Consider the following 130,407-nt stretch of genomic DNA (forward strand, 5'->3'; position numbering starts at 1 on the left):
TGCTTTTTGTTCTGCGCCATGCGGCTCCGTCCAGACGCCCGAATTCCTCCGCACGTCTTTCCATGACAAAAACTCCTGTGGAATGTGCTGAAAAAGTGGTATGTCCACCTCTTCTGCCATTTCTGTAGTAGTCAGACGACGTCCCGGATCAACACAGTGTTCAGTTTGGAAATGATCTGGTCATTTCAGCCTGTCGATCGCCGCTCGGAGCGCGGCGCGCCCTCAGCCGCTGTGGGCCGTCTTTAATCCAGTTGTAATGCTCCCTAATCTGTGTGATTCCCATAAGATTTTCACCGAAAGCCATCTGAATTTTCCAAATGGTTTCCACCTGGCTGTCTCTCATAGTTTCTGAAAAAATTTTGATGCAGTAAAGCGGCAGTCGCTCAGCCAATTTCCTGACAATGAAAATCCGCCGAGGAGGCTGGACCACTCCTCCCACAATGCGTGCTCACAGGCGAATGATGCAACCGACAGGCGTGAAAAAACTCACGCATGCGCACGAAGGTTCAAGCTTGGCTGATGCAAGCGCACGATTCAAATCCATATAGTTTTTGCAAAAAATAAAAAGGTCGGATTCTTTTCTAACAGACCTCGTATAACCCCACGTATCCCACACGTCGGGAAGAATTCAGATCAAATATATCTTACATAAAATATAGATCTTGGAGTCGATTAGCAACAAGGCAAGTTTTAAAAGACAGTTTAAGTTTATTCAGTCAGCTAAGGAAAGAGGATCACGCCACCCTTTTATTTATCTTTATTTTTTAATGTGATTTCTGGTCCAAAAGATGAGTTTATCTTCTAGTCCATTATTTTCTTGTCCAAAACGTGGTGCTAAGACCTTATTGTTCGCTGTTCAATTTGTACTTATTTTATTGATATCCCACTGTAAATTGTGTGTGTATATATATATATATATATATGAACTATACACTTATTGCTACTTACATTAATTGATGAGATTATGTTGTCTTTGCAATCTGTACGTTTAATCGAGCTTGTCAGTGTTGTTAAGTTTTAGCCTCACATGGACCACAATTGAAATAAGTTTTATTGTGGCATCTGTGTATCATTGATATATTCACCTTTCTGTTTTTATATTGATTTTACCAAATTAACTCAATCAATTCTGTAAATACTGATGATTTCTGTTTTACTCTAAATACTATTTTATCTGAGGGAACAAGGCTGTCCACGTTGGCAGACTGAGAACTGCTCGACTCAGCATCCATCAGTTTGGTGAGCACCTGCAGTGCCAGCCACACGGTCAGCTGGTGGTCTCCGGTGACAGCGGTCACCTGTGTCATCCTGTCAGCAACCATCTGGTAGAATGACGCCTGTGGGGCCTCACGGTTGATCGCAGATATCCTGGATGTCTTGATGATGCAACGACTCTGATGCTTCTCTGGCAATGTGCACCGTTCTACTACTAAACTTTCATGTCAGTTTAAATCATGTAATATCATACAAACCCGCTGTGCTTGGTGGTGATTTTTCCACAGTTTTGGCAGCTTAATAGAAACTGAAGGCAGGTGTCATATTTTCTTTGATTTGTGTGGACTGAAATAAATGATGCATATTTCATCGTATTGACTTTGTGATACCTCACTGATATCAAAATTATGACTGAAAATAAAATGTGAACTGTTCTTAATGAGTTTTGTTCAGCAAAAGAATGTCGTTCTTCTGGAACAATATCAGGAGCTTCAAGATTGATTCCAGCCAACATTTCTTTGAAATCCTGGGGGAAAAAAATAGAAATTGCTGCAGTGAGGCCACCAACCTTCTGATATCGCACACATCTCTGCATGTTGCCATTGGACTGACTAAAATCCCCACACCCTAAAAAAAAAAAAAAAAACATATTATATATATATATATAAATATATATAGGCCTGAAATATTTTTCCCCCCAAAATAGAGTTTATTTATGTTTGAGAGGTCACTCTCACATTTTTATGAGAGATATCCAGATGACTCAATAAAATATTTTATATTTAGTTGTAACTTTTGTGGAACAGCCTCCCTCATCATGTGGTAAATGCTCTAAGTGTTATTACTTTAAAGAAATATGATTATTTTATGGTTTGATTATTGATTGGTGATTTTATTATGGTGTTTGATGACTTTTACTGTGTTATTTATGAGTTTTATAGTTATATTTCTGAGTTTTAATATGCTTTTTTTAAATGACGAATGATTTGTACTTTTATTGTATTTTTATACGTTTTATGAATAATTAATGATCATTGGCCGTGATTTGCCACCACAGTTGCCGACAGTCTGCTTGCTCTTATCAATAATATTAGGCAGTTTTGTCCTGAATACGATTTAAAATCAACAAGAACTTCATTCAAGCTACACTTTGAACATACTTTGAGGGGATAACTTGCTGAAGCCACAGCAGAAAGAGCAAGAAAACGCACAGAAACTGTGCATTACAAGCGCATCTTGTGTTATTTCTGCCAGACGACCGGAAGTGAATGACCTCAACTCTCGCGGCCGAAATCTCTGGGTCGCAAGCTCACAAACAGAACTCAATGGAACAAGATTTTGAGTTGACATTCCATCTCTCTACTTCTATGCACAGACTGAACACCTCTCCAAAGCACAGAGAGTATAATACTAACACAGTACCGTCTGTGATCTTCAGTACTAATGCCAGATCATTTTGTTTAAGCCAGAACACGGCTCAGGACTGATCCTGTATTTATTCTGTCCAAACACACTCATAGTATCATCATCAAACAAACAAACAAAGCATTTACTTGTGTGTGTGTGTGTGCAGTCTGCAGCAAAGAATAAAACTCAAATAACAAGAATAACAAATAATGCAGCTGACACAAATACCAGACACACCTGTTTCTTGGGCACTAGGCGCCCTCTGGTGGGCAAATAAAATACAGCTACACAATAAAAGAAAAACTGTCTGATGCAGAACTAACGCATAATAGCAAGAGAACTTCCAACTTCAGCAAAGAACTAAACTTATCACTGTGTGACAGTGTGCACTGAAAATTATCACAACAGAGTGAACTCCGCCATGTTGCTAATGAGCTAATCAAAGAGAGACACAGCATCTTAATCCACAAACATCTGTCGTCTAATCATTAAACTTTACAAATAACAGCCACTCCACAGGTGTGCAAAACTCTCACAGAAATTATCATCTACTTATTTGCTGTCAGTGATGCCCACTTCAGGTCATAAAAGCTGGAAAGTGACGGCGCTTTGACCAGACACTGAAGCTAAAGTGTTAGCATGAATTTACTAATAACAAACTTAAAAATAAAATTAATAAAACTACCAGGAAATAAGACAAATAAACTGGCATTTATATGGGCCACCTGCACACTCCCAGGCTGCACTCATGAAACATATATTTTTAAAGTAATTAGTGTATTTTTGTCCTTTGTTCCAGTCCAGTGTTCAACAGTTCCATGTGGTTCTGTGATTTTTATTATTCCAGTTCATTCATGGATGCGTCCTCACAGCTCCTCCTCATCCTCACTGACCACGGTATCCAGCTCTTTGTCTTTGCGCTCCACGTGCTCTGTTGCAAACTCCCTCTGCTGCTCCTCCAGGTCTCGGAGCTCCCCCTGCAGACGCTCCAGGTGAACTGCTCGCCGGTTCTTCAGAAGCCGTCCAGGGAAGGGGTTCATGTCGCTAAAGGCAATGGTGGTCAGCCTCCTGCAGCAACAAGAACAAGATCAGCACCACAGACCTTCATCCCTGTAAAGCGGTTCCCCTTCAGGAAGACAGCTGAAGCCTCCAACTGCCGCCTCCTGGATCGGATTCAGCACCCAGCATTGACCTACATGACCTCTGGATGTCACTGCGGCATCACCAAATGTTAACACTTTGTTAATTACTGAAGCTTTGCGTGTCTGAAAGCCAGCAGTTTGTCAAAATGTGACTTTTTAAGTCTCAAGAGAAAACCTGGAGAACTGCACTCTCAAGAGTCACTTGTGTATCGGTCTAAACTACACCTATGTTACCTCGGTTACTATGCACAGAGGATTATAATACACGAGAGGAGGAATCCTCTGGCCAACAATCCAACAATAATCTGCTAATCTGTGTCATCAGAAGCAGCAAGCACTGTTTAGAAGATTAAAGCAGACCATCCTCCCCCCATGGTTCAAGTGGAAAGAACAGGGTCAGATGCCCACGGATAATCTGAGTTTGACAGCACTGGTCCAAGTATCCTGGTCCTGACATTTTCCATCTCCATGTGCTTTGATACCCAATGTGCAGGTCAGTGGACCCTGAGGACCACTGACCTCCAGGGTCACTCGTACCTGCTGCTCCATTCTCATGATATCGCACATTCTTAACCTGCATTTACTTTGTGTGTCCTACAGAGTGACAAAATTAGCTCTGGGCATCCACTGGGTGTAATTACCCGTCCAGACTTCAACGGAACAAAGAGCAACAAAGTACACAGAAGAAGTAACACCTGACCAGAATGAAACGATGAGACAAAACACTGTGAGATTGTCTACAGTCACACCAGTCAGCCAATGAGGATTCAGCTCTGATCGGACACCTCATGCATGTATATTTGTTTAACTTTCCTGGCGTGTGACCTCGTGAGTCCGGGTCAGACTGGGTGAGTACAAACCTGCTGTCAGAGATGGTTTTGGTGAAGAAGCGCAGGTATTGGTAGATCTCCACACCATCATGGATCTTCAAGATGTCCTCCTCTTTGTATTTGAAGAGAGCCAGAGTATATCGAAAAATCACCTGCAAAAAACAAAGGCCACGCCCACTTCTTTAATGGGTACATCAACGTCATTCCTCAAATGAAAAGAACTGAACAGTCATCGGGTATCGCAGAGGAGAAGCCCCTCCCCCCAGTCCTGGCTCCATGACGAGGTGAGGTGACCTTTTCCCTCATTTGTGTCATTTTTGAATCTCCTCACCTGGGACCAATTTGCCATAGGAGACCCAACCAGGAGCTGATGCTCCAGACAACACAGGTCTCAGGATCACTGCTCCTTCACACTGAAAGGAGCTACAGCTGAGGTGAGTCTGGCATCTGGAGAGGAGGCCCCTTAGTTGTCTCCATAGGGAGGTTTTCCAGATACGTCCAACTGGTAAGAGGCCCCGGGAAAGAACCAGGGTATCCAACCCTGCTCCTGGATAATTTCCATGTCTACCTGCTCTAGTCACACCTAGTGGATTAACATGCGTGTTTCCTGGCTCTTGATTGGCTGAGTTAGTTAGCTGTGGGTGGAGTACAGAGACCACAGCTAAAGCTTGGAGAATATTTGGAAAATCATGGTAAAATATGAATAACATATCTTATAGTAAAAAGTCACTTATATTCTTGTGTAAATTCATGCAGCCTAAATCCATTCAAAGCCACAATGTCTTTTTTACAATGAAAGAAAGTCTAGATTAGTGAAAAACTCACATAATCTTGTCTAAAATCCTGTTTGAACAGCAGAAGAACAACCGGATTAAAGATGGCCCACACCAGCGGAGGGCGCACCATGCTCTGAGCGGCCATCGACAGGCTGAAACGACCAGATCATTTCCAAAGTGAAGGCTGTGTTGATCCGGCACGTTGTGTGACTACCAGAGAAATTGCTGAAGAGTTGGACAACAGCAATTTTGTAATGAAAGACGTGCGGAGGAAATCATGCGTCGGGACAGAGCCGCTCATGGCGCACAACAAACATCTCCGTGTTGGAAACCATTCGGAAGATTCAGACGGCTTTCGGTGGCTTTTCAGTCGAGTGAGTGTCCGAGAAATTGTGTAACAGCTGGGCATGCTACAACATGTCCTGTGAGACTTCCAACACGGAGGAAGTTTGTTGTGCACCATGAGCGGCTCCGTCCCGACGTGCGAATTCCTCCGCACGTCTTTCATTACAAAATCTCCTGTAACAGTGGAATGTGCCGCAAAAGGGCTGATGTCCACATTTTCTGCGATTTCTCTGGTAGTCACACGACTTGCCGGATCAACACAGCCTTCACTTTGGAAATGATCTGGTCATTTCAGCCTGTCGATGGCCGCTCGGAGCGCGGCGCACCCTCCGCCGGTGTGGGCCGTCTTTAATCCGGTTGTAATGGTCCTTAATCTGTGTGAAGCCGATAGAATCTTCACCGAAAGCCATCTGAATTTTCCGAATGGTTTCCACCTGGCTGTCTGTCACAGTTTCTGAAAAAATTTTCATGGAGCAAAGCGGCAGTCGCTCAGCCATTTCCCTGACAATGAAAATCCGACGAGGGGGCTGGACCAGTGCTCACTCAAAGCCTGCCCACAGGCGAATGACGCGACCGACAGGTGTGAAAAAACTCACGCATGTGCACGAAGGTTCAAGCTTGGCTGATGCAAGCGCACATGATTCAAATCCATATAGTTTTTGAAAAAAATAAAAAGGTCCGTTACTTTTCGGACAGACCTCATATTATGGACTAATTAGACCCTCAACAAACTTTTCCTTCTACAATCATCACCTCCAAATCAAAGGTAAGCTGTACATTCTCCTCTTTTTCCGACTTTGTGCTGTAAATGTGCTGACTTTTCTGATCCATTTGTAATCAGCGTGCACACTGCAAAAACTATTATAATATAATGGCAGACGAAGCAGTGAAAGCAGAAACGTGTCAAATCACAGCTGTTTGTGTCTGATTTAACAGGTGCACATCAGGCTGCGGATCCGAGTCTGAGCACGGTGTGAAAAATAAATGGTCGGACTTGTTGTGGTTCAGTCCTGTTAGGGTCCTGTCTTAGCCTTCTCAGTCTAGTTTCATTCAAGACATTCTGTGAACAATTTAATTTCTGTTATACGTCTTACCAGAACTCTCAATCCAAGAAATAGAAGAAGAGTTATCTCGCTAGTGCTCAGTCTGTGGTCAAAGCCCACCCATGGGTCATGGATATTTTTCACGAACTGTCCTCAATGGAGGGTGTGTTAAAACATCACACACCCGGACTGGGCGAGTGACCCTGTGGGGTTTTTTCAATCTTGGGTACAGGACCATCAAGCTCCTTGCACACCTGAAGTCAATGGCCACACCCCCACTACACACCTTGGGAGCTCACCAGTGACATGTCTTCCGCCCCTAGTTCAGAACTCAAACTCACGCAACCAGTCCTAATGGACCCATCAGGAGCTACCCCTCACATCTTTTCAGTCTCTGCTTATCTCTGCTCAGAACATTCTTTCCATGGATTTGGTATCCTTGCTACATGACACAGCCACTCTGCGCCAAATTGTTAACAAACTTCAGTCATCTTCTGTCCCACCGGATTCTGGATTTCGTTTCTACACTCCATTCAATTTATGACATCCTTCAGTCAGCTACTCCCCAGCCAGCTGCCCCTCCAGCTGGGTTGGGGTCTTTCTCTGGATCCTCGTTGGCTCCTGCATCCTTAGTCAGTCCACAGCCGGCTCTTTTCAAACCTCTTAGTCCAGCGGTCAACTCCTTGTTGCCACAGTCAGTGGTTCCAACTGCTCTTCCCGGGTCTCCCATCTCTCCTGGTGCCTGCTGAAGGAGAACACCAGCCAGCACTGACAACCAAGCAAAGCACAGTGGAGCAGGCCGCTCACTCGTTTGATCCCTCTTTTCGGACTTCAGAGTAGGGGTTGATGGATTAACAAACTGTCAGTTCTCTTTCAGGTTAGGTCTGTTTTTGATGAGCTCTGCTGCACTGATGAAGAGGCTAGACTGTGCCTCCCGCCTGACACCACTGAAGGGAGTCTACTCCTAGCTCCTGGTGATGTTACAGAGGAGCTGTCAATTTCCACCCCCAAGAAGCCCCTCAAGGAGGCAGCGTATTCTGTTCCTGATGGTGTCCAGGAGGAGCTGCTTAATTCTTCGCAGTCATCTCCTGGTTGCGGAGTGGGGGTGGAACCTGATGATAATTGTACTGACTCTTTCAAGCCTGAAACAGCCTCTGCTCCTGACAATGGCAGTGAAGCGGGGCTGGACGTCCTCACTCGTGACGGCGGCAGTGAAGCGGAGCTGGACGTCTTCATTCCAACCACAGAGGAGGCCTTCGTGGAACTGTACACTCATTCTCCTGCCCCCACCAGGGTCTCCAGCCAGCTGTGCAATGATGTAGATGAATCTCTTGGTGGTAATGACAATGTAAGCTCATCTCTTGGTTGTGGTAACAATATGGGTAGGTCCCACGATATTCTGTCGTGCTCTCCCCCGTCTCGTAGGTTGTCTAGGTCTGACAGGGAAGGGTTGTCATCCCCTGGTTCCCAGACCAGTTCTTGGTTTTTGTTTCTTGGTTCCCATCCCAGTCCTATTTTTATGTCTCCTGGTTCCCAGCCCAGCCCAGCGTTTGTATCTCCTGGTTCCCAGACCAGATACAGGGTTTTGTTTGCTGGTTCCCAAACCAGTCCTAGTTCTATGTATGCTGGTTTCCTTTCCAGCCTTGCATTTATATCTCCTGGTTTCCAGACCAGTCCCAGGGTTTTGTTTCCTGGTTCCCAGAACAGCCCCGTGTTTATGTCTTCCAGTTTCCAGACCGGTCTTGGTCTTCGTGTGGCAGGACGTTCCTGCCCAGGCGTGATTTTCCTGTTTGGCCTCTTTCCTCCATGGGTCCTGCCCCCGCCTCCCTCCCAGTGTTTCTGTTGTTGGGTCTATGGTGTTTTTTGGTCTGTTTGGGTGGTGTCCCAGTGTTTGTCCCGTGTCCCTTTTTTGTTCTGTTTTGATCTGTTGTCATGGGGTGGGTTGTTTTTTTGTGGCTGTCGGGGGACAGCCTTTGGCTGGGTGGGGGGGTACTGTTGTGGTTCAGTCTGTTAGGGGCCTGTCTTGGTTGGGTTAGTCTGTTTTCTCTGTCCTCAGGTTTTAGTTATCTGCTTTGTCCTGCTCCATTTGCCTTCCCTTTTCTCCATTTTTCTAATCTGTCTTCTCTGTGTCATTCTCACTCCCTCTGTGTCCTCTGTCTTCTCTCTGCTTATCCCAGAATTTGTCTGTTTCATTTGTTTTTCCACTTATTACCTGGATTGTTTTTAACCTGACGATGGGTCAGGTTAAAAATGACGAATCCCATCGTCACGTCTTCCGAAGAGGAAGCAGAGACTGGGGACTCAGAGGCGGACTCATCCATTACCCAGGCCGAAGTCACCGAGGTGGTTAGAAAGCTCCTCGGTGGCAAGGCTCCTGGGGTGGATGAAATCCGTCCTGCGTACCTTAAGTCTCTGGATGTTGTGGGACTGTCTTGGCTGACACGCCTCTGCAGCATCACGTGGCAATCGGGGACAGTGCCTCTGGATTGGCAGACCGGGGTGGTGGTCCCTCTGTTTAAGAAGGGGGACCGGAGGGTGTGTTCCAACTATAGGGGGATCACACTCCTCAGCCTCCCCGGTAAGGTCTATTCCAGAGTACTGCAGAGGAGAATTCGACCGATGGTCGAACCTCGGATTCAGGAGGAGCAGTGTGGTTTTCGTCCTGGTCGAGGCACACTGGACCAGCTCTACACGCTCCATCGGGTGCTCGAGGGTTTATGGGAGTTCGCCCAACCAGTCCACATGTGTTTTGTGGATCTGGAGAAGGCATTTGACCGCGTCCCTCGGGGCACCTGTGGGGAGTGCTCCGGGAGTACGGGGTCCTTTGCTAAGGGCTATCCGGCCCCTGTACGACCGCAGCAGGAGCTTGGTTCGCATTGCCGGTAGTAAGTCAAACCTGTTTCCAGTGCACTTTGGCCTTCGCCAGGGCTGCCCTTTGTCACCGGTTCTGTTCATTATTTTTATGGACAGAATTTCTAGGCGCAGCCAGGGTGTAGAGGGGGTCTGGTTTGGGAACCAAAGAATCTCGTCTCTGCTGTTTGCGGACGATGTGGTTCTGTTGGCTTCGTCAAATCAGGACCTTCAGCGTGCACTGGGGCGGTTTGCAGCCGAGTGTGAAGCATCCGGGATGAAAATCAGCACCTCCAAATCCAACGCCATGGTTCTCAACCGGAAAAAGGTGCTTTGCCCTCTTCAGGTCGGTGGAGTGTCCTTGCTTCAAGTGGAGGAGTTTAAGTATCTTGGGGTCTTGTTCACGAGTGAGGGACGGATGGAGCGTGAGATCGACAGACGGATCGGTGCAGCATTGGCAGTGATGCGGTCGCTGTATCGGACCGTCGTGGTGAAGAGAGAGCTGAGTAGGGGGGCAAAGCTCTCGATTTACCGATCGATCTACGTTCCGATCCTCACCTATGGTCATGAGATTTGGCTCATGACCGAAAGAACGAGATCGCGAGTACAAGCGGCCGAGATGAGTTTCCTCCGCAGGGTGGCTGGGCGCTCCCTTAGAGATAGGGTGAGGAGCTCGGAGTCGAGCCGCTGCTCCTCCACGTTGAAAGGAGTCAGTTGAGGTGGCTCGGGCATCTTTTCCGGATGCCTCGCTGGAGAGGTGTTCCGGGCATGTCCCATTGGGAGGAGGCCCCGGGGAAGACCCAGGACATGCTGGAGGGACTATATCTCTCGGCTGGCTTGGGAACGCCTTGGGGTTCCCCCAGAGGAGCTGGGGGAGGTGTGTGTGGATCGGGAGGTCTGGGCGGCTTTGCTTGAGCTGCTTCCCCCGCGACCCGACTCCGGATAAAGCGGAAGAAAATGGATGGATGGATGGATGGATGTTTTTAACCTGTGCATTTTCCTTCGTTATGTATGGCTCTGTGTGATCAACATGTTAAAGTTATTATTATTAGTCTGTGTCTGCGTTTGCCTGCGAGGTATGTGCATATCTGCATCTCCCTGGTGGGCCCTCTGGATTATTACAGGTCTACCAGCACAATCAGTGCAGCTGCAGCAGTTAGTCTGTTTGCTATTTATATCAGCCTTGTTAGCCTGGCTGGTGCAGGTTCATTGTGGTTAATTTGTTTGTTGGGCGCACATTCTTTGTCCTGTGGCTTTCCTGTGCCTGCTGTGTGAGTATTCCATTTTTTGTGATCACACTCTGGAAGTGAACTATGTCACTTGACACTCACCTTTATGGAGAACTCTGTTTTTAGAGTCCAGTCTTTGAGTTTTGCACTTTCCTCCTAAAGACAGATTTTTCTCAGTTAAGCTGTGTCAGCAATTGAACTCTTCCTGGTTTTCGGAAAGAAGATTTCTGTGTTTGAGCCACTGTGGTCAAAGATGATTTTTCCAGTTTTTCCTTTCTTATTATGAGTCGTCCTGAGTTAACCAGCCCCTTTGACCAAGAAGATTTCTGAGTTTGTATTTTTATAAAGACTATTTTTCTGTTTGTTGTTTCTCCTCCAATGAAGAGGCTCCCTGAGTTTGTAATCACCTGTGGCATTAATGACTTTGTTGATTAGACTTTCTATGAGGATTTTCCTGAGCTCTGAAGAAGGATTTTGTGTTTATTCCCACCTTGAAGATTCCTCTTCACACTCCCTGGTATGAAGCCTGAGTTTGTTACACTAACTATTAAGAAGGTACATGTCATGCTCGGCCCTGGCTCAGGTTTTAGGTCTTAGCCCTTCCTTGGTGTATTTCTTTTGTGATTTTCTGGTTTTACTTTTCATTAGTTCATACTTTATCAAGTTAGTCTCAGTTTGGTTCTGTTTATTGTTTTGCTTTGTTAATTATTTAGTCACTGGTTTCATTCAGCACCACATCATTTAGGTTGCAGTCATTCAGTTATACGTTGCTTTTTCTTGTGTTACACTTTCGTCACTGGTTCATTCTTTGCTTATTATTTATTGTGTAGTTTATTTTTGTATTTGTTCACTCATGGTGCTTTAAGTTTCATTAGTCTTAGTTTTATTCTGTTAATCACATTTGTTTGTATTATGCTTAGTCACAGGTTTTTGTTATTATTTATCTTCAGTATTGCTCACTGAATTATGCTCCCTTTGCCATTTTTTCCCCATTCTCGGTTTATCAACTATCTTGTTTTATTAATTGCACGATTCCGTAGTCACCGGTTTTGTTTTGTCTCCGTTTGCATATAGTTTGTTCTGCCAGGTTGTGTTTTCATTATTTCTCATTTAGTTATCATCTGCTTATTTTTTGCAGTTCTCGTGGTCACGCTCTGTCAGGTCTTGTTAATATATTATTCGGTCCTTAGATTCCATTTTAGCTCTGCTCATAGTTCTCTGTTTCCCTCACGCCCATTCGAGTATGTTCCCACTCCTCATAACTGCACCTGCCATTGTGTCTTTGTCTCACACTTTAATTCAAAGGATTCAAGGATTCAAAAGAATTTTATTGTCATATGCACAAAGGAACATGTTCCCTGCACAATGAAATGTGTTTACTGCATTTAACCCACCCTAATTCTGTCTGGTTTGTGTTTTCATTCACTCCCGCTCTTGCACATACTCAAGTGTCTTTGTCTCTTTCATCACTCCACTCTGTGCTTTCCTTCACTATCTTGCACTGTGCACAATCTTTGTCTTCCCTGGTCACGCCCTGTTCCAGAGACTTTCACACACCTGCTTCACATCACCCTGATTAGTTTGCTCCTTATTTAAACCTTCACAGTTCAACAGCTCACTGCCCGATTGTTGACTCTGTTCACTTTCTCGCCTCTCATTCTCATCCTGTTTGCTTTTGTGTATTTTTTGACCTTGCTTGTATTCTCTGATCTCCGCCTCGCCGTTACCTTGAACTCAGCCTGTTTTTTTTTTTACTCTGCCTCTGTTTGCCTGCTTTGTTCCTCAATGCCATGTGTATGAACCCTGCCTGGTTTATGGACAAAGTCTCAGCCTGCACCATGTCTGCTACCTCTGCCTGTAAGCTTGACCTCTTGTGTACTGAACCCCATGCCTGTGTAACAGATAAAGCCTTTTATCCATCAAAACCAACCATGCCTGTGAGTCTGCATTGGCCTCCACCTGTTACCTGTGTCAAGCCACCTCACGCCCTGACAGTACATCTGTTCAGCATCCACCTTTGATGAAGATCCCTCTGTTTCCACTCAACTACTCAACTGAAGATCCCTAAGTTTGTTCCAACCTTGAAGAAGGCTCCTCAGTTAATTTTTACCTGCACATGACTCGAGTTGTACAGTATCTTTCCTGTGTAAATAAAACTATCTTTCTCCATTCGTGTGTCTAGCTGAGCTGCATATTTAGGATTCTGTGTCCAAGAAACACCCCCAACCATAACAGGACTTTTAAACAGGGAAATGACTCCGGTCCCACTTTCCTCAAATCGGCGAGTGTCAGAGCTGAACTTTAATTTGTACCTCTATTACTGTGCATGTCCAGACTACTCGGAGTTCTTAACAGAAATACACTGCGATCGGATGGGACATTTTATCCAATGTGAACGAAAAATCCATAATACAAAATCTGTTATATACTGTGTTTATTAAATGGAAAATAAAACAAAATCTTTGGGACTTTTTTGTCCAGTGATTGTGAATATCTGGTTTATACGATGGGTGAGTTTTTCTGTACATGGGACTGAACAATAAATTTACCAATGAAACCACTTCCATCCCACACGGCTGACTTTATTTTCCCAAAATGTTTTTCTGTTCAGATCTGAAGGGAATCTGTACATCGTGAAGCCCTTGTTGTGTCTATTTGTGTATCCAAACGCACAACAACCCGGCATTTTCAGCGAATAAATAAATAAAATAGCTGGATTTACATGCAGACACATTAACAGCGAATGCTATTTTGAACCCAAGATGGCACCATGAGTCACGTGACCAGTTTTGTTTTTCCTGACTCGTTATGTCACCACTCTCTCAATTACTCTACTTAATCCCCAGTTGCTCCAACAGTGAATTAGTGGGTTCATTTATTGTGGGGTCACTTCATTTTTATTAACATGTTGCTTGTGAACGTTCCTGGATGCAGCATTCTTTCACAGCTTTCCACCTGTAATTTATGTAGCTAGAGGGGAAATCTTTCTGTTGTATGCTGCCATCTAGTGGAGGTATTGCTGCATGAGTTAGTCAACTAACAACATATTGCTATGATTGTCTTTTTTAATGTATTTACTGAATGGGTCGTCTTAATCATTATCAGAAAAATTGCCCCTCCTGAGAAATTTTTCAGGAGCCGCCGCTGCTCATTGTACACAATCCAAACCAACAGACGAACAAATGTACTAAATGAACCCATTCCAGCATCTGCTTTTAGACTCTGTGGTGGAGGATTTTAACAGAACTGCAACATAAACTGTGAAAAAGAGTGACAGGAAATGGGCGGGGACAATCTACTTCTTAATATCGTAATGTTTAGTCCCACCCTCTCAGCTGTCAGTCAACTGTACCTTGGTGCCTTCGTACAGGAAAGCGTCCCACAGCGGCAGCAAGATGTCACTGGGCAGACTCTCCACAAAAACCACCAGGAACCAGTTGAAAGTGACGAGTGACACGTCAATCTTATACTCCTCAAAATGCGCCGCTATCTTCGGCAGCTTCTCTACCATGAACTCCTTCAGCACTCGCTGATCCGCCTGCAGGGTCACAAAAACACAAATGAAAACGGTTTGCTCCAAAATTTCAAATACATTGCATTTAAAGCCCTGTTAGCACCACCTAGATGCTGCACTGTTCAATACAATGACAATATAAAGGTTTGGACAGAAAAAAAACAACATACCAATAATTTATACTTTTATAAATTAAATATTTTATCACAAAATAAAAAGGCAGGTTTTAATACAAATAAAGTCAACTTTCACTATTATTGTACTAAAATGAGTTTTTGTTTTTTTTTTCAATTTTTTCAATTTCAATTTATTTTCATTTATACAGCGCCAAATCACAACAGAGTTGCCTCAAGGCACTTCACACAAGTAAGGTCTAACCTTACTAACCCCCAGAGCAACAGTGGTAAGGAAAAATTCCCTCTGAGGAAGAAACCTCAAGCAGACCAGACTCAAAGGGGTGAACCTCTGCTTGGGCCATGCTACAGACATAAATTACAGAACAATTCACAGAACAATTCACAAAACGAATATACAGGAAATGCTGTAGGTGCACAGGACAGGAGGATCACCAGCACAAATACAACTCCCATCTCTGGATGGAGCTGCACCTTAAACAGAGAGAAAAACAGAATCAGGCATCAGAAAGACAGAAATACTGTATAATTTGTCAGCATTAAACAACAAGAAAAACAGAAGAAATACTAAGGTGATCGCCGGCCACTAGCCCTAAATTTCACTAAAAGACCCACAATTTAGGTAAAGTTGAGGCCGCGGCACACTCTGTTTCCTAATAAAATGAATTTAAAAAAGTAAAAAGCATAAAACAAAACTATACCAGTATGCTAGCCATACGAAAGGGAAAATAAGTGCGTCTTAAGTCTGGACTTGAAAGTCTCCACAGAATCTGACTGTTTTATTGACGCAGGGAGATCATTCCACAGAACAGAGGCATGATAAGAGAAAGCTCTATGACCTGCAGACTTCTTATTCACCCAAGGGACACAAAGTAGTCCTGCACCCTGAGAACACAAAGCCCGGGCCGATACGTAAGGTTTAATTAGGTCAGCTAGGTAGGGACGTGCCAGTCCGTGAACAATTTTATAGACTAATAGCAGAACCTTAAAATCTGATCTCACTGGGACAGGAAGCCAGTGAAGGGATGCCAAAATGGGTGTAATGTGGATGAACTTTCTGCTTCATGTCAAAAGTGTGGCTGCAGCATTTGAACCATTTGGAGAGCCCTAATGCTAGACAGCAGTAAACCAAAAAATAGAACATTGCAGTAGTCCAATCTAGAAGAGATAAACGCATGGATCAGGGTCTCAGCATCAGCCTTAGACAGGATGGGACAAATCTTCGCTATATTTCGCAGGTGGAAGAAAGCAGTCCTAGTAATATTTCTAATGTGGAGGTCAAAGAACAATGTAGGATCAAAAATTACCCCAAGGTTCCTCACTCTGTCAGTGTGATGTAAGACACACAAGCCTAGGCTGAGCATTAACTGGTCAAATTGATGCAGATGTCTCACTGGACCAAGAACCATCATTTCAGTCTTATCAGAGTTTAAAAATAGGAAGTTTCTAGACATCCAACTTCTCACTGATGCATGGCAATCTTCTGAGGATTTTATGTGAACGAGATTATCAGCAGTTATCGGCATGTATAACTGAGTATCATCAGCATAGCAGTGAAAGGTAATCCCAAAATGCCGCAATATGTGCCCAGGGGGTGCTATATAAAGGAAGAAAAGCAGGGGACCTAAGACAGACCCCTGTGGAATCCCAAATTTCATGTCACTAAGGTTAGAGGTAGTGTTATTGTACAAAACACAGTGAAACGACTGGTCAAGTATGAAGTCAGCCATGCAAGGGCACTCCCATTAATCCCAAAATGATTTTCCAGCCTATCAAGTAGAATATAATGATCCACGGTATCAAATGCAGCACTAAGATCTAACAGCACCAGATCCATAGTGGTGTCCAAATCCATTGTAAACATAAGATCATTCACCACTTTAGTGAGAGCCGTCTCTGCTGAATGATATTTTCTAAAAGCAGACTGCAGTGGCTCAAAGAGATTATTCTCAGTAAGATAGTCCACGAGCTGCTGTGACACCATTTTGTCCAGAATTTTAGGGCAAAATGACAGATTTGATATCGGCCGATAGTTTTTCAATGTACTAGGGTCAAGATTAAGTTTCTTAAGTAATGGTTTAATCACTGCAGATTTGAAAAATTTAGGAACAGATCCAGAAGTTAAAGAAAGATTAATAATTTCCAGCACAGTCAGCCCAAGAGTGGGCCACAAGTCCTTAAACAGCTTTGTTGGTATAGGATCAAATAAACAGGTTGTGTTTTTTGTTGACGTTACAAGTTTCTTCAGCACTCCTATAGAGATATTATCAAATTCTGTAAATCCAGGTAATATCCCAGTAATGGTGCCCACCTCAATAGCAGGGTGTAGTGGCTGGGTTAAGGCATGCTGGGATATATTTAACCTAATGTCTTCTATTTTCTTCTCAAAATAATCCAGGAAATCTTGTGCTGTAAAAGGACAGTGACTGTCCATGGTCCATGAATAAGTGTTGCCACCGTATCAAACAAGAAGTTTGAGTTATGCTTGTTTTTGTTGATCAAATCAGAGTAATAGGTCAGCTTTGTAGCCAATAATGCATGCTTAGTAAGTAAGTCCCTTCGGCTGCTCCCTTGTTTGCACTTGGGGTTGCCACAGCAAATCCAAGGTGGATCTGCATGTTGAATTGGCATAGGTTTTACGCTGGATGCCCTTCCTGACGCAACTCCACATTACATGGAGAAATGTGGCAGGAGTAGGATTTGAACCCGGAACCTTCTGCACTGAAACCAAGCGCATTAACCACTAGGCCACCACTCCTGCCTCAATAATGCATGCTTACAGTGGGGTAAAAATATTTAGTCAGTCCCTGATTGTGCAAGTTCTCCTACTTAGAAAGATGAGAAGTCTGTAATTTTCAATATAGGTACACTTCAACTGTGAGAGACAAAATGAGAAAAAAAAAATCCATGAAATCACACTGTAGGATTTTTAAAGAATTTATTTGTCAATTATGGTGGAAAATAAGTATTTGGTCAACCACAAACGAGCAAGATTTCTGGCTCTCACAGACCTGTAACTTCTTTAAGAAGCTCTTCTGTCCTCCACCTGTTACCTCTATTAATGGCATCTGTTGGAACTTATCTGTATAAAAGACACCTGTGCACAGCCTCAAACAGTCAGACTCCAAACTCAACCATGGCCAAGACCAAAGTGCTGTTGAAGGACACCAGGAAGAAAATTGTGGATGTACACCAGGCTGGGAAGAGTGAATCTACAATAGTCAAGCAGGTTGGTGTGAATAAATCAACTGTGGGAGCAATTTTAAGAAAATGGAAGGCATCAAGACCATTGATAATCTCCCTCAATCTGGGGCTCCAAGCAAGATCTCATCCCGTGGGGTCAAAATGATCATGAGAACAGTGAACAAAAATCCCAGAACTACACGGAGGGACCTGATGAATGTCCTGAAGAGAGCTGGGACCAAAGTAACAAAGGCTACACACTATGCAGAGAGGGACTCAAATTCTGCAGTGCCAGGCGTGTCCCCCTGCTTAAGCTAGTACATGTCCAGGCCCGTCTGAAGTTTTCCAGAGAGCATATGGATGATCCAGAAGAGGACTGGGAGAATATCATGTGGTCAGATGAACCGGAAATAGAACATTTTGGTAAAAACTCAACTCGTCGTGTTTGGAGGAAGAAGAATGTTGAGTTGCATTCCAAGAACACCATATCTACTGTGAAGCAAGGGGGTGGAAACATCATGCTTTGGGGCTGTTTTTCTGCAAAGGGGACAGGACGACTGATCCGTGTTAAGGGAAGAATGAATAGGGCCATGTATTGTGAGATTTTAAGCCAAAGCCTCCTTCCATCAGTGAGAGTATTGAAGATGCAATGTGCATGGGTCTTCCAGCATGACAATGATCCCAAACACACCGCTCGGGCAATGAAGGAGTGGCTCCGTAAAAAGCATTTCAAGGTCCTGGAGTGGTCAAGCCGGTCTCCAGACCTCAACCCCATAGAAAATTTGTTGAGGGAGTTGAAAGTACGTGTTGCCCAGCGACAGCCCCAAAACATCACTGCTCCAGAGGAGATCTGCATGGAGGAATTGGCCAAAATACCAGCTACAGTGTGTGCAAACCTGGTGAAGACTTACAGGAAACGTTTGACCTCTGTCATTGCCAACAAGATTACACTATATAACAAATTTTTATTTTTGATTTGTTCCTGGGTACACAGTGTGTTTTCCTAACCTGTTATGCCTTAAATAATAGAAAATAGCTGTTCCACAGAAACTTTGCTTCTGTGATCAATCAATCAATCAATCAATCAATCAATTTTTTTATATAGCGCCAAATCACAACAAACAGTTGCCCCAAGGCGCTTTATATTGTAAGGCAAGGCCATACAATAATTATGTAAAACCCCAACGGTCAAAACGACCCCCTGTGAGCAAGCACTTGGCTACAGTGGAAGGAAAAACTCCCTTTTAACAGGAAGAGAACCTCCAGCAGAACCAGGCTCAGGGCAGGGGCAGTCTTCTGCTGGGACTGGTTGGGGCTGAGGGAGAGAACCAGGAAAAAGACATGCTGTGGAGGGAGCAGAGATCGATCACTAATGATTAAATGCAGAGTGGTGCATACAGAGCAACAAGAGAAAGAAACAGTGCATCATGGGAACCCCCCAGCAGTCTACATCTATAGCAGCATAACTAAGGGATGGTTCAGGGTCACCTGATCCAGCCCTAACTATAAGCTTTAGCAAAAGAAAGTTTTAAGCCTAATCTTAAAGTAGAGAGGGTGTCTGTCTCCCTGATCTGAATTGGGAGCTGGTTCCACAGGAGAGGAGCCTGAAAGCTGAAGGCTCTGCCTCCCATTCTACTCTTACAAACCCTAGGAATACAAGTAAGCTGCAGTCTGAGAGCGAAGGACAATGATATTTTGAAATTTGTCTGTTTTCAAGAATATTCTTGATTCGCCTTCACTACTACTGAGTAGTCTTCTAGAATATTCTTTAACTTGTTGTGTGGGCCGCTGAGAGGAGGTACTGCTGGCCCACCACCAGAGGGCGCCCTGCCCGAAGTGCGGGCTTCGGGCACAAGAGGGCGCCGGAGCAACCGGGAGGTGACAGCTGTCACTCATCAACAACGCCAGCTGTCACTCATCACCACATATCCACATCTCCATAAAAGTCGGGCAGCAACTCCACCTCACTGCCGAGATATCCATCTACCTGGAAGTTAAACACTCAGCCGTGGTTTGGTGCCATACAACTTTCTGAACATTTGCAGGCGTACCTGTTTGAACTGGTCAGCAGCTGGAAGCTGGGAGGAGACGACGTCTTTCGCTCCTCGGATAAGTAGTCTTTCAGACGCTGCAACGTTTTTGTTCGTGTGTGACTGTGATTAAGAGTTGGAGGTGGAGGTGTTACACACCCTTTTCTGACTGTTTGCTGGGTGTTCACCGCACCCACCATAAACTGTTTTTTGCTTCCTGCCAGCAGTACCGATCCGACAGCTGGAGACGCTGGCCACCTGGGGAGATCAGGACTTGGCGTCTCCTGTGAGTATCCTGGTCCGGTGGCGGTGGAAATCGTGTGGGGCCCGGCTCTTCTCTGGACGGTGCTCTCCTATCCTCGAGCCTGCCCACATGCCCCCCTTCGTGTAATTGACTGTACTGTAAATTCTGTTTCCGTCTGTATTCCGTTGTACACATTACAACAGTAAATTGTGACTCTTTGGCTCATCCATTGTCCTGTTCATTTACCGCCCCCTGTTGTGGGTCCGTGTCCCTACACTTCCCAACATAACTGCTAGAACTGTCCAGAATTTTCTAGAAGTTTCCAGAATTATCTAGAAATTTCAAAAAACTTTTAGAACTTCTAGAACGTTAAAAAAAAAAAAAAAAATCAAAGTTGTGCTGAATGTAGTCATTTTTTCAATAGACTTTAGACATAAGCAGTTGAAATATAACACTTAGAAGCCAGGAACAAAAATTGTGTTACATAGTGTTATGTTACAAAGTATTGAGTTGAACTTTTGTTATTGACCAAATACTTATTTTCCACCATAATTTACAATAAATTATTAAAAAAATCCTACAATGTGATTTCCTGAATTTTTTTCTCATTTTGTCTCTCACAGTTGAAGTGTACCTATGTTGAAAATTACAGTCCTCTCTCATCTTTCTAAGTCAGAGAACTTGCACAATCAGGGACTGACTAAATACTTTTTTACCCCACTGTATAGTCTAAGATAGCATCATGCCACGCAAGGTGGAATACTTCTAATTTTGAACACGCCATTTCCATTCTAGACGTATTGTCTTATGTTTGAGGCCACGCAATCATTGAACCAAGGTGACTGATTTGGGGGAGCGTGGTTTTAACACAGGTGGCGCAATCATGTCGAGTGTAGTTTTGAGCACTGAGTTTAAACTATCCACAAGTCTGTCAACTAATTGGGTATTGCCAAATGTGAAGCTAAGACATCAGTCAGTCTAGCTTTGAGTTCAGTCTTAGTTGAGGAGTTGATGCATTGCCATAGTGATATATAAGGTTGTCGTTCACTAAACACCGGCAGCGAAAGTGTAAAATTAATAAGTGACTGATCAGAGACCACTGATGTAAAGGCATGATGGCAGTATTTTGCGACAGCAATACCACGTGCGAGAACCAGATTCCAGGGTATTTCCACTAATGTGTGTCAAGTCCCGAATGCATTGCTGAAATCCTAATGCATCCACAATTTCCATAAATGATTTGCAAAGGGGATCAGAAGGCTTATTTATATGAACGTTAAAGTCACCAATGATCAGAATGTTATTCTGCACTCGTTGACAAGTTAGAGATGAAACCCACCAAATTCATCTAAGATTTCAGAATATGGGCCAGGAGGCCTATATACAGGGACAAAGTAATATGGCTGATTTTTATTCTTCTGACCTTGGCAATGTGTAATGATCCTGAGCAGAGCAGAGAATCAGATGCTCAAACGAGTTATATTTGTGACCCCCAACAGCTAATAAGCTAAACCTAGATTTTATAAATAGAGCACCCCCCCTTGCTTCGCATCACAGGGAATGACTGAATGTATATGCTGGTGGCAGGCTCATTTAAGGGGAGGACAGCTATAGGTTAAGGCAGGTTTCACATAACCAATCATATCTAAGTGATGAGCAATAATTAGATCATTAATCACAAGGATTTTTGAGGACCGTGACCGTTATGTTAATGAGACCCAGACTAAGGTACCTCAGTGGGGTTGACAGTTGAATTGTTGGATTAAGGATTGGTTCCAGAGTAGCATATATAAGATCCTAGAAGTTAGTTTAGGTTTGAGACATTCCACGCACGTGTAGGTAGCAGACACGAAATCTTTGCTAGTGCTGGAACAACCACTGGGCCGGCCTCAATTTCAACATCATCCAATGTAGTAATGGGTATTAAGTTTGGCAAGCATATCCCCGCTAGGATTTTTATGGACACGTCTATGGAAGCAGCCACAGTCTCAACTTGTTTGATTTCCCTACCTGCAGATAACTGCACTATCACCATAGTGGATTTCTGCACTAATTTCCCGCTAAGCTAATGGATTCCCATCCACATTTGTCATAAGCCTTGCAGGGTCTCTAATCACCTGCTCCGTGGCCTGCTGTAAATTCCTACTGTTACCCTTCCTGTAGAGCTCTATCTATGTTCGCAGACAAGATGGTCGGCGCCTCTTCCCCAAGTAGGGTGGAGGCCATCTCGCATCAGCAGCCACGGCGGCCCCAGAACGAAGGCCAGATATGCATAAAGCTAAAGCCTTGCTGTCTACAAAATTGTGCCAGCCACCTATTAACAATGTCAGCCTGCTAAATGCCTCATCAGTACCCACCGGGAGGGGAGGGGACCAGAGACTATTAATCGATGCCAACACATATTTTCTGGCAAGGTCACAAGTCCTCTCTATGTCCAATTTTGTGACCTCTAGTGCTTCATCCTGACATCATTGGTGCCGACGTGAAGAACTATGTGACTATATCTCATGTCACGTTCCTTAGTCCTGTCTTCCCTTCTGCAGTGTCAGCACCCTAAGATGGGACGCAATGTTGGGAGCTCTGGCCCCAGGAATACATTTAATGTCACCGGCATCTGTAACCTGACTTTGCGGGTGATAGAATCCCCTATCACTAAAGTCCGGTGTTTCAGCCTGGAGACAGGAGTGGAAGTCACTTGTGGGCTCAGAGAATTCACATCAGGCAATTCCAAGGAGGAGAACCGATTCACAGTTTGCAGTGGCAAGTGTGATCGGGGTACCACAACCGGGCACCAAGCCCTACGGAATTTTGCCGCCTAGCCACAGTCCGAAAGCCATCCTCCACAGCCAGCGTTTCTAGGCTGATGCTATTGGGCTCACTAGCCAGCCCAACACTAACCTCATCTGGATAACATCTAAAATAAATACTATTAATACTATTTATCTTTTCACAACATCTTGACTTCCAGGCGGAACATCGTAGTGATGGCAGCTTGGTAAGAGGCTCCCAAGAAAAGCAGAGAAATTTCAGAAATACTCCCATTCATCTGAGTATATAACACCACGAAAAGCCTTAAGAGGGGGTAAGACGGTGAACAAAGCCCCTACTACTAAATAACACTGTAAAATAAAGGACAGAAAGTTACAGAGACGACAGTTCAGCTAACGCTAAGTATGACAAGCTAACGGAAAAGTGAGGAAAAGATGGCTAATTTAGAGGTGTCGCTAGAAGAATTAAGAGAATTCTGCAAAGAAAACAAGGAACAACTAACTACAATTAAGGAGAAAATGTAGTAAAGCAATGCAAAAATGAATGAAGTGGAGGAGCGGCCTGGAAAAAACAAGGAGAGGACTCAAAACACAGAGGAAGTGGTAGAGGCTGCTAAAATTACACGTGAAGCTAGAGGACAAGCTAACAGACTTAGAGAGCTGGTCTCTGCGAGAAAAATGTGAGAATTTATGGTGTTCTGGAGGGGGGCTGAGAAGGATTTGGAGTCGATGATCAAATTCGTGGAGACATTACTGATGGAGGGTCTTCAACTGGATGGCAGCGGGGCAGACCTGCGAATAGAGCGAGCACACCGGGCACTGGGACCTCCGCCGCCAGAGAACGTGCCACCACGATCATTACTGGTGAGATTTTTGAGCTTCCAAAAAAATCATCGCTACTTCGGAAGGCTTGGCAGCGTAAGGGCTTTGTCTGGCGTGACAAACACATAAATCTAGACCATGATTACCCTCCGGCTATCCTTAAAAAGCGCAGAGAATACGCAGAGGTCCGGAGGGCCCTGAAAGAGAATGGGGTCCCGTTTCAGACCCTTTTTCCAGCAAGGCTGCGAATGAAATTCAAGGAAGGTCCAAAATCTACGACACTATAGAAGAAGCAACCGAGGACCTGGCTAAAAAAGGCTACAAGGTAAAAGTTATCACATCGCCAGAGTCCCTGAAGGAGCAGATTTCAGCAACTGTCTTGGAGTAGGAAGGAGGTGAGAGCACAGAAAGACTCCTCCAGTACCGCAAAGGGAGAAAGATAAAAGGAGAAGCGCTGAGCATTCAGGAGAACATCACCAACTGCTCCTTAAGAATAAAAAGACTCTCTACTTTCCTCCTTGGTTACTCCTCTCAGAGATAATTGACAGAGGGCTAACTTAATAACATAGTTTTTTTTCTTTAAAAAAGGTTTTTATGGGGTGTTTCACTCTGTAATTAGGCTACTGCCACCAGTAAGAGCCCTTCCTGATAGACTGGGAGGACATTCCCCTTTGGGCTGCCACCAACAAGCTCAACAGGGTCCAGACAACAGACCCTTGCCTTGGAAGTGGACATTGTTCTGTTAGTCATTGTTCTTGTGACTATGTTTGGTTCACACTGTTCATTTACTGTTAGTTTCAGCGGGGGGGGGGGGGGCTGGGCTTTTTGTCACTAGCGAATGGAGGAGAACATTACGTTGGAGAAGACACAGGTAAAGTTGGTTTAATTTAATATAAACGGCTTACATAATCCAATAAGAGATGGAACATTTTGAGGAAATTGAGGAAAGAAAAGGTTCATAAAGCGATATTGCCGGAATCCCACCTGAATGATTCTGAGCACACCAAGTTGAATAAGAAGGGGTATAATTTGTTCATTTTCATCTCACAATGCGGGAGGTGAAGGCGGGTGGCTATCTTAATGGCGCGTGTCCTACACTAAGAGCATATCTCAGAACATAAAGACAAGGAGTGTAGATTTGTTGTTGATTATGGCTAAAATCGATGGTCTCCTGATAAGGCTCTGCCAGGCAGTGACTGGTCCTTTTACAAATATATATTTGAATTAGCTGCAACAAAAGTCAAGGAATAACATTATACACTGGAGATTTCAATGTTAAATTAAACCCCAAATTGCATTCATCAAATGGAAAATCCCAACACAAAAAATATCAGTAAAAGAATCAGAAATGTGATAGAATAACTTGGACTAGTGGATGTACGAAGGGACAAGAATCCAACTAATCAAGATTACACACACTATTCCTCCCTTCTATAATGTATACTCATGGTTAGATTAATTTTTATGTTTAAAAAAAGAAGTTCATAGAATAGACAACTGTGAAATTGGCTTGAGCCATTTCAAACCACAGTCCAATTTATATTTCTCTACACTAACTAAAAAACAGCAGATCCACTCTGTGGAGGCTGAATACAGACTTACAATTATAAAAGAAAAGATGAAAAGTGAAATTAATCAGTACTGGAAGAGAATGATAATGGAGAGGGAGGGAGCCGCCAATACTTTGTGATGCTCTGGAGTCGGTCATTAGAGGGAAAATAATAGCCATTTCTTCCAAATGTAAAGAAGATCAGGGATCAAAAACTACAAAAATTGGAAGCAGAGTTAAAGAAACTTCAAAAAGAACATTCCAAAACCCTTCAGGAAGTAACAAAAACTAAACTCAAGGTCTTAAAAACAGCACTGGATGACCTTAAACACACATTAAACTTTTTACAAAACAGAAATACTATGAAGCCAGCAGAAAATCCCTGAAGCTCCTAGCATTCAAAACACGAAAAACAACAAGCAGATAGAACTATTCACAAAATATGGAATATACACAAAAGTACTGAAACGGAATTGGGGAAACATTCAAAAATGTAAAAAAAAAAATTTTTTTATCAAACTTGTATTCCCAACCTGAACATCACATCGACAGCTTTCTTTCCAACCCTGCTCTCTCCCAAAGGTCTCAAGTGAACAGAACAATCAGTTATTATCAGAAATAACAGAAGAAGAACTAAGAGCAGTTATTGGAACATAAAAGGAGGAAAGTCTCCAGGAACAGATGGCTTTACCTCTGAATGGCATGAAGAAATGCAAGACCAGTTAGTCCCAACGCTACTAAGAGCATTTAGCTGTGTACTGGAAAAGTAAAAGATTCCCCCGTCATGGAGAGACGCAATCATCTCAGTAATTCCTAAAGAGGGGAAGGACAAGTTGACCTGTGGAAATTACCCGCCGGTGAGTGTTCTAAACATTGATTAGAAATTATGTACAGCCATAATTTAACGACTTGAAAAATTTTCACCCGAAATAATACATAAGGACCAAACAGGGTTCATTAAGCAGAGACAGACTCAGGAGTGTTATGAGTCACACAATGCCAACAAAAAATTGAGATCCTTATGCTGACTTTGGATGCAGAAAAGACATTGATTCAGTCAAATGGTTCTTTCTATATAACGTACTGTCTAATTTCGGGTTTCATCAGACTCATTTCTGCATTATATACTAAACCGTCAGCGTAAAGATTAATGGAGATCTAGCTGATTCATTTATATTAGAAAATGGTACGAGGCAGGAATGTTGTGTTTCGCCACTCCTCTTGCCCTTTCAATAGAGCCGTTCAGTCAATGGATAAGGCAGAGGCCTGACATAACAGGAGTTAGAATGGATTCTGGTGAACAGAAGCTTTCCCTGTTTGCTGATGATTTACTGTTAACCATAACAAATCCCACTCAAACCCCACCCAAATTAATGGAAATGATTGTGAAATTTGGTTCACTGTCAGGATATAAGATTAATATTAACAAGATGCGTTATTAACACTAAACTACATCCCACCAGATGAGATTAGGATTTGTACACATTGAATTGGGATACGGAATCCATAAAATACCTAGGGGTCTCTCTAACCAAAGAGTTCTCCACACTTTTTGAGGCTAATTACAGACCTCTAACACTAAGGTTGAAATCAGACATGCAAGATGGAATGTGATGTCAAAATGACATTCTGCCACATCTGCTGTATTGATTTCAGTGTCTACACATTCTGATACCAGAAAGGCAATTCGGAGAGTGGGACAGATTAATATCGCAGTATATCTGGCAAGGGGAAAGAGCTCGAGTAAGGTACAAGACTTTGCAGTTGAAGAAAGAAAAGGGTGGACTAGGTCTTCCCAACCTACAGGATTATTACTTGGCATCTCAGCTAAGACCATTGATCTGTCTTTGCTCTCCGTCTTACAAAGCACGTTGGAAAGATATAGAGGGAACTTCAGTGGAAAGAGTACCTTTAATATCTGTGTTAATGGATAAAGATTTACAAGACGAGTTGATGGTACCACACTTATACACCATGATGGATTCCTGTTAAAAAGATTTTGCTTTTAAACTAAACAAGATCGAATGGGTGATTCAAAAGATGGATCTCCAAAGGTTTAAGCACTTACTATACATTTATCCACAGACGGGTGTTTCAGAGTTTTGAGGACCTGCAGAGGTCTCATGGGTTGGGAAATGATGATTTCTACAGATACCTGCAGGTTAGAACCTATTGTGATCAAAATCTACGAGAAACCGGGAAACAGTTGAGTCAGGATTTTTAAGTGTCTTTCTGTCTTTGGTGAAATCAGGTTCATGCACTAAAGTTGTTTCTTGGTTATATAATGGTATTCAATTGTATAAACAGGGTGATACGCAATACATAAGGCTTACATTGGGAAAAGATACACAGATTGCAATGGATGACCTCAAGCTCCAACACATGGAGGGAGTTTTGCTGAAAGAATGTTGTGTGTTTCTTTGTAACTCCTGCCCAGAAAAAAATATCAGGATAATGGAGACACCTGCTGGAGACTCTGTGGAGCAAATAACGCAAATCATTTTCATATTTTTGGAGTTGTCGAGTGATCAGACCCTTCTGGGTGCAGCTTGGTGAGCACCTAAAGAACATCTTTACCGAAGACATTCCTAGCAGCTGTGAAGCCCTGTACTTTGGAGACATACCATTTGACAGCTGGACTCTGAAAGACAAAAAGCGGAAGCACCCACAATTGAACAATGGGTTGAAATTGTTCAGAGCATTTACATTCTGGAGAGGTTGACATTTTCAATCAAGGGCCAAGGGAGTCTTTTTTCAGGATTTGGTCAAAATGGACAGAAACCTGTCTCACTGTGAATTGAGGGTAGCCATTTAGTGAGCTCGTGTGCATTATGCATACATCCATTCCGGTTCATGTGTTAACAAACACACTCAGAAGTGTCCTTTTCCTGGTGCAGGGATGACTGTGGTAAGCTTCCTCCTGCTAACCTGTTCTATTGATTTGTTTTGTTGTTGTTTTCTTTCTTTCTATCATTTTTTTTTTCACAATACAAAATATATATCCAGTCAGCAAGTCTTGATCAAGGAGCCTGAGTTGACCTGGATCACTTGTTCTGGCCTGAGCTCACAGAATTGACTTGGTGAATCCAGACAAACCTAGGTCACCCTACAGAACATCATGTGTCAGTCGGCCAAATAAGTTGAGTCTAGGCTCAGAAAAGGATTTTCCCGGGATGTCCTGACCAGAAACTAACTATAGTATCTAACCTGAGAGGCTGCCAGGTTCTTGGTGTAGTAGTCCTGAGGCATGATGGTTTCTACCACGGTCACCAGACACCAGAAGGCATCTTCTTCATTCTGCAGGATCAGCAGAGCAATGGCTGCTAACCTGAAGGACAAACACATCACCACATGGTGTTAAAGCTTACTTGGGATGAAGAAGAAACAGTTTACCTCAAAGTGTGGAAGAGAACCAGAATCCTGTTAAATCACTGAATCTTCAGCACCAACCATGATGAGAGCACAGCCTGTGGTGCACTCACCTGACTTTGGGTTCTGTATGAGATCTTGGTCTATGGATGGGCTGCACTAAAAGCAGACCACCGGGAACAAGGATCAGTCTGAAACCAGCTCCACTTTCTAATTGGCCAATTAAAGACAAAAATCAATCAAATCTATTAGATCATTAGATCTGATCATCAATTAATCAAATTAGATTAATTAATTAATCGCTCCGCCAACCTGGCTACAGGTACCACCCTGGATGGCCACCATACATTTTTATGTAGGTCATCGAGTGTAAGTGTCATTTTGAACCCTTAAGTGGAACCAAAATCCACCTGGCCCATGGACTATTTGATGTAATGTTCAGATTCAGTGCCAACAGTGAGATCGGTGTCAGAACCTGTTCAGTCCTTGGCAGTAGCCAATAGTTGGGTTCTGCCAGGAGAAGGCCAACAGGATTCGCTGGAGCTGCTGCAGGGCGGGGCTGGATGGGGAGGAGAAGTGCTGATTGGTAGTCAAGGTGCGATGCAGGTCCAACTGGATCTGCCTGGACGCCGGATGTGGACACGTCCGACTCTTGTCACACAGCTGGAAACACAGCAGCAGCAGAACAATCACTCATCTGCTGACACCTGAACTTGAAAGGATTCCAAATTGTGTCTGGATTAAACTATTCAGGTGAGTTTACCTGCTGGTAGCGATGTGGGTGGCGCATCCTGATTGACTTGGTTCTGGTTTGGACTACCCAGCGCCAGACCCGTTGTCGGTACTCATGTGGAATGCCGCCGCGGAGCAGGCCCTTGAGCTCCAGTGAAGGACAAAGGTCATCGTCTGACCTACGGGCAAGAAACTGAACCCAGTGGCTCAGCAGGGGGCGCTCTCCAGCGTCCTGTAAGCCAACAGCTACAGTTTAGGATGCAGATTAGTGCTGAATTATCTCTGTGTGAGGGCAGGATACTTTTTTTATGTCAATGATCTCTGTCCAGTCAGCGACATGGTGACATAATTATGGACAAACTGGTCTCCTCGTCAGAACCTTCTGACATCAGTGGTGGGCACAGTTCAGCTAATCCAATTTTGCTGGTAAAGTGAGCAAAGTTTAACAGTCAAAACATTTGTAAAGCCTAAATCAAACATTTTAGGACCGTTCGTTGTGTGTTTGTAGCGGACTGGCTGCCTGTTGCTTGCTGATGACATCATCATTAAGCACAAAATGTGATTGGCAAGTCGACACAGAGAGCTTTGTGGGTAGTGTAGTTCAGGTTCACTTTGGATGATACAGTGACTTGTCCACTCGACACAAAAATAAAGACTAATTTTAACATTATTTCATTTTATATCTTGTGGCTGTAATTTAATCACCAAGACTTGTGGGGGGGGGGGGGGGCGCTCTCATGGCCGCAGCTGTGTGTACAGAGGGGACTTTTCTTCATGTTTAGACACTGTTTTGGAATAACAAAAAAAGGACACTTTATGTGGATTATTTCTTCAGATGAATCCCACTGAAACTAACAAAAATGAAAAAAGTTATATTTACTACATGTATTTTACTCTGCCAATCAATGCATTAATGGACATACAGTGAGGAAAATAAGTATTTGAACACCCTGCGATTTTGCAAGTTCTCCCACTAAGAAATCATGGAGGGATCTGAAATTTTCATCTTAGGTGCATGTCCACTGTGAGAGACATAATCTAAAAAAAAAAAAAAAAAAAATCCGGAAATCACAATGTATGATTTTTTTTTTTTATAATTTATTTGTATGTTACTGCTGCAAATAAGTATTTGATCCTGTACCAACCAGCAAGAATTGTTAATTTTTCTTTAAGAAGCCCTCTTATTCTGCACTCTTTAACTGTATTAATTGCACCTGTTTGAGCTTGTTACCTGTATAAAAGACACCTGTTCACACAATCAATGACACTCCAACCTGTCCACCATAGCCAAGACCAAAGAGCTGTCTAAGGACACCAGGGACAAAACTGTAGACCTGCACAAGGCTTGGATGGACTACAGGACAACAGGCAAGCAGCTTGGTAGAAGACAACAACTGTTGTGATTATTTATTAGAAAGTGGAAGAAACACAAGATGACTGTCAGTCTCCCTCGGACTGGGATTCCATGCAAGATCTCACTTTGTGGGGTAAGGATGATTCTGAGAAAGCTCAGAACTACACAGGAGGACCTGGTCAATGACCTGAAGAGAGCTGGGACCCCAGTCACAAAGATTACATTTGTAACACATGATGCTGTCATGGTTTAAAATCCTGCAGGGCAGCAAGGTCCCCCTGCTCAAGCCAGCACATGTCCAGGCCCGTTTGAAGTTCACCAGTGACCATCTGGATCATCCAGAGGAGGCATGGGAGAAGGTCATGTGGTCAGATGAGACCAGAATAGAGCTTTTTGGAATCAACTCCACTTACCATGTTTAGAGGATGAGAACAACCCCAAGAAAACCATCCCAACCGTGAGGCACGGGGGTGGAAATATCATACTCTGGGGGTGCTCTTCTGCAAAGGGGACAGGACGACTGCACCGTATTTAAAGGAGGATGGATGGGATCATGTATTGCGAGATTTTGGCAAACAATCTCCTTCCCTCAGTAAGAGCATTGAAGATGGGTCATGGCTGGGTCGTCCAGCATGACAATGACCCCAAACACACAGCCAGGGCAACTAAGGAGGGGCTCCACAAGAACCAGGACAAACAACCACACATGAACAGTGACAGCAACAGTTTGTTGTCTAATTAGTGAGCATCCATACCCCAATCTAGAACACCAGAGTGATAATCCCCTTAAGAGCACCCAAAAAAAAACGAATTGTGGTGACGGCCACAAACACGCAACCATCCACACACAGAGACCCAGATCACAGCTAAATATCCGATCACTACTGTGGCTGGTGTGTTGGGCCAAGACAAGAGTACAGAACCTTACCATATGACATGGACCACTCTGGCATGTCAGAAGCCATGCGGCCGGCCGCGAGCACCGACGGAAATGGGTCCAGGATGCAGGGCCCCGGGGGAAACCAGGAGAAAAGGGGCAGCAGAAGGGCACAGGGGCCAGGAAGGGCAGCCCCCAGAGCCACCGGGCAGCACAGCAAACCAACAGGGGAGCGGCCCGATGGCGCCCGAACGCACCCCCGACACCATCCCTCCCCACGGAGGCACAGGGAGCAGCCCCATACCATGGGAAGCACACAGGGCGCCGGCATAGCCCCACCAATAGGGGAAGCCCCAGAACCACACCACAGGGCCACAGCCCCCGAAGGTGGGAGCAAGCGGCGGCAAGGACGGGGGGCAAAGGAGCCACTGCAAAAGAATCCAAAGCACACGGTAGGGACCACTGAGCCATACGAGTGCGGGGCCTGGCCCCCAGACAAGAGGCAAGGCCCAACCCCAGGGCCAAGAAGCGCACAAGGCTCCCCCACAGCCAAGCCCCCCCAGCGCAGCCAGCAGGGCCCCCCAAACCCCCACCACTCCCCAACCCACCCCCACCCCGGATCCCACCCCAAACACCAAAGCCCATGATCAGGAGACCGCCCGAGCAAGAGCGGGACCACCCCGCGGAGACCATGGCCCCCATCCCGCCAGCAGCTGCCAACCCCCCAGTGAAAACACCCACACCCCACTGCCACCACCCACTTTCAGATAACTTTTCAGTTATCTGATTAATGGCTAACTTTTTGGTTAGCTGTGCCCTCCACTGTCTGAAATTTAACTTTGCTGATCTTCAAACAGAACATTCCTGTGGTCAGAGTTTCTCTGCAGCTCCTGGATGCCTGCAGGTCTACCTGGTGCAACAGGTTGTAGGAGCGGATTTCCAGCGCCTGAATTTTTGCCAGCAGCTTCATGTCCTCCATCTCATAGTCTGGGATGATCTTAAATCCATATTGGTCGTGGTCTCTATAAGAGAGCGGGTTGAATCAGACACACGTGTGACACTGAGAACGAAGTCATGTTCAGCGTCTGAGGTACCTGACCGGATTGAGCTTGGTGACGTCCTTCATCTGCCCTCTCAGGGCATCTTCGATTAGCTTCTGGACAGACCTCTGCTGGAGCGGATCCAGAGACTTGTTCTCCTGCAGCTTCCGCAGGACGCCCAGGTAACGGCTCTCCAATCGACAGTTACTGGCTTCGAGGTAGGCACACTGCGGCCAATCAGAGGGTAGAAAAACCATCACCAATCTACAGACACTCACCACATGGACAAGTTTTGAACTAAAACCGTCACAGAAAGTCACTCGATCTGGAAAATACCTGCCCAACAAATCCTGACTAAACTATTCTTTCACTTTGTTACGTTTGTCTGAGTTCAAACAAGGAAATGTGATCCAAGTTCAGGGGTTCAGTGTCTTGCTCAAGGACACAATGGCATACAGCCGCACTAGGAGATCGAATCAACTGAACCTTCACTCCGTGGATTTCCTGTGATACCACCTGATCTGTAGTCTCCTCCTCTAGAGATGTATTATTGGAAATTACGTAACAGCAAATTGTATGGTCAGAAACTTAGAGTGTGTTCACTTTGATGATGACATCACAGCAGGGATAAGAACTAACAACATATGACATATGAAAGAAACTGTGGTCTATTAGTTTTTCTGAGGTTGAGGCCCAAAAAGTGAGAAATTCACTTTTGTCCACAAAACTGGCAACATGATTTTCAAATTAAGGAGCTTCAGACATGAGTTCAAATTCACCACACAGTATCTGAAGTCCAGTTCTGGACACGTTTGGTTCTAATATCACCCACATGAGCGTCTTTCTGGGTGAGACATAAAAGTCGGTGTGGAAAACCTTTGAGAAAATGAAGGAGTTAAATGAGTGTGATCTCCAGAGTACCAGACCCACCTTCATCATCAGACTCTTCTCCTGCTCAGAGCTGTTCCTCCACAGTTTGGTCAGCTGGTAGATTTCAGAGTTCAGGAACTTGTTCTGTGTCTTATAAGCCTCAATGTCATCCTGAAGTTGAAGAAGGTAACACACCATTAATAGTTCCTCAAAGCAAATCCAAAGTGGGCCCAAACATGGTCCCAAAATCCACGCAGAGGACCAGTGGAGCTATGATTCTGTGTGAGTGAAAGACTGACTGTGAGGCATCAGACATCCTTTGACAGTCCACCTCATGTGTCAGAGGATTCATCTGAATTATCATGTCATCATGGCTATTAGATCCCATCCACACGGCCGCAGTGTGTGTCAACACGTCACAGAGACACGCTGACTAGCTGTGACACACGGTGTATTTGCTGTGATTGTGCAATGTTCACGTCTAGTGCACATGATGATTGCGACTTTGCACATTACAATATTTCCTTTGTGTACTGAATAAGATGTGGGGAGCTCATCTGGAGCACAATCGGGACATGTCAACATGATCAGACTGATCCAAATGCTGGTGAGTTGCCATTTCGGATGCCAGTTCAAATGCCATTTGGGCTAGCAGTCACACAGCAGTATGACCACTGTACGCATATTCCCCAGTTGGACTGCAGCACGACAGTAGTGTGCCTGCTGTTTACATTCGTGCTGGCCTGCCAATTTGACGTATTTCCCTAAGTGTCACACAAATGCTGTAGGAATTTGAATGCAGCTCGACTTGCACGAATGTAGTTCATATGTCACTTTGTACGGCACTCATGCAGTTTATGCTCTAGTGTGACAGGTTTATCAAGCATCAGTGTGATGGTGACAGGGTGAATGTCAGGTGTCGTTATGAAAGGCTCTGAGATCAATGTTGAACATCTGCAAGAAGCTGAAGCTTTTTTCATCACTGATGTGACACAAACGAAGCGCATGTTTGTTGCATTTAAAAGGTTCACCTTGAGGTTTTCGTTTTCCTGCTGAAGCTGTCTGAAGGTCTGAGTGTCCACTCTGCCTGAAGACCAGAAGGATAGCCGTGGATCAGTCATGCAGGAGGATACCTGCTCAGCCATCTTGATGATCACCTGACAGGAAACATCACAGTTCAACTCCCTGTGGTCCACAAACACGTTAGAATGTCCTCAGATCAACGAAAGACATCGTGGCTGTCGTGTCCACAACACCAGGCGCTGTCTTCAGACGTCCATTCACCTCTTGCTTTGCTTGGTTCTTCTCCTTCAGCAGCCTGATGTTCTCCTGCAGTTCCACCACCTGTGCGTCTCTCTGACCCAGGCTCCTCTTCAACGTCTGTGACTCCACCTTCGCCTCCTCCAGCCGCCCACGAAGGTCGGCCGCCTGTCGCTCACGGTGCCGCAGGACCTCCAGGCGATCCTGCTCACATGTCGCAGCCAGGAACTCTGCACAAGTCCGTTTCTCCAACTGAGATGCCTCCAAGGCTTTATGGAGGAGCCACACCAGCTCCTAGCAGACCAATGAATGAATGAATAATTCAGGCACAGGCTGTTCACAGAGCTTTTCACCATGACATTTATCTTTGGGACGAGACGTACTGCTGGGAAAAAAAAGACATCATCACCTCCAGATTCATGATGTCACCATCCAGTTGGTGATGTCATAAAGCATTTAGTCTGATGTCATTTTGTTGCTCTGCTCCTTTTTCTAGTTTTAACAGTTTTTTATTATTATTATGACTTTTTCAGTTCCACTTTGCTGTTTTTGTACCAAAAATTTTCAAATGTGCTCAGTAAAATTTTAGACTTTCTGATATTTTGCATTAGACCGTGTGCCTTCAGCAACTTTAAACACCTTTAAAGGAACCAGAGGTGCTGAGTTCAGGTGTTCTTCGTGAAAGCTGAACAATTAAAAGCCTTACTGTAACACACAAGGCCCCGCCCACAGGGTTGATGTCAACAGTAATAGGAGGAATGGTTGAGTGACTGTCCACCTTCTGAGCTTTGATCTCTTCCAGCAGCATCTGTTTCTCCTGCTGAAGGCGGGACGTGCGCTCTGAGGACAAAGTCTCTCTGAGGAGAGTTGGCATGGATGTGGAGCTGCGATTCTTTGACTTCCTGCTCCGCTGGCTTTCACCTGGCGATGGCGACTCTGCTGAATCAGCCAATGGAAGGGGACTGGGTGGAATCTGTTTCTCAGGCGGAGTCTCGAGGGCTGGAGTGGCTAAGACGAGGAGACAAACTGTTTATTGATTATCTATTAATGTTCTCTATGGATCTGGTGAGACACAGTACTACTCAAAGCTGGTTCATATCAACATGATGACGATAAGGATTCATCAGTTATTTGGTACCACAGAGTTTGGACTGGACATGGTACTGATACCGTTTATGTACTGTGTAGTACTGATGCAGGCTGTATACACAGTACCCACACTGACTGTGTTTGCACGTACTGGCCGTGGGGACAGTGTCTGCGGCGTTGGGCGGTGTCCACGGTGGAGCATCCACATGAAAAACACTCTGGTTCCACTCCTGAGACGATCTCTTTCGAAGACTGTGGACGGAGTTTCTGTCGACGTGAAGAACACAAACAGCATCAGAACATTCCAGAATATCCTGGATCGAGCAAAATAAATGAACGAGAGAGTAAGCTAGAACAGCACTCGGGCTGGATCGCCACAAATGACGTTTTTCAGGAAAGACTCAAACTCATGAAAGTTCATAAGAAGAAGAAGAGTTTGAGACAAAATGTCCATTTGTTTGCAGATGAAACTGTGATGTTTGTATCTGACACAAAGCATGCTGCTGCTGCTGCTGCTGCTGCGGAGTGAGGATGAGGTAACAGACTCACTGGATCTCGATCAGCGGATGTTTAATGGACACGTTGGCGAGCAGCGTGCACTGAGATGGTCCGTTCGCTGCATCCTCGCCCACGAGGCCCAGTGGGCTCGTCAACTGAGGCAAGAATTCATCTGGAAAACAGAAAACCAGAGGACAACTCAATTCCTGAACAAAAAATGACATAACAGGAGAAATGTATAAACATATTTCAAACAGAGAAAATTTTAAAATGACAGTTTTATGTTGTTTTATCAGGAAATACTTCCGCATAAACTTGACATTACTATTTCTGCCAACAGAGGGCAGTTACAGTTCTGGTGCACCATTCCCAGTTTCTGCGCTCACATTCAAAGAAGCCTGTAACTCCTTCAGAGCTGTTTGGGTGTCTTGGTGGCTTCCCTCACTTGTCTCCTTCCAGCAAGTTCACCCAATATTTGAAAACTGTCCATGTGACACTTATGTACCATACAGCACCACAATGTTTGTATTTCTTAATGACTGAAAGAAATGAAGCCCAAGACATATGCAGTGACTCATGTGTTCATCCCCTGACTTTTCTCAAGAAAACTGGCTGTAAAAGTGATGATTTATTTCTTCTATTTCAAATAAACTGCTCCATTTCAACTTTTTTGGAATATGTTTCAGGCCATAAATGCGGGAACCTACTACTGTAAGCAACAGGCTGGTCACTGTCTTGTCCCAAGGTTCTTCAAGTGGAGCAAAGTCTCCATCTGGTGGACATTTACCATTAATGTAGGTACAGTAGAATTTCACCAAGAGCTTGCGTGAATATGTTTTAACAAATGAAATAAAGTTAACCAGAAAAAAAAAAACATAAAATACTGCTGTTTTTGTGTCCAAAGAACAACAAAATATCTTATAAACACTTTTCACACTTTGATCATCTTTTGAAATGTTGTAATCATAAATCAGATCAGTTAAACTGAGCTTCAGGTTAAAGTCTTTCTGCTTTGAGGCATTTTGTTCCTGTAAGAAGCCGAGAATCATTCCTGAAGCTTCACGTTACGTCTGTCAGTGTTCCAACATGCCAGAACACAACCCGGAAACTCGTCAGCTGCTGTGAGTGAGCCAACAGGTTTGTCTCCTGTCTCACCGCCACAATTACAGCTTTAATTCACACCTCCTTCCACCGGAGAAACAGTTCTGCTCAGGCCCATCCCAACCCGGTGCTCCGAGCAGGAAACTCACAAACTACAGCACGTCACAGAAAACATTCAAAAAGTAAGGAAGGAAGCAAAACGTGCTCATCTTCTCCAATCACAGACGCTCACGATGATACAAACACAAACACACAAAAAAAAAAACAGAGTTGCCTCAAGGCACTACACACAAGTAAGGTCTAACCTTACTAACCCCCAGAGCAACAGTGATAAGGAAAAACTCCCTCGGAGGAAAAAACCTCAAGCAGACTAGACATAAATTACAGAACAATTCACAAAACGAATATACAGGAAATGCTGTTGGTGCACAGGACAGGAAGGTTGCCAGCACAAATATAACTCCCATCTCTGGATGGAGCTGCACCTTAAACAAGAGAAAAAACAGAATCAGGCATCAGAAAGACAAGAAATACTGTATAATTTGCCAGCATTAAACAACAAGGAAAAACAGAAGAAATACTAAGGTGATAGCCGGCCACTAGCCCTAAGCTTCACCAAAAGACCCAGAATTTAGGTAAGCTAAGTAGGGAGGTGCCAGTCCATAAACAATTTTATAGACTAGTAGCAGAACCTTAAAATCTGATCTCACTGGGACAGGAAGACAGTGAAGGGATGCCAAAATGGATGTAATGTGGTCAAACTTTCTGCTTTGTGTCAAAAGTCTGGCTGCAGCATTTTGAACCAATTCGAGAGCCCTAATGCTAGACTGCAGTAAACCACAAAATAGAACATTGCAGTAGTCCAAACTAGCAGAGATAAACGCATGGATCAGGGTCTCAGCATCAGCCATCGACAGGATGGGACGAATTTTCGCTATATTTTGCAGGTGGAAGAAAGCAGTCCTCGTAATATAATATATCTAATGTGGAGGTCAAAGGACAGCGTAGGATCAAAAATTACCCCAAGTTTCCTCACTTTGTCATTGTGATGTATGACACACGAGCCTAGGCTAAGCGTTAACTGGTCAAATTGATGCCGATGTCTCACTGGACCAAAAACCATCATTTCTGTCTTATCGGAGTTTAAAGAAGGAAGTTTCTAGACATCCAACTTCTTACTGATGCAAGGCAATCTTCTAAGGATTTTATGTGAACGAGATTACCAGCAGTTATCGGCATGTACGAGGTCTGTCCGAAAAGTAACGGACCTTTTCATTTTTTTCATGAATGACGCAATCGACAGGCGTAAAAAAACTCACGCATGCGCACGAAGGTTCAAGCTTGGCTGATGCAAGCGCACATGATTCAAATCCATATAGTTTTTGAAAAAAATAAAAAGGTCCGTTACTTTTCGGACAGACTTCGTATAACCGAGTATCATCAGCATAGCAGTGAAAGGTTATCCCAAAATGTCGTAATATGTGCCCAAGGGGTGCTATATAAAGGGAGAAAAGCAGGTGGCCTAAGACGGACCCCTATGGAACCCCAAATATCATGTCACTAAGGTTAGAGGTAGTGTTACTGTACAAAACACAGTAAGAACGACTGGTCAAGTATGACATCAGCCATGCAAGGGCACTCCCAGTAATCCCAAAATGATTTTCCAGCCTATCAAGAAGAATATGATGATCCACGGAATCAAATGCAGCACTGAGATCTAACAGTACCAGAACCGTGGTGGTGTCCGAATCCACTGTAAGTAGAAAATCATTCACCACTTTAGTGAGAGCCGTCTCTGTGGAAAGATATTTTCTAAAAGCAGACTGCAGTGACTCAAAGAGATAGTCCATGAGCTGCCGGGACACCACTTTTTCCAGAATTTTAGAGCAAAATGATAGATTTGATATCAGTCAATAGTTTTTCAATACACTAGGGTCAAGATTAGGTTTCTTAAGTAATAGTTTAATCACTGCAGATTTGAGACATTTAGGAACAGATCCAGAAATTAAAGAAAGATTAATAATTTCCAGCACAGTCAGCCCAAGAGTGGGCCACGGGTCCTTAAACAGTTTTGTTGGTATAGGATCAAATAAGCATGTTGTGCTTTTTGTTGACGTTGCGAGTTTCGTCAGCATGCCTAGCAAGATACTATCAAATTCTGTAAATCTAGGTAATACCTCAGTAATGGCGCCCACCTCAATAGCAGGGTGTAGTGGCTGGGTTAAGGCATGCTGGGATATGTTTAACCTAATGTCTTCTATTTTCTTCTCAAAGTAATCCAGGAAATCTTGTGCTGTAAAAGGACAGCGAACTACAGGTGGTTGTCCATGAATAAGTGTTGCCACTGTGTCGAACAAGAAATTTGAGTTATGCTGTTTTTGTTGATCAAATCAGAGTAGTAGGTCCGTTTTGTAGCCATAATGCCTGCTTATATGTAGTCTAAGATAGCATCATGCCACGCAAGGTGGAATACTTCTAATTTTGAACAACGCCATTTCCGTTCTAGACCTCTTGCCTTATGCTTGAGGTCATGCAGGTAATCAACCAAGGTGACTTTGCTTTGGGGGAGCGTGGTTTTAACACAGGTGGCGCAATCATTTCGAGTGCAGTTTTGAGCACTGAGTTTAAACTGTCCACAAGACTGTCTACTGATTGGGTATTTGCCATATGTGAAGCTAAGACATCAGGCAGTCTAGCTTCGAGTTCAGTCTTAGTTGAGGAGTTGATGCATCGCCATCGTGATATACAAGGTTGTTGTTCCACTAAACACAGCAACAAAAGTAGAGAAGCTTGAATCTTTGACTGGACTGGGTTGCTTGACGCGAGGATGTTTTGCTTCAAATCGCAGAAGCTTTCTCAGCTAAAATTCTTGCTCTGGTAGTCTGACTTCTGTCTTGACTCTTGTAGAGAATAATAAACAGGTTTAAAACTCCAGCTTTTGTGGCTTCTGTTTATTCTTCTCTACAAGAGTCAAGACATAAGTCAGACTACCAGAGCAAGAATTTTAGCTGAAGAAGCTTCTGCGATTTGAAGCAAAACGTCCTTGCGTCAACAACCCAGTCCAGTTGAAGATTCAAGCTTCTCTACTATGGAAACCACCTAGACAACTGAGAGCCTACACAGAAACACAGCAACAAAACTGTAAACTTAATAAGTGAGCGTTCAGAGACCACTGAGGCAAAAGGTATGATGTCAATATTCGTAACAGCAATACCACGTGCGAGAACCAGATCCAGGGTATTTCCACTAATGTACGTCGAGTCCCGAATACATTGCCGAAATCCTAATGCACCCACAATTTCCATAAATGATTTGCAGAGGGGATCAGAAGGCTTATTTATATGAACGTTAAAGTCACCAATGATCAGAATGTTATCTGCAATAGCTGACACGTTAGAGATGAACGCACCAAATCCATCTAAGATTTCAGAATATGGGCCAGGAGGCCTATATACAGTGACAAATTAATACGGGTGATTTTTATTCTTCTGACCTTGGCAATGCATAATATCTTGTGCAGAGCTGAGAATCAGATGCTCAAATGAGTTATATTTGTGAACAACAGCTAATAAGCTAAACCTAGATTTATAAATAAAAGCAACACCCCCGCCTTGCTTCGCATCATGAGGTACATGACTAAATGTATATGCTGGTGGGCAGGCCTCATTTAAGGGAAGGACAGCTGTAGGTTTAAGCCAGGTTTCACATAACCCAATCATATCTAAGTGATGATCAATAATAAGATCATTAATCAACAATGATTTTGAGGACAGTGATCTTATGTTAATGAGACCCAGACTAAGAACCTCAGTGGGGTTGACAATTGATGTGTTTAGATTTAGGGGTGGTTCCAGAGTAGCATATATAAGATGCCTAGAAATAGGTTTAGGTTTGAGACATTCCACGCGTGCTGTAGGTAGCAGACACAAAATCTTTGCTATTGCTGGAACAACCACTGGGCCATCTTCAAGTTCAATATCATCCAATGTAGTAATGGGTATTAAGTTTGCAAAGCATATCCCTCTATGATTTTTATGGACATGTCTACTGAAGTAGGCCACAGTCTCAACTTGTTGAATTTCCCTCCCTGGCAGATAAACTGCACTATCACCATAGTGGATTTTCTGCAGTAATTTCCCCGCTAAGCTAATGGATTCCACATCCACATTTGTCATAAGCCTTGCAGGGTCTCTAATCACCTGCTCCGTGGCCTGCTGTAAAATCCTGATGTTACCCTCTGTAGAGCTCTATCTATGTTCGCAGACAAGAAGGCGTTGCCTTCCCCAGTAGGGTAGAGGCCGTCTGGCATCAGCAAGCCATGGTGGCCCCAGAACGAAGGCCAGTTATCAATAAAGCTAAAGTCTTGCTGTCTACAAAATTGCGCCAGCCATCTATTTAACAATGTCAGCCCGCTAAACGCCTCATCAATACCCCGGGGGGAGGGGACCAGAGACTATTAATCGATGGGACACATCTTTCTGGAAAGGTCACAAGTCCTCTCTATGTCCATTTTTGTGACCTCTGAGTGTTTCATCCTGACATCATTGATGCCGACGTGAATAACTATGTGACTATATCTCATATCATGTTCCTTAGTCTGTCTTCCCTTTTGCAGCGTCAGCACCCTAAGATGGGATGCAATGTTGGGAGCTCTGGCCCCAGGAATACATTTAACGTCAGCCGGCATCTGTAACCTGACTTTGTGGGTGATAGAATCCCCTATCACTAAAGTCCTTTGTTTTGGCCTGGAGACAGGACTGGAAGTCACTTGTGGGCTCAGAGAATTCACGTCAGGCAATTCCAAGGGGGAAAACCGATTCACAGTTCACAGTGGCGAGCGTGATCAGGGTACCACAACCGAGCACCAAGCCCTACGGGGCTTCCTCCGCCTAGCCACAGTCTGAAAGCCGTCCTCCACAGCCGGCGTTTGTAGGCTGATGCTAATGGGCTTGCTAGTCGGCCCAACACTAACCTCATCTGGAGTGCCCGTAACTTCTAACTCCACTGAGCTAAGAAGCTGCTCTAACTTATGGACATGGCTCTCTAAGAGAGCCACCCTGTCTTCCAACTGTAGGATTTACGGAGGGTGTAAAGTAGGTAAAGTAGTGTACTTTGTGCACTATGAAATTCAAGAGTATAGCCAAGCAAGCACGTGCTAACCAATAATGGATAAGCTAACCACTCCTAAGGCTCACACAGGATTCACACAGACGTAAATAAATGAATTAAAATTCACAGCAGTTACACTGAAAAAGTATCAGAAGTATTAGACTTGTAGGAACAGTAACAATAAAAAGTAAGTAAGTCCCTTTGGCTGCTCCCTTGTTTGCACTCGGGGTCGCCACAGCAAATCCAAAATGGATCTGCATGTTGAATTGGCACAGGTTTTACACCAGATACCCTTCCTGACGCAACTCCACATTACATGGAGAAATGTGGCAGGGGTGGGATTTGAACCTGGAGCCTTCTGAACTGAAACCAAGCACATTAACCACTTGGCCACCACCCCTGCTAACAGTAACAATAAAAAGAAACAATAAAAAAAAAAACACACAGCACACAGCCAGTGTGTTGAGGTGTGCTGAAGTCTGAGGGTCACCGGTCTAATCACACACACACACACACACACACACACAATGCATGTTTCATTTCAGTGGAAAGAAAATGAAAAGCAAAATCAAGCGTCCACATGATCAATTATCAGATCAATAAAATAATCAGCAGAGTGTTTGGAGACAAACCAGCCGAACTCAATAAACAGTCTGTACAGTGTATACTTATTGAGTATATTGTGTACTTATTGTGTACATTGTGTACTCATCATGCACTTATTGTGTCATTATGGTCCAATTACCATGTAGTTATTGTGTATTGATTGTGTACTTATTGTGTAATTATTTGTAATTAACACATTATTGTGTTCTTATCATATACGAGGTCTGTTAGAAAAGTATCGGACCTTTTTATTTTTTTCAAAAACCTGATGGATTTGAATCACGTGTGCTTGCATGAGCCAATCTTGAACCTTCGTGCGCATGCGTGATTTTTTTCACGCCTGTCGGTTGTGTCATTTGCTTGTAAGCAGCCTTTGTGTGAGCATGGGTGGAGTCTCTCGCCATTTTTTCTTTGCAAGGAAATGGCGGAACGACTGGAGCAGTGCGACTTCATCAAATTTTGCCAGAAACTGGGCGACAGCCAGGTGGAAACCATTCAGAAGATTCAGACGGCTTTTGGTGGCTTTCAGTAGTGTAACTATCCGAGAAATTGTGGACGAGGTGGACATGTTACAACATGTCCTGTGAGACTTCAACGCGGAGGCACTGTTGCTGCGCAATCAGCTTCGTGCCGATGAATTTCGCCGCAACTCTTTTCATGGCAAAATCTTCTTTCACAGTGGAATGTGCCGAAAAAGTGCTGCAATTTCTCGGATAATCACACGACGGTCCCACATCATCACAGCGTTCACTTTGGAAACGATCCGGTCGTTTCAGCGTGTTGATGCCGATCAGAGCACGGCGCGCCCTCCACCATTGTGCGGCCGTCTTTAAACTGGTTGTACCGCTCCTTAATCTGTGTGATGCCCAGAGGATCGTCACCAAAAGCCATCTGAATAATCCAAGTGGTTTCCACCTGGCTGTCGCCCGGTTTGTGGCAAAATTTGATGCAGTCGCGCTGCTCCAGTCGTTCCGCCATTTCCTTGCAAAGAAAAGATGATGAGAGACTCCACCCATTCTCACACAAAGGCTGCTTACAAGCAAATGACGCAACCGACAGGCGTGAAAAAAATCACGCATGTGCACGAAGGTTCAAGGTTGGCTCATGCAAGCACACGTGATTCAAATCCATCAGGTTTTTGAAAAAAATAAAAAGGTCAGATACTTTTCTAATTTCTAACAGACCTCGTAACTATGTGTTATTGTGTAATTATTGTGTTTTCATCATGTCCTTATCATGTATGCAGTGTGTTACCCTGAAGATGGGCGGAGCTATGCCCACTCTTTTGGGAGGGGCTTCAAATTTTAGCCTGAATTTTACTGATCGCATTTCGAGAAACCGTCCAGGCCAGAGTGGTGCAATATCAATGTTAGCCTTCAGGTGGCACTAACAAGTTAATTACAAGAAAACAGTTAATGTTCATGTTTGACTTAACTTTCTGGACATTAACAACTTCTGCGTTAAATCTGAATATATTTTATTTCAAACATGAAGATGTTTGTCTTTTCTGTAAGAATAAAAAAACTTAAACCTGCCGATTGTATTTCACTCAACCTTTAAAATATTTTAGAAAAACAAGGTCAAGGAGCCACTCAATTTGAGCCGCAAAGAAAAGTGTGAATGCATTTGAAATGTTTTAACAAAATTCAGACTCCAAGGCAGAAGATTTTCCCAGAGGAACTATTTGTGATCATATCCAGGAGTTCTGTGGTTCCTGCGTCTTTAAAGTGGCACCGTGCAAAACATTTAGGCACCTTAAGATACATGGACCCTTTAAAAATACTCTGCATTGATTGATTATTTAAATCTAATAGGCTCATCTGGTGCTCAGGAGACGCATTTGTCCACACACACACACACACACACACACACCACACCCACACACACCACACACACACCACACACACACACACACACACACACACACACACACACACACACTTGCTGCACCCTTGGAATGCTGCATCCTATGAAGGTCAGGCCTTCTGAAGTCAGACGACCCCGCCCATGGAACTTTTTGTAACTGTGACATTAACTTATCTCTACGCACCCCACCCCATACCCGTCACCTAGCAACCTTGACAGCTGCATGCCATAACACAGTGGTCATGTCCTGCAGTTTAGTCATCATTTTTCAGTGGTTACTTGCAGGGGTGGTGGCCATGTGATTAGTGCACTTGGTTTCAGTGCAGAAGGTTCCCGGTTCAAATCCCACCCCTGCCACATTTCTCCATGTAATGTGGAGTTGCGTCAGGAAGGGCATCCGGCGTAAAACCTGTGCCAATTCAACATGCAGATCCACCTTGGATTTGCTGTGGCGACCCCGAATGCAAACAAGGGAGCAGCCGAAGGAACTTACTTTTACTTGTGCTTGTAAACACTATTTATGTACAACTGCACACATGGAGCTCGAACATGTTCTGTTGTGTGTGTGCTTTTTTAATTTATCATCCATTTGTCTCGAGGGTGGGGGGACATGCAATGATTCTTGGGATTGTTTGGGCCGCAAGAGGAAAGAATGCTACATACGCTGGCTGAATTCAAGGCAGCCTAGCTGCACCGCGCAGCTGAAGACTGCAGCCTCAGGAGGGCGCAGCCGCTGAAGTGAGAAACAGACACTCTGTCCTGCACACTATCATCATAGTAACGGGACAGACACATTGTGGAGACAGTTTATCACTGCAGGTGCACCAAAGTATAAGTCACAGCTCAATATCAGGGACATTAAAGAAAACCCAAATAAATGTAATGATGAAAAATCAGTTCCAGTCATCTGGAACCTTTTCTCACCTGCAGCGGTGGATGGACGGGTCCGAGCAGGTCGTCTGTCGGTGCTGCCAACGTTTCAGCTGCAGCTGCTGCAGCCAGTAGAGCATCACGTCCTGAGTGACAGCCTGAGGGCGACACAACGCACTCAACGTCAAAAACTTCACCTTTATGGCTAAGAAACCCTCACCGATGTCACGGGTTCCTTCCCCGGCCCAGACCGCTAATTATTTACAGTTGGTGGACTGAGATGTCCAGATGGAGTGTTCTGTGAAGGACGCTAGATGGGTAGACCCCGCCCCCCTCAACAGGGGCTTGTAATCACTCAGTGAAAAGCAGCCAGTGGCTGAAACATAAAGGTACGCAGTTAACTTGGCTTTCTGAAAAAGTAGATCTACCTTTAGTGAGACAAACGTGCGCATGTTTCACTTCACAGCAAAGCTGTCCATGAAGACGGACATGTCTACTAACATCTTCAACTGTTTGGTGCCATCAGGAAACGGGTCACTGAGTGTGTCTGAAGGCCCTGCCCAGTAACATGAGCGAGCCAGTAAACCACGGCAATGACGCTTGTCAAAAAACAAACAACAAAATTTGCTTGTATGGACTTTGGGAGCTGATTTCGGGTCATTTTGTGGTGCATCTGAATCTGAGCTCAGATGTCCTTGATTACATCATGTTTTATGCAATCGGCATGTTCCTTTTATTGATGGATGACAAAAGTTACTCATTCACTCACAAGTTCGATGCCACTAATCACACAGAAGCAGCTCCAAAAGCATCATTTTTAAACCAGGGTCATATGAACAAAGCTGTAATATCATTTATGACACAGAAGAGGTGTGAGAGACCGCAGCTTTTACTTCAATGTTTGATACAAGAAATATGTTTTCATATCTCAAAAATGTGATTGGGGAAAACTAACACCAGATTCAGATTCAGTGCCCACAAGTGACCCAAAATCCACTGAAAAACTCCATGCAAGAAAAAATGGTGTTGACCAGTGTAATCAATAATGCACCACCAGTTAAATTCATTTTGGTCCTGAGTGGGGAGATGACCTCCAAGACAGCTAAAAATAGAAGCTGGTTTTAAAAACATTGAACTTCTCTTTTAAATTCAGAAAGGCTCAAAGCCTGTTTGTCACTTTACACATAATGTAATTTAGCGATATCTGATTGTCATTATTTTAACTGCCCCTGAAAGATTCAGCCTGATCAGTAATTTCTAATGTTCAAAAGACACATAATCACATTCTGTTCTTTAAACCATTACTGAATAAGAGAGAGAAATGTTCCTCACCAATTAACATTTATTTTCACCCTGCTTGTTGTTTTTTCCCTCACAGTCGCCAGAGTATGGCATCATATTAAAATCACACTCTTGCAAGTGACGGCTGATCAGTGGTGGGCACAGATAGCCAAAAATTAACTTTGATAACAGATAATCAGATAACTGAAAAGTTATCTTTGATAAAGATAAAACAATAAACCACCCAAAAATGTATCGGAAGTTACAGATAACCGATAAATTCCAGTATTGTCTCCGGTACACTTACAACTACTAACAAGCTGATTTTGAGTTTTAACACCACAATCACTTCTGGTAGCATCAAAGGCGACCACAGACCCAAACAATGAGTCAGCACTTATGTCTTTGAGCATCCTGCCCCCTGCTAGAAGCTCCAGTTTACTACATGGCTTCCAGCACAAATGCAGCTGAGAGGAGTCACGAAGCTCAACTCTCTATTCAATCACAACACTGCCTTCAGGCGGAGGTCTTGGAAAATAAAGCAATGCTGAGTTATGGTTTGGTGTAAAAAAATTAATACTGATAGAATAACTCCATTAATGTCAATTCTGTCATTTGTGCAAAGTTAAGATATAACATATATCTTTTAATGTTGAATAATGCACTAATTCTGAAGTTTTGTTAACAAACACAGACAGATGGCATTCTGGGTAAAATGTGCCTCTGCTCACACTAATGTTGCCACCTGTCCTGGTTTTTCATGGTCTGTCCAGGAAAAAAATAAAATAAAAAATCCGGGACACTGAATGTCCCAGATTTTTGTACATGTTGGGCAAAATGTGTATTTCAGTTTAATTGTAGCGTGCCTACATCCATAACCTTGTGCACAGCCTTATTGGCTCTAGAAAAATGACGTAGCATACTGTGTGGTGGGGCTGGCAGGCAGTGGCGGGCTGGCGGCTCATTCGGAATGGTGAGGTGGAGACGGAGAGTGTGTGGGAAAAGGACAGACAACGAAAGGAAAGCATCCAGTGACTAAAATCAGTGAAGTTTTAACGTGAAAATGGGTGGAGAGACTGATGAGGAGGGTGCTACAGGAGGCAATGGCAGTGACAGGCCAGTAAAGAAAAAATATAAAAGGTCGACATGCTTTAACAATGAGTGGTTAAAACAGGAGAAATATGCTATGTGGCTAAGATCATGTCCAGGCGATCCATTTTATGCTAGCTGCTCCCTGTGCCCAGCAAAAATTCTCCTGAAACATGAAGGTAAAACCGCATTAGATGACCACGCCAAGTCTAAAAAACATCTAAATCGAAACCAGAGCTCACGTCAAACCAAGGTAATTTCGTCCTTTATGGTCACAAAATCCTCACAGGACAAAGTTACAGTGGCTGAACTAACAAGCACTTCTCACAGTGTACGTCATGGTCACAGTTATCTCTCCATTGACTGTGGAAACAAGTTGAATGCAAAAATACTCAGTGACAGCGAGATTGCAACAACGATGTCCTGTGGTCGAACGAAAACAGAGGCTTTAGTTGAAAACGTGTTGGCACCATTTAGTCAACAACGTTTATCAGCAGAGCTTGACAAAGCCCAGTATTTCAGCGTCTGTTCTGATGCATCAAATTCTGGTCACACGAAGGTGTTTCCTTACACCGTTCAGTATTTTAGTCCATCGGAGGGAGTGAAATACGGATTGCTGGATTTCTACGAGGATTCTGATGAGTCTAGTGACGCGATATTCAAGCAAATAGCGTCCATTACCGAGAATAACGGGCTGTCATTAAACCAAATCAGTGCCTATGGTGCGGATAATGCATCTGTTAACTACGGCAGGCACAATTCAGTGTACCAAAAACTGAAAGAGGCTAACCCACGGATTATGAAGGGCAACTGCAAGTGCCACATGATACACAACACTGTGAAAACAGCAAATCGTGTCTTCAGTGCAGCTGGGTGTGACGTGGAGGCTTTTGTGCTGAAGGTCTACAGTGAATTCAGTTGCTCTGCTAAAAAAGTGGAAGTGCTCAAGGAATTCTGTGAATTTACAAATACTCGTACAGCATACAAGGTGATTCTCAGGCATGTTCCTACATGGTGGCTGTCTTTGTTACCAGCAATCCAGAGAATTCTTGAGTGTTGGCCAGCTTTGAAGTCTTACTTTGTGTCACAAGGAAAGGAGGACTTCCCAAATATTATCTGGACATTTGTGTGTGGTGCAGCTGACACAGAAGATGTGGATTGTACTTTGGCTGAATGTGTCCTGGCATTCATGCACAATGTGATGCAAGAGTTTGATGCCTCTATTAGAGTGCTTGAGAGTGACAGTGCTACTCTTGTTGATGTTTACACAGTGATGAACCGCTTGCAGAGTCATTATCTCTAGGTGCACAGACAAATTCTATGGGAGCAAAGCGAAGCAGACACTGAGGAACCTTTTACCCAATCAGCAGGAACAATTCAGAAGCCTGGTAGACCGTTTTTTGAGAGAGCAGTGCTGTACCTTGAGGATAGATTTGACTTCAATGATGAGATGCTTGTAAACATTGGCTGTCTGAGCCTAAAAGAAGCACCCCAATGGTGTGAATTTGAACTTTTGATGGAGAAACTAGCCCTGGATCTGGACAAAGACCATCTGTACAGTGATGTGAGCATCCTAAATTAAGTGTTGCACACCCTCCCAACAGACCTAACCCCAGACAGAAAATGGGCGCATTTTTTCACTAAAGCAAAAGACACCCCAGAGCTGTTAAAACTGATTGCTTTCATTTTTTCAATACCAGTGAGCAATGCCTATGCAGAACATGTGTTCAGTCACATGGAGGATGCTTGGACTGATAAAGAAACAGACTCTCTGTTGCAATTGTGAAGGCTGAGCTTCAAGTCAGGCTAAACTTTCAGTTGTCCTGTACTGAGTTCAAGACATTAATTGAAAATCAGCCAGGACTCATAGCAGCAGCAAAGAAAAATACCAAATACAAATGGAAGACTAGGTAAGGTTTTGGTGAATTAAATGAAATCCAAATAGTCTTATCTGCCTACTCCTGTATGTACCCAGTTATATCAGTTACATGTTCCTATGTATTTGTTTAGCCAAGAGCAGCAAGCAGCAGAGGCACAGGCAAGCACAAGCAAAGCACACACCACACTCTAAGCAATCAGGTAAGCTGTTTGACACTACACCTTACATTGCTACATTCAGGTATTCTTACAGATGGTGAAAAATTACATTATTTGTTTTTATTCCACATAAGCAAACAAACAGAACTTAATTATTTATTCCCTTTTTACCTGTGCCTACTACTGCCCCCAGGTGTCCACAACTAAAAACTGTTGGAAATAAACCAAATAATAAAGACCTGCTATTATGTAAAACAATTAACAATTAACTAAACAAATAACTAGCAAAAGTGTCATTTTTACTAATTAGAGCAATACAATTTCAGCGTCGAAGGGCGATTTTTGTCTTGGGTTAGATGTGCGAAGGGGCCGTTGCTTACAAACAAAAAGGTCGATTCGATGGTCAAAATGTCCAGGATTTTTGTCAGACACAGGTGGCAAACCTAGCTCACACTGATTGGATGATTCATTCTATGTAAACCAACACGTTAAGGTGAGGTGTGTTGTGTGTTGGTGTTTACAGATAAATGTGCTTTTGTAAAATATACCATTTTTATTTGTAAAAAAAGGCATTAAAAAAAGAAGCCAAGTTGTAATTAGATAACCGTCTGATATAACCGGTGTCAAAATAAATAGAACACTGCCATTCGCCCTACTGACGTATCCCATAATCCCTTGTGTGCCAGAGAGTCGCTGCAGTCAAACAACATATAAAGAATCCACATGATGACAATTGTAAATTAATATTATACTACAAAAATGTATTTTTTATGCTTTTCATCACGTTAATAAGAAACTGCATGCATGATACCCTGAAAACTTGCTAAAACAATTATAACAAATAATTCGTGTCTGCTACGTTTAATCTGTGTGGAATTGAATAATGCAAACCAAATTTCAGACATATTATATATTAGTCTGGAACAAAGAGAACAAACAGTGTTGTAAAGAACAATAATCAAGACATTAAAGAGCAAACTTCACTTCCCCCAGAACGAAATGATCAGGAAGCGAGCGTAGCTCACAGCAGCTCCCATTGAAAATAACGGAGAGACAGCCTGTGATTCTCGCATGTTTACATAAAACAAACGCAATAACAACATCTATAAACCCAGAGAATATATCATGAGAGTTTTATGCACAATATAAAAATAGTTTTATGTTGCGATGTTAATGGTGTTGTCCATGTGCAGCGGTTAAAGTGCAGTTTTTGTAAATTAAGTTTGAAAAAAAAGCTTCCGTTTACGTTTTGCTTCTGGAAACATGAGTCCGACGTGTGGTTTGAAAATATCAGCCCAGCTTCAGTTTGAATACTGCCATGAACACTAGAGACCTTGAAAACTTGCAAACACAAAATTCCTGATAATCTGTGTTGCTACTTGGTACGTTTAAGATGCGTGGAATTTAATAAAAGCAAACAAACACAATAACAACGTCTATAAATCCAGAGAATATATTCACGTGAGTTTTAGGCACTAGAGTTTAATGCTGTTGTCCTGATCAGAGTGTCTCAAATGCATTTCTCCTGTCGTGAACGTACTGAGATTGCCATAATGAGATTATCCTATCCCATAATGCACCCGGACACAGCATATATCCACACTAAAACCTTAAAAATTAGCGCATTACTTTAAAACTAAAACATATATCTGATATTTTCACTTTATAAAACTTCAGAAGTGACGTTAATTTAAATAACATGTCCGAAATAAGTTTGGTTAAAAATGTGAACCATAAGTTAAAAATGTATGCCTCTGGATGACTTGTGTGATATTGGCCGCATGTCAGTATGGGGTTAAAAAAATGAGTTTTTTCTTTGGTGACCAGTTCTCCTTTGCTTGCAGAGGATAGAGCAGTTTCTTCTAGAAGCAGCTCTCCTCTGTTTGCAGAGGGTAGATCTACACGTCTGTTCACTTTTGTTTACCACGTTAATGGTCTAAAAGTTATCGGACAAAAATTTGTCGGAAGATAATTAGTCCGATAATGGTTTTCAAAGTTATCTGAAAAGAATCTGATAATCCGAAAACTTTATCTTTGATAATTATCGGTTATCGGATTATTGGAACTGTGCCCACCACTGCGGCTGATGATATGGGCAGGCAGAGTGGATGTGAGTTGTGAAGCCACTTATCTCAGGCGCTTTGTGCAGAGCCACAGTGCTGCATTTTTGAGCTGGTTTTTGCTGATGTCAGCACAAGCAGTTTCTGGTTTTGGACAATATGTGGCCTTATTTTTAGACCAACACACCCACAGCACCACACATGGTAATTAGAGGATGTGGGCGCTGGGTGTGGAAACAACACACAAAACACACACACACACACACCACCACACACACACCACACACACACACACACACACACACACACACACACACACACCACACACACCACACACAACACACACACACACAGCACTTTACACCAGGTGTATGTTCAGGCACGACATCTCTCAGTATAAAATCAGCCCTAAGCACGTTGATCTTTTTGTCTTCAATAAAATCACTTGAATGATTGAAGATTGGAAATTTAAAAAAAAAGTTCACCAATATTTTTAATCAATTCATTCATTTCATCTCATTTTATAATATTATTGTATTTTATCTACTATATAACGACAGACTATATCACATGTGCTATCATTTTCTTGCGTTCAGTCTTTCAATCATTCATTTTCTGTGACTTATCCAAATCCAGTTTGCAGTGCCAGCAGCAGCCAAGCAGCTCATCCCACACTCTATCCTCAGCCAAGTCCGCTAACTCTTCCTGAGGTGCTCCCAAGCCAGCTGGGAATTCGAATCCCTCCAGCGTGTCCTGGGTCTTCTCCAGGCTTTCCTCCCAGTCGGGCGTGCCTGGAAGGCGTCCCCCCCAGGGAGATCACAGGGGACATCCTCAGCAGATGCCCGACGCACTTCAGCTGGCTCCTTTCAACATGAAGAAGCAGCGGCTCTACTCAGAGTCCTTCCGGAAAGTCGAGCTTCTCACCCTGTTTTCTATATATCTATAATAACACAACATCACAGCTGATCCTCTCAGGATTACAAAAATTTGACAGTCAGTGGTTTTTTTGGTATGTTTGTTTGTGCGAAGCAGCCCCACGAGTACATCATATAGGACCACAAACCCCTGAGCCAAACATCAGACCGAGCCCAAGAACCCACAAAGACAACGGGCCAATACCCTAAACATGACAGTCCTCTGGAGTGAGTGTGTGCCCACCACGCCCAAGGTCCCTGCACCTGAGCCAATGGGGAGCCACAATTACAGCCACATGGGAGGTGATCAATCCCATACAGAGGGGACTATGGCCCTCCAGCACATATACAAGATACCTAAGTACTGTACCTATGTAGTTAAACTGTACTGTTGCATGCTTTAGTAGTTGTCTCATCATCTGTTGTGTATCTGCCCATCAGTCTGTTTTTCTGTTGCTTTGGACATTTTATTATAACGACTATTCACAAAAATTGGGCAAAGTTTTGGGTCTTTCCTACAATGAATTTCAAAAAAAAAAAAAATTGCAGCTAATTTGCATCAAGAATCTGATGGAATAAATACATAATATCTAAAATTATGAGCTTTTAGCTGTCCCTCACCTTGAGGATGAAGGTGCGTTCGGGGGTCTTGATGTGGAAGGTGCCTCTCTCTGCCTTCAGCGGGTAGGTGAAGGTGGCACTGCAGAGGTCCACTCTGCCGAGCGGCGTCACATCCTGTGACGTCCGGTAGTAGAACAGCTGATTCTTTTTCTCCTCGTAGGTGAACCAGCGCTGCTTCCAAGACTTCAGTGGGCCACCCTGCTTCTGCAGGAAGCCACACAACTTTGGTTCAGCTGTAGAGGCCAGCCCTGGATTTGGGCAAGACTGGACCAGCTCACAGGAAGTCTCAGTGGTCAGCGGCGGAGCGAGCATTGACGGATTGTCTGGCCTGCTGTCTGAAGGAGAGAGGAGGTCGTTGACATGGCCTACAAGAGCAGTCTGTTGGATGTTCAGGTCTGTAGGAGGAGGAGCCCCCTGAGAAGGTGTCTTCTGAACTCTGTGAGCAGGACACTGGACGTTTTGCTCTTCTTGAATAAGAGCTGTCTCCTGGTCTTTTGGAAGAAAATTATGGATGTTTTGCTGTTCAAGAGCAGTTAAACTGTTTTGCATTTTGGGAGATTTTGGTTTTTTCTTGTTTTGCAGGGGAAGTTTGTTGGGGCATCAGGTGCACCGTTGGAGAATTTTTTAACTTTTGCTTGTCTGCAGGAGACACCCTCTGGTCATTGAGAGGACAATTCTGGAGGTTGTGTTGTTCTAGAAGAGGACTGTTTTGCTCTTTGGGGGCTTCAGCAAAGAACTAAACTTATCACTGTGTGACAGTGTGCACTGAAAATTATCACAACAGAGTGAACTCCGCCATGTTGCTAATGAGCTAATCAAAGAGAGACACAGCATCTTAATCCACAAACATCTGTCGTCTAATCATTAAACTTTACAAATAACAGCCACTCCACAGGTGTGCAAAACTCTCACAGAAATTATCATCTACTTATTTGCTGTCAGTGATGCCCACTTCAGGTCATAAAAGCTGGAAAGTGACGGCGCTTTGACCAGACACTGAAGCTAAAGTGTTAGCATGAATTTACTAATAACAAACTTAAAAATAAAATTAATAAAACTACCAGGAAATAAGACAAATAAACTGGCATTTATATGGGCCACCTGCACACCCCAGGCTGCACTCATGAAACATATATTTTTAAAGTAATTAGTGTTTTTGTCCTTTGTTCCAGTCCAGTGTTCAACAGTTCCATGTGGTTCTGTGATTTTATTATTCCAGTTCATTCATGGATGCGTCCTCACAGCTCCTCTCATCCTCACTGACCACGGTATCCAGCTCTTTGTCTTTGCGCTCCACGTGCTCTGTTGCAAACTCCCTCTGCTGCCTCCAGGTCTCGGAGCTCCCCCTGCAGACGCTCCAGGTGAACTGCTCGCCGGTTCTTCAGAAGCCGTCCAGGGAAGGGGTTCATGTCGCTAAAGGCAATGGTGGTCAGCCTCCTGCAGCAACAAGAACAAGATCAGCACCACAGACCTTCATCCCTGTAAAGCGGTTCCCCTTCAGGAAGACAGCTGAAGCCTCCAACTGCCGCCTCCTGGATCGGATTCAGCACCCAGCATTGACCTACTGACCTCTGGATGTCACTGCGGCATCACCAAATGTTAACACTTTGTTAATTACTGAAGCTTTGCGTGTCTGAAAGCCAGCAGTTTGTCAAAATGTGACTTTTTAAGTCTCAAGAGAAAACCTGGAGAACTGCACTCTCAAGAGTCACTTGTGTATCGGTCTAAACTACACCTATGTTACCTCGGTTACTATGCACAGAGGATTATAATACACGAGAGGAGGAATCCTCTGGCCAACAATCCAACAATAATCTGCTAATCTGTGTCATCAGAAGCAGCAAGCACTGTTTAGAAGATTAAAGCAGACCATCCTCCCCCCATGGTTCAAGTGGAAAGAACAGGGTCAGATGCCCACGGATAATCTGAGTTTGACAGCACTGGTCCAAGTATCCTGGTCCTGACATTTTCCATCTCCATGTGCTTTGATACCCAATGTGCAGGTCAGTGGACCCTGAGGACCACTGACCTCCAGGGTCACTCGTACCTGCTGCTCCATTCTCATGATATCGCACATTCTTAACCTGCATTTACTTTGTGTGTCCTACAGAGTGACAAAATTAGCTCTGGGCATCCACTGGGTGTAATTACCCGTCCAGACTTCAACGGAACAAAGAGCAACAAAGTACACAGAAGAAGTAACACCTGACCAGAATGAAACGATGAGACAAAACACTGTGAGATTGTCTACAGTCACACCAGTCAGCCAATGAGGATTCAGCTCTGATCGGACACCTCATGCATGTATATTTGTTTAACTTTCCTGGCGTGTGACCTCGTGAGTCCGGGTCAGACTGGGTGAGTACAAACCTGCTGTCAGAGATGGTTTTGGTGAAGAAGCGCAGGTATTGGTAGATCTCCACACCATCATGGATCTTCAAGATGTCCTCCTCTTTGTATTTGAAGAGAGCCAGAGTATATCGAAAAATCACCTGCAAAAAACAAAGGCCACGCCCACTTCTTTAATGGGTACATCAACGTCATTCCTCAAATGAAAAGAACTGAACAGTCATCGGGTATCGCAGAGGAGAAGCCCCTCCCCCAGTCCTGGCTCCATGACGAGGTGAGGTGACCTTTCCCTCATTTGTGTCATTTTTGAATCTCCTCACCTGGGACCAATTTGCCATAGGAGACCCAACCAGGAGCTGATGCTCCAGACAACACAGGTCTCAGGATCACTGCTCCTTCACACTGAAAGGAGCTACAGCTGAGGTGAGTCTGGCATCTGGAGAGGAGGCCCCTTAGTTGTCTCCATAGGGAGGTTTTCCAGATACGTCCAACTGGTAAGAGGCCCCGGGAAAGAACCAGGGTATCCAACCCTGCTCCTGGATAATTTCCATGTCTACCTGCTCTAGTCACACCTAGTGGATTAACATGCGTGTTTCCTGGCTCTTGATTGAGTTAGTTAGCTGTGGGTGGAGTACAGAGACCACAGCTAAAGCTTGGAGAATATTTGGAAAATCATGGTAAAATATGAATAACATATCTTATAGTAAAAAGTCACTTATATTCTTGTGTAAATTCATGCAGCCTAAATCCATTCAAAGCCACAATGTCTTTTTTACAATGAAAGAAAGTCTAGATTAGTGAAAAACTCACATAATCTTGTCTAAAATCCTGTTTGAACAGCAGAAGAACAACCGGATTAAAGATGGCCCACACCAGCGGAGGGCGCACCATGCTCTGAGCGGCCATCGACAGGCTGAAACGACCAGATCATTTCCAAAGTGAAGGCTGTGTTGATCCGGCACGTTGTGTGACTACCAGAGAAATTGCTGAAGAGTTGGACAACAGCAATTTTGTAATGAAAGACGTGCGGAGGAAATCATGCGTCGGGACAGAGCCGCTCATGGCGCACAACAAACATCTCCGTGTTGGAAACCATTCGGAAGATTCAGACGGCTTTCGGTGGCTTTTCAGTCGAGTGAGTGTCCGAGAAATTGTGTAACAGCTGGGCATGCTACAACATGTCCTGTGAGACTTCCAACACGGAGAAGTTTGTTGTGCACCATGAGCGGCTCCGTCCGACGTGCGAATTCCTCCGCACGGTCTTTCATTACAAATCTCCTGTAACAGGGAATGTGCCGCAAAAGGGCTGATGTCCACATTTTCTGCGATTTCTCTGGTAGTCACACGACTGCCGGATCAACACAGCCTTCAACTTTGGAAATGATCTGTCATTTCAGCCTGTCGATGGCCGCTCGGAGCGCGGCGCACCCTCCGCCGGTGTGGGCCGTCTTTAATCCGGTTGTAATGGTCCTTAATCTGTGTGAAGCCGATAGAATCTTCACCGAAAGCCATCTGAATTTTCCGAATGGTTTCCACCTGGCTGTCTGTCACAGTTTCTGAAAAAATTTTCATGGAGCAAAGCGGGCAGGTCGCTCAGCCATTTCCCTGACAATGAAAATCCGACGAGGGGGCTGGACCAGTGCTCACTCAAAGCCTGCCCACAGGCGAATGACGCGACCGACAGGTGTGAAAAAACTCACGCATGTGCACGAAGGTTCAAGCTTGGCTGATGCAAGCGCACATGATTCAAATCCTATAGTTTTTGAAAAAAAATAAAAAGGTCCGTTTACTTTTCGGACAGGACCTCATATTATGGACTAATTAGACCCTCAACAAACTTTTCCTTCTACAATCATCACCTCCAAATCAAAGGTAAGCTGTACATTCTCCTCTTTTTCCGACTTTGTGCTGTAAATGTGCTGACTTTTCGATCCATTTGTAATCAGCGTGCACACTGCAAAAACTATTATAATATAATGGCAGACGAAGCAGTGAAAGCAGAAAACGTGTCAAATCACAGCTGTTTGTGTCTGATTTAACAGGTGCACATCAGGCTGCGGATCCGAGTCTGAGCACGGTGTGAAAAATAAATGGTCGGACTTGTTGTGGTTCAGTCCTGTTAGGGTCCTGTCTTAGCCTTCTCAGTCTAGTTTCATTCAAGACATTCTGTGAACATTAATTTTCTGTTATACGTCTTACCAGAACTCTCAATCCAAGAAATAGAAGAAGAGTTATCTCGCTAGTGCTCAGTCTGTGGTCAAAGCCCACCCATGGGTCATGGATATTTTTCACGAACTGTCCTCAATGGAGGTGTGTTAAAACATCACACACCCGGACTGGGCGAGTGACCCTGTGGGGTTTTTTTCAATCTTGGGTACAGGACCATCAAGCTCTTGCACACCTGAAGTCAATGGCCACACCCCCACTACACACCTTGGGAGCTCACCAGTGACATGTCTTCCGCCCCTAGTTCAGAACTCAAACTCACGCAACCAGTCCTATGGACCCATCAGGAGCTACCCCTCACATCTTTCAGTCTCTGCTTATCTCTGCTCAGAACATTCTTTCCATGGATTTGGTATCCTTGCTACATGACACAGCACTCTGCGCCAAATTGTTAACAAACTTCAGTCATCTTCTGTCCCACCGGATTCGGGATTTCGTTTCTACACTCCATTCAATTTATGACATCCTTCAGTCAGCTACTCCCCAGCCAGCTGCCCCTCCAGCTGGGTTGGGGTCTTTCTCTGGATCCTCGTTGGCTCCTGCATCCTTAGTCAGTCCACAGCCGGCTCTTTTCAAACCTCTTAGTCCAGCGGTCAACTCCTTGTTGCCACAGTCAGTGGTTCCAACTGCTCTTCCCGGGTCTCCCATCTCTCCTGGTGCCTGCTGAAGGAGAACACCAGCCAGCACTGACAACCAAGCAAAGCACAGTGGAGCAGGCCGCTCACTCGTTTGATCCCTCTTTTCGGACTTCAGAGTAGGGGTTGATGGATTAACAAACTGTCAGTTCTCTTTCAGGTTAGGTCTGTTTTTGATGAGCTCTGCTGCACTGATGAAGAGGCTAGACTGTGCCTCCCGCCTGACACACTGAAGGGAGTCTACTCCTAGCTCCTGGTGATGTTACAGAGGAGCTGTCAATTTCCACCCCCAAGAAGCCCCTCAAGGAGGCAGCGTATTCTGTTCCTGATGGTGTCCAGGAGGAGCTGCTTAATTCTTCGCAGTCATCTCCTGGTTGCGGAGTGGGGGTGGAACCTGATGATAATTGTACTGACTCTTTCAAGCCTGAAACAGCCTCTGCTCCTGACAATGGCAGTGAAGCGGGGCTGGACGTCCTCACTCGTGACGGCGGCAGTGAAGCGGAGCTGGACGTCTTCATTCCAACCACAGAGGAGGCCTTCGTGGAACTGTACACTCATTCTCCTGCCCCCACCAGGGTCTCCAGCCAGCTGTGCAATGATGTAGATGAATCTCTTGGTGGTAATGACAATGTAAGCTCATCTCTTGGTTGTGGTAACAATATGGGTAGGTCCCACGATATTCTGTCGTGCTCTCCCCCGTCTCGTAGGTTGTCTAGGTCTGATAGGGAAGGGTTGTCATCCCCTGGTTCCCAGACCAGTTCTTGGTTTTTGTTTCTTGGTTCCCATCCCAGTCCTATTTTTATGTCTCCTGGTTCCCAGCCCAGCCCAGCGTTTGTATCTCCTGGTTCCCAGACCAGATACAGGGTTTTGTTTGCTGGTTCCCAAACCAGTCCTAGTTCTATGTATGCTGGTTTCCTTTCCAGCCTTGCATTTATATCTCCTGGTTTCCAGACCAGTCCCAGGGTTTTGTTTCCTGGTTCCCAGAACAGCCCCGTGTTTATGTCTTCCAGTTTCCAGACCGGTCTTGGTCTTCGTGTGGCAGGACGTTCCTGCCCAGGCGTGATTTTCCTGTTTGGCCTCTTTCCTCCATGGGTCCTGCCCCCGCCTCCCTCCCAGTGTTTCTGTTGTTGGGTCTATGGTGTTTTTTGGTCTGTTTGGGTGGTGTCCCAGTGTTTGTCCCGTGTCCCTTTTTGTTCTGTTTTGATCTGTTGTCATGGGGTGGGTTGTTTTTTTGTGGCTGTCGGGGGACAGCCTTTGGCTGGGTGGGGGGGTACTGTTGTGGTTCAGTCTGTTAGGGGCCTGTCTTGGTTGGGTTAGTCTGTTTTCCTCTGTCCTCAGGTTTTAGTTATCTGCTTTGTCCTGCTCCATTTGCCTTCCCTTTTCTCCATTTTTCTAATCTGTCTTCTCTGTGTCATTCTCACTCCCTCTGTGTCCTCTGTCTTCTCTCTGCTTATCCCAGAATTTGTCTGTTTCATTTGTTTTTCCACTTATTACCTGGATTGTTTTTAACCTGACGATGGGTCAGGTTAAAAATGACGAATCCCATCGTCACGTCTTCCGAAGAGGAAGCAGAGACTGGGGACTCAGAGGCGGACTCATCCATTACCCAGGCCGAAGTCACCGAGGTGGTTAGAAAGCTCCTCGGTGGCAAGGCTCCTGGGGTGGATGAAATCCGTCCTGCGTACCTTAAGTCTCTGGATGTTGTGGGACTGTCTTGGCTGACACGCCTCTGCAGCATCACGTGGCAATCGGGGACAGTGCCTCTGGATTGGCAGACCGGGGTGGTGGTCCCTCTGTTTAAGAAGGGGGACCGGAGGGTGTGTTCCAACTATAGGGGGATCACACTCCTCAGCCTCCCCGGTAAGGTCTATTCCAGAGTACTGCAGAGGAGAATTCGACCGATGGTCGAACCTCGGATTCAGGAGGAGCAGTGTGGTTTTCGTCCTGGTCGAGGCACACTGGACCAGCTCTACACGCTCCATCGGGTGCTCGAGGGTTTATGGGAGTTCGCCCAACCAGTCCACATGTGTTTTGTGGATCTGGAGAAGGCATTTGACCGCGTCCCTCGGGGCACCTGTGGGGAGTGCTCCGGGAGTACGGGGTCCTTTGCTAAGGGCTATCCGGCCCCTGTACGACCGCAGCAGGAGCTTGGTTCGCATTGCCGGTAGTAAGTCAAACCTGTTTCCAGTGCACTTTGGCCTTCGCCAGGGCTGCCCTTTGTCACCGGTTCTGTTCATTATTTTTATGGACAGAATTTCTAGGCGCAGCCAGGGTGTAGAGGGGGTCTGGTTTGGGAACCAAAGAATCTCGTCTCTGCTGTTTGCGGACGATGTGGTTCTGTTGGCTTCGTCAAATCAGGACCTTCAGCGTGCACTGGGGCGGTTTGCAGCCGAGTGTGAAGCATCCGGGATGAAAATCAGCACCTCCAAATCCAACGCCATGGTTCTCAACCGGAAAAAGGTGCTTTGCCCTCTTCAGGTCGGTGGAGTGTCCTTGCTTCAAGTGGAGGAGTTTAAGTATCTTGGGGTCTTGTTCACGAGTGAGGGACGGATGGAGCGTGAGATCGACAGACGGATCGGTGCAGCATTGGCAGTGATGCGGTCGCTGTATCGGACCGTCGTGGTGAAGAGAGAGCTGAGTAGGGGGGCAAAGCTCTCGATTTACCGATCGATCTACGTTCCGATCCTCACCTATGGTCATGAGATTTGGCTCATGACCGAAAGAACGAGATCGCGAGTACAAGCGGCCGAGATGAGTTTCCTCCGCAGGGTGGCTGGGCGCTCCCTTAGAGATAGGGTGAGGAGCTCGGAGTCGAGCCGCTGCTCCTCCACGTTGAAAGGAGTCAGTTGAGGTGGCTCGGGCATCTTTTCCGGATGCCTCGCTGGAGAGGTGTTCCGGGCATGTCCCATTGGGAGGAGGCCCCGGGGAAGACCCAGGACATGCTGGAGGGACTATATCTCTCGGCTGGCTTGGGAACGCCTTGGGGTTCCCCCAGAGGAGCTGGGGGAGGTGTGTGTGGATCGGGAGGTCTGGGCGGCTTTGCTTGAGCTGCTTCCCCCGCGACCCGACTCCGGATAAAGCGGAAGAAAATGGATGGATGGATGGATGGATGTTTTTAACCTGTGCATTTTCCTTCGTTATGTATGGCTCTGTGTGATCAACATGTTAAAGTTATTATTATTAGTCTGTGTCTGCGTTTGCCTGCGAGGTATGTGCATATCTGCATCTCCCTGGTGGGCCCTCTGGATTATTACAGGTCTACCAGCACAATCAGTGCAGCTGCAGCAGTTAGTCTGTTTGCTATTTATATCAGCCTTGTTAGCCTGGCTGGTGCAGGTTCATTGTGGTTAATTTGTTTGTTGGGCGCACATTCTTTGTCCTGTGGCTTTCCTGTGCCTGCTGTGTGAGTATTCCATTTTTTGTGATCACACTCTGGAAGTGAACTATGTCACTTGACACTCACCTTTATGGAGAACTCTGTTTTTAGAGTCCAGTCTTTGAGTTTTGCACTTTCCTCCTAAAGACAGATTTTCTCAGTTAAGCTGTGTCAGCAATTGAACTCTTCCTGGTTTTCGGAAAGAAGATTTCTGTGTTTGAGCCACTGTGGTCAAAGATGATTTTTCCAGTTTTTCCTTTCTTATTATGAGTCGTCCTGAGTTAACCAGCCCCTTTGACCAAGAAGATTTCTGAGTTTGTATTTTTATAAAGACTATTTTTCTGTTTGTTGTTTCTCCTCCAATGAAGAGGCTCCCTGAGTTTGTAATCACCTGTGGCATTAATGACTTTGTTGATTAGACTTTCTATGAGGATTTTCCTGAGCTCTGAAGAAGGATTTTGTGTTTATTCCCACCTTGAAGATTCCTCTTCACACTCCCTGGTATGAAGCCTGAGTTTGTTACACTAACTATTAAGAAGGTACATGTCATGCTCGGCCCTGGCTCAGGTTTTAGGTCTTAGCCCTTCCTTGGTGTATTTCTTTTGTGATTTTCTGGTTTTACTTTTCATTAGTTCATACTTTATCAAGTTAGTCTCAGTTTGGTTCTGTTTATTGTTTTGCTTTGTTAATTATTTAGTCACTGGTTTCATTCAGCACCACATCATTTAGGTTGCAGTCATTCAGTTATACGTTGCTTTTTCTTGTGTTACACTTTCGTCACTGGTTCATTCTTTGCTTATTATTTATTGTGTAGTTTATTTTTGTATTTGTTCACTCATGGTGCTTTAAGTTTCATTAGTCTTAGTTTTATTCTGTTAATCACATTTGTTTGTATTATGCTTAGTCACAGGTTTTTGTTATTATTTATCTTCAGTATTGCTCACTGAATTATGCTCCCTTTGCCATTTTTTCCCCATTCTCGGTTTATCAACTATCTTGTTTATTAATTGCACGATTCCGTAGTCACCGGTTTTGTTTTGTCTCCGTTTGCATATAGTTTGTTCTGCCAGGTTGTGTTTTCATTATTTCTCATTTAGTTATCATCTGCTTATTTTTTGCAGTTCTCGTGGTCACGCTCTGTCAGGTCTTGTTAATATATTATTCGGTCCTTAGATTCCATTTTAGCTCTGCTCATAGTTCTCTGTTTCCCTCACGCCCATTCGAGTATGTTCCCACTCCTCATAACTGCACCTGCCATTGTGTCTTTGTCTCACACTTTAATTCAAAGGATTCAAGGATTCAAAGAATTTTATTGTCATATGCACAAAGGAACATGTTCCCTGCACAATGAAATGTGTTTACTGCATTTAACCCACCCTAATTCTGTCTGGTTTGTGTTTTCATTCACTCCCGCTCTTGCACATACTCAAGTGTCTTTGTCTCTTTCATCACTCCACTCTGTGCTTTCCTTCACTATCTTGCACTGTGCACAATCTTTGTCTTCCCTGGTCACGCCCTGTTCCAGAGACTTTCACACACCTGCTTCACATCACCCTGATTAGTTTGCTCCTTATTTAAACCTTCACAGTTCAACAGCTCACTGCCCGATTGTTGACTCTGTTCACTTTCTCGCCTCTCATTCTCATCCTGTTTGCTTTTGTGTATTTTTTGACCTTGCTTGTATTCTCTGATCTCCGCCTCGCCGTTACCTTGAACTCAGCCTGTTTTTTTTTTTACTCTGCCTCTGTTTGCCTGCTTTGTTCCTCAATGCCATGTGTATGAACCCTGCCTGGTTTATGGACAAAGTCTCAGCCTGCACCATGTCTGCTACCTCTGCCTGTAAGCTTGACCTCTTGTGTACTGAACCCCATGCCTGTGTAACAGATAAAGCCTTTTATCCATCAAAACCAACCATGCCTGTGAGTCTGCATTGGCCTCCACCTGTTACCTGTGTCAAGCCACCTCACGCCCTGACAGTACATCTGTTCAGCATCCACCTTTGATGAAGATCCCTCTGTTTCCACTCAACTACTCAACTGAAGATCCCTAAGTTTGTTCCAACCTTGAAGAAGGCTCCTCAGTTAATTTTTACCTGCACATGACTCGAGTTGTACAGTATCTTTCCTGTGTAAATAAAACTATCTTTCTCCATTCGTGTGTCTAGCTGAGCTGCATATTTAGGATTCTGTGTCCAAGAAACACCCCCAACCATAACAGGACTTTTAAACAGGGAAATGACTCCGGTCCCACTTTCCTCAAATCGGCGAGTGTCAGAGCTGAACTTTAATTTGTACCTCTATTACTGTGCATGTCCAGACTACTCGGAGTTCTTAACAGAAATACACTGCGATCGGATGGGACATTTTATCCAATGTGAACGAAAAATCCATAATACAAAATCTGTTATATACTGTGTTTATTAAATGGAAAATAAAACAAAATCTTTGGGACTTTTTTGTCCAGTGATTGTGAATATCTGGTTTATACGATGGGTGAGTTTTTCTGTACATGGGACTGAACAATAAATTTACCAATGAAACCACTTCCATCCCACACGGCTGACTTTATTTTCCCAAAATGTTTTTCTGTTCAGATCTGAAGGGAATCTGTACATCGTGAAGCCCTTGTTGTGTCTATTTGTGTATCCAAACGCACAACAACCCGGCATTTTCAGCGAATAAATAAATAAAATAGCTGGATTTACATGCAGACACATTAACAGCGAATGCTATTTTGAACCCAAGATGGCACCATGAGTCACGTGACCAGTTTTGTTTTTCCTGACTCGTTATGTCACCACTCTCTCAATTACTCTACTTAATCCCCAGTTGCTCCAACAGTGAATTAGTGGGTTCATTTATTGTGGGGTCACTTCATTTTTATTAACATGTTGCTTGTGAACGTTCCTGGATGCAGCATTCTTTCACAGCTTTCCACCTGTAATTTATGTAGCTAGAGGGGAAATCTTTCTGTTGTATGCTGCCATCTAGTGGAGGTATTGCTGCATGAGTTAGTCAACTAACAACATATTGCTATGATTGTCTTTTTTAATGTATTTACTGAATGGGTCGTCTTAATCATTATCAGAAAAATTGCCCCTCCTGAGAAATTTTTCAGGAGCCGCCGCTGCTCATTGTACACAATCCAAACCAACAGACGAACAAATGTACTAAATGAACCCATTCCAGCATCTGCTTTTAGACTCTGTGGTGGAGGATTTTAACAGAACTGCAACATAAACTGTGAAAAAGAGTGACAGGAAATGGGCGGGGACAATCTACTTCTTAATATCGTAATGTTTAGTCCCACCCTCTCAGCTGTCAGTCAACTGTACCTTGGTGCCTTCGTACAGGAAAGCGTCCCACAGCGGCAGCAAGATGTCACTGGGCAGACTCTCCACAAAAACCACCAGGAACCAGTTGAAAGTGACGAGTGACACGTCAATCTTATACTCCTCAAAATGCGCCGCTATCTTCGGCAGCTTCTCTACCATGAACTCCTTCAGCACTCGCTGATCCGCCTGCAGGGTCACAAAAACACAAATGAAAACGGTTTGCTCCAAAATTTCAAATACATTGCATTTAAAGCCCTGTTAGCACCACCTAGATGCTGCACTGTTCAATACAATGACAATATAAAGGTTTGGACAGAAAAAAAAACAACATACCAATAATTTATACTTTTATAAATTAAATATTTTATCACAAAATAAAAAGGCAGGTTTTAATACAAATAAAGTCAACTTTCACTATTATTGTACTAAAATGAGTTTTTGTTTTTTTTTCAATTTTTTCAATTTCAATTTATTTTCATTTATACAGCGCCAAATCACAACAGAGTTGCCTCAAGGCACTTCACACAAGTAAGGTCTAACCTTACTAACCCCCAGAGCAACAGTGGTAAGGAAAAATTCCCTCTGAGGAAGAAACCTCAAGCAGACCAGACTCAAAGGGGTGAACCTCTGCTTGGGCCATGCTACAGACATAAATTACAGAACAATTCACAGAACAATTCACAAAACGAATATACAGGAAATGCTGTAGGTGCACAGGACAGGAGGATCACCAGCACAAATACAACTCCCATCTCTGGATGGAGCTGCACCTTAAACAGAGAGAAAAACAGAATCAGGCATCAGAAAGACAGAAATACTGTATAATTTGTCAGCATTAAACAACAAGAAAAACAGAAGAAATACTAAGGTGATCGCCGGCCACTAGCCCTAAATTTCACTAAAAGACCCACAATTTAGGTAAAGTTGAGGCCGCGGCACACTCTGTTTCCTAATAAAATGAATTTAAAAAAGTAAAAAGCATAAAACAAAACTATACCAGTATGCTAGCCATACGAAAGGGAAAATAAGTGCGTCTTAAGTCTGGACTTGAAAGTCTCCACAGAATCTGACTGTTTTATTGACGCAGGGAGATCATTCCACAGAACAGAGGCATGATAAGAGAAAGCTCTATGACCTGCAGACTTCTTATTCACCCAAGGGACACAAAGTAGTCCTGCACCCTGAGAACACAAAGCCCGGGCCGATACGTAAGGTTTAATTAGGTCAGCTAGGTAGGGACGTGCCAGTCCGTGAACAATTTTATAGACTAATAGCAGAACCTTAAAATCTGATCTCACTGGGACAGGAAGCCAGTGAAGGGATGCCAAAATGGGTGTAATGTGGATGAACTTTCTGCTTCATGTCAAAAGTGTGGCTGCAGCATTTTGAACCATTTGGAGAGCCCTAATGCTAGACAGCAGTAAACCAAAAAATAGAACATTGCAGTAGTCCAATCTAGAAGAGATAAACGCATGGATCAGGGTCTCAGCATCAGCCTTAGACAGGATGGGACAAATCTTCGCTATATTTCGCAGGTGGAAGAAAGCAGTCCTAGTAATATTTCTAATGTGGAGGTCAAAGAACAATGTAGGATCAAAAATTACCCCAAGGTTCCTCACTCTGTCAGTGTGATGTAAGACACACAAGCCTAGGCTGAGCATTAACTGGTCAAATTGATGCAGATGTCTCACTGGACCAAGAACCATCATTTCAGTCTTATCAGAGTTTAAAAATAGGAAGTTTCTAGACATCCAACTTCTCACTGATGCATGGCAATCTTCTGAGGATTTTATGTGAACGAGATTATCAGCAGTTATCGGCATGTATAACTGAGTATCATCAGCATAGCAGTGAAAGGTAATCCCAAAATGCCGCAATATGTGCCCAGGGGGTGCTATATAAAGGAAGAAAAGCAGGGGACCTAAGACAGACCCCTGTGGAATCCCAAATTTCATGTCACTAAGGTTAGAGGTAGTGTTATTGTACAAAACACAGTGAAAACGACTGGTCAAGTATGAAGTCAGCCATGCAAGGGCACTCCCATTAATCCCAAAATGATTTTCCAGCCTATCAAGTAGAATATAATGATCCACGGTATCAAATGCAGCACTAAGATCTAACAGCACCAGATCCATAGTGGTGTCCAAATCCATTGTAAACATAAGATCATTCACCACTTTAGTGAGAGCCGTCTCTGCTGAATGATATTTTCTAAAAGCAGACTGCAGTGGCTCAAAGAGATTATTCTCAGTAAGATAGTCCACGAGCTGCTGTGACACCATTTTGTCCAGAATTTTAGGGCAAAATGACAGATTTGATATCGGCCGATAGTTTTTCAATGTACTAGGGTCAAGATTAAGTTTCTTAAGTAATGGTTTAATCACTGCAGATTTGAAAAATTTAGGAACAGATCCAGAAGTTAAAGAAAGATTAATAATTTCCAGCACAGTCAGCCCAAGAGTGGGCCACAAGTCCTTAAACAGCTTTGTTGGTATAGGATCAAATAAACAGGTTGTGTTTTTTGTTGACGTTACAAGTTTCTTCAGCACTCCTATAGAGATATTATCAAATTCTGTAAATCCAGGTAATATCCCAGTAATGGTGCCCACCTCAATAGCAGGGTGTAGTGGCTGGGTTAAGGCATGCTGGGATATATTTAACCTAATGTCTTCTATTTTCTTCTCAAAATAATCCAGGAAATCTTGTGCTGTAAAAGGACAGTGACTGTCCATGGTCCATGAATAAGTGTTGCCACCGTATCAAACAAGAAGTTTGAGTTATGCTTGTTTTTGTTGATCAAATCAGAGTAATAGGTCAGCTTTGTAGCCAATAATGCATGCTTAGTAAGTAAGTCCCTTCGGCTGCCCCTTGTTTGCACTTGGGGTTGCCACAGCAATCCAAGGTGGATCTGCATGTTGAATTGGCATAGGTTTTACGCTGGATGCCCTTCCTGACGCAACTCCACATTACATGGAGAAAAATGTGGCAGGAGTAGGATTTGAACCCGTGAACCTTCTGCACTGAAACCAAGCGCATTAACCACTAGGCCACCACTCCTGCCTCAATAATGCATGCTTACAGTGGGGTAAAAATATTTAGTCGTCCCTGATTGTGCAAGTTCTCCTACTTAGAAAGATGAGAAGTCTGTAATTTTCAATATAGGTACACTTCAACTGTGAGAGACAAAATGAGAAAAAAAAATCCATGAAATCACACTGTAGGATTTTTAAAGAATTTATTTGTCAATTATGGTGGAAAATAAGTATTTGGTCAACCACAAACGAGCAAGATTTCTGGCTCTCACAGACCTGTAACTTCTTTAGAAGCTCTTCTGTCCCTCCACCTGTTACCTCTATTAATGGCATCTGTTGGAACTTATCTGTATAAACGACACCTGTGCACAGCCTCAAACAGTCAGACTCCAAACTCAACCATGGCCAAGACCAAAGTGCTGTTGAAGGACACCAGGAGAAAATTGTGGATGTACACCAGGCTGGGAAGAGTGAATCTACAATAGTCAAGCAGGTTGGTGTGAATAAATCAACTGTGGGAGCAATTTTAAGAAAATGGAAGGCATCAAGACCATTGATAATCTCCCTCAATCTGGGGCTCCAAGCAAGATCTCATCCCGTGGGGTCCAAAATGATCATGAGAACAGTGAACAAAAATCCCAGAACTACACGGAGGGACCTGATGAATGTCCTGAAGAGAGCTGGGACCAAAGTAACAAAGGCTACACACTATGCAGAGAGGGACTCAAATTCTGCAGTGCCAGGCGTGTCCCCCTGCTTAAGCTAGTACATGTCCAGGCCCGTCTGAAGTTTTCCAGAGAGCATATGGATGATCCAGAAGAGGACTGGGAGAATATCATGTGGTCAGATGAACCGGAAATAGAACATTTTGGTAAAAACTCAACTCGTCGTGTTTGGAGGAAGAAGAATGTTGAGTTGCATTCCAAGAACACCATATCTACTGTGAAGCAAGGGGGTGGAAACATCATGCTTTGGGGCTGTTTTTCTGCAAAGGGGACAGGACGACTGATCCGTGTTAAGGGAAGAATGAATAGGGCCATGTATTGTGAGATTTTAAGCCAAAGCCTCCTTCCATCAGTGAGAGTATTGAAGATGCAATGTGCATGGGTCTTCCAGCATGACAATGATCCCAAACACACCGCTCGGGCAATGAAGGAGTGGCTCCGTAAAAAGCATTTCAAGGTCCTGGAGTGGTCAAGCCGGTCTCCAGACCTCAACCCCATAGAAAATTTGTTGAGGGAGTTGAAAGTACGTGTTGCCCAGCGACAGCCCCAAAACATCACTGCTCCAGAGGAGATCTGCATGGAGGAATTGGCCAAAATACCAGCTACAGTGTGTGCAAACCTGGTGAAGACTTACAGGAAACGTTTGACCTCTGTCATTGCCAACAAAGATTACACTATATAACAAATTTTTATTTTTGATTTGTTCCTGGGTACACAGTGTGTTTTCCTAACCTGTTATGCCTTAAATAAATAGAAAATAGCTGTTCCACAGAAACTTTGCTTCTGTGATCAATCAATCAATCAATCAATCAATCAATTTTTTTATATAGCGCCAAATCACAACAAACAGTTGCCCCAAGGCGCTTTATATTGTAAGGCAAGGCCATACAATAATTATGTAAAACCCCAACGGTCAAAACGACCCCCTGTGAGCAAGCACTTGGCTACAGTGGGAAGGAAAAACTCCCTTTTAACAGGAAGAAACCTCCAGCAGAACCAGGCTCAGGGAGGGGCAGTCTTCTGCTGGGACTGGTTGGGGCTGAGGGAGAGAACCAGGAAAAAGACATGCTGTGGAGGGGAGCAGAGATCGATCACTAATGATTAAATGCAGAGTGGTGCATACAGAGCAACAAGAGAAAGAAACAGTGCATCATGGGAACCCCCCAGCAGTCTACATCTATAGCAGCATAACTAAGGGATGGTTCAGGGTCACCTGATCCAGCCCTAACTATAAGCTTTAGCAAAAAGGAAAGTTTTAAGCCTAATCTTAAAAGTAGAGAGGGTGTCTGTCTCCCTGATCTGAATTGGGAGCTGGTTCCACAGGAGAGGAGCCTGAAAGCTGAAGGCTCTGCCTCCCATTCTACTCTTACAAACCCTAGGAACTACAAGTAAGCCTGCAGTCTGAGAGCGAAGGACAATGATATTTTGAAATTTGTCTGTTTTCAAGAATATTCTTGATTCGCCTTCACTACTACTGAGTAGTCTTCTAGAATATTCTTTAACTTGTTGTGTGGGCCGCTGAAGAGGAGGTACTGCTGGCCCACCACCAGAGGGCGCCCTGCCCGAAGTGCGGGCTTCGGGCACAAGAGGGCGCCGGAGCAACCGGGAGTGACAGCTGTCACTCATCAACAACGCCAGCTGTCACTCATCACCACATATCCACATCTCCATAAAAGTCGGGCAGCAACTCCACCTCACTGCCGAGATATCCATCTACCTGGAAGTTAAACACTCAGCCGTGGTTTGGTGCCATACAACTTTCTGAACATTTGCAGGCGTACCTGTTTGACTGGTCAGCAGCTGGAAGCTGGGAGGAGACGACGTCTTCGCTCCTCGGATAAGTAGTCTTTCAGACGCTGCACGTTTTTGTTCGTGTGTGACTGTGATTAAGAGTTGGAGGTGGAGGTGTTACACACCCTTTTCTGACTGTTTGCTGGGTGTTCACGCACCCACCATAAACTGTTTTTGCTTCCTGCCAGCAGTACCGATCCGACAGCTGGAGACGCTGGCCACCTGGGGAGATCAGGACTTGGCGTCTCCTGTGAGTATCCTGGTCCGGTGGCGGTGGAAATCGTGTGGGGCCCGGCTCTTCTCTGGACGGTGCTCTCCTATCCTCGAGCCTGCCCACATGCCCCCCTTCGTGTAATTGACTGTACTGTAAATTCTGTTTCCGTCTGTATTCCGTTGTACACATTACAACAGTAAATTGTGACTCTTTGGCTCATCCATTGTCCTGTTCATTTACGCCCCCTGTTGTGGGTCCGTGTCCCTACACTTTCCCAACATAACTGCTAGAACTGTCCAGAATTTTCTAGAAGTTTCCAGAATTATCTAGAAATTTCAAAAAACTTTTAGAACTTTCTAGAACGTTAAAAAAAAAAAAAAAATCAAAGTTTGTGCTGAATGTAGTCATTTTTCAATAGACTTTAGACATAAGCAGTTGAAATATAACACTTAGAAGCCAGGAACAAAAATTGTGTTACATAGTGTTATGTTACAAAGTATTGAGTTGAACTTTTGTTATTGACCAAATACTTATTTTCCACCATAATTTACAAATAAATTATTAAAAAAATCCTACAATGTGATTTCCTGAATTTTTTTCTCATTTTGTCTCTCACAGTTGAAGTGTACCTATGTTGAAAATTACAGTCCTCTCTCATCTTTCTAAGTCAGAGAACTTGCACAATCAGGGACTGACTAAATACTTTTTTACCCCACTGTATAGTCTAAGATAGCATCATGCCACGCAAGGTGGAATACTTCTAATTTTGAACAACGCCATTTCCATTCTAGACGTATTGTCTTATGTTTGAGGCCACGCAATCATTGAACCAAGGTGACTGATTTGGGGGAGCGTGGTTTTAACACAGGTGGCGCAATCATGTCGAGTGTAGTTTTGAGCACTGAGTTTAAACTATCCACAAGTCTGTCAACTAATTGGGTATTTGCCAAATGTGAAGCTAAGACATCAGTCAGTCTAGCTTTGAGTTCAGTCTTAGTTGAGGAGTTGATGCATTGCCATAGTGATATATAAGGTTGTCGTTCCACTAAACACGGCAGCGAAAGTGTAAAATTAATAAGTGACTGATCAGAGACCACTGATGTAAGAGGCATGATGGCAGTATTTGCGACAGCAATACCACGTGCGAGAACCAGATCCAGGGTATTTCCACTAATGTGTGTCAAGTCCCGAATGCATTGCTGAAATCCTAATGCATCCACAATTTCCATAAATGATTTGCAAAGGGGATCAGAAGGCTTATTTATATGAACGTTAAAGTCACCAATGATCAGAATGTTATCTGCACTCGTTGACAAGTTAGAGATGAACCCACCAAATTCATCTAAGATTTCAGAATATGGGCCAGGAGGCCTATATACAGGGACAAAGTAATATGGCTGATTTTTATTCTTCTGACCTTGGCAATGTGTAATATCCTGAGCAGAGCAGAGAATCAGATGCTCAAACGAGTTATATTTGTGACCCCCAACAGCTAATAAGCTAAACCTAGATTTATAAATAAGAGCACCCCCGCCTTGCTTCGCATCACGAGGGAAGTGACTGAATGTATATGCTGGTGGGCAGGCCTCATTTAAGGGGAGGACAGCTATAGGTTTAAGCCAGGTTTCACATAACCCAATCATATCTAAGTGATGATCAATAATTAGATCATTAATCAACAATGATTTTGAGGACCGTGACCGTTATGTTAATGAGACCCAGACTAAGGACCTCAGTGGGGTTGACAGTTGAATTGTTGGATTAAGGATTGGTTCCAGAGTAGCATATATAAGATGCCTAGAAGTAGGTTTAGGTTTGAGACATTCCACGCACGGTGTAGGTAGCAGACACGAAATCTTTGCTATTGCTGGAACAACCACTGGGCCGTCCTCAATTTCAACATCATCCAATGTAGTAATGGGTATTAAGTTTGCAAAGCATATCCCTCTATGATTTTTATGGACACGTCTATGGAAGCAGGCCACAGTCTCAACTTGTTGAATTTCCCTCCCTGGCAGATAAACTGCACTATCACCATAGTGGATTTTCTGCACTAATTTCCCCGCTAAGCTAATGGATTCCACATCCACATTTGTCATAAGCCTTGCAGGGTCTCTAATCACCTGCTCCGTGGCCTGCTGTAAATTCCTACTGTTACCCTTCCTGTAGAGCTCTATCTATGTTCGCAGACAAGATGGCGGCGCCTTCCCCAGTAGGGTGGAGGCCATCTCGCATCAGCAAGCCACGGCGGCCCCAGAACGAAGGCCAGATATCAATAAAGCTAAAGCCTTGCTGTCTACAAAATTGTGCCAGCCACCTATTTAACAATGTCAGCCTGCTAAATGCCTCATCAGTACCCCGGGAGGGGAGGGGACCAGAGACTATTAATCGATGCCAACACATATTTCTGGCAAGGTCACAAGTCCTCTCTATGTCCATTTTTGTGACCTCTGAGTGCTTCATCCTGACATCATTGGTGCCGACGTGAATAACTATGTGACTATATCTCATGTCACGTTCCTTAGTCTGTCTTCCCTTCTGCAGTGTCAGCACCCTAAGATGGGACGCAATGTTGGGAGCTCTGGCCCCAGGAATACATTTAATGTCAGCCGGCATCTGTAACCTGACTTTGCGGGTGATAGAATCCCCTATCACTAAAGTCCGGTGTTTCAGCCTGGAGACAGGAGTGGAAGTCACTTGTGGGCTCAGAGAATTCACATCAGGCAATTCCAAGGAGGAGAACCGATTCACAGTTTGCAGTGGCAAGTGTGATCGGGGTACCACAACCGGGCACCAAGCCCTACGGAATTTTGCCGCCTAGCCACAGTCCGAAAGCCATCCTCCACAGCCAGCGTTTCTAGGCTGATGCTATTGGGCTCACTAGCCAGCCCAACACTAACCTCATCTGGAGTAACATCTAAAATAAATACTATTAATACTATTTATCTTTTCACAACATCTTGACTTCCAGGCGGAACATCGTAGTGATGGCAGCTTGGTAAAGAGGCTCCCAAGAAAAGCAGAGAAATTTCAGAAATACTCCCATTCATCTGAGTAGTATAACACCACGAAAAGCCTTAAGAGGGGGTAAGACGGTGAACAAAGCCCCTACTACTAAATAACACTGTAAAATAAAGGACAGAAAGTTACAGAGACGACAGTTCAAGCTAACGCTAAGTAGTGACAAGCTAACGGAAAAGTGAGGAAAAGATGGCTAATTTAGAGGTGTCGCTAGAAGAATTAAGAGAATTCTGCAAAGAAAACAAGGAACAACTAACTACAATTAAGGAGAAAATTAGTAAAGCAAATGCAAAAATGAATGAAGTGGAGGAGCGGCTGGAAAAAACAAGGAGAGGACTCAAAACACAGAGGAAGTGGTAGAGGGCTGCTTAAATTACACGTGAAGCTAGAGGACAAGCTAACAGACTTAGAGAGCTGGTCTCTGCGAGAAAATGTGAGAATTTATGGTGTTCTGGAGGGGCTGAGAAGGATTTGGAGTCGATGATCAAATTCGTGGAGACATTACTGATGGAGGGTCTTCAACTGGATGGCAGCGGGGCAGACCTGCAGATAGAGCGAGCACACCGGGCACTGGGACCTCCGCCGCCAGAGAACGTGCCACCACGATCATTACTGGTGAGATTTTTGAGCTTCCAAATAAAAAAATCGCTACTTCGGAAGGCTTGGCAGCGTAAGGGCTTTGTCTGGCGTGACAAACACATAAATCTAGACCATGATTACCCTCCGGCTATCCTTAAAAAGCGCAGAGAATACGCAGAGGTCCGGAGGGCCCTGAAAGAGAATGGGGTCCCGTTTCAGACCCTTTTTCCAGCAAGGCTGCGAATGAAATTCAAGGAAGGTCCAAAAATCTACGACACTATAGAAGAAGCAACCGAGGACCTGGCTAAAAAAGGCTACAAGGTAAAAGTTATCACATCGCCAGAGTCCCTGAAGGAGCAGATTTCAGCAACTGTCTTGGAGTAGGAAGGAGGTGAGAGCACAGAAAGACTCCTCCAGTACCGCAAAGGGAGAAAGATAAAAGGAGAAGCGCTGAGCATTCAGGAGAACATCACCAACTGCTCCTTAAGAATAAAAAGACTCTCTACTTTTCCTCCTTGGTTACTCCTCTCAGAGATAATTGACAGAGGGCTAACTTAATAACATAGTTTTTTTTCTTTAAAAAAAGGTTTTTATGGGGTGTTTCACTCTGTAATTAGGCTACTGCCACCAGTAAGAGCCCTTCCTGATAGACTGGGGAGGACATTCCCCTTTGGGCTGCCACCAACAAGCTCAACAGGGTCCAGACAACAGACCCTTGCCTTGGAAGTGGACATTGTTCTGTTAGTCATTGTTCTTGTGACTATGTTTGTTCACATCTGTTCATTTACTGTTAGTTTCAGCGGGGGGGGGGGGGGGGCTGCTTTTTGTCACTAGCGAAATGGAGGAGAACATTACTTGGAGAAGACACAGGTAAAGTTGGTTTAATTTAATATAAACGGCTTACATAATCCAATAAAGAGATGGAACATTTTGAGGAAATTGAGGAAAGAAAAGGTTCATAAAGCGATATTGCCGGAATCCCACCTGAATGATTCTGAGCACACCAAGTTGAATAAGAAGGGGTATAAATTTGTTCATTTTCATCTCACAATGCGGGGAGGTGAAGGCGGGTGGCTATCTTAATGGCGCGTGTCCTACACTAAGAGCATATCTCAGAACATAAAGACAAGGAGTGTAGATTTGTTTTGATTATGGCTAAAATCGATGGTCTCCTGATAAGGCTCTGCCAGGCAGTGACTGGTCCTTTTACAAATATATATTTGAATTAGCTGCAACAAAAAGTCAAGGAATAACATTATACACTGGAGATTTCAATGTTAAATTAAACCCCAAATTGCATTCATCAAATGGAAAATCCAACACAAAAAATATCAGTAAAAGAATCAGAAATGTGATAGAATAACTTGGACTAGTGGATGTACGAAGGGACAAGAATCCAACTAATCAAGATTACACACACTATTCCTCCTTCTATAATGTATACTCATGGTTAGATTAATTTTTATGTTTAAAAAAAGAAGTTCATAGAATAGACAACTGTGAAATTGGCTTGAGCCATTTCAAACCACAGTCCAATTTATATTTCTCTAACACTAACTAAAAAAAAGCAGATCCACTCTGTGGAGGCTGAATACAGACTTACAATTATAAAAGAAAAGATGAAAAGTGAAATTAATCAGTACTGGAAGAGAATGATAATGGAGAGGAGGGAGCCGCCAATACTTTGTGATGCTCTGGAGTCGGTCATTAGAGGGAAAATAATAGCCATTTCTTCCAATGTAAAGAAGATCAGGGATCAAAAACTACAAAAATTGGAAGCAGAGTTAAAGAAACTTCAAAAAGAACATTCCAAAACCCTTCAGGAAGTAACAAAAACTAAACTCAAGGTCTTAAAAACAGCACTGGATGACTTAAACACACATTAAACTTTTTACAAAACAGAAATACTATGAAGCCAGCAGAAAATCCCTGAAGCTCCTAGCATTCAAAACACGAAAACAACAAGCAGATAGAACTATTCACAAAATATGGAATACATACACAAAAAGTACTGAAACGGAATTGGGGAAACATTCAAAAATGTAAAAAAAAAAATTTTTTTTATCAAACCTTGTATTCCCAACCTGAACATCACATCGACAGCTTTCTTTCCAACCGCTCTCTCCCAAAGGTCTCAAGTGAACAGAACAATCAGTTATTATCAGAAATAACAGAAGAAGAACTAAGAGCAGTTATTGGAAACATAAAAGGAGGAAAGTCTCCAGGAACAGATGGCTTTACCTCTGAATGGCATGAAGAAATGCAAGACCAGTTAGTCCCAACGCTACTAAGAGCATTTAGCTGTGTACTGGAAAAGTAAAAGATTCCCCCGTCATGGAGAGACGCAATCATCTCAGTAATTCCTAAAGAGGGGAAGGACAAGTTGACCTGTGGAAATTACCGCCGGTGAGTGTTCTAAACATTGATTAGAAATTATGTACAGCCATAATTTAACGACTTGAAAAATTTTCACCCGAAATAATACATAAGGACCAAACAGGGTTCATTAAGCAGAGACAGACTCAGGAGTGTTATGAGTCACACAATGCAACAAAAAAATTGAGATCCTTATGCTGACTTTGGATGCAGAAAAGACATTGATTCAGTCAAATGGTTCTTTCTATATAACGTACTGTCTAATTTCGGGTTTCATCAGACTCATTTCTGCATTATATACTAAACCGTCAGCGTAAAGATTAATGGAGATCTAGCTGATTCATTTATATTAGAAAATGGTACGAGGCAGGAATGTTGTGTTTCGCCACTCCTCTTGCCCTTTCAATAGAGCCGTTCAGTCAATGGATAAGGCAGAGGCCTGACATAACAGGAGTTAGAATGGATTCTGGTGAACAGAAGCTTTCCCTGTTTGCTGATGATTTACTGTTAACCATAACAAATCCCACTCAAACCCCACCCAAATTAATGGAAATGATTGTGAAATTTGGTTCACTGTCAGGATATAAGATTAATATTAACAAGATGCCGTTATTAACACTAAACTACATCCCACCAGATGAGATTAGGAATTTGTACAAATTGAATTGGGATACGGAATCCATAAAATACCTAGGGGTCTCTCTAACCAAAGAGTTCTCCACACTTTTTGAGGCTAATTACAGACCTCTAACACTAAGGTTGAAATCAGACATGCAAAGATGGAATGTGATGTCAAAATGACATTCTGCCACATCTGCTGTATTGATTTCAGTGTCTACACATTCTGATACCAGAAAGGCAATTCGGAGAGTGGGACAGATTAATATCGCAGTATATCTGGCAAGGGGAAAGAGCTCGAGTAAGGTACAAGACTTTGCAGTTGAAGAAAGAAAAGGGTGGACTAGGTCTTCCCAACCTACAGGATTATTACTTGGCATCTCAGCTAAGACCATTGATCTGTCTTTGCTCTCCGTCTTACAAAGCACGTTGGAAAGATATAGAGGGAACTTCAGTGGAAAGAGTACCTTTAATATCTGTGTTAATGGATAAAGATTTACAAGACGAGTTGATGGTACCACACTTATACACCATGATGGATTCCTGTTAAAAAGATTTTGCTTTTAAACTAAACAAGATCGATGGGTGATTCAAAAGATGGATCTCCAAAGGTTTAAGCACTTACTATACATTTATCCACAGACGGGTGTTTCAGAGTTTTGAGGACCTGCAGAGGTCTCATGGGTTGGGAAATGATGATTTCTACAGATACCTGCAGGTTAGAACCTATTGTGATCAAAATCTACGAGAAACCCGGGAAACAGTTGAGTCAGGATTTTTAAGTGTCTTTCTGTCTTTGGTGAAATCAGGTTCATGCACTAAAGTTGTTTCTTGGTTATATAATGGTATTCAATTGTATAAACAGGGTGATACGCAATACATAAGGCTTACATTGGGAAAAGATACACAGATTGCAATGGATGACCTCAAGCTCCAACACATGGAGGGAGTTTTGCTGAAAGAATGTTGTGTGTTTCTTTGTAACTCCTGCCCAGAAAAAAATATCAGGATAATGGAGACACCTGCTGGAGACTCTGTGGAGCAAATAACGCAAATCATTTTCATATTTTTTGGAGTTGTCGAGTGATCAGACCCTTCTGGGTGCAGCTTGGTGAGCACCTAAAGAACATCTTTACCGAAGACATTCCTAGCAGCTGTGAAGCCCTGTACTTTGGAGACATACCATTTGACAGCTGGACTCTGAAAGACAAAAAGCGGAAGCACCCACAATTGAACAATGGGTTGAAATTGTTCAGAGCATTTACATTCTGGAGAGGTTGACATTTTCAATCAAGGGCCAAAGGGAGTCTTTTTTCAGGATTTGGTCAAAATGGACAGAAACCTGTTCTCACTGTGAATTGAGGGTAGCCATTTAGTGAGCTCGTGTGCATTATGCATACATCCATTCCGGTTCATGTGTTAACAAACACACTCAGAAGTGTCCTTTTCCTGGTGCAGGGATGACTGTGGTAAGCTTCCTCCTGCTAACCTGTTCTATTGATTTGTTTTGTTGTTGTTTTCTTTCTTTCTATCATTTTTTTTTTCACAATACAAAATATATATCCAGTCAGCAAGTCTTGATCAAGGAGCCTGAGTTGACCTGGATCACTTGTTCTGGCCTGAGCTCACAGAATTTGACTTGGTGAATCCAGACAAACCTAGGTCACCCTACAGAACATCATGTGTCAGTCGGCCAAATAAGTTGAGTCTAGGCTCAGAAAAGGATTTTCCCGGGATGTCCTGACCAGAAACTAACTATAGTATCTAACCTGAGAGGCTGCCAGGTTCTTGGTGTAGTAGTCCTGAGGCATGATGGTTTCTACCACGGTCACCAGACACCAGAAGGCATCTTCTTCATTCTGCAGGATCAGCAGAGCAATGGCTGCTAACCTGAAGGACAAACACATCACCACATGGTGTTAAAGCTTTACTTGGGATGAAGAAGAAACAGTTTACCTCAAAGTGTGGAAGAGAACCAGAATCCTGTTAAATCACTGAATCTTCAGCACCAACCATGATGAGAGCACAGCCTGTGGTGCACTCACCTGACTTTGGGTTCTGTATGAGATCTTGGTCTATGGATGGGCTGCACTAAAAGCAGACCACCGGGAACAAGGATCAGTCTGAAACCAGCTCCACTTTCTAATTGGCCAATTAAAGACAAAAATCAATCAAATCTATTAGATCATTAGATCTGATCATCAATTAATCAAATTAGATTAATTAATTAATCGCTCCGCCAACCTGGCTACAGGTACCACCCTGGATGGCCACCATACATTTTTATGTAGGTCATCGAGTGTAAGTGTCATTTTGAACCCTTAAGTGGAACCAAAATCCACCTGGCCCATGGACTATTTGATGTAATGTTCAGATTCAGTACCAACAGTGAGATCGGTGTCAGAACCTGTTCAGTCCTTGGCAGTAGCCAATAGTTGGGTTCTGCCAGGAGAAGGCCAACAGGATTCGCTGGAGCTGCTGCAGGGCGGGGCTGGATGGGGAGGAGAAGTGCTGATTGGTAGTCAAGGTGCGATGCAGGTCCAACTGGATCTGCCTGGACGCCGGATGTGGACACGTCCGACTCTTGTCACACAGCTGGAAACACAGCAGCAGCAGAACAATCACTCATCTGCTGACACCTGAACTTGAAAGGATTCCAAATTGTGTCTGGATTAAACTATTCAGGTGAGTTTACCTGCTGGTAGCGATGTGGGTGGCGCATCCTGATTGACTTGGTTCTGGTTTGGACTACCCAGCGCCAGACCCGTTGTCGGTACTCATGTGGAATGCCGCCGCGGAGCAGGCCCTTGAGCTCCAGTGAAGGACAAAGGTCATCGTCTGACCTACGGGCAAGAAACTGAACCCAGTGGCTCAGCAGGGGGCGCTCTCCAGCGTCCTGTAAGCCAACAGCTACAGTTTAGGATGCAGATTAGTGCTGAATTATCTCTGTGTGAGGGCAGGATACTTTTTTTATGTCAATGATCTCTGTCCAGTCAGCGACATGGTGACATAATTATGGACAAACTGGTCTCCTCGTCAGAACCTTCTGACATCAGTGGTGGGCACAGTTCAGCTAATCCAATTTTGCTGGTAAAGTGAGCAAAGTTTAACAGTCAAAAACATTTGTAAAGCCTAAAATCAAACATTTTAGACCGTTCGTTGTGTGTTTGTAGCGGACTGGCTGCCTGTTGCTTGCTGATGACATCATCATTAAGCACAAAATGTGATTGGCAAGTCGACACAGAGAGCTTTGTGGGTAGTGTAGTTCAGGTTCACTTTGGATGATACAGTGACTTGTCCACTCGACACAAAAATAAAGACTAATTTTAACATTATTTCATTTTATATCTTTGTGGCTGTAATTTAATCACCAAGACTTGTGGGGGGGGGGGGGGGGCGCTCTCATGGCGCAGCTGTGTGTACAGAGGGACTTTTCTTCATGTTTAGACACTGTTTTGGAATAACAAAAAAAGGACACTTTATGTGGATTATTTCTTCAGATGAATCCCACTGAAACTAACAAAAATGAAAAAAGTTATATTTACTACATGTATTTTACTCTGCCAATCAATGCATTAATGGACATACAGTGAGGAAAATAAGTATTTGAACACCCTGCGATTTTGCAAGTTCTCCCACTAAGAAATCATGGAGGGATCTGAAATTTTCATCTTAGGTGCATGTCCACTGTGAGAGACATAATCTAAAAAAAAAAAAAAAAAAAAATCCGGAAATCACAATGTATGATTTTTTTTTTAATAATTTATTTGTATGTTACTGCTGCAAATAAGTATTTGATCCTGTACCAACCAGCAAGAATTGTTAATTTTTCTTTAAGAAGCCCTCTTATTCTGCACTCTTTAACTGTATTAATTGCACCTGTTTGAGCTTGTTACCTGTATAAAAGACACCTGTTCACACAATCAATGACACTCCAACCTGTCCACCATAGCCAAGACCAAAGAGCTGTCTAAGGACACCAGGGACAAAACTGTAGACCTGCACAAGGCTTGGATGGACTACAGGACAACAGGCAAGCAGCTTGGTAGAAGACAACAACTGTTGTGATTATTTATTAGAAAGTGGAAGAAACACAAGATGACTGTCAGTCTCCCTCGGACTGGGATTCCATGCAAGATCTCACTTTGTGGGGTAAGGATGATTCTGAGAAAGCTCAGAACTACACAGGAGGACCTGGTCAATGACCTGAAGAGAGCTGGGACCCCAGTCACAAAGATTACATTTGTAACACATGATGCTGTCATGGTTTAAAATCCTGCAGGGCAGCAAGGTCCCCCTGCTCAAGCCAGCACATGTCCAGGCCCGTTTGAAGTTCACCAGTGACCATCTGGATCATCCAGAGGAGGCATGGGAGAAGGTCATGTGGTCAGATGAGACCAGAATAGAGCTTTTTGGAATCAACTCCACTTACCATGTTTAGAGGATAGAACAACCCCAAGAAAACCATCCCAACCGTGAGGCACGGGGGTGGAAATATCATACTCTGGGGGTGCTCTTCTGCAAAGGGGACAGGACGACTGCACCGTATTTAAAGGAGGATGGATGGGATCATGTATTGCGAGATTTTGGCAAACAATCTCCTTCCCTCAGTAAGAGCATTGAAGATGGGTCATGGCTGGGTCGTCCAGCATGACAATGACCCCAAACACACAGCCAGGGCAACTAAGGAGGGGCTCCACAAGAACCAGGACAACAACCACACATGAACAGTGACAGCAACAGTTTGTTGTCTAATTAGTGAGCATCCATACCCCCATCTAGAACACCAGAGTGATAATCCCCTTATAGGCACCCAAAAAAAAACGAATTGTGGTGACGGCCACAAACACGCAACCATCCACCACAGAGACCCAGATCACAGCTAATATCCGATCACTACCTGGGCTGGTGTGTTGGGCCAAGACAAGAAGTACAGAACCTTACCATATGGACATGGACCACTCTGGCATGTCAGAAGCCATGCGGCCTGGGCCGCGAGCACCGACGGAAATGGGTCCAGGATGCAGGGCCCCCGGGGGAAACCAGGAGAAAAGGGGCAGCAGAAGGGCACAGGGGCCAGGAAGGGCAGCCCCCAGAGCCACCGGGCAGCACAGCAAACCAACAGGGGAGCGGCCCGATGGCGCCCGAACGCACCCACGACACCATCCCTCCCCACGGAGGCACAGGGAGCAGCCCCATACCATGGGAAGCACACAGGGCGCCGGCATAGCCCCACCAATAGGGGAAGCCCCAGAACCACACACAGGGCCACAGCCCCCGAAGGTGGGAGCAAGCGGCGGCAAGGACGGGGGGCAAAGGAGCCACTGCAAAAGAATCCAAAGCACACGGTAGGGACCACTGAGCCATACGAGTGCGGGCCTGGCCCCCAGACAAGAGGCAAGGCCCAAACCCCAGGGCAAGAAGCGCACAAGGCTCCCCCACAGCCAAGCCCCCCCAGCGCAGCCAGCAGGGCCCCCCAAACCCCCACCACTCCCAACCCACCCCCACCCGGATCCCACCCCAAACACCAAAGCCCATGATCAGGAGACCGCCCGAGCAAGAGCGGGACCACCCCGCGGAGACCATGGCCCCCATCCCGCCAGCAGCTGCCAACCCCCCAGTGAAAACACCCACACCCCACTGCCACCACCCACTTTCAGATAACTTTTCAGTTATCTGATTAATGGCTAACTTTTTGGTTAGCTGTGCCTCCACTGTCTGAAATTTAACTTTGCTGATCTTCAAACAGAAACATTCCTGTGGTCAGAGTTTCTCTGCAGCTCCTGGATGCCTGCAGGTCTACCTGGTGCAACAGGTTGTAGGAGCGGATTTCCAGCGCCTGAATTTTTGCCAGCAGCTTCATGTCCACCATCTCATAGTCTGGGATGATCTTAAATCCATATTGGTCGTGGTCTCTATAAGAGAGCGGGTTGAATCAGACACACGTGTGGACACTGAGAACGAAGTCATGTTCAGCGTCTGAGGTACCTGACCGGATTGAGCTTGGTGACGTCCTTCATCTGCCCTCTCAGGGCATCTTCGATTAGCTTCTGGACAGGACCTCTGCTGGAGCGGATCCAGAGACTTGTTCTCCTGCAGCTTCCGCAGGACGCCCAGGTAACGGCTCTCCAATCGACAGTTACTGGCTTCGAGGTAGGCACACTGCGGCCAATCAGAGGGTAGAAAAACCATCACCAATCTACAGACACTCACCACATGGACAAGGTTTGAACTAAAACCGTCACAGAAAGTCACTCGATCTGGAAAATACCTGCCCAACAAATCCTGACTAACTATTCTTTCACTTTGTTACGTTTGTCTGAGTTCAAACAAGGAAATGTGATCCAAGTTCAGGGGTTCATTGTCTTGCTCAAGGACACAATGGCATACAGCCGCACTAGGAGATACGAATCAACTGAACCTTCCACTCCGTGGATTTCCTGTGATACCACCTGATCTGTAGTCTCCTCCTCTAGAGATGTATTATTGGAAATTACGTAACAGCAAATTGTATGGTCAAAACTTAGAGTGTGTTCACTGTTATGATGACATTCACAGCAGGGATAAGAACTAACAACATATGACATATGAAAGAAACTGTGGTCTATTAGTTTTTCTGAGGTTGAGGCCCAAAAAGTGAGAAATTCACTTTTGTCCACAAAACTGGCAACATGATTTCCAAATTAAGGAGCTTCAGACATGATGTCAAATTCACCACACAGTATCTGAAGTCCAGTTCTGGACACGTTTGGTTCTAATATCACCCACATGAGCGTCTTCTGGTGAGACATAAAAGTCGGTGTGGAAAACCTTTGAGAAAAATGAAGGAGTTTAAATGAGTGTGATCTCCAGAGTACCAACCCACCTTCATCATCAGACCTCTTCTCCTGCTCAGAGCTGTTCCTCACAGTTTGGTCAGCTGTAGATTTCAGAGTTCAGGGAACTTGTTTCTGTGTCTTATAAGCCTCAATGTCATCCTGAAGTTGAAGAAGGTAACACAACCATTAATAGTTCCTCAAAGCAAATCCAAAGTGGGCCCAAACATGGGTCCCAAAATCCACGCAGAGGACCAGTGGAGCTATGATTCTGTGTGAGTGAAAGACTGACTGTGAGGCATCAGACATCCTTTGACAGTCCACCTCATGTGCAGAGGATTCATCTGAATTATCATGTCATCATGGCCTATTAGATCCCATCCACACGGCCGCAGTGTGTGTCAACACGTCACAGAGACACGCGGACTAGCTGGGACACACGGTGTATTGCTGTGATTGTGCAATGTTCACGTCTAGTGCACATGATGATTGCGACTTTGCACATTACAATATTTCCTTTGTGTACTGAATAAGATGTGGGGAGCTCATCTGGAGCACAAATCGGGACATGTCAACATGATCAGACTGATCCAAATGCTGGTGAGTTGCCATTTCGGATGCCAGTTCAAATGCCATTTGGGCTAGCAGTCACACAGCAGTATGACCACTGTACGCATATTCCCAGTGTTGACTGCAGCACGACAGTAGTGTGCCTGCTGTTTACATTCGTGCTGGCCTGCCAATTTGACGTATTTCCCTAAGTGTCACACAAATGCTGTAGGAATTTGAATGCGCTCGACTTGCACGAATGTAGTTCATATGTCCACTTTGTACCGGCAACTCATGCAGTTTATGCTCTAGTGTGACAGGTTTATCAAGCATCAGTGTGATGGTGACAGGGTGAATGTCAGGTGTCGTTAGAAGGCTCTGAGCTCAATGTTGAACATCTGCCAGAAGCTGAAGCTTTTTTCATCACTGATGTGACACAAACTAAGCGCATGTTGTTGCATTTAAAGGTTCACCTTGAGTTTTCGTTTTCCTGCTGAAGCTGTCTGAAGGTCTGAGTGTCCAGCTCTGCCTGAAGACCATAAGGATAGCCGTGATTCGTCATGCAGGAGGATACCTGCTCAGCCATCTTGATGATCACCTGACAGGAAACATCACCGTTCACTCCCTGTGGTCCACAAACACGTTAGAATGTCCTCAGATCAACGAAAGACATCGTGGCTGTCGTGTCCACAACACCAGGCGCTGTCTTCAGACGTCCATTCACCTCTTGCTTTGCTTGGTTCTTCTCCTTCAGCAGCCTGATGTTCTCCTGCAGTTCCACCACCTGTGCGTCTCTCTGACCCAGGCTCCTCTTCAACGTCTGTGACTCCACCTTCGCCTCCTCCAGCCGCCCACGAAGGTCGGCCGCCTGTCGCTCACGGTGCCGCAGGACCTCCAGGCGATCCTGCTCACATGTCGCAGCCAGGAACTCTGCACAAGTCCGTTTCTCCAACTGAGATGCCTCCAAGGCTTTATGGAGGAGCCACACCAGCTCCTAGCAGACCAATGAATGAATGAATAATTCAGGCACAGGCTGTTCACAGAGCTTTTCACCATGACATTTATCTTTGGGACGAGGACGTACTGCTGGGAAAAAAAAGACATCATCACCTCCAGATTCATGATGTCACCATCCAGTTGGTGATGTCATAAAGCATTTAGTCTGATGTCATTTTGTTGCTCTGCTCCTTTTTCTAGTTTTAACAGTTTTTATTATTATTATGACTTTTTCAGTTCCACTTTGCTGTTTTGTACCAAAAATTTTCAAATGTGGCTCAGTAAAATTTTAGACTTTCTGATATTTTGCATTAGACCGTGTGCCTTCAGCAACTTTAAACACCTTTAAAGGAACCAGAGGTGCTGAGTTCAGGTGTTCTTCGTGAAAGCTGAACAATTAAAAGCCTTACTGTAACACACAAGGCCCCGCCCACAGGGTTGATGTCAACAGTAATAGGAGGATGGTTGAGTGACTGTCCACCTTCTGAGCTTTGATCTCTTCCAGCAGCAATCTGTTTCTCCTGCTGAAGGCGGGACGTGCGCTCTGAGGACAAAGTCTCTCTGAGGAGAGTTGGCATGGATGTGGAGCTGCGATTCTTTGACTTCCTGCTCCGCTGGCTTTCACCCTGGCGATGGCGACTCTGCTGAATCAGCCAATGGAAGGGGACTGGGTGGAATCTGTTTCTCAGGCGGAGTCTCGAGGGCTGGAGGTGGCTAAGACGAGGATGACAAACTGTTTATTGATTATCTATTAATGTTCTCTATGGATCTGGTGAGACACAGTACTACTCAAGCTGGTTCATATCAACATGATGACGATAAGGATTCATCAGTTATTGGTACCACAGAGTTTGGACTGGACATGGTACTGATACCGTTTATGTACTGTGTAGTACTGATGCAGGCTGTATACACAGTACCCACACTGACTGTGTTTGCACGTACTGGCCGTGGGGACAGTGTCTGCGGCGTTGGTGGCGGTGTCCACGGTGGAGCATCCACATGAAAAACACTCTGGTTCCACTCCTGAGACGATCTCTTTCGAAGACTGTGGACGGAGTTTCTGTCGACGTGAAGAACACAAACAGCATCAGAACATTCCAGAATATCCTGGATCGAGCAAAATAAATGAACGAGAGAGTAAGCTAGAACAGCACTCGGGCTGGATCGCCACAAATGACGTTTTCAGGAAAGACTCAAACTCATGAAGTTCATAAGAGAAGAAGAGTTTGAGACAAAATGTCCATTTGTTTGCAGATGAAACTGTGATGTTTGTATCTGACACAAAGCATGCTGCTGCTGCTGCTGCTGCCTGCGGAGTGAGGATGAGGTAACAGACTCACTGGATCTCGATCAGCGGATGTTTAATGGACACGTTGGCGAGCAGCGTGCACTGAGATGGTCCGTTCGCTGCAATCCTCGCCCACGAGGCCCAGTGGGCTCGTCAACTGAGGCAAGAATTCATCTGGAAAACAGAAACCAGAGGACAACTCAATTCCTGAACAAAAAATGACATAACAGGAGAAATGTATAAACATATTTCAAACAGAGAAAATTTTAAAATGACAGTTTTATGTTGTTTTATCAGGAAATACTTCCGCATAAACTTGACATTACTATTTCTGCCAACAGAGGGCAGTTACAGTTCTGGTGCACCATTCCCAGTTTCTGCGCTCACATTCAAAGAAGCCTGTAACTCCTTCAGAGCTGTTTGGGTGTCTTGGTGGCTTCCCTCACTTGTCTCCTTCCAGCAAGTTCACCCAATATTTGAAAACTGTCCATGTGACACTTATGTACCATACAGCACCACAATGTTTGTATTTCTTAATGACTGAAAGAAATGAAGCCCAAGACATATGCAGTGACTCATGTGTTCATCCCCTGACTTTTCTCAAGAAAACTGGCTGTAAAAGTGATGATTTATTTCTTCTATTTCAAATAAACTGCTCCATTTCAACTTTTTTGGAATATGTTTCAGGCCATAAATGCGGGAACCTACTACTGTAAGCAACAGGCTGGTCACTGTCTTGTCCCAAGGTTCTTCAAGTGGAGCAAAGTCTCCATCTGGTGGACATTACCATTAATGTAGGTACAGTAGAATTGCACCAAGAGCTTGCGTGAATATGTTTTAACAAATGAAATAAAGTTAACCAGAAAAAAAAAAACATAAATACTGCTGTTTTTGTGTCCAAAGAACAACAAAATATCTTATAAACACTTTTCACACTTTGATCATCTTTTGAAATGTTGTAATCATAATCAGATCAGTTAAACTGAGCTTCAGGTTAAAGTCTTTCTGCTTTGAGGCATTTTGTTCCTGTAAGAAGCCGAGAATCATTCCTGAAGCTTCACGTTACGTCTGTCAGTGTTCCAACATGCCAGAACACAACCCGGAAACTCGTCAGCTGCTGTGAGTGAGCCAACAGGTTTGTCTCCTGTCTCACCGCCACAATTACAGCTTTAATTCACACCTCCTTCCACCGGAGAAACAGTTCTGCTCAGGCCCATCCCAACCCGGTGCTCCGAGCAGGAAACTCACAAACTACAGCACGTCACAGAAAACATTCAAAAAGTAAGGAAGGAAGCAAAACGTGCTCATCTTCTCCAATCACAGACGCTCACGATGATACAAACACAAACACACAAAAAAAAAACAGAGTTGCCTCAAGGCACTACACACAAGTAAGGTCTAACCTTACTAACCCCCAGAGCAACAGTGATAAGGAAAAACTCCCTCGGAGGAAAAAACCTCAAGCAGACTAGACATAAATTACAGAACAATTCACAAAACGAATATACAGGAAATGCTGTTGGTGCACAGGACAGGAAGGTTGCCAGCACAAATATAACTCCCATCTCTGGATGGAGCTGCACCTTAAACAAGAGAAAAAACAGAATCAGGCATCAGAAAGACAAGAAATACTGTATAATTTGCCAGCATTAAACAACAAGAAAAACAGAAGAAATACTAAGGTGATAGCCGGCCACTAGCCCTAAGCTTCACCAAAAGACCCAGAATTTAGGTAAGCTAAGTAGGGAGGTGCCAGTCCATAAACAATTTTATAGACTAGTAGCAGAACCTTAAAATCTGATCTCACTGGGACAGGAAGACAGTGAAGGGATGCCAAAATGGATGTAATGTGGTCAAACTTTCTGCTTTGTGTCAAAAGTCTGGCTGCAGCATTTTGAACCAATTCGAGAGCCCTAATGCTAGACTGCAGTAAACCACAAAATAGAACATTGCAGTAGTCCAAACTAGCAGAGATAAACGCATGGATCAGGGTCTCAGCATCAGCCATCGACAGGATGGGACGAATTTTCGCTATATTTTGCAGGTGGAAGAAAGCAGTCCTCGTAATATAATATATCTAATGTGGAGGTCAAAGGACAGCGTAGGATCAAAAATTACCCCAAGTTTCCTCACTTTGTCATTGTGATGTATGACACACGAGCCTAGGCTAAGCGTTAACTGGTCAAATTGATGCCGATGTCTCACTGGACCAAAAACCATCATTTCTGTCTTATCGGAGTTTAAAGAAGGAAGTTTCTAGACATCCAACTTCTTACTGATGCAAGGCAATCTTCTAAGGATTTTATGTGAACGAGATTACCAGCAGTTATCGGCATGTACGAGGTCTGTCCGAAAAGTAACGGACCTTTTCATTTTTTTCATGAATGACGCAATCGACAGGCGTAAAAAAACTCACGCATGCGCACGAAGGTTCAAGCTTGGCTGATGCAAGCGCACATGATTCAAATCCATATAGTTTTTGAAAAAAATAAAAAGGTCCGTTACTTTTCGGACAGACTTCGTATAACCGAGTATCATCAGCATAGCAGTGAAAGGTTATCCCAAAATGTCGTAATATGTGCCCAAGGGGTGCTATATAAAGGGAGAAAAGCAGGTGGCCTAAGACGGACCCCTATGGAACCCCAAATATCATGTCACTAAGGTTAGAGGTAGTGTTACTGTACAAAACACAGTAAGAACGACTGGTCAAGTATGACATCAGCCATGCAAGGGCACTCCCAGTAATCCCAAAATGATTTTCCAGCCTATCAAGAAGAATATGATGATCCACGGAATCAAATGCAGCACTGAGATCTAACAGTACCAGAACCGTGGTGGTGTCCGAATCCACTGTAAGTAGAAAATCATTCACCACTTTAGTGAGAGCCGTCTCTGTGGAAAGATATTTTCTAAAAGCAGACTGCAGTGACTCAAAGAGATAGTCCATGAGCTGCCGGGACACCACTTTTTCCAGAATTTTAGAGCAAAATGATAGATTTGATATCAGTCAATAGTTTTTCAATACACTAGGGTCAAGATTAGGTTTCTTAAGTAATAGTTTAATCACTGCAGATTTGAGACATTTAGGAACAGATCCAGAATTAAAGAAAGATTAATAATTTCCAGCACAGTCAGCCAAGAGTGGGCCATGGGTCCTTAAACAGTTTTGTTGGTATAGGATCAAATAAGCATGTTGTGCTTTTTGTTGACGTTGCGAGTTTCGTCAGCATGCCTAGCAAGATACTATCAAATTCTGTAAATCTAGGTAATACCTCAGTAATGGCGCCCACCTCAATAGCAGGGTGTAGTGGCTGGGTTAAGGCATGCTGGATATGTTTAACCTAATGTCTTCTATTTTCTTCTCAAAGTAATCCAGGAAATCTTGTGCTGTAAAAGGACAGCGAACTACAGGTGGTTGTCCATGAATAAGTGTTGCCACTGTGTCGAACAAGAAATTTGAGTTATGCTTGTTTTTGTTGATCAAATCAGAGTAGTAGGTCCGTTTTGTAGCCAATAATGCATGCTTATATGTAGTCTAAGATAGCATCATGCCACGCAAGGTGGAATACTTCTAATTTTGAACAACGCCATTTCCGTTCTAGACCTCTTGCCTTATGCTTGAGGTCATGCAGGTAATCAACCAAGGTGACTTTGCTTTGGGGGAGCGTGGTTTTAACACAGGTGGCGCAATCATTTCGAGTGCAGTTTTGAGCACTGAGTTTAAACTGTCCACAAGACTGTCTACTGATTGGGTATTTGCCATATGTGAAGCTAAGACATCAGGCAGTCTAGCTTCGAGTTCAGTCTTAGTTGAGGAGTTGATGCATCGCCATCGTGATATACAAGGTTGTTGTTCCACTAAACACAGCAACAAAAGTAGAGAAGCTTGAATCTTTGACTGGACTGGGTTGCTTGACGCGAGGATGTTTGCTTCAAATCGCAGAAGCTTTCTCAGCTAAAATTCTTGCTCTGGTAGTCTGACTTCTGTCTTGACTCTTGTAGAGAATAATAAACAGGTTTAAAACTCCAGCTTTTGTGGCTTCTGTTTATTCTTCTCTACAAGAGTCAAGACATAAGTCAGACTACCAGAGCAAGAATTTTAGCTGAAGAAGCTTCTGCGATTTGAAGCAAAACGTCCTTGCGTCAAACAACCCAGTCCAGTTGAAGATTCAAGCTTCTCTACTATGGAAACCACCTAGACAACTGAGAGCCTACACAGAAACACAGCAACAAAACTGTAAACTTAATAAGTGAGCGTTCAGAGACCACTGAGGCAAAAGGTATGATGTCAATATTCGTAACAGCAATACCACGTGCGAGAACCAGATCCAGGGTATTTCCACTAATGTACGTCGAGTCCCGAATACATTGCCGAAATCCTAATGCACCCACAATTTCCATAAATGATTTGCAGAGGGGATCAGAAGGCTTATTTATATGAACGTTAAAGTCACCAATGATCAGAATGTTATCTGCAATAGCTGACACGTTAGAGATGAACGCACCAAATCCATCTAAGATTTCAGAATATGGGCCAGGAGGCCTATATACAGTGACAAATTAATACGGGTGATTTTTATTCTTCTGACCTTGGCAATGCATAATATCTTGTGCAGAGCTGAGAATCAGATGCTCAAATGAGTTATATTTGTGAACAACAGCTAATAAGCTAAACCTAGATTTATAAATAAAAGCAACACCCCCGCCTTGCTTCGCATCATGAGGTACATGACTAAATGTATATGCTGGTGGGCAGGCCTCATTTAAGGGAAGGACAGCTGTAGGTTTAAGCCAGGTTTCACATAACCCAATCATATCTAAGTGATGATCAATAAAAGATCATTAATCAACAATGATTTTGAGGACAGTGATCTTATGTTAATGAGACCCAGACTAAGAACCTCAGTGGGGTTGACAATTGATGTGTTTAGATTTAGGGGTGGTTCCAGAGTAGCATATATAAGATGCCTAGAAATAGGTTTAGGTTTGAGACATTCCACGCGTGCTGTAGGTAGCAGACACAAAATCTTTGCTATTGCTGGAACAACCACTGGGCCATCTTCAAGTTCAATATCATCCAATGTAGTAATGGGTATTAAGTTTGCAAAGCATATCCCTCTATGATTTTTATGGACATGTCTACTGAAGTAGGCCACAGTCTCAACTTGTTGAATTTCCCTCCCTGGCAGATAACTGCACTATCACCATAGTGGATTTTCTGCAGTAATTTCCCCGCTAAGCTAATGGATTCCACATCCACATTTGTCATAAGCCTTGCAGGGTCTCTAATCACCTGCTCCGTGGCCTGCTGTAAAATCCTGATGTTACCCTCTGTAGAGCTCTATCTATGTTCGCAGACAAGAAGGCGTTGCCTTCCCCAGTAGGGTAGAGGCCGTCTGGCATCAGCAAGCCATGGTGGCCCCAGAACGAAGGCCAGTTATCAATAAAGCTAAAGTCTTGCTGTCTACAAAATTGCGCCAGCCATCTATTTAACAATGTCAGCCCGCTAAACGCCTCATCAATACCCCGGGAGGGGAGGGGACCAGAGACTATTAATCGATGGGACACATCTTTCTGGAAAGGTCACAAGTCCTCTCTATGTCCATTTTTGTGACCTCTGAGTGTTTCATCCTGACATCATTGATGCCGACGTGAATAACTATGTGACTATATCTCATATCATGTTCCTTAGTCTGTCTTCCCTTTTGCAGCGTCAGCACCCTAAGATGGGATGCAATGTTGGGAGCTCTGGCCCCCAGGAATACATTTAACGTCAGCCGGCATCTGTAACCTGACTTTGTGGGTGATAGAATCCCCTATCACTAAAGTCCTTTGTTTTGGCCTGGAGACAGGACTGGAAGTCACTTGTGGGCTCAGAGAATTCACGTCAGGCAATTCCAAGGGGGAAAACCGATTCACAGTTCACAGTGGCGAGCGTGATCAGGGTACCACAACCGAGCACCAAGCCCTACGGGGCTTCCTCCGCCTAGCCACAGTCTGAAAGCCGTCCTCCACAGCCGGCGTTTGTAGGCTGATGCTAATGGGCTTGCTAGTCGGCCCAACACTAACCTCATCTGGAGTGCCGTAACTTCTAACTCCACTGAGCTAAGAAGCTGCTCTAACTTATGGACATGGCTCTCTAAGAGAGCCACCCTGTCTTCCAACTGTAGGATTTACGGAGGGTGTAAAGTAGGTAAAGTAGTGTACTTTGTGCACTATGAATTCAAGAGTATAGCCAAGCAAGCACGTGCTAACCAATAATGGTTAAGCTAACCACTCCTAAGGCTCACACAGGATTCACACAGACGTAAATAAATGAATTAAAATTCACAGCAGTTACACTGAAAAAGTATCAGAAGTATTAGACTTGTAGGAACAGTAACAATAAAAAGTAAGTAAGTCCCTTTGGCTGCTCCCTTGTTTGCACTCGGGGTCGCCACAGCAAATCCAAAATGGATCTGCATGTTGAATTGGCACAGGTTTTACACCAGATACCCTTCCTGACGCAACTCCACATTACATGGAGAAATGTGGCAGGGGTGGGATTTGAACCTGGAGCCTTCTGAACTGAAACCAAGCACATTAACCACTTGGCCACCACCCCTGCTAACAGTAACAATAAAAAGAAACAATAAAAAAAAAAACACACAGCACACAGCCAGTGTGTTGAGGTGTGCTGAAGTCTGAGGGTCACCGGTCTAATCACACACACACACACACACACACACACAATGCATGTTTCATTTCAGTGGAAAGAAAATGAAAAGCAAAATCAAGCGTCCACATGATCAATTATCAGATCAATAAAATAATCAGCAGAGTGTTTGGAGACAAACCAGCCGAACTCAATAAACAGTCTGTACAGTGTATACTTATTGAGTATATTGTGTACTTATTGTGTACATTGTGTACTCATCATGCACTTATTGTGTCATTATGGTCCAATTACCATGTAGTTATTGTGTATTGATTGTGTACTTATTGTGTAATTATTTGTAATTAACACATTATTGTGTTCTTATCATATACGAGGTCTGTTAGAAAAGTATCGGACCTTTTTATTTTTTCAAAACCTGATGGATTTGAATCACGTGTGCTTGCATGAGCCAATCTTGAACCTTCGTGCGCATGCGTGATTTTTTTCACGCCTGTCGGTTGTGTCATTTGCTTGTAAGCAGCCTTTGTGTGAGCATGGGTGGAGTCTCTCGCCATTTTTTCTTTGCAAGGAAATGGCGGAACGACTGGAGCAGTGCGACTTCATCAAATTTTGCCAGAAACTGGGCGACAGCCAGGTGGAAACCATTCAGAAGATTCAGACGGCTTTTGGTGGCTTTCAGTAGTGTAACTATCCGAGAAATTGTGGACGAGGTGGACATGTTACAACATGTCCTGTGAGACTTCAACACGGAGGCACTGTTGCTGCGCAATCAGCTTCGTGCCGATGAATTTCGCCGCAACTCTTTTCATGGCAAAATCTTCTTTCACAGTGGAATGTGCCGAAAAAGTGCTGCAATTTCTCGGATAATCACACGACGGTCCCACATCATCACAGCGTTCACTTTGGAAACGATCCGGTCGTTTCAGCGTGTTGATGCCGATCAGAGCACGGCGCGCCCTCCACCATTGTGCGGCCGTCTTTAAACTGGTTGTACCGCTCCTTAATCTGTGTGATGCCCAGAGGATCGTCACCAAAAGCCATCTGAATAATCCAAGTGGTTTCCACCTGGCTGTCGCCCGGTTTGTGGCAAAATTTGATGCAGTCGCGCTGCTCCAGTCGTTCCGCCATTTCCTTGCAAAGAAAAGATGATGAGAGACTCCACCATTCTCACACAAAGGCTGCTTACAAGCAAATGACGCAACCGACAGGCGTGAAAAAAATCACGCATGTGCACGAAGGTTCAAGGTTGGCTCATGCAAGCACACGTGATTCAAATCCATCAGGTTTTTGAAAAAAATAAAAAGGTCAGATACTTTTCTAATTTCTAACAGACCTCGTAACTATGTGTTATTGTGTAATTATTGTGTTTTCATCATGTCCTTATCATGTATGCAGTGTGTTACCCTGAAGATGGGCGGAGCTATGCCACACTCTTTTGGGAGGGGCTTCAAATTTTAGCCTGAATTTTACTGATCGCATTTCGAGAAACCGTCCAGGCCAGAGTGGTGCAATATCAATGTTAGCCTTCAGGTGGCACTAACAAGTTAATTACAAGAAAACAGTTAATGTTCATGTTTGACTTAACTTTCTGGACATTAACAACTTCTGCGTTAAATCTGAATATATTTTATTTCAAACATGAAGATGTTTGTCTTTTCTGTAAGAATAAAAAAACTTAAACCTGCCGATTGTATTTCACTCAACCTTTAAAATATTTTAGAAAAACAAGGTCAAGGAGCCACTCAATTTGAGCCGCAAAGAAAAGTGTGAATGCATTTGAAATGTTTTAACAAAATTCAGACTCCAAGAGCAGAAGATTTTCCCAGAGGAACTATTTGTGATCATATCCAGGAGTTCTGTGGTTCCTGCGTCTTTAAAGTGGCACCGTGCAAAACATTTAGGCACCTTAAGATACATGGACCCTTTAAAAATACTCTGCATTGATTGATTATTTAAATCTAATAGGCTCATCTGGTGCTCAGGAGACGCATTTGTCCACACACACACACACACACACACACACACACACACACACACACACACACACACACACACACACACACACACACACACACACACACACACACACACACACACACACACACACTTGCTGCACCCTTGGAATGCTGCATCCTATGAAGGTCAGGCCTTCTGAAGTCAGACGACCCCGCCCATGGAACATTTTTGTAACTGTGACATTAACTTATCTCTACGCACCCCACCCCATACCCGTCACCTAGCAACCTTGACAGCTGCATGCCATAACACAGTGGTCATGTCCTGCAGTTTAGTCATCATTTTTCAGTGGTTACTTGCAGGGGTGGTGGCCATGTGATTAGTGCACTTGGTTTCAGTGCAGAAGGTTCCCGGTTCAAATCCCACCCCTGCCACATTTCTCCATGTAATGTGGAGTTGCGTCAGGAAGGGCATCCGGCGTAAAACCTGTGCCAATTCAACATGCAGATCCACCTTGGATTTGCTGTGGCGACCCCGAATGCAAACAAGGGAGCAGCCGAAGGAACTTACTTTTACTTGTGCTTGTAAACACTATTTATGTACAACTGCACACATGGAGCTCGAACATGTTCTGTTGTGTGTGTGCTTTTTTTAATTTATCATCCATTTTGTCTCGAGGGTGGGGGGACATGCAATGATTCTTGGGATTGTTTGGGCCGCAAGAGGAAAGAATGCTACATACGCTGGCTGAATTCAAGGCAGCCTAGCTGCACCGCGCAGCTGAAGACTGCAGCCTCAGGAGGGCGCAGCCGCTGAAGTGAGAAACAGACACTCTGTCCTGCACACTATCATCATAGTAACGGGACAGACACATTGTGGAGACAGTTTATCACTGCAGGTGCACCAAAGTATAAGTCACAGCTCAATATCAGGGACATTAAAGAAAACCCAAATAAATGTAATAATGATGAAAAATCAGTTCCAGTCATCTGGAACCTTTTCTCACCTGCAGCGGTGCCGATGGACGGGTCCGAGCAGGTCGTCTGTCGGTGCTGCCAACGTTTCAGCTGCAGCTGCTGCAGCCAGTAGAGCATCACGTCCTGAGTGACAGCCTGAGGGCGACACAACGCACTCAACGTCAAAAACTTCACCTTTATGGCTAAGAAACCCTCACCGATGTCACGGGTTCCTTCCCCGGCCCAGACCGCTAATTATTTACAGTTGGTGGACTGAGATGTCCAGATGGAGTGTTCTGTGAAGGACGCTAGATGGGTAGACCCCGCCCCCCTCAACAGGGGCTTGTAATCACTCAGTGAAAAGCAGCCAGTGGCTGAAACATAAAGGTACGCAGTTAACTTGGCTTTCTGAAAAAGTAGATCTACCTTTAGTGAGACAAACGTGCGCATGTTTCACTTCACAGCAAAGCTGTCCATGAAGACGGACATGTCTACTAACATCTTCAACTGTTTGGTGCCATCAGGAAACGGGTCACTGAGTGTGTCTGAAGGCCCTGCCCAGTAACATGAGCGAGCCAGTAAACCACGGCAATGACGCTTGTCAAAAAACAAACAACAAAATTTGCTTGTATGGACTTTGGGAGCTGATTTCGGGTCATTTTGTGGTGCATCTGAATCTGAGCTCAGATGTCCTTGATTACATCATGTTTTATGCAATCGGCATGTTCCTTTTATTGATGGATGACACAAAAGTTACTCATTCACTCACAAGTTCGATGCCACTAATCACACAGAAGCAGCTCCAAAAGCATCATTTTTAAACCAGGGTCATATGAACAAAGCTGTAATATCATTTATGACACAGAAGAGGTGTGAGAGACCGCAGCTTTTACTTCAATGTTTGATACAAGAAATATGTTTTCATATCTCAAAAATGTGATTGGGGAAAACTAACACCAGATTCAGATTCAGTGCCCACAAGTGACCCAAAATCCACTGAAAAACTCCATGCAAGAAAAAATGGTGTTGACCAGTGTAATCAATAATGCACCACCAGTTAAATTCATTTTGGTCCTGAGTGGGGAGATGACCTCCAAGACAGCTAAAAATAGAAGCTGGTTTTAAAAACATTGAACTTCTCTTTTAAATTCAGAAAGGCTCAAAGCCTGTTTGTCACTTTACACATAATGTAATTTAGCGATATCTGATTGTCATTATTTTAACTGCCCCTGAAAGATTCAGCCTGATCAGTAATTTCTAATGTTCAAAAGACACATAATCACATTCTGTTCTTTAAACCATTACTGAATAAGAGAGAGAAATGTTCCTCACCAATTAACATTTATTTTCACCCTGCTCTTGTTTTTTTCCCTCACAGTCGCCAGAGTATGGCATCATATTAAAATCACACTCTTGCAAGTGACGGCTGATCAGTGGTGGGCACAGATAGCCAAAAAATTAACTTTGATAACAGATAATCAGATAACTGAAAAGTTATCTTTGATAAAGATAAAACAATAAACCACCCAAAAATGTATCGGAAGTTACAGATAACCGATAAATTCCAGTATTGTCTCCGGTACACTTACAACTACTAACAAGCTGATTTTGAGTTTTAACACCACAATCACTTCTGGTAGCATCAAAGGCGACCACAGACCCAAACAATGAGTCAGCACTTATGTCTTTGAGCATCCTGCCCCCTGCTAGAAGCTCCAGTTTACTACATGGCTTCCAGCACAAATGCAGCTGAGAGGAGTCACGAAGCTCAACTCTCTATTCAATCACAACACTGCCTTCAGGCGGAGGTCTTGGAAAATAAAGCAATGCTGAGTTATGGTTTGGTGTAAATAAAATTAATACTGATAGAATAACTCCATTAATGTCAATTCTGTCATTTGTGCAAAGTTAAGATATAACATATATCTTTTAATGTTGAATAATGCACTAATTCTGAAGTTTTGTTAACAAACACAGACAGATGGCATTCTGGGTAAAATGTGCCTCTGCTCACACTAATGTTGCCACCTGTCCTGGTTTTTCATGGTCTGTCCAGGAAAAAAATAAAATAAAAAATCCGGGACACTGAATGTCCCAGATTTTTGTACATGTTGGGCAAAATGTGTATTTCAGTTTAATTGTAGCGTGCCTACATCCATAACCTTGTGCACAGCCTTATTGGCTCTAGAAAAATGACGTAGCATACTGTGTGGTGGGGCTGGCAGGCAGTGGCGGGCTGGCGGCTCATTCGGAATGGTGAGGTGGAGACGGAGAGTGTGTGGGAAAAGGACAGACAACGAAAGGAAAGCATCCAGTGACTAAAATCAGTGAAGTTTTAACGTGAAAATGGGTGGAGAGACTGATGAGGAGGGTGCTACAGGAGGCAATGGCAGTGACAGGCCAGTAAAGAAAAAATATAAAGGTCGACATGCTTTAACAATGAGTGGTTAAAACAGGAGAAATATGCTATGTGGCTAAGATCATGTCCAGGCGATCCATTTTATGCTAGCTGCTCCCTGTGCCCAGCAAAAATTCTCCTGAAACATGAAGGTAAAACCGCATTAGATGACCACGCCAAGTCTAAAAAACATCTAAATCGAAACCAGAGCTCACGTCAAACCAAGGTAATTTCGTCCTTTATGGTCACAAAATCCTCACAGGACAAAGTTACAGTGGCTGAACTAACAAGCACTTCTCACAGTGTACGTCATGGTCACAGTTATCTCTCCATTGACTGTGGAAACAAGTTGAATGCAAAAATACTCAGTGACAGCGAGATTGCAACAACGATGTCCTGTGGTCGAACGAAAACAGAGGCTTTAGTTGAAAACGTGTTGGCACCATTTAGTCAACAACGTTTATCAGCAGAGCTTGACAAAGCCCAGTATTTCAGCGTCTGTTCTGATGCATCAAATTCTGGTCACACGAAGGTGTTTCCTTACACCGTTCAGTATTTTAGTCCATCGGAGGGAGTGAAATACGGATTGCTGGATTTCTACGAGGATTCTGATGAGTCTAGTGACGCGATATTCAAGCAAATAGCGTCCATTACCGAGAATAACGGGCTGTCATTAAACCAAATCAGTGCCTATGGTGCGGATAATGCATCTGTTAACTACGGCAGGCACAATTCAGTGTACCAAAAACTGAAAGAGGCTAACCCACGGATTATGAAGGGCAACTGCAAGTGCCACATGATACACAACACTGTGAAAACAGCAAATCGTGTCTTCAGTGCAGCTGGGTGTGACGTGGAGGCTTTTGTGCTGAAGGTCTACAGTGAATTCAGTTGCTCTGCTAAAAAAGTGGAAGTGCTCAAGGAATTCTGTGAATTTACAAATACTCGTACAGCATACAAGGTGATTCTCAGGCATGTTCCTACATGGTGGCTGTCTTTGTTACCAGCAATCCAGAGAATTCTTGAGTGTTGGCCAGCTTTGAAGTCTTACTTTGTGTCACAAGGAAAGGAGGACTTCCCAAATATTATCTGGACATTTGTGTGTGGTGCAGCTGACACAGAAGATGTGGATTGTACTTTGGCTGAATGTGTCCTGGCATTCATGCACAATGTGATGCAAGAGTTTGATGCCTCTATTAGAGTGCTTGAGAGTGACAGTGCTACTCTTGTTGATGTTTACACAGTGATGAACCGCTTGCAGAGTCATCTTATCTCTAGGTGCACAGACAAATTCTATGGGAGCAAAGCGAAGCAGACACTGAGGAACCTTTTACCCAATCAGCAGGAACAATTCAGAAGCCTGGTAGACCGATTTTTTGAGAGAGCAGTGCTGTACCTTGAGGATAGATTTGACTTCAATGATGAGATGCTTGTAAACATTGGCTGTCTGAGCCTAAAAGAAGCACCCCAATGGTGTGAATTTGAACTTTTGATGGAGAAACTAGCCCTGGATCTGGACAAAGACCATCTGTACAGTGATGTGAGCATCCTAAATTAAGTGTTGCACACCCTCCCAACAGACCTAACCCCAGACAGAAAATGGGCGCATTTTTTTCACTAAAGCAAAAGACACCCCAGAGCTGTTAAAACTGATTGCTTTCATTTTTTCAATACCAGTGAGCAATGCCTATGCAGAACATGTGTTCAGTCACATGGAGGATGCTTGGACTGATAAAAGAAACAGACTCTCTGTTGCAATTGTGAAGGCTGAGCTTCAAGTCAGGCTAAACTTTCAGTTGTCCTGTACTGAGTTCAAGACATTAATTGAAAATCAGCCAGGACTCATAGCAGCAGCAAAGAAAAATACCAAATACAAATGGAAGACTAGGTAAGGTTTTGGTGAATTAAATGAAATCCAAATAGTCTTATCTGCCTACTCCTGTATGTACCCAGTTATATCAGTTACATGTCCTCCTATGTATTTGTTTAGCCAAGAGCAGCAAGCAGCAGAGGCACAGGCAAGCACAAGCAAAGCACACACCACACTCTAAGCAATCAGGTAAGCTGTTTGACACTACACCTTACATTGCTACATTCAGGTATTCTTACAGATGGTGAAAAATTACATTATTTGTTTTTATTCCACATAAGCAAACAAACAGAACTTAATTATTTATTCCCTTTTTACCTGTGCCTACTACTGCCCCCAGGTGTCCACAACTAAAAACTGTTGGAAATAAACCAAAATAATAAAGACCTGCTATTATGTAAAACAATTAACAATTAACTAAACAAATAACTAGCAAAAGTGTCATTTTTACTAATTAGAGCAATACAATTTCAGCGTCGAAGGGCGATTTTTGTCTTGGGTTAGATGTGCGAAGGGCGCCGTTGCTTACAAACAAAAAGGTCGATTCGATGGTCAAAATGTCCAGGATTTTTGTCAGACACAGGTGGCAAACCTAGCTCACACTGATTGGATGATTCATTCTATGTAAACCAACACGTTAAGGTGAGGTGTGTTGTGTGTTGGTGTTTACAGATAAATGTGCTTTTGTAAAATATACCATTTTTTATTTGTAAAAAAAGGCATTAAAAAAAGAAGCCAAGTTGTAATTAGATAACCGTCTGATATAACCGGTGTCAAAATAAATAGAACACTGCCATTCGCCCTACTGACGTATCCCATAATCCCTTGTGTGCCAGAGAGTCGCTGCAGTCAAACAACATATAAAGAATCCACATGATGACAATTGTAAATTAATATTATACTACAAAAATGTATTTTTTATGCTTTTCATCACGTTAATAAGAAACTGCATGCATGATACCCTGAAAACTTGCTAAAACAATTATAACAAATAATTCGTGTCTGCTACGTTTAATCTGTGTGGAATTGAATAAATGCAAACCAAATTTCAGACATATTATATATATTAGTCTGGAACAAAGAGAACAAACAGTGTTGTAAAGAACAATAATCAAGACATTAAAGAGCAAACTTCACTTCCCCCAGAACGAAATGATCAGGAAGCGAGCGTAGCTCACAGCAGCTCCCATTGAAAATAACGGAGAGACAGCCTGTGATTCTCGCATGTTTACATAAAACAAACGCAATAACAACATCTATAAACCCAGAGAATATATTCATGAGAGTTTTATGCACAATATAAAAATAGTTTTATGTTGCGATGTTAATGGTGTTGTCCATGTGCAGCGGTTAAAGTGCAGTTTTTGTAAATTAAGTTTGAAAAAAAAGCTTCCGTTTACGTTTTGCTTCTGGAAACATGAGTCCGACGTGTGGTTTGAAAATATCAGCCCAGCTTCAGTTTGAATACTGCCATGAACACTAGAGACCTTGAAAACTTGCAAACACAAAATTCCTGATAATCTGTGTTGCTACTTGGTACGTTTAAGATGCGTGGAATTTAATAAAAGCAAACAAACACAATAACAACGTCTATAAATCCAGAGAATATATTCACGTGAGTTTTAGGCACTAGAGTTTAATGCTGTTGTCCTGATCAGAGTGTCTCAAATGCATTTCTCCTGTCGTGAACGTACTGAGATTGCCATAATGAGATTATCCTATCCCATAATGCACCCGGACACAGCATATATCCACACTAAAACCTTAAAAATTAGCGCATTACTTTAAAACTAAAACATATATCTGATATTTTCACTTTATAAAACTTCAGAAGTGACGTTAATTTAAATAACATGTCCGAAATAAGTTTGGTTAAAAATGTGAACCATAAGTTAAAAATGTATGCCTCTGGATGACTTGTGTGATATTGGCCGCATGTCAGTATGGGGTTAAAAAAATGAGTTTTTTCTTTGGTGACCAGTTCTCCTTTGCTTGCAGAGGATAGAGCAGTTTCTTCTAGAAGCAGCTCTCCTCTGTTTGCAGAGGGTAGATCTACACGTCTGTTCACTTTTGTTTACCACGTTAATGGTCTAAAAGTTATCGGACAAAAATTTGTCGGAAGATAATTAGTCCGATAATGGTTTTCAAAGTTATCTGAAAAGATAATCTGATAATCCGAAAACTTTATCTTTGATAATTATCGGTTATCGGATTATTGGAACTGTGCCCACCACTGCGGCTGATGATATGGGCAGGCAGAGTGGATGTGAGTTGTGAAGCCACTTATCTCAGGCGCTTTGTGCAGAGCCACAGTGCTGCATTTTTGAGCTGGTTTTTGCTGATGTCAGCACAAGCAGTTTCTGGTTTTGGACAATATGTGGCCTTATTTTTAGACCAACACACCCACAGCACCACACATGGTAATTAGAGGATGTGGGCGCTGGGTGTGGAAACAACACACACACACACACACACACACACACACACACACACACACACACACACACACACACACACACACACACACACACACACACACACACACACACACACACACACACACACACACACACAGCACTTTACACCAGGTGTATGTTCAGGCACGACATCTCTCAGTATAAAATCAGCCCTAAGCACGTTGATCTTTTTGTCTTCAATAAAATCACTTGAATGATTGAAGATTGGAAATTTAAAAAAAAAGTTCACCAATATTTTTTAATCAATTCATTCATTTCATCTCATTTTATAATATTATTGTATTTTATCTACTATATAACGACAGACTATATATCACATGTGCTATCATTTTCTTGCGTTCAGTCTTTCAATCATTCATTTTCTGTGACTTATCCAAATCCAGTTTGCAGTGCCAGCAGACCAAGCAGCTCATCCCACACTTCTCTATCCTCAGCCAAGTCCGCTAACTCTTCCTGAGGTGCTCCCAAGCCAGCTGGGAATTCGAATCCCTCCAGCGTGTCCTGGGTCTTCTCCAGGCTTTCCTCCCAGTCGGGCGTGCCTGGAAGGCGTCCCCCCCAGGGAGATCACAGGGGACATCCTCAGCAGATGCCCGACGCACTTCAGCTGGCTCCTTTCAACATGAAGAAGCAGCGGCTCTACTCAGAGTCCTTCCCGGAAAGTCGAGCTTCTCACCCTGTTTTCTATATATCTATAATAACACAACATCACAGCTGATCCTCTCAGGATTACAAAAATTTGACAGTCAGTGGTTTTTTTGGTATGTTTGTTTGTGCGAAGCAGCCCCACGAGTACATCATATAGGACCACAAACCCCTGAGCCAAACATCAGACCGAGCCCAAGAACCCACAAAGACAACGGGCCAATACCCTAAACATGACAGTCCTCTGGAGTGAGTGTTGTCGTGCCCACCACGCCCAAGGTCCCTGCACCTGAGCCAATGGGGAGCCACAATTACAGCCACATGGGAGGTGATCAATCCCATACAGAGGGGACTATGGCCCTCCAGCACATATACAAGATACCTAAGTACTGTACCTATGTAGTTAAACTGTACTGTTGCATGCTTTAGTAGTTGTCTCATCATCTGTTGTGTATCTGCCCATCAGTCTGTTTTTCTGTTGCTTTGGACATTTTATTATAACGACTATTCACAAAAATTGGGCAAAGTTTTGGGTCTTTCCTACAATGAATTTCAAAAAAAAAAAAAATTGCAGCTAATTTGCATCAAGAATCTGATGGAATAAATACATATAATATCTAAAATTATGAGCTTTTAGCTGTCCCTCACCTTGAGGATGAAGGTGCGTTCGGGGGTCTTGATGTGGAAGGTGCCTCTCTCTGCCTTCAGCGGGTAGGTGAAGGTGGCACTGCAGAGGTCCACTCTGCCGAGCGGCGTCACATCCTGTGACGTCCGGTAGTAGAACAGCTGATTCTTTTTCTCCTCGTAGGTGAACCAGCGCTGCTTCCAAGACTTCAGTGGGCCACCCTGCTTCTGCAGGAAGCCACACAACTTTGGTTCAGCTGTAGAGGCCAGCCCTGGATTTGGGCAAGACTGGACCAGCTCACAGGAAGTCTCAGTGGTCAGCGGCGGAGCGAGCATTGACGGATTGTCTGGCCTGCTGTCTGAAGGAGAGAGGAGGTCGTTGACATGGCCTACAAGAGCAGTCTGTTGGATGTTCAGGTCTGTAGGAGGAGGAGCCCCCTGAGAAGGTGTCTTCTGAACTCTGTGAGCAGGACACTGGACGTTTTGCTCTTCTTGAATAAGAGCTGTCTCCTGGTCTTTTGGAAGAAAATTATGGATGTTTTGCTGTTCAAGAGCAGTTAAACTGTTTTGCATTTTGGGGAGATTTTGGTTGTTTTCTTGTTTTGCAGGGGAAGTTTGTTGGGGCATCAGGTGCACCGTTGGAGAATTTTTTAACTTTTGCTTGTCTGCAGGAGACACCCTCTGGTCATTGAGAGGACAATTCTGGAGGTTGTGTTGTTCTAGAAGAGGACTGTTTTGCTCTTTGGGGGGCTCTTTGCAGTTTAGGGGTTTGACAGGAGCAGGAATCTTTTGGTCTTGTTTTTCAAGAAGAAAGGTCTGCTGGGCCTTCAAGTCTACAAACGGATCTTCAGCCTCTTGGTCTTGGAGATCAAACATATTTGGCTGTTCAGTCTCAGAAATATGGAGGTCTGGGTCCTGCTGTTCACTAAGTATTAATGCAGATACATTTAAATCTTCAGTGGCAGGATGGAAAAGGTAATTTTGTGTTTCCCACTTTGAAAGAAAAGGGTCTTTGCAGAATTGGTGTTTCTGAAGATCATCTACTTGACAAGTATTGTCTTGTTTTAGTTGATCTAGCTTTAGTGGGGCATGTTCTTGTTCCCATTGATCTGTCGGAGAAAGATGTTGGAGTTTCAGTTGATCTTTTGTAGGAAACTGTGGATTTTGCTCATCTGTCTGAGGGGAACTTTGAGATTGATGTTGATCTTTCAAAGGAGGAACCTTTGGGCTATTTAGATTTGTTGGATGAGGCTGTTTTCCGTGTTCATTTTTTTGTGGAAGATCACTTTCTTGTTGTTGATCTGCTCGAAGAGAATCTTCTGGATGTAGTACACCTATCAAAGGAAGCTGTAGTTTTTGTTCCTCTCTTCGTGGAGGATCTTCTGGTTTTTGTTGCTTGGTCAGCTGAGAATTTTCTGGCTTTTGTTGCTCTGTCTGTTGAGGATCTTCTGGGTTTTGTTGCTCTGTTTGTTGAGGATCTTTTGGGTTTTGTTGCTCTGTTTGTTGAGGATCTTCTGGGTTTTGTTGCTCTGTTTGTTGAGGATCTTCTGGGTTTTGTTGCTCTGTTTGTTGAGGATCTTCTTGTTTTTGTGGCTTTGTCAGCAAAGGATCTTCTGATTTTTGTTGTTCTGTCTGTTGAGGATTGTCTTGTTTTTTTTGCTTTGTCAGCAAAGGATCTTCTGTTTTTTGTTGCTCTGTTTGTTGAGGATCTTCTGGTTTTTGTTGTTCTGTCTGTTGACGATTGTCTTGTTTTTTTTGCTTTGTCAGCAAAGGATCTTCTGTTTTTTGTTGCTCTATCCGTTGAGGATCTTCTGGTTTTTGTTGTTCTGTCTGTTGACGATTGTCTTGTTTTTTTTGCTTTGTCAGCAAATGATCGTCTGGTTTTTGTTGCTTTGTCAGCAAATGATCGTCTGGTTTTTGTTGCTTTGTCAGCAAATGATCGTCTGGTTTTTGTTGCTTTGTCAGCAAATGATCGTCTGGTTTTTGTTGCTCTGTCTGTTGAAGATCTTCTGGTTTTTGTTGCTTTGTCAGCAAATGATCGTCTGGTTTTTGTTGCTCTGTCTGTTGAAGATCTTCTGGTTTTTGTTGCTCTGTCAGCAAATGATCGTCTGGTTTTTGTTGCTCTGTCTGTTGAAGATCTTCTGGTTTTTGTTGCTTTGTCAGCAAAGGATCTTCTGGTTTTTGGTGCTTTGTCAGCAAAGGATCTTCTGGTTTTTGGTGCTTTGTCTGTGGAGGTTCATCTGGCTTTTGTTGCTTTGTCAGCAAAGGATCATTTGGTTTTTGTTGCTTTGTCAGTGGAGGATCTCCTGGTTTTTGTTGCTTTGTCAGTGGAGGATCTCCTGGTTTTTGTTGCTTTGTCAGTGGAGGATCTTCTGGTTTTTGTTGCTCTGTCCGTGGAGGATCTTCTGGTTTTTGTTGCTTTGTCCGTGAAGAATCTTCTGGTTTTTGATGCTTTGTCAGTGGAGGAACTATTGGTTTGTGTTGCTTTGTTCTTGGATGATCTTTTGGTTTTTGTTGCTTTGTCCATAGATGATCTTTTGGTTTCTGTTGCTCTGTCCATAGATGATCTTTTGGTTTCTGTTGCTCTGTCCATAGATGATCTTCTAGTTCTTGTTGCTCTGATAGCTGAAGATCCTGGTAGCTTCCATAATTGATTGCAGCTGTTCGGTTTGGTTCTTCTGCTGCCCGATCAGCGTCGACAGGACTCACATCTGTCCGCTGGCTGGGCAAACTCAGTATGGCATTCTGGTTTTTATGCTGCTCATTTCTTTCAGAGGTTGCTGGAGCTGAGATCCCATCAGTTCGGTCATGCATCTCCTGCTTAGTGTGGGCAGGAAGTGAGTGAGACGGGGCAGCACTGGGATTTCCTCCTGGGCTCCTTTCATCCATCCTGCTATAAACAGAAAAACACAGGGAGTGAAACAGAAAGAAATCCACATAACTGTGATCACGCATGGAAACACAATAAGTACGACAGCATTTCACAGTTAAGGCTGAAAAACAAGCAGACTGAAAACATCATGAAGAAAGTAAGATAAAAACAAGATTAGATTTTTGTGGAATTAAATGCTGTATTTTCAACAGACAGACAGACAGACACCTCTGTCCAGTGACCTCATGACTCCATAAGATCTTCCCAGGCATCTCTGGACCTCAGAGACATGAAGGTCAATGCTGAGATCAGTGAATGTCTCCACAAGTTCAACTCTTTGACCACATACAGATAGACAATCCCATGGTGACGGAATTACAATCAGAGGAAAATTTTTAATGGCGAGCCAAAATGGGGCCAGATTTTACTGTCACCATAGAATTACCCAGAGAGACACACTTCTGATGGCAGAGTCCAGGGAGTGACTGAGAGCCATACCATCCAGGACCATCACAAACCCAGACACTCTGATTCCACAAAGATCACAGCATCGTCCACCGAGTCCACCAACATTCAGTCAGCCGCCGCCGGCCTCCAAACAGAAAATACCAACAGTCCATCACCAAAACTATTTGGGGAAAAGCTGTTTTTATTTGCATTATGGATTCACCTGATCCTGACATCAGTTAATTAAATGTTAACAAAAATACCACGTCACAAAATTTGTCGGAATCCAGGTTTTTCTCTGTCCCATCGACCAACCAGTAACCAAAAATATTCAGCTTGAAGACAAACGTCTGTAAAAACTCACCAGGTGAGTGTCTTGATCGCACCTGAAGGGGCGTGGCTCTGTTTAACAGTTTGTCAAAAACAGTAAATCTCTTCGTCGGTGTGGAGTTTGTTTCTTATTTACCTGTTGTTGTTGTTTACTCGTTGTTCTGTTGCTGTGTCTCGTGCCGCCACACAGCGGCGCGTCCACAGTTCTTTCGTTTTTCTCCCCGCCTGCCTCACCCTGCTCAGTGTCGCTCTCACTGGACCGACATCTCTGTTGTTTTAGCATTGTGGGATAGCTGCTCGCCCACAGGTTGAGCTCGCCGGACTACTTTCGCGAAACTGCTCAGAGTGCCGCTCTCGTTGGAGAAACAACATTCAGAATGTGTCTCTTTGTCCCAGATAGATCTCTTTCAGTGCAGCTTCTTGTTCTGACTTTAATATGAAGTTAACACCCAAGTTTTTCACCACCAACTGTAAATGGTAATCAAACCATTCCAATTGTATCTTTCTGAACTCTTCCGCATCAAACTCCATCGTGTCAATGTTTACAATGTGCTTGAACAAGGTGAAGGTGCTCATAAACTTTGTACTTAAATATTTATTATGGCCACTCTTAAAACTTCAGTTATCTTTATAATTTTATGACTGGTAAATGTTAAAATCGATTTAGATTAGATCTACCCTCACAGGAATATATTACAATTATCTGGGAACTACTTTTTGCGCAGGAATTCATCAAGCACGTCGGCCGCGGGCGCGTACTAACACAGAATACCCAGAAACTGGCTAGACGTTCGGCCAAAAAGAGAACGTCTATGTTTGGTTTGCCATAAATTATGCTAGTGAGAGGTCGTGAGAGTGTGCGCCTACCTGTTACTGAAAAGAGACTTCCTGTTTGACATTTCAAAATAACAACATTGTTCACGGTCATTTGACAGTCACACTGTAATTCACTTCAAAACAACTTAAACTTTAGTTTCATTCTGCCAAACCATAGTTATCAATTATTTAAAAAAAATCACAACACCAAATATTTATCTAAACAGTAACTGCTCATAGAAACATTAATTCAAAATGTAAATACATTTTTCTTTATTTCCGGCTGTGACGGGGAGGACTGATGAGCTTTGACTCTACAAACTAATAATTATTAAGCAATGAAATCCATAAATTAAAATTAGAGAACTCCTGGAATTAAACTCACAACAACACACGACTGAAATAAACAAATACTGAACATGTTTTGTTTTGTAATAAAAAACAAAATACAGGGTTCATTATCCTGTATATTGTTGACTTCTACCCCCTAGTGGTCAAACTACAGCACTACACATGGAAAGAATTCCAGCCAAGTAATAATAATAATAATAATAATAATAATAATAATAATAATTTACATCTATATAGTGTCATGTTTTACTGAAAAGGACAAACAATTATTTCTTACATGAGATTGAAGTTTAGTGCTTATTTTATACCACAATTTATTATATATCGTTTTGTAGTCTTCAAGTTTTGTTTGTTTTTTAAATTTATACCTGTTACTTTCACAGTGCAACTGAGTGCAGTTTTGTATCTTGTGTTTTTCTTTCATTTAATTTCACTGAGGCATAATGTTTTCTTTGATCTTTTTCGTATATACCCCGTTCTCCCATCAGAGGGCGCTCCACATGAAATTCTTCCTGAAGGGGGGAGGGGTAGGTGGGCCGATGCATGAGCATGGCGACATATTAATATTTAGGTTTTAATACCTACTCCTGTATATTATATGTTGTTTATTATACTTAATATTTAACTATATATATATATATATATATATATATATATATATATATATATATATATATATATACGAGGTCTATTAGAAAAGTATCCGACCTTATTATTTTTTTCAAAAACCATATGGATTTGAATCACGTGTGATTACATCAGACATGCTTGAACCCTCGTGGGCATGCGAGAGTTTTTTCACGCCTGTCGGTTACGTCATTCGCCTGTGGGCAGTCTTTGAGTGAGGAGTCGTCCACCCGCTCGTCGATTTTTTTCATTGTTTAGGAATGGCTCAGAGACTGTTGCTTTGTTTGATAAAAATTTTTTCAAAACTGTAAGGCACAACTGAGTGGACACCATTCAATAAATTCAGCTGGTTTTCGGTAAAAATTTTAACGGCTGATGAGAGATTTTGGTCTGGTAGTGTCACTTTAAGGACGGTCCACGGCGCCTGACGGCGATCTGCGCTTCGAGGCGGCAGCGTCTCGCCGTTTCAAGTTGAAAACTTCCACATTTCAGGCTCTGTTGACGCAGTAAGTCGTCAGAGAACAGAGAACTTTCAGAAGAAGTCGGCATGAGGAGTTTATTCGGACATTCCATTGTTAACGGTCATTTTGTAATGAAAGAACGTGCGGGCAGAGTCGCATGTCGGGCCGGACCTGACCGCGGGGGGTCGCGGCAGGAAAAACACCTCCGTTGGAAATCTTAACGGGCAAGTTGGAACATGCCCAAGCTGTTAAACAATTTCTCAGTTACTCACTTGTTGAAAGCCATTAAAAGCCGCCTGAATTCTACAAATGGTTTTCAACACGGAGGTGTTTTTCCTGTCGCGGCGCACACAGATTTGCCGAGTCGTCACGGAAACGACTCGGCGAATTTGCGCGTACGTCTTTCATTAAAAAAATGTCCTTAAACAGTGGAATGTCCGCATAAATTCCTCATGTCGGCCTCTTCTGAATCTTCTCTGTTCTCTCACGATGTCCTGGGTGAATTAAGCCTTAAATTAGGATGTTTTCAGCTCGAAACAGGCCGACGACAGCGCCTGGAAGCGCTGCAGGACGTCCCGCTCCATGGGAAGTCCTTACACCGACAGAAACACCCCATAATCTCTCATCAGCCGTTAAACTTTTCACAGAAAACCAGCTTAATTTCTCGAATAGTGTCCACTCGGATATTCCTCACAGGTCCAGAAAAAATTTTGATAAAGCAACGCGCGCCGTCTCGAGCAGCGTGTGAAACAAAGGAATTCAGCCGAGAGGGCGGGACCACATCTCACTCAAGGCCTGCCCACAGGGAAATGACGTCACCGACACGCGTGAAAAAACTCACGCATGCGCACAAGGGTTCAAGCATGATTGGTGTAATTGCATGTCATTCAAATCCATATAGTTAAAAAAAAAAATAAAAGGGTCGGTTTATTATCTAAGAGACCTCGTATATATATATATATATATATATATATATATATATGGTAGTGTGGAGTGTGCATGCCCTCCCCTACCTGTTTTTGGTAGTGCGCACCTGGATTCTGATTGTGTTTGATGGGAGCCAGGGATATAAATTCAGCATTGTTTTGTGGCTTTGTTCATCTTTTGTTTCCTGGTCTCTCCCGTGAGGCAGCATTGAAGTGGCTTTACATGCTGTGGTGACTGCGTGTGTTCATCATTTTCTTTCCTCTCTGGAACTTTGGGTGGCTCTTTATTAGTGGCTTGGAGTGCTGCTTTACTCTGAGCACTACTGCAGCTTACAGCTGCTGTTGTTCACGGGCGTGTTTGGGTCACCAGCATCTGATTTGGGGTAAGCGGCCGCCTTTGCCTTTTTGGCCCATTCAGTTGTCTTTTGTCGTTCTATAATGTCATTTTTTTTATAGCGTGGCACTTTGTGCGCTTGTACGCACGTTGTCTGGAGGCTGGCAGTGCGGCTCCACTGGGGTCTTGAGCAGACCGGTGCGTCTTCTTACTGGTGAGTTGCTGGTTTCTGTCTTTTATAAACAATTATAAATTATTTTGGTCTGCTAATGTGGTGTTTACATCACAGCGGGACCAGGCTGCACCTCCCGCGGTGGCTGCTGGGGACAGCTGCGTCGGCTTGATCATTTAGAGGCTGGCCATGCCTTGCGTAACTCCTGCTGCTGCTGATTTCCTGGATCCTGGGTGTTTGACCAAGCTGCATCTTATTAACAGTCTGGTAACAATTTGGACATTGTAGGGGTTACAAAGCCAGAGGTGGGCGAAAAAAAGAGAAACATATCGCGTGCTGGCATTGTGTTCCAAATTTATCCCATACCTGTATTTTAGAGTGTCATTTTTTTTTTATCATCGCCCTACGTGTTTAATGTGGTTTTTAACTGTAATATATTGTTTGGTTTTTTTTGTGTGTGTGGGTGAGAGTTTTGTAATTTTATTGAGTTTGTTTTTTTTTTTTTTCCACTTAGTGTTTCTTTTCTATATTGGTAAATGGGGTGATTTTAACTATCAAGGTTGGGAATAAATAAAGGTATATTCTTTTTATAGTTCCTTTTGGTCTCTGTTCCCCTTAATTCAAAAAGGTAAAAACGAACCTGTCTGCCTTGTGCAGGGTCCTAGGCCTATCCTAGGTGGCGTTGTCAGCAACTTTGTCAATCTGTTATTAGGTCTCCAACCTGAGCGCTATATCGCGCTCTCTCTCTTCCACCCTCCTGCCACATTTTTGGCGTTGTCGGCAGGATTACCAGGAAATTAAGGGGGCAGAGACCTTTTATTTTGTTAGTAGTATTGGTGGTTTAAATTGTTAGCTTTTTATGAAAAATCTATCAGAACAGCGGAGGTGGTTAGGACCCAAACTTTTAGGATCTCTTTTTTTGGGGGGGGCTTTTGGCATCTTTCTTCAGTTGACATGGAGGAGGAATTGCTGCAGTTAAAAGATCTTGTTTCACAGCTTCAAGCAGATAATGAGCAACTCCGTCGGGAGCATGCAGTGGCTTTGGACCCACATGGGGGCGCCTCTCAGCCGTCTGGTTCAGCAGTAAATACAGTGTCCCCTCTTCCTGCTGTCACAGAGCGATTTGTGGTCGTACCTCGGGACCGTAGCTGCCCTATGTTTAATGGAGGGACTGGGCTGGGGATAACTGAGTGGGCCGAGGAGGTTGAGGCGTGCCCGACATCTGGCCGCTGCTGACGTGCTTTGTTTGTTTTTGATCATTTGGAAGGAGAAGCCAAACAGGAAATTAAGTTCCGTCCACCTGCTGAACGTGGGGACTCTGATAAAATTCTTGCCATTTTGAAGGAGCTTTATGGATGTCATCAATCTTACATCACTTTGCAGCAATATTTCTTTGCTCGGTACCAACTCAAGGGTGAGAGCCTTCAGTAGTTTTCGCTAGCTTTGATGGCTCGGGTTAGACAGCAGGCACCAGGTGGGATCCCTAATGCTGAGGTATTGCTTTGAGACCAGTTTACTGAACACGTACTTGATAGTGCTTTGCGTCGTGAGCTAAAACAACTTGTTCGTAGGCAGCCAGACATTAGATTGATGGAGCTCCGGTGGGAGTGCGAGGGCCTACTAAGTGGTGCTAGAGGCCGTAGTTATTCTGTTCCCTCGGCTTTTGGCCTTCAGTGTGGCGTGCAAGGCAGTGTCCAGTCAAGTAAGCAGGGTGAGCCACCAGAGCCTGGTTTAAGAGAGCTTATGGACATAATAAAGCAGCAGCAAGAACAGTTGAATAGACTTACTCAAACTGTTGTATCATTGCAGGCCCCTAATTCCTTAGAGTAGCTCAGGTTCAGTTCCATTAATGTGTCGGCAAACAGGACACTATGCTAGGAACTGGACCTGTTCTTGGGTCTTTAATCAGCATCAACCCAGGCATGATAATCTGGGCTCAGGTGGGGAACCCTTAGGCTCACAGTTGGATACCGCCAGCGGACTGATTGCGCAATGTTCAAATATAGATGTGTCAATCGGGGGTGTTGTGGACACTGGTTCTATGGTTTCTACCATTACAGAAAGTTCATGAAGCATTTTGCAATATGGGGTCAGGACCGCCTCCGTTCCTGTAATTGGCTTCAGCTTAGAGCAGCAAATGGGCTGGCAATTCCTTACATTGGCTATTTAGAGCTTGATGTTGAGCTGTGTGGTAAGGTTATTCTGCATTGTGGCATTTTAGTGGTTAGGGACCCCCCCTGGTGCTGTTTCTTCAGTTCCTGGTGTTTTGGGGATGAATGTCATCAAGCGTTATGGTTCGCTTTTTACTGCACTTGGCTCATCTCTTTTTGATACACCGGCTGTTTTAGAGGCCCCTAAATCGGTCCTCATTGCGTTACAGAAATGCCATGAGGTGGGTCCAGTTGAGGATTTGATGACCAGTACGGTAAAGGGCCGGGTAGACGAGTGGTGCGGGTGCCTGGAGGTACCATGAAGTTGGTGGCTTGCACTTGTTCAGATGAGTCTGATGGAGTGTTTTGTTAGAGCCACCAGAGACTGGGTTAGCCGCGGGTTTACTTGTCTCCCCATGCCTAGTGAGAGTGGTTCGAGGGACTGCATATATCCCTGTGGTTAATGTGGGGATGAAGGCCGTCCTGCTTTACCCACGGACCACACTTGGTAGTTTGGGTGTGGAGCAGATTGGGAGCTTGCCAGCTGGGGTGACTGAGGATAGAACTCTGTTGGCGTCTACAAATTCTCATGTTTCGCCCTCTGTGCCTGATAGAATAGTATCTCTGGAACTACCTGCTTTAGGAGTTCAGGAGAAGGTGAAGTCATTGTTGCAACATTGAGTCAGTCTTTGCCCAGCATGAAAACGACTTGGGATGTACGACTCTCCTATCACATGATATACCCCTGGTGGATGATGTTCCAATTCGCCAGAGGTATCGCCGTATCCCGCCTTCTGAATATGAGGCAGTTAAGCAGCATATAAATCAGCTGCTGGAGTCTCAAGTCATTCGGGAAAGCAGCAGTCCGTACGCTTCACCAATTGTATTGGTGAGAAAGGATGGTGGCCTACGCCTTTGTGTGGATTACTGTTTGCTTAATAGTAAAACGCGGAAGGACGCTTTCCCCTTGCCTCGGATCAAGGAGACACTGGATTCGTTGTCAGGCGCTGTCTGGTTCTCTACACTCGCTCTAGCCAGTGGTTACAACCAGGTCCCTGTGACTGAGGCAGATCATCCTAAAACGGCCTTTTGTACCCCTTTTGGCCTTTTTGAGTTTAACAGCATGCCTTTTGGCTTGTGTAATGCCCCAAGCACCTTCCAGCGGCTGATGCAGAGGATGTTTGGTGACCAGCAAGGTCAGTCTCTTTTGCTGTACCTTGATATTGTGGTCTACTCCTCCTCTGAACAACATCTTCAGCGTCTGGAGATGGTGCTTGGGCGGCTTAACACAGAAGGCCTGAAGGCACGGCTCGAAGTGCTCATTTTTCCAGCGTAAGGTGGGGTACTTGGGCCATGTCATCTCGGACCAAGGGGTGTCGACGGACCCTGAAAAGATTAAAGCTGTCTCAGTGGGAGCGTCCTACCAATACCTCAGAGCTGCAGTCGTTCCTGGGCTTTGCCAGTTACTACCACCGGTTTGTGGAGGGATTTGCCAGGTTGGCGGGCCCTCTACACCGGCTGGTGGTTGAACTGGCAGGTACAAAGTCCAAAAAGGGTTTGGGAAAAGCTTTAGAGGCGGCATGGACTCCGCAGTGTGAGCAGGCACTAGTGTCTGCGCCCGTTTTAGCTTTTGCAGATTTTTCTAAGCCATTTATTTTGGAAGTGGATGCTAGTTATAGTGGACTGGGAGCTGTTATCTCCCAAGAGATAGACAGTGGAGTAAGACCAGTGGCCTATGCCAGCAGGGGGTTGCGGCCCACTGAGCGCAACATGGCAACTTACAGCTCCATGAAGTTAGAATTCTTAGCACTCAAGTGGGCCATGATGGAGAAGTTCCGTGAACACTTGTTGGGTCACAAGTGTATAGTGTACACTGACAATCCCCTGAGTCATTTCCAGACTGCAAAATTGGGGGCTACGGAGCACCGATGGGCTGCTCAGCTGGCTGCCTTCGATTTTGAAATCAGGTACCGTTCGGGTTGAAGTAACAGAAATGCTGATGCCTAATCAATCAATCAATTTTTTTATATAGCGCCAAATCACAACAAACAGTTGCCCCAAGGCGCTTTATATTGTAAGGCAAGGCCATACAATAATTATGTAAAACCCCAACGGTCAAAACGACCCCCTGTGAGCAAGCACTTGGCTACAGTGGGAAGGAAAAACTCCCTTTTAACAGGAAGAAACCTCCAGCAGAACCAGGCTCAGGGAGGGGCAGTCTTCTGCTGGGATTGGTTGGGGCTGAGGGAGAGAACCAGGAAAAAGACATGCTGTGGAGGGGAGCAGAGATCGATCACTAATGATTAAATGCAGAGTGGTGCATACAGAGCAAAAAGAGAAAAACAGTGCATCATGGGAACCCCCCAGCATTCTACGTCTATAGCAGCATAACTAAGGGATGGTTCAGGGTCACCTGATCCAGCCCTAACTATAAGCTTTAGCAAAAAGGAAAGTTTTAAGCCTAATCTTAAAAGTAGAGAGGGTGTCTGTCTCCCTGATCTGAATTGGGAGCTGGTTCCACAGGAGAGGAGCCTGAAAGCTGAAGGCTCTGCCTCCCATTCTACTCTTACAAACCCTAGGAACTACAAGTAAGCCTGCAGTCTGAGAGCGAAGCGCTCTATTGGGGTGATATGGTACTACGAGGTCCCTAAGATAAGATGGGACCTGATTATTCAAAACCTTATAAGTAAGAAGAAGAATTTTAAATTCTATTCTAGAATTAACAGGAAGCCAATGAAGAGAGGCCAATATGGGTGAGATATGCTCTCTCCTTCTAGTCCCCGTCAGTACTCTAGCTGCAGCATTTTGAATTAACTGAAGGCTTTTTAGGGAACTTTTAGGACAACCTGATAATAATGAATTACAATAGTCCAGCCTAGAGGAAATAAATGCATGAATTAGTTTTTCAGCATCACTCTGAGACAAGACCTTTCTGATTTTAGAGATATTGCGTAAATGCAAAAAAGCAGTCCTACATATTTGTTTAATATGCGCTTTGAATGACATATCCTGATCAAAAATGACTCCAAGATTTCTCACAGTATTACTAGAGGTCAGGGTAATGCCATCCACAGTAAGGATCTGGTTAGACACCATGTTTCTAAGATTTGTGGGGCCAAGTACAATAACTTCAGTTTTATCTGAGTTTAAAAGCAGGAAATTAGAGGTCATCCATGTCTTTGTCTGTAAGACAATCCTGCAGTTTAGCTAATTGGTGTGTGTCCTCTGGCTTCATGGATAGATAAAGCTGGGTATCATCTGCGTAACAATGAAAATTTAAGCAATACCGTCTAATAATACTGCCTAAGGGAAGCATGTATAAAGTGAATAAAATTGGTCCTAGCACAGAACCTTGTGGAACTCCATAATTAACTTTAGTCTGTGAAGAAGATTCCCCATTTACATGAACAAATTGTAATCTATTAGACAAATATGATTCAAACCACCGCAGCGCAGTGCCTTTAATACCTATGGCATGCTCTAATCTCTGTAATAAAATTTTATGGTCAACAGTATCAAAAGCAGCACTGAGGTCTAACAGAACAAGCACAGAGATGAGTCCACTGTCCGAGGCCATAAGATCATTTGTAACCTTCACTAATGCTGTTTCTGTACTATGATGAATTCTAAAACCTGACTGAAACTCTTCAAATAGACCATTCCTCTGCAGATGATCAGTTAGCTGTTTTACAACTACCCTTTCAAGAATTTTTGAGAGAAAAGGAAGGTTGGCGATTGGCCTATAATTAGCTAAGATAGCTGGGTCAAGTGATGGCTTTTTAAGTAATGGTTTAATTACTGCCACCTTAAAAGTCTGTGGTACATAGCCAACTAACAAAGATAGATTGATCATATTTAAGATCGAAGCATTAAATAATGGTACGGCTTCCTTGAGCAGCCTGGTAGGAATGGGGTCTAATAAACATGTTGATGGTTTGGATGAAGTAACTAATGAAAATAACTCAGACAGAACAATCGGAGAGAGAGTCTAACCAAATACCGGCATCACTGAAAGCAGCCAAAGATAACGATACGTCTTTGGGATGGTTATGAGTAATTTTTTCTCTAATAGTTAAAATTTTGTTAGCAAAGAAAGTCATGAAGTCATTACTAGTTAAAGTTAATGGAATACTCAGCTCAATAGAGCTCTGACTCTTTGTCAGCCTGGCTACAGTGCTGAAAAGAAACCTGGGGTTGTTCTTATTTTCTTCAATTAGTGATGAGTAGAAAGATGTCCTAGCTTTACGGAGGGCTTTTTTATAGAGCAACAGACTCTTTTTCCAGGCTAAGTGAAGATCTTCTAAATTAGTGAGACACCATTTCCTCTCCAACTTACGGGTTATCTGCTTTAAGCTACGAGTTTGTGAGTTATACCACGGAGTCAGGCACTTCTGATTTAAAGCTCTCTTTTTAGAGGAGCTACAGCATCCAAAGTTGTCTTCAATGAGGATGTAAAACTATTGACGAGATACTCTATCTCACTTACAGAGTTTAGGTAGCTACTCTGCACTGTGTTGGTATATGGCATTAGAGAACATAAAGAAGGAATCATATCCTTAAACCTAGTTACAGCGCTTTCTGAAAGACTTCTAGTGTAATGAAACTTATTCCCCACTGCTGGGTAGTCCATCAGAGTAAATGTAAATGTTATTAAGAAATGATCAGACAGGAGTTTTCAGGGAATACTGTTAAGTCTTCTATTTCCATACCATAAGTCAGAACAAGATCTAAGATATGATTAAAGTGGTGGGTGGACTCATTTACTTTTTGAGCAAAGCCAATAGAGTCTAATAATAGATTAAATGCAGTGTTGAGGCTGTCATTCTCAGCATCTGTGTGGATGTTAAAATCGCCCACTATAATTATCTTATCTGAGCTAAGCACTAAGTCAGACAAAAGGTCTGAAAATTCACAGAGAAACTCACAGTAACGACCAGGTGGACGATAGATAATAACAAATAAAACTGGTTTTTGGGACTTCCAATTTGGATGGACAAGACTAAGAGTCAAGCTTTCAAATGAATTAAAGCTCTGTCTGGGTTTTTGATTAATTAATAAGCTGGAATGGAAGATTGCTGCTAATCCTCCGCCCCGGCCCGTGCTACGAGCATTCTGACAGTTAGTGTGACTCGGGGGTGTTGACTCATTTAAACTAACATATTCATCCTGCTGTAACCAGGTTTCTGTAAGGCAGAATAAATCAATATGTTGATCAATTATTATATCATTTACCAACAGGGACTTAGAAGAGAGAGACCTAATGTTTAATAGACCACATTTAACTGTTTTAGTCTGTGGTGCAGTTGAAGGTGCTATATTATTTTTTCTTTTGAATTTTTATGCTTAAATAGATTTTTGCTGGTTATTGGTAGTCTGGGAGCAGGCACCGTCTCTACGGGGATGGGGTAATGAGGGGATGGCAGGGGGAGGGAAGCTGCAGAGAGGTCTGTAAGACTACAACTCTGCTTCCTGGTCCCAACCCTGGATAGTCACGGTTTGGAGGATTTAAGAAAACTGGCCAGATTTCTAGAAATGAGAGCTGCTCCATCCAAAGTGGGATGGATGCCGTCTCTCCTAACAAGACCAGGTTTTCCCCAGAAGCTTTGCCAATTATCTATGAAGCCCACCTCATTTTTTGGACACCACTCAGACAGCCAGCAATTCAAGGAGAACATGCGGCTAAACATGTCACTCCCGGTCCGATTGGGGAGGGGCCCAGAGAAAACTTCAGAGTCCGACATTGTTTTTGCGAAGTTACACACCGATTTAATGTTAATTTTAGTGACCTCCGATTGGCGTAACCGGGTGTCATTACTGCCGACGTGAATTACAATCTTACCAAATTTACGCTTAGCCTTAGCCAGCAGTTTCAAATTTCCTTCAATGTCGCCTGCTCTGGCCCCCAGAAGACAATTGACTATGGTTGCTGGTGTCGCTAACTTCACATTTCGCAAAACAGAGTCGCCAATAACCAGAGTTTGATCCTCGGCGGGTGTGTCGTCGAGTGGGGAAAAACGGTTAGAGATGTGAACGGGTTGGCGGTGTACACAGGGCTTCTGTTTAGGGCTACGCTTCCTCCTCACAGTCACCCAGTCAGCCTGCTTTCCCGGCTGCTCGGGATCTGCCAGGGGGTAACTAACGGCGGCTAAGCTACCTTGGTCCGCACCGACTACAGGGGCCTGGCTAGCTGTAGAATTTTCCACGGTGCGGAGCCGAGTCTCCAATTCGCCCAGCCTGGTCTCCAAAGCTACGAATAAGCTACACTTATTACAAGTACCGTTACTGCTAAAGGAGGCCGAGGAATAACTAAACATTTCACACCCAGAGCAGAAAAGTGCGGGAGATACAGGAGAAGCCGCCATGCTAAATCGGTTAAGAGCTAGTAGCTACGCTAAGCTAGCGGATTCCTAAAAACACGCAAAGTGAATAATGTCTAAATAATTTAGAGGTGATTCAGCAGAAGGAGTGCTTTAGTTAAGACACGTAAAGATTACACTGGGAAACAAATCGTAATCTAGATAACTAGATCAATCTAACTGCGCAGATTAAACAGCTAACAGATACAGAAAAACACCGCTGTGCTCCGGAACAGGAAGTGATACAATACCGCAGTGAGAGCCAACCACCAGTAGAGTGGCAATATTCAGGCTCTGAAGCCCTGGTCCAACAATTGCCTGGTACTGCAGCCCCTTTAGCTTTGCAGCATGGTCCACTGTCACATCCAGTTGAGGCTGCCACTCAGTCTCTGGTTTTAGCCCTTCCAGGCTATTCCGCTTCCAACCTTAGGTCTTTACAGGAGAATGATCCTATTAAAAGAGGTCCTAGTGTTTTTGCAGTGGAGAATTCAACCTTCTGCTGTAGAGAGGCGGCATCTCTCGAAATGTGCTTTATTCTTGCTTCACCAGCGTAAAAGGTTTGTGGAGCAAGATGGGGTCTTTTTCCGGCAGGCTTATCGTCCTGATGGTGGGGAGGAATTTCTTCAGCTCCTCTTACCAGCTTCTCTAAGACATGAGACCTTAAATCTTCATCAGCAACATGGTCATCAGGGCATGGAATGGACTGCAGAGTTGGTCCGTCAACGGTGCTATTGGCCAGGCATGTTTAAGGATATAAGAGATTGGGTCCAGGAATGTGAGCAGTGGCAAAGGATGCTGGTTCAGCATCACACAGCTACATGGGTCACCTGCTTTCCTCGCGGCCCAATGAGATCCTTGCCATAGATTTTACGATGCTGGAGCGCTCGCAGAATGGGTATGAAAATGTTTTGATCATGACTGTTCAGTAAATTTACTGTGGCAGTTCCAACATGTGATCAAAGGGCTTCCACTGTGGCCCACATGTTGGTCTCAGAGTGGTTCTACAAGTTTGGCGTTCCAGGTTGTCTGCACTCTGTACGGTGTGGAAAAATCTCATACTACGCCCTACCATCCAGCCGGCAATGGGCAATGTGAGCGCTTTAATCGCACTCTTCATAATCTGCTGCGGACATTGCTGTTGCCGCAGAAGCAGGATCGGGCTTCTTCTTTGCCTTAAGTCCTCTTGTTATAACACCACATCAGAGTACAGGAGAATCTCCGTATTATTTGATGTTTGGCCAAGGCTTCCTATTGACTTTCTCTTAGGGAGGATTGAGGAGCCTAGATCAGGTGAGGTGCAAGGCTGGGTGGCTGAGCACCAAGAGAAACTTAGGGTTGCTTTTGGTTGCGCTCGGGAGCGGCTTCTTGCAGCTGCGAATCGTAGGAAAGAGCGCCATGATCGTGTGCGGTATGCACCACTGTCGGTAGGCCAGCAGGTGTATGTGAGGGATTATGCTGCACACGGGCGTCATAAAATTCAGGACTTGTGGAATTCGGTGGTCCATCAGGTGGTGAGTATTCCATCTGGGGAGGGTGCAGCTTACACCGTGGCTCCTGTTGAGAACTTGCATAAGGTCCGGAATGTGCATCGTGACATGTTGAAAGCTGTCTTGGGACCTTTGGAGGGTAATCAAGCTCCACCTTCCTCTGTACCAGAGGCAGCCTCACTTCAGGACTCTTGTTCCTCTGATTTTGAAGTGTTGCTCTTGGTTTCAGAATCCCATCGGCCTGTAGTTCCTCCTGTTCGCTTAGTAACCCCTGCCTTGTGTGTGACAGATTGCAATCGGAGTGGAGCACCTGCTCTAATAGTCATCTGAACCATGGTCTTCTGCTGATGTTGAGCAGCCGAGCACCGAACCACTCGTTCTACGGCTGGTCAACATTCAAATATACATCGGCTTCCTCAGCCTCTGGGTGGTAATCAGGCCGCTGAGCAGCTTGCTAGAGTTCCAGAGCAAGCTTCAAATCTTCAGGTTGCTATCTTTAGGCCTTGGTCTTGACCTTTTATCGTCGGGACGACAATATAAAGGTGGGGGGGTAGATGTGGTAGTGTGGAGTGTGCATGCCCTACCTGTGTCTGGTAGTGCACACCTGGGTTCTGATTGTTTGATGTGAGCAGGGATAAATTCAGCATTTTGTGGCTTTACATGCTGTGGTGACTGCGTGCGTTCATTTTCTTTCCTCTCTGGAGCTTTGGGTGGCTCTTTGTTGGTGGCTTGGAGTGCTGCTTTACTCTGAGCACTACTGCAGCTTACAGCTGCTGCTGTTCACGGGCGTGTTTGGGTCACCAGCATCTGATTTGGGGTAAGCGGCCGGCTTTGCCTTTTTGGCCCATTCAGTTGTCGTTCTGTCATTTTTTTATAGCGTGGCACTTTGTGCGCTTGTACGCACGTTGTCTGGAGGCTGGCAGTGCGGCTCCACTGGGGTCTTGAGCAGACCGGTGCGTCTTCTTACTGGTGAGTTGCTGGTTTCTTTTTATAAACAATTATAATTTTGGTCTGCTAATGTGGTGTTTACATCACAGCGGGAACCAGGCTGCGCCTCCCGCAGTGGCTGCTGGGACAGCTGCGTCGGCTTGATAATTTAGAGGCTGGCCATGCCTTGCGTAACTCCTGCTGCTGCTGATTTCCTGGGTATTTGACCAAGCTGCATCTTATTAACAGTCTAAGAATTTGGACTTTGTACAGACATTGTAAGGGTTACAAAGCCAGAGGTGGGCAAAAAAAAAGAACACATCGCATGCTGGCATTGTTCCACATTATCCCATACCTGTTTTATTGAGTGTCATTTTTTTTTTATCATCACCCTACGTGTTTAATGTGGTTTTTAACTGTAATATATTTGGTTTATTTGCATGTTTTCTTTTTTGTGCGGATGAATTTTGTAATTTTATTGAGTTTGGGTTTGTTTTTTCCACTTAGTGTTTTTTTTCTATATTGGTAAATGGGGTGACTTTAACTAATCAAGGTTGGGAATAAATAAAGCTATATTCTTTTTAGTTTTTGGTCTCTGTTCCCCTTTTTTCAAAAAGGTAAAAACAAACCTGTCTGCCTTGTGCAGGGTCCTAGGCCTATCCTAGGTGGCGTTGTCAGCAACTGTCAATCTGTTATTAGGTCTCCAACCTGAGCGCTATATCGCTCTCTTCCATCCTCCTGCCATATATATATATATATATATATATATATATATATATATATATATATATATATATATATATATATATATATATATATATATATATATATATATATATATATATATATATATATATATATATATATATATATATATATATATATATATATATATATATATAAAATGTCTTATTACATTTTTCTTGAGCCGCTTGGGTGGGTAGGGAGAGTTCCCATGGGATAAAGCTTTTCAACCTACCATCCCTGGTTCTCAAAACGGATACAAGAATATTGAAAATTTAAACGATCAAAAATTCTACAAAATTTTTTAAAACTACTTTTTCCAAAACTGAGTGCTCTGGTATAATCAACAGGACACAGCTGTTGTGTGCAGTGAATTTGGTGACACCACATCTTGTGACTTTGCTTTTAAAAAATTCTGCAAAGATTTTCATAGACATTTTTCCAAACTGAGCTCTGTAGTATAATCAGGACCCCACTGATGTGTGCAGTGAATTTGGTGATATTACAATGATTTATTCAATTTTCTGGTGTCATTTTTTTTTTTCCCCATGTATGCACTTTGTAGACGATCCCTAAGCTTCCATTTCTCTGCCGGCTGCCCGTTCAGATCAGTTTTTTTTTTTTTTCAGCTCAGAGGACGGCTCATATGGATAAAAATAAGGTTGTAGCTCGTTGTCTACCTTCCTGAGGTTAGAAACTAGTGGTTTGTCTTTCTACAGCGTTTCTCTTCAGATCTTTTGAGCCGTGAACTTAGAATCTGTATCTTTCTAACTTTACCTAAGTCCCACACACTGGCATGCGGACGGTGTGGCCGTGTGAGTGAAAGCTGGAAGTCGCCCCGTGCTCCTCCCTGGACATTCCTCCAGGAGCACTTCAGGGGAAAATCTACACTTTGTTTGATTGCAGTGTGTTATCGGCTGAGCTCAGCCCGCGTCTTTACTGAGGGTCTGGAAGTACGGAAGCATACACATAAAACAACTTAGACTCCTGAAGGTAAAGGTAGAAAAATGTTCACAGATCAATAGATCAGAGACACGTTGTAGAAAGACAAACACCCCTCGTTTCTAACCTCAGGAAGGCAGACAACGAGCTACAACCTTATTTTTATCCATATGAGCCGTCCTCTGAGCTGGAAAAATGACACCAATCTGAACAGACAGGGAAGCTTAGGGACCGTCTACAAAGTGCAAACACAGAAAATTGTTGAATAAATCATTGTAATGAGTGACATCACCAAATTCACTGCACACATCAGTCGGGTCCTGCTGATTATACTACACTCAGTTTGGGGAAAATGCCATTATGAAAAACTTTGCAGAATATTTTTTAAATTTTCAAAAGCATCAAAGTCGCTGCACACAACAACCCTGTCCTGTTGATTATACTACAGCACTCAGTTTGGGAAAGTCATTTAAAAAAAATTTTGACTATATTTTCAATAGCCTCAAAGTCATGTGTAGTGAGACAAAATTTACTGCAGACAACAGTGGTGTCCTGCTGGTTATACTACATACTCACTTTGAGAAAAAGTAATAAAAAAAATTGAGATTTTTGTTTAAATTTTCCAAAACATTAGTCACAAGATGTGGTGTCACCAAATTCACTTGACACAACAGCCATGTCCTGTTGATTATGCTACAGCACTCAATTTGGGGAAAAAGTAATTTTAAAAAATTGTGGAGAATTTTAGATTGTTTATTTTCAATAGCATCAAAGTCATAAGGTGTGCACACAACAGTGGTGTCCTGCTGATTATACTACAGAACTCAATTTGGAAAAAAATAATTGTAACTAATTTTGGAGAAGTTTTTATTTCAATAGCATCAAAGTCACAAGATGTGTCACTAAATTCACTGCACACAACAGCGGTGTTGATTATACTACAGGACTCAGTTTGAAAAATAACTTTAAAGCATTTTGGATAATTTTTTATTTATATTTTCAATAGCATCAAAGTCATGAGGTGCAGTGACACAAAATTCACTGCAGACAACAGTGGTGTCCTGCTGGTTATACTACAACACTCACTTTAGGAAAAAGTCATTTAAAAATTTTTTTGGAGAATTTTTGTTTAAATTTTCAAAAGTATCAAAGTCACAAGATGTGGTGCCGCCAAATTCACTGCACACAACAGCCGTGTCCTGTTCGTTATACTACAGCACTGTTTGAAAAAATTAATTTTGGAGAATTTTTGATTGCTATTTTCAATAGCATCAAAGTCATAAGGTGTAGTCACACAATTTACTGCAGACAACAGTGGTGTCCTGCTGATTATACTACAACACTCACTTTGGGAAAGTCATTTAAAAAAATTTTGGAGAATTTTTTATTTATATTTACAATAGCATCGAAGTCATACGGGGTAGTGACACAAAATTCATTGCACACAACAGTGGTATCCTGCTGATTATACTACAGGACTCAGTTTTAAAAAAAAAAAGTAAGTTGAAAAAATTTGAGAATTTTATATTTATATTTTTCATTTTCAATAGCATCAAAGTCATAAGGTGTAGTGAGACAAAATTTACTGCACACATCAGTCGGGTCCTGCTGATTATACTACAGAGCTCAGTTTGGGGAAAATGCCATTATGAAAATTGGCAGAATTTTTTTTTTTTTAATTTTCAATAGCATCAAAGTCACAAGATGTGGCGTCACCAAATTCACTGCACACAACAGTGGTGTCCTGCTGATTATACTACAACACTCAATTTGGGAAAGTCATTTAAAAAATTTTTGGAGAATTTTTTGTTAAATTTTCAATAGCATCAAAGTCATAAGGTGTAGTGAGACAAAATTTACTGCACACATCAGTCGGGTCCTGCTGATTATACTACAGAGCTCAGTTTGGGGAAAATACCATTATGAAAATTGGCAGAATTTATTTTATTTTTTTTTTAATTTTCAATAGCATCAAAGTCACAAGATGTGGCGTCACCAAATTCACTGCACACAACAGTGGTGTCCTGCTGATTATACTACAACACTCAATTTGGGAAAGTCATTTAAAAAATTTTTGGAGAATTTTTTGTTAAATTTTCAATAGCATCAAAGTCATAAGGTGTAGTGGTATCCTGCTGATTATACTACAGAACTCAGTTTGGAAAAAAGTCAGTTTTAAAAAATTTTTGGGGGGGAATTTTATATTTCATTTTCAATAGCATCCAAGTCATAAGTTGTAGTGAGACAAAATTTACTGCAGACAACAGTGGTGTCCTGCTGGTTATACTACAACACTCACTTTGGGAAAAAGTCATTTAAAAAAATTTGAGAAATTTTTATTGTTTAAATTTTCAAAAGCATCAAAGTCACAAGATGTGGTGCCGCCAAATTCACTGCACACAACAGCCGTGTCCTGTTCATTATATTACAGCACTCAGTTTAGAAAAAAATTAATTTTAAAAAATTTTGGAGAATTTTTGATTCTTTATATTTTCATTTTATATTTTTTCCTTTATATTTTCAATAGCGTCAAAGTCATGAGGTGTACTGCTGATTATAGTACATGACTCAGTTTGGAAAAATAAGTTTAAAAATTTTTGAATTTTTTCATTTTCAATTGCATCAAAGTAATAAGGTGTAGTGACACAAAATTCACTGCACACAACAGTCGTATCCTGCTGATTATACTACAGGACTCAGTGTGGGGAAAAAGTAAGTTTAAATGAATTTTCCCAAAGTGAGTGTTGTAGTATAATCAGCAGGACACCACTGTTGTCTGCAGTAAATTTTGTCACTACACTTTATAACTTTGATGCTACTGAAAATTTAAACAAAAAAATTCTCAATTTTTTTTTTAAAATTACTTTTTCCCAAATTGAGTTCTGTAGTATAATCAACACGACACCGCTGTTGTGGGCAATGAATTTGGTGACACCACATCTTGTGACTTTGATGCTATTGAAAATTTAATCAATAAAAAAATTCTCCATTTTTTTTTAAAGTGACTTTTTCCCAAAGTGAGTGATGTAGTATAACCAGCAGGACACCACTGTTGTCTGCAGTAAATTTTGTGTCACTACACCTTATGACTTTGATGCTATTGAAAATATAACAATGAAAAATTCTCCAAAATTTTTGAAAATGACTTTTTCCAAGGGCAGCACGGTGGCTTAGTGGTTAGCACTGTTGCCTCACAGCGAGAAGGTCATGGGTTCAATTCCCGTGGCCTTTCTGTGTGGAGTTTGCATGTTCTCATGTTTGCGTGGGTTTCCTCCGGGTGCGCCGGTTTCCTCCCACATCCAAAGACATGCGGGTTAGGTGGAATGGAAAATTGCCCTTAGGTGTGTGTGTGGGTGTGTCTGTTTGTCTATTTGTGGCCCTGCGACACTGGTGTCCTGTCCTGGGTGTACCCCGCCTCGCGCTCTGACTGCTGGGATAGGCTCCAGCCCCCCGCAACCCTTAATTGGACTAAGCGGTAGAAGATGGATGGACTTTTTCCAAAAGTGAGTGTTGTAGTATAATCAGCAGGACACCACTGTTGTGTGCAGTAAATTTTGTGTCACTACACCTTATGACTTTGATGCTATTGGAAAATATAAACAATAAAAAATTCTCCAATTTTCTTTAAATGACTTTTTTCCAAAGCGAGTTCTGTAGTACAATCAGCCAGACACCACTGTTGTGTGCAGTAAATTTTGTCACTACACCTAATGACTTTGTTATTGAAAATTTAAACAATAAAAAAATTCTCAAATGTTTTAAAATTACTTTTTTCCAAACTGAGTCCTATAGTATAATCAACACGACACCACTGTTGTGTGTAGTGAATTTGGTGACACCACATCTTGTGACTTCGATGCTTTTGAAAATTTTATCAATAAAAAAATTCTCCAAAATTTTTTTTTAAAAAATGACTTTTTCCCAAAGTGAGTGCTGTAGTATAATCAACAGGACATGGCTGTTGTGTGCAGTGAATTTGGTGACACCACATTTTGCTCTGTATGCACCACTCTGCATTTAATCATTAGTGACTGATCTTTGCTCTCTTCCACAGCATGTCTTTTTCCTGTTTCTCTCCCCTCAGCCCCACCCAGTCCCAGCAGAAGACTGCCCCTCCCTGAGGCTGGTTCTGCTGGAGGTTTCTCCCTGTTAAAAGGGAGTTTTCCTTCCCACTGTCGCCATGTGCTTGCTCACAGGGGGTCGTTTTGACCGTTAGGTTTTTTCTGTAATTATTGTATGGCTTTTGCCTTACAATATAAAGCGCCTTGGGGCAACTGTTTGTTGTGATTTGGCGCTATATAAATAAAATTGATTTGACTTGATAAAAACTGAGGAGATTTGAGAAATGATAACACTTGATGAGAGCTGATGACACTTGAGACTTGATAAGACTTGATGAGAATTGATAATTGATGAGACTTGATTTATTCAATTTTCAATTTATTCAATTTATAACAGCGCCAACTCACAACAGTGTCACCCCAAGGCGCTTCACACAAACAGTTCGAAAACAATTTCAAATGAATTAAAAACAACAAATTTAAAAAAACACAATTAAAAATGAAAAGAATAAAATTGAAAAAGAATAAAATTTAAAAATTCAAAAGGATGCAACACCCTAATCATAGCACTGATGAAACAGATGTCTTGACTTGAATGTCTCCACAGTATCACTGTTTTATTGACGCTGAGAGACCATTCTATAAGACTGGGGCACGATAAGAAAAAGCTCTTTGACCCACAGACATTTTCTTCAGTACACAAAGCAGTCCTGCATCCTGTGAGCGCAAAGCTCGGGCTGGTACGTAGCGTTTAACCAGATCAGCTAGGTAGATTGGTGCCAGTCCATGAACAATTTTATAGGCCAATATCAGAACCTTAAAATCTGATCTCACAGAGACAGGCAGCCAATGGAGAGATGCCAGAACAGGTGTGATGTGGTCACACTTTCTGCTCCATGTCAAAAGTCTGGCAACAGCATTCTGAACTAATTAGAGACCCCTAATACTGGACTGCAATAACCCTGAAAATAGGACATTACAATAATCCAATCTGGAAGAAACAAGAGCATGGATCAGAGTCTCAGCAACAGCCATGGACAAAATGGGAAGAATCCTTGCTATATCTCACAAATAGAAGAAGGCACTTCTCGTAATATCCCTAATATGAAGGCCAAAGGACAACGCAGTAGTGATGCTCAAATGAAGCAATAAAGCAGTATTGAACCACTTTT

General features: G+C 43.5%; 1 protein-coding gene and 2 long non-coding RNA genes across 3 annotated transcripts; 2 read left to right on the top strand and 1 right to left on the bottom strand.

The window, feature by feature from the left end:
- Nucleotides 1–3,423: 3,423 nt before the first annotated feature.
- Nucleotides 3,424–109,146, bottom strand: tbc1d2 (TBC1 domain family, member 2). Its single transcript, XM_034182270.1, has 17 exons — nt 109,018–109,146; nt 105,257–108,125; nt 97,272–97,377; nt 36,222–36,342; nt 35,824–35,939; nt 35,362–35,591; nt 34,608–34,877; nt 34,355–34,480; nt 33,384–33,494; nt 32,508–32,680; nt 32,324–32,435; nt 29,214–29,414; nt 28,926–29,113; nt 28,289–28,409; nt 14,190–14,375; nt 4,625–4,746; nt 3,424–3,690 (listed from the first exon to the last, which is right to left on the bottom strand). The coding sequence occupies exons 2-17, from the start codon at nt 108,119–108,121 to the stop codon at nt 3,489–3,491; spliced, it is 5,250 nt and encodes a 1,749-aa protein (XP_034038161.1). The 5' UTR covers nt 108,122–108,125; nt 109,018–109,146; the 3' UTR covers nt 3,424–3,488.
- On the top strand, nt 37,013–50,573 carry LOC117520931. Its single transcript, XR_004563821.1, has 3 exons — nt 37,013–37,024; nt 43,133–43,139; nt 50,165–50,573. It is a non-coding gene; the product is annotated as an uncharacterized LOC117520931 (long non-coding RNA).
- LOC117520930 lies at nt 88,494–101,879 on the top strand. The gene is made up of 3 exons (XR_004563820.1): nt 88,494–88,505; nt 94,608–94,614; nt 101,672–101,879. It is a non-coding gene; the product is annotated as an uncharacterized LOC117520930 (long non-coding RNA).
- Nucleotides 109,147–130,407: the final 21,261 nt, after the last annotated feature.

This window comes from Thalassophryne amazonica, chromosome 11 (assembly GCF_902500255.1).
Source record: "Thalassophryne amazonica chromosome 11, fThaAma1.1, whole genome shotgun sequence".
Lineage (NCBI taxonomy): Eukaryota > Metazoa > Chordata > Actinopteri > Batrachoidiformes > Batrachoididae > Thalassophryne > Thalassophryne amazonica.

Excerpts from the sequence above, each read along its gene's own strand:
- tbc1d2 (XM_034182270.1), bottom strand. The coding sequence starts at position 108,121 with ATGGATGAAAGGAGCCCAGGAGGAAATCCCAGTGCTGCCCCGTCTCAC. Across the intron at positions 32,681-33,383 it reads AGAAGAGTCTGATGATGAAG|TGTGCCTACCTCGAAGCCAG; the intron begins GTGGGTCTGGTA and ends GATTGGCCGCAG. Across the intron at positions 32,436-32,507 it reads ACCAAGCTCAATCCGGTCAG|AGACCACGACCAATATGGAT; the intron begins GTACCTCAGACG and ends GCTCTCTTATAG.